General features: G+C 49.1%; 1 protein-coding gene across 7 annotated transcripts; it reads left to right on the forward strand.

The window, feature by feature from the left end:
• The first annotated feature begins 7,887 nt into the window (after positions 1-7,887).
• PTPRS (protein tyrosine phosphatase receptor type S) lies at positions 7,888-118,700 on the forward strand. Of its 7 annotated transcripts, none has more exons than XM_034755296.1 (32): positions 7,888-8,020; positions 26,974-27,162; positions 38,929-39,039; positions 41,780-41,791; positions 54,000-54,269; positions 56,315-56,896; positions 58,898-59,031; positions 59,227-59,371; positions 65,223-65,528; positions 67,310-67,503; positions 67,956-67,982; positions 71,044-71,161; positions 78,726-79,316; positions 80,007-80,104; positions 81,360-81,613; positions 83,210-83,303; positions 83,583-83,798; positions 86,084-86,241; positions 87,326-87,337; positions 89,985-90,097; positions 97,325-97,422; positions 100,489-100,612; positions 104,298-104,473; positions 105,082-105,201; positions 105,326-105,480; positions 109,595-109,880; positions 111,203-111,381; positions 112,434-112,560; positions 112,672-112,797; positions 114,200-114,354; positions 115,137-115,272; positions 116,327-118,700. In XM_034755296.1, exons 2-32 carry the CDS (start codon positions 27,009-27,011, stop codon positions 116,393-116,395), a joined length of 5,340 nt encoding a protein of 1,779 aa, XP_034611187.1. In that variant the 5' UTR covers positions 7,888-8,020; positions 26,974-27,008; the 3' UTR covers positions 116,396-118,700. The 7 variants fall into 7 exon arrangements, with proteins under 7 accessions (XP_034611187.1, XP_034611185.1, XP_034611186.1 ...); XM_034755294.1 differs by lacking the exon at positions 87,326-87,337 and adding an exon at positions 92,755-92,802; XM_034755295.1 differs by lacking the exon at positions 67,956-67,982 and adding an exon at positions 92,755-92,802.
• Positions 118,701-142,758: the final 24,058 nt, after the last annotated feature.

Consider the following 142,758-nt stretch of genomic DNA (forward strand, 5'->3'; position numbering starts at 1 on the left):
GCTGGCAACCATCTTAGAGTGGTTGGCTGCGCTACCCCCTTCTTCTCTTCCCCAGCTGCTCTTTGCCTCTCTTCGCCAGCCCAGTACCAGGGCAGTGAGACAGAAGGGAAGGCACCCTGAGGAACTGGGTAAGGGGAAAGGTGGAGCAACATGTAGGGAGCGAGTTTGCCAGCCAAGGGGCCTGCCCGGGGAATCTGCCTTCAAGCTGGTGGTGCTGCTGTTCTCTCTCTGGGCAGCCCTTGATGCCGTCAGGGGTTTTCCCCAGGAGTGGGGAGCTGGCAGCAGGGTGAGGTACCATCCTCCCCTCAGCGACGCTAGAAAGATTCACACTCCCCCCGCTTTGCACCTGAGGAGGAGAGGAAATAAGCCAGGCCTGTGTAAAGAGAAGAGACGTGGGCCGGTTACTATAGCGACGGAGCAGTCCAGACCTTCCTTTTGCTTCTGTTTTCCTGACAGCTCCAGCCTTTTCCCTGGGCTGTGCCCTTGAGACAATTCTCAGCCGGCACCCGGGGGCTGGGTGGGTGGAGGGGACCCTCTCTGCCAGGAGAAGGAAAGGGGGACGGACGACTATCAGAAAAGAGTGTCAGGTCCCATGTCCATTTCCCCTCCCCCACCCCAAAGAGGGCTCTCCATACAAGGCATCCATGATGGTTTGGGGGCATAGTTTGCTCCAAGGTGGGGATAAAATCAGGGCATGGGTTTCCTCTCCCTCCTGAGGTGGTGGTGGATTGAGGACGTGTTTCGTTCCCCTCCATTGAGAGGGCGGTTGCAAGAAGATATGGGTCTCCTTAAAGCTTGTGCTCCTCCTTAAAGCTTTTGTCCAGTCCTGTTTCCATGGCGAGTGGAGCTGTACGCTCAAACATCCTCAGCGTAGGACAGGTTCTGGTCTGGAGGGGGTGGAATATTGGTCGCATAGCGTAGATAGGAGAGAGAGAAAGCGCCATTGTTTTCTATCTTCCGAGCCCTCTACACATCTCCCAAACTGTCTTCGTCTCAAATAATCTAGCACCTAGAGAGTTTTAGCCTAGGTCAGCCAGGAGTATGTCAAAGAATTGATCTGGAAGGTTGGAATGATTTTCTTTGAGAATCAGTCTTGTCTGAGGGGCAGGTCTACATTTAAAAAGCTGTGCTACTGTAGCATTGTAGTGAAGGTGCTACTCCTCTGATGGGAGAGCTTCTCCCATCAGTGCAGTCAATCCACCTCCACGACAGGCGGCAGCTATGTTGAAGCTCTCCTGTCCACATAGCACTGTCTACGACGATCGGTACGAGATGTGTAACTTAAGGCTTTTCAGCTCTAAGTCACTGGTTCAGATCCAGCCTCTGCTGGTAGTGACCGAAGGCTATTACCTTCTGACAGCTGTTTGGTGACCTTTATGAACAGAGTTGGTGGTTACCATCCAATTCCTAGCGAGCAGGGTAGATGCTAACATCCCCGAAAACCCTCATCGCAGGCTGGCACTTTTGTTTGCTCCCTCAGCAGAGTGGAGGCGACCAAACTTCCCGCTCAACCCTGGATGCATTTTCCCACCAGCTCACGACTGGAGTATGTTGGTGAGACAATGTGGAGGAAGCATGTGCTGCATCCATTATATTTATAAGCAAAAGACTCTGCATTCTTGGGCTAAATATTTCTCTTGTCCTCTTTACCCCTTGAAGATCCCAGCTACAGGGCTGCTGTGTCCATCTGGGGACCAGATTTGACAGGAAAGAGGAAGACAAGATTGGTGGAGTGAATCAGCAACTAAATTCTGTTCCTTCAGATGTCAACTCAGATATGTTAATCCTGCCTGCCTTATTAAACCACCTCTGAGTTTTCAATCTCTCTTGCTCTTTCTTCAGTTTCTGATATTTCAGACAAGCATATACTGGGCTGTCCTCTTCTCCTGTTCATCGCTTACTATGCCCCATGGTGCACCTCTTGTGGGGTATTCGGATTTACAGGATTAGATAGCCTCCCCGCAGTTCCTCTTTGCTGCAAAGTTCCTCAGACTCTCTTAGCTTGCATGTGTCGTAAGAAGGTGGCTTGTTCTTGCAAGGACTTTGCAAAAGATGAGCTAAGAGCTTTTCCTTTAAGGTTCATCGTGAAAGAACTGGGCAAGGAGAGAGAAGTTGGTGGTGCTCTCACCCTCGAGTCATTTAACTCTCTAAGGCCACCAGAAGTGACATCTTGTCATGCCTCTCCAGTGAGATGTCCCCTAAACCCAAGTGTACCTGGAAGATGAGCTGAAGATTCCAAACCCGTTTCTTCCTAAAGGCCCCGACAGAGGCTCAAAAATGGTAATGCTGCATGTGGGTCAGCTCCCTTCTCAACAGGGGCCTGAAGAGCCCACTTACAAGTGCTAGAGCAGGTCAAGCCAGACAGAGAGAGAGTCACCGTGATGGGAAGAATGTCCTTGCCAGGCACCTGGATGGTGTTGGCCATGGCAGAGATCCTGAATCGAGAGGTAAGAACAGAACATGCTAGGGGGCAGGGTGGGGACAGGGTCAGAGGGAAGGCATCCCGCTCCAAAAGAGGGAGAAGAGGCAAGTTGCTTGCCTCCACCTGAACGCAATCAGAGCAGGAAAGAAAGGTTTTGCTGCTGTCTGCTGTCAACATCCAGTGTGTCGGGGTTGCCCCTGGCTGTTCCTTTTGGGAAGTGAGTAGGAGGTGGGCGGGCCCTCATTGGAATGGAAGGTTCTGTTTAGGTTGATGGACTTTCCGTTAAGCAGTGCAAAAAAAAAAAAAACACAGGTGCACAGCGGGTGTCTTTGCAGCCTCATCTCTTGGGCAACAAACCCCACAGGCAGCCTCTACTCATAGTAAGGTTCTTTGAATCCAAGCGTCTTCCCCCTCCTGTTCAATTCAGGCTCTCCCAGAAAAAGCTGTTTGTTTTTTTTTAAATCAGCAAACAGAGGAAAAAATAAAATCCCTCGTGCCCTGCTCCCAAAGAGCACAGGCTGTGGCGTTCCAGGACCAGGTCAGTGCGGGGACAGCTTTTGTGTTTCCATCTACTCATCTGTAACCACCTGGGAGGATTGGTGAAATGGTATAAAACCTCCTCAAATGTAACAGTGTTGTCTGGAAAAATGAGTGCCTCAGAATGTCTACCAAAAAAAAAAAAAAATCAAGAAACTATAGACCTGGCATGTCAGAAGAAATACACAGACCCTCTGGTAGCTTGTACTAATATCTTTTTACTTTCATATGGCACCTGTGTGTTATGAAGGTTCCCAGAGTCATTTACACAATATATCAGGGATTCTAACCAAGAACTTGCATATTCTGGTGCAAGCAGGATCTGAATTCTGCACCAAAGCCCCTGGATTCTGGTGCAGCATGTGGGAATTCTGTAGCAGCCTCATTTCTACTTCATATGACAAGGGGAGAACACTTTCATGCACTTGATTGGGGTGGGTGGCACCTATGTGACCAGTGTGGGAATCAGCATGGGTGCTGTGGTTACCAGAGATTAGAGGCAGATGCCAGAGCTGAGGGACCCAGAGTTTTAGAAACAGTAACTCCTCTTGAATTGATTTTTTTCTCCACCCCCTTAACTCTCATTTGCCAGCTTAATAGTTTGTAGTTCTTTCCAGTTGTAGGGAATACTTTATATGCAATTTAGCAGCACAGCCGCCATGCAAGGCAGGTAACTATTGTTCCCAGATTACAGATGGGGGTAACCGTGCCACAGATTAAGCAATTTGCCCATGAGCGTGCAATGATTCAATGGTGGAGCCAGAAATAGAGCCTAGGAGTTCAGGGTCTCAGTGCTCTTGCTGTAACCATTAGATTATACTCCCCTCCCAGAGCCAGAAGTAGAACCGGAGAGTCCTAGCTCCCAGTGGTTTGCTCTGATAACTAGATCACCTTGCCTTCTAAAATAATAGTCGATATTAAGGACGATTAGTCACAGGCTAGATTTTTAATTTTGGTAAAGAATCTGATTCTAAGACTAGTGTGTAACTTTGATGTCTTTAAGAAGCCCTTGACCTTTTCAGCTGTGCTGGTACAGCTCAAAAATTGACCTGTGTGGACTTTTCATATTTTAACTCAGGAGACAGGGGGAACGGGGGAGAGATAAGGCCTTGGGCAGAGATTGTGCATTTAAGTTTTAGCCCAGAGCAGATTTTTACAAGCAAATGACAAATTCTTGAATGCAGGCGTTTCCAACAGGACTTTCTGACAACCTTGAGCTGTAACAGTGCAAAAGCAACTCTGTGACCTCTCTAAATATAGATTTAGATATTTATAAATCTAATGCTTGTGCACACAGCATTCAGCAGGACATAAACAGCTCCAACAAATTGTATTTACCTCCAGCATGGAAACAAACACTTGATTCCATCACACACACTTTTATTTATATACCAGTTGCCCAGCAAGGAGATGGAGCTGGGAAGGAGAAGAGGGCACTTCCTCTTCACATTGGATCACTGCAATTCACTGGGGACTTTTCCTGGGCTCCCATTCACCCTCTTTTGAAGCTCTCTCTCTTTTTTTATTTTATATATATATATATTTTATAATATATTTTGTAGGCTGTCTGCATCTTGCTTTATAGACCCTGAATATGTACATATAAATATGCACATTTCACAGTCGTGTGGTCTACTTCCACAAGAATAACAGACGGCAACTTTATGATCTGAGTGATTTTATTTGAACACAGCTGTGGCCTTGTGATTTAAATATTTCAGTCAATTTTAAACTAACTAGACTAGAGGAAACTGTGCTGGGAGAGCAGGTTAGAGCTGGAACGGACATGGAAGGAATGCCTCTTTGGGAGATTCTAGATCAGTGGCTCTCAACGTGCAGCCCTGCTATGTGCTAAAGGGCAGTGGGGTCCAGGGCCAGGGCTGCTGCCCGGCCTCCTGCAGCAGGATCCGGGATTGGGCTGGGCATAGCGGGGTGTGTGTGGGGGGGGGGGGGGATGCTGTGGTTTTCAACCTGCGGCCCAGATAACACTGCAGTCCACAATGATTAATAGATTGAGAACCACTGTTCTAGATAGACTCCTCCTTGTCTAGCCCTCCTCCCGCCAGAAGCCCCTTGACTCTTTCCTTGCTTGTAACGTTTGCCCAGTCTTGCCCTCTCCCTCTTCCTCCAGAGGTGCTCTTGAAGGCTATCAGGCTCCGAGGGGAGTCACTGGCTAGGGAAGGAGTTGCTGAAGGTTGGAGTGTCAGGTCCCTGCTGGATAAAACCCAGCCCGCAGCTGTGAGTGTGGTGTGTGCCCCCCCCACTCCGTTCAGGGATCCCTGCATCTTTGAGCAGCTGGGTGTGAGAGGCGTTTGAGGGGCTTTTGGATTTCTCTCTGAGCTGCGCAGATCCCCTTGTTTTGGGTTTAAAAGCCTGCAGAGTCTCTTGGGGGGGGGGGGGGAAGCTGCAGGAGCAGTCCGCAAACTCTGGCTGTGCACTCAGTTTTGACAATTTGATTGTTTCAAGTGGTGATGAATTTGGTTTGTTGCTCTACATTGTCAGATCACTTTTCCAACGTGCGGGGATACGTGTGTGTGTGTGTGTGTGTGTGTGTGTGTGTGTGTGTGTGTGTAAAAAAACACACGCGCACAGACACAAAAATGGGTCACACACTTCCTAGCTTCTGTAGGCTAAACATGTTGCACACACCAGGGGCTCCTTGCATCCCTCCACCCTCCCATCTCCCTCTTTTTTCAGGGACTCCCTGCACCTCATGCCCACCCTCTCCCGGATGCCAGGGGCTCTGTGTCCCCCGCCCCACCATTCCTCCTGCCACATGCCATGTCCTCCTCCCTCCCCATACTGTTGTCCTACATTGTCTCTATGGCAAGGGCTCTGTGTGCCCCCCCATTCTCTCCATAGCAGTTTCCCCCATGCCCACCTAGGTTCTCTTTATTCACCTCTGTGTGCCCCCTCTCCCATGCCAGTGTCCTCTGTTCTCCCCCTATGCCAGAGGCTCTGGGTGCACCCCTATTCCCCATGCCTCCTAGGTGCTCCCCCTATTCCAGGGGCTCTGTGTCCCCCCAGTTATAGCATTGTATATAGAGATACGCCAACGGGTTGGTGTAAAGTTTCACGGGACATTTGAGTTCTGTCTTCTAAGTCACCAGAAAGAGAGTAATGCAGCCATGGAACAAAGAAGCAGGTGCCCCCTTTGGGAACTGAGGGGCTGGGCAGCACCAAGGAAGGTGTCTCCTTGGACACTAGTGTTTGACAGGCTCCATGGTAACTCCCCAGCTCTGCTAGTGACTTTCGCCCCTGATCCCACCATTGGATCCGCATGGCTGGACTCTTGCATCTGTGCGGACTCCCTTTGAAGTCAACAAAACTCTGCATAAGCACAAGTATGTGATTGCAGGATGGGGGTCTTAATCTCTTTGTGCTTCAGTTCCCCCCTATATAAAACAGGGCTGATGAAACTCCCCTGCCAGTGGTATTGGGAGGTTTCATTTGGTTTGGGATGCTCGGAGGAAGATAGCCGTAATAGTATAAGGAACAGTGGGTTTTTCTTAACTACGACTGCTACTTATAAGGGCTTGTCTACTGTTCTTTCTGTTTTGTTTTTTAAAGGTCCCCCTGAGTTCATTAAAAAACCAGTGGACCAAATTGGCGTGTCAGGAGGCGTGGCTTCTTTTGTATGCCAAGCAACTGGGGATCCCAAGCCCCGGGTCACCTGGAACAAGAAGGGGAAGAAAGTGAACTCGCAGAGATTTGAGGTAAGAGACAGCCTGGAACTACATGTGTCCACGCAGCTGCAGTCAGAGGTGTGACTGCAGCAGGTATAGACATACCTGAGCTAGCTTTGATCTAGCCGTGGCAGCATGGTCTTTACAAGCCCACCTGGGACTCTCGGTATGTATTTGAGCAACTAGTCCATGCTGCTGCTGCTCCACTGCTGTTGTTACTGGAGCTAGTTAGCTCAGGTACGTCGACCAATACTGTCGTCGTCACATCGCTGATTGACGTGTCGACATTATTGTGTGTGTGTGTAAGTATAAAAGAGCAAAACAGACATAAAGCAGCTTTGTTACACGAATGCCCTAAGACGTCAATAAAAGTGTGTGTGTGGGGCGGGGGGGAGTTGTGAGTCCTCGGCCTTTAACAGCTGGGAGGCTAAAGCCGTGTGATTTTTGCAAAATGAGAGGAGACTGGGCAAATTTGTTGCTTCTTTTTAAGTGTCTTATAAAGCTGTTTCTTCCTCGCCTCCAAGAAACACAAGCTGGACTGGCCCTTTTAATCTGACGTTTCTCCAGCTCAGCCAGCTGTTTAAATACACCTCCCCTATCCCCGCCTATTTTGGGTTTTTTTTAAGGTTTACCACAGCCCAGGGTGAGCGTTACTGGCAGACCTGGCCAGACCTAATTTATTTGTAATATCTAAATAGGAGGGTATGGCGAGGCCAGGAGAGGGCAGTAGCCATATTTTGACACCCTTAGCCTTGACCCACAGCGGGACCGCTACCCTGCCAGCGGGCTGTGGATTGGGAGGGACATTCTGTCGTCTGTTCTTCGGGCAGATGGGGTAAAGAGGGGGCTCGAATTTTTCATTTTGTTTTTACGGCCCCCGTCTCCACTTCCCCATGCTCCTGTTTCACTGGTGTTCCGGGTCTTTCGGTTGAGCCGGGGGGCTTTCGTTGAATGAAACGGGCGGGGGGGGGGTGTCGGGTGCGATTCAGCCCTGGGATCACAGGTCTTGATGCAGAGCCTGTAGAAGCAAGTGCAAAGACTGTCATTGTCTTCCGTCAGCACTGAGGCAGGTCCTGAGGGGAAAATGCAGAACTGATGGGGGAGAAGAAAGGGCAGGAAGGGGGAGCTACTGTAGCCGGACCCATGTGTGCCGCTGCCCCCTGTGTGGGCAAGACTGAGCCTGCCCAGGACCGGGCCTTGTACTCAATTCCTCTGTCTTCCTTTCTGTCTCAGACAATTGAATTTGACGAGAGCGCAGGTGCTGTCCTGAGGATCCAACCCCTCCGGACTCCCAGGGACGAGAACGTCTACGAGTGCGTCGCCCAGAATGCTCACGGAGAGATCACCGTCCATGCTAAGCTCACCGTTCTCCGAGGTAAGGAGCACTCCGGCCTGTCCGTGCACGGTGCCGGCAGGGTGAAGGATACCTGCTCTCTGGGTGATGAGGTCTGGCTACGGCAGCTCCCCCTTCCTGCCCCCTCTTCTTCCCCATCAGTTCTGCATTAAGACAGAAAATATCATCTTGCCTCGGTATAAATCCATGGTACGCCCACATCTTGAATACTGCGTGCAGATGTGGTCACCCTATCTCAAAAAAGAGAGATTGGAGATGGAAAAGGTTCAGAAAAGGGCAACAGAAATGATTAAGGGTATGGAATGGCTGACCTATGAGGAGACATTAATAAGACTGGGACTTCTCAGCTTGGAAAAGAGACGACTAAGGGGGGGGATATGATGGAGGTCTTTAAAATCATGACTGGTGTGGAAGAAGTAAATAAGGACGTGTTGTTTGCTCCTTCTCATAACACAGGAACTAGAGTCACCAAATGAAATTAATAGGCAGCAGGTTTAAAACAAACAAAAAGAAGTATTTTTTTTCCACACCATGCACAGTTAACCTGTGGAACTCCTTGCCAGAGGATGCTGTGAAGGCCAGGACTATAACAGGGTTCAAAAAAGAACTAGATAAATTCCTGGAGAATAGGTCCATCAGTGGCTATTAGCCAGGATGGGCAGCGATGGTGTCCCTAGCCTCTGTTTGCCAGAAGCTGGGAATGGGCAACAGGGGATGGATCACTGGATGATTCCCTGTTCTGTTCATTCCCTCTGGGGCACCTGGCATTGGCCACTGTGGGAAGACAGGATACTGGGCTAGATGGACCATTGGTCTGACCCACTCTGGCCGTTCTTATGTTCTTATGAGGTTTCCATACGAGCAGTGGATCTGAGCCACAAATGCCCACCTTTGCCTGCTCCCTAAGCATCCCTGATTCTGGTCAGCAGCCCTGGGAGTGCACCTCACCTGCCCAGGGTATTATATGAAGGGCAACTCGCTGGGAGTGGCTCTGTTTGCAGCTGGGTGGGACAAGCTCACCACTTCGTGACTACGTGCCCCAGCACCGTGGCAGCGTTTCTCCTCCGTTGCCTCCCCGTGGTGGGAGCATGGTGCAGGGAGCTGTGCCCAGCTATCTCTGCGTAGATAGAGCAGTGTTGGGACATCCTCGCTCTTGCTCACTCCCCCCTCCCTCAAATGCTTCAGGTGGCCTTTCTGTCTCGGCCCTGCTCTCTCCTGTCCCATGGAAACTCCCTTCTCGGGACGTTTATGGGCAGCTCAGGAAGGCTCCATCTTTCTCCTCTGAAATCAGCACAGGTGGGCCGTGGAGTTTCTATAGCATGTTGGTGGGGGCCGGGTGGGGGTTGGTCTCAGAAAGAAAAAGGTTGAGAACCCCTAGCTTACGCCACATTCTCCCTCAAGACCCTGTCTCCCTTTCATTCTCTCGTACCAGTGCCCACTGTCAGGGGTATGTCTACTCTCATTACGTTTCATCCGTTTGAAACGTTCTCTGTGAGCACAGTGTGTGTGTTGGGGACTGCTGGGGGAGATGCAGGGCCCGCTGTCGTTATTCTCTTGCTTTTGATGCCTCCAGATGTTTCCTGCCTTCTGGGTGGTTATTTATTAGTCCCAGAAATCTAAAACCACTACAACACGGAACAAAGCCAACCTGCTAACGGGAGCGAACCCACTTTTGGGGATGAGATGCATGAGATTCTTGGTTCAGACAAGAAGGGCTTGTAAATCATCCTGACGGGAAGGCCCTATAGGGAATGGTGTATACACTGGCCGGGAGGGCGTTCCCAGCAGGTGTTGCTGTAGGGAATGGTGTGGGAGCACTGTCTGGGTGGGGAGCTCCCAAGAGGAAATGCTGTAGGAATGTGTTGGATGTATGGGTACACCTCTACCTCGATATAACGCTGTCCTTGGGAGCCAAAAAATCTTACTGTGTTATAGGTGAAACCGCTTTATATTGAACTGGCTTTGATCCTCTGGAGTGCGCAGCCCCGCCCCCCCATCCGCCCCCGGAGCACTGCTTTACCACGTTATATCCAAATTTGTGTTATATCGGGGTAGAGGGGTACTTCTGATAGGAGCACTGGTTGTGCAGCTGTTTCTGCATCTTTAGTGATAGGTTTAGGAGTTCCCAGCCAGCCTCATGGCACAGCATGGCATACGAGCTCCCAACCCATAAGGCTGTATGGATTTCTGTCAGTGGCAAAGTATTCCTCCCGGTAGCTTTTAAAGCCCTTTTGCTGAATGGTCCATGAGCAAGTTCCTAATTCATAGATGCCTAAGCTAAAAGGGACCATTGTGATCATCTAGTCCAGTGGTTCTCAAACTTTTTGGATCACGCCCCCACTTCTTTGTGTCTGTAGTAATTTACACTCTCGCCCCTCCCACCACGCAAGTACATATACCGATAGATGCAGTGGCGGTGCTTCACTCGAATCCATTGCGACGTCTTTGTTTTTTCACTTGAGTTGGGCTTTTTTCCTGTTGCACGAATGAGCCAACGATCTGTTGTAATAAGAGCAAAAGCAACACTGCGATTGTGGTCCCTGCTTACAATTAAAAGTGCACAATGCGTTGTAGCAAACGGATTCATGTTCAGATGGCAATGACTTTGCATAATGCTAGGAAAGCTTCGCAGAAATCCATCAAAATGCCCAGCGCCATCTAGAGACAAATGCACAACTCCATCTGAGGGCCTGATATGTCTGGAGGAATCAGCTTGGCTAATTACTCATTGCTGTGAGTAAAACGTGCACGGGCAGAGCAAGGGAGGGCAAGCAGGGACACACACTCACTCACTCACCAGGGGCACAGAACTCCTCCGGGGCCGGGGCAGAGAGAGCCAGCTCCTCTGGCCCCAGGGCCGCAGACAGAGAGACGAGTCTTCTGGCCACCAGGGGAGAGCAAGCTGCTCCAGCGTCAGGGGGCACAGAAAGTGCCCCACCAAAAGTATTGCTGTGCACAGTCCTGTGTGCAGTAAGGTTGGGGGTTTTTCCTCCTAAAGTTTCTCACACCCTCCTGCTTGTCTTCCTCCCCTTCCCCTCCCCCCCGAATAAATTCCACACACCCCACTTTGAGAACCTCTGATCTAGTCTGATCTCTTGTATAATTTCTAGAACAGATCTTTTAGAAAAAATGATGTAAAAATTGCCAGTGAGGGGAAAATCCACTAAGACCCTTGGTAAATTGTTCCAGATGTTAATGACCTTCACTGTTAAAAGTGTACGTCTTATTTCCTGTCTTTGTCAACTCCCTGGGATAGGCCGCAGAGGCGAGGGGACTACGGTGACTGTACATGCACTGTGGGCTCCTTCAGATTTATACAACCTGGTCGAAAAATTTCCCAAAATAAGAGAAGACCCCGTTAAATTTCAGGAGCAACTAAAGATGGTTATCCAGTGTTATAATCCCACCTGGGCTGACATAAACCAACTCCTGAGAGCAATGTCTTTATTACCCAGAGAGACACTAGACCATCTTTTTCATGAGGCTGGTTGGCCTCCTGACCCTGAAGATGGCATGAATCTTAGTCCAGCCGATTTAAATACGCATCGTACAAATTTGGTAAACGCAGTCCTCACTGTATACCCACCCAAAGCGGACTGGACAAAAATTAATGGCTGTAGACAGAATAAAGGAGAAAATCCTGCTGATTATATGCAGTGTATCAAAGAAGTGTTTGAAAGACATTCTGGTATAAAAAATGCGGTAAAGGACACTGAGCCAGCGATAGTATCTGCCTTTGTTCAAGCACTCTTCCCAAAACTAGGAGACCATCTGAAAGTAAATATGGTAGACTGAGAGGGAAAGACCCTGTCCAAGATTTTAGCAGTAGCCCAACATTATTACCGCCAATTAGAGAAAAAGAAGGATGATACCGAGACCAAGTTAATGGCCCTCCAGATTCACAATATGCAAGGAAACTATAATGGTAATAAGCGGCGGGGAAGGGGAGGGAAATTTAATCAAGGCCCCACCCGACCTCCTTTCCAGAATATAAGCGAAACAGCATGGCACTATTGTAAGCAAGAAGGACACTGGAAAAACGAATGCCCCAATCGTTTTAATCAACCTGTTTAGCCCGCTGCTCCACCGCAAGCCCCGTTTCCCCATAACTGTTAGGACAGCCAGGAGACCGGTAACGTCATTGCTTCACTTGTATCCTTGGACCCAGTAGCAATCGGACTTCCTCCTTGCCTTAGGGCGGTGGCTGCAGCTGCAGCCCCAGTAGAAACCTCTGCTACTCTTGTCCTGGGATCCCCTTTGTGCGTTGCTGTTCCACATGCAGTAACAGCCCTGCTTTTAAAAGGAAGCACCCAACATCTTTCTAACTCTAGGCTCACCAAATATGAAATGTTATTAATTAATGCTTCTAATGTAACTCTTACTCGTTGTTCTGTTCTCAACCCCGCCTCCCTGCTCCCCATCGCATCTGATGGGGAACCTCACAATTGTCTCACTGTAACAACGGGGCTCTCCACCCCGCGAAGTGATTTAAAGGATACCCCGCTCCATAACCCTGACCTATTGCTTTATGTTGATGGGTCCTGCCTTAGAATTCCGCGGGCTCACTTGTTGCTGGTTATGCTGTTTGTTCTCAACATAAGCGTGTTGAGGCCTACTCTCTTCCGGACGCCCGCTCAGCTCAGGTCGCTGAGCTAGTTGCCCTTACCCGAGCCTGTACCCTGGCAGCGGGAAAATCTGTTACTATTTACACAGATTCCCGCTACGCATTCGGGGTAGTCCATGATTATGGGCAGCTTTGGAAACATCGCGGGTTTCTCACCTCAAAAGGGGGGAAAATTTGTAACGGGGCTGATGTGAACGTTCTTCTTTCTGCTCCTCCACTTCCTTCTGCCATTGCAGTTGTGAAATGTGTTGCTCACCAAAAGCTCTATGATGATGTTACCAAAGGAAATGCCTTGGCAGATGCTGCTGCCAAGCATGTGGCCCTTTCCGGGTCTCCGGCTCCAATTGAGTCTGTTTTTGTATCACAGTCGGTTTCACAATCCCCCTCCATAGCTGCTACCCATCAGGATTTAGCTCTCATGCAGAATTCGGCCCCTGAGACTGAAAAAGCCCGATGGAGGCGGGATGGTTGTTCCTTACATCCGGATTCCTTGTGGCGCTCCCCTATTGGCTGCTTGGTGGCGCCCAAGGCCTTACTCCCCTACCTTGCCCGCGTGGCCCTTGGAGTGGCACACGTGAGCAAAGGGAGGATGATTGCATCAGTACTGCGACATTGGTATGCCCCAAATTTTTCTGTATTGGCACAGCAGTACTGTAATTCCTGTCCTATCTGCCTAGCCCACAGTAGTGGCAAACCGGTATGAACCAAGCCTGCTGGGCATCTGGCCCCTTGGGGACCTTTTGTAAATATCCAGATTGATTTTATCAATATGCCTAAGTGTTGTTCTTATGAATATGTTCTTGTTTGTGTTTGTATGTATTCCGGGTGGATAGAGGCGCTTACCCTTGTGTAAAGGCCGATTCTCTCACCATAGCAAAAAGATTGTTAAAGGACTTTATTCCTTGGTTTGGCCTGCCTGTCTCAATTAACAGCGATAGAGGCACCCACTTTACAGGCCAAATCATGCAACATCGCAAATGCCAGACATCTGTCGCCCTGCTGGATTTGTGCCCACAGTCCAAAACATGCAGGGCATGGGTTCCCTCTTTTTGGCATCCCTGACAATGATTCTTGGACTCTGGAAAAGAAAACGTACCTGGCTCAGGCATCTGCTAAAGGCATACCCCCCACCTTTGCCTGGTACATAAAAACTACCCCCAGAGGAACCTCTACTTTGTGTATTAGGGCCAATCAAACATTGGGAACCATTCCAGTGGGAACCACCCAAAGTTGCCAATATATATTAGATTATAGAGGAAATAGAACCTTCGAGTTGATTGGTTCCCCGGCCACCAAAACCTGGTGTAAAAACCTTAATTGTTGTTCTTATTCAATCCAATTAAATGGCTCGGCCTTGCAGTTATTTGACAACGGGTGGATTCTTAGGCCAAATTCTTCCCTTTGTCACACTAATACCACCTTTCTATTGGATGAACCCCCAGCCTCCATCCTATGGGCCAGTCTGGCAATAAAAATTTGGGGGCTCGCCCGGGATCACCGCCGCGACCCGGGTCGCAAGAAATGGGAATCGGCCATGGTGCGAAAATGGCTTAGCCGTGATCATATAGTGGTTAGTATCCCCGCTTTTCACGCGGGAGACTGGGGTTCAATTCTCCGACGGGGAGCCATATTGCCATAAATGGGCTACAATTAGCAAGCTTTCCTGTTATTCTCAATTTGCCCTTTGCGGTTACATGCTTCCCTAAAGACTAATAGCCTTGTGACTACAGGTAGTTCCTCTTTTGTACTTTTCCTTTACCCTGTCTTCAAAAGTCCCTTTCTCTCCAAAAAAACCCCTTTCCTTCAGTTTAACTTGAAGGAAAATATAGGCCTACCTGATCCAACCGAGTTTAGGCCCAGAAATTTTTCTACAACAGTATTCATAGACTAATCAAGTCACCCCTGAATCTTCTCTGTTAAGCTAAATAGACTGAGCTCCTCGAATCTATCACTATAAGGCAGAGTTTTCTAATCCTTTCATCGTTCTCTTGGCTCTTCTGTGAACCCTCTCCAATTTATCAACATCCTTCTTGAATTATGGATGCCAGAACTGGACACAGTTTTCCAGCAGTGGCTGTACCAGTGCCAAATACAGAGGTCAAATAATCTCTCCGATCATACTTGAGATTCTCCCTTTATGCATTACCTGTTTTGGCCACAGCGTCACACTGGGAGCTCACATTCAGCTGATTATCCGCCACCACCCGCAAATCTTTTGAAGAATCACTGTTTCCCAGGATAGAGTCCCCTATCGTGAAAGTCTGGCCGACATTCTCTGTTCCTAGGTGTATACATTTACATTTAGCCATATAATTTGCTTGCATCCAGTTTACCAAACAATCCAAGTTGCTCTATATCAGTGATCTGTCCTTTTCTTTATTTGCCACTTCCCCCAGTTTTTGTGACATTTGCAAACACTATCTGGGATGATTTTATGTTTCCTTCCAGGTCATTTATAATCATGCTAAATAGCGTAGGGCCAAGAAGCAATCCCTCCGAGATCTGACTAGAAACACACCGCTCAATGATGATTCCCTGTTTACAATTGCATTTTGAGACCCATTAGTTAGCCAGCTTTTAATCCATTTAATGTGTGCCCTGTTAATTGTATATTGTTCTAGTTTTTTAATCAAAGTGTCGTGTGCTGCCAAGTCAAATGCCTTACAGAAGTCTAAGTATGTTACATCAACACTATTCTCTTTATCAACCAAATTTGTAATCTCATTAAAAAAATCAGTTTAGTTTGACAGGATCTATTTTCCATAAAACCATGTTGATTGACATTAATTACATTACCATCTTTTAATTCTTTATTAATTTAGTCCCAAATCAGCTACTCCGTTATCTTGCCTGGGATCAATGTCAGACTGACAGGCCTATAATTACTCGGATCATCCTGTTTCCCTTGTTAAATATTGGCACATAGTTCCAAGACTTATTGAAAAGCAACATTAACAGGCCAGTGAGCTCCTCAGCCAACTCTTTTAAAGCTCTTGGATGCAAGTTATTTTTAAAATGTCTAACTTTAGTAGCTGCTGTTTAACATCCTCCAGAGAATCAAGTGGAATGGAAAGAGTGTTCTCATCATCAAATGATGACTACATCATGTATTTTTCCCAAATAAAGAACAGAAATATTTATTGAATACATCTTTCTTTTCTGCATTATTATTGATAATTTTATTATTTCCATCTAGTAATGGACCAATGCCATTGTTAGGATTCTTTTTGCTCCTAATATACTTTAAAAACTTATTATTATCCTTAACTCTGCTAACCATAAATTTCTCCTTGTGTCCCTTTGCTTCCCTTGTCAATTTTCTACAATTCCTAACATCTGATTTATATTACTTGCTATCAACTTCCTCATCCTTCCATTTATTATGGGGTGGTGTTGTTTTTTAAATTTGTAGCTGCCTTCACTTCCCCTCTAAGTTTTTTAACCAGTACAGCCTTCTTCCTCGATTATGGCTTTTGGGGCATCTAGTAAAGTATTCTTAAACAATTCCCAATTACCATGCACAATGTTCTGATTAAATTCTTTTTCCAAGCTGATTCAGCTCATAATTGTTTTCAGCTTTTATTGTTTTCAGCTATGATTGTTCTGGACTTTTTTTTGTTTGCATATTATAAATGTAATCAAGTCATGATTACCTAAGCTGTCGTTAATGTTTAGTTCTGTGGTCAGATCCTCTTTATCTATCAAGACAAGTTCTAATATAGAATTCCCTTGTGTTGCATGCAACACTTTTTGAGTTAGGAAATTGACATCTGTAGTATTTACATAGTCCAAGGATGTTTTAGTACGGTAGGATGAGACTTCCAGCATATGTCACTCAAATTAAAGTCCCCCAAGATCACACAGCTTTTTTCCTGCACTTTATAGTTAGGTGTATAAGGAGCCAGTCATCCTGTTCTCTAGTGTGACTTGGTGAGCTGAATTTATGCGCAGGTCCCTGATTTACTGTGATGAACAAAGACCTAACACAAAGGTCACGTAGCAAAGCACCTCTACCTGTGATAGGAAGCACCCTCCTGCTGTCCAGCTGGTAGCCTCCTCTTGTCAAAATGCCAGCTATCTTTGAAATAGACAGATCCATGGCCCAATCACAACCAGCCCCCTTTGGGCAGGTGTCTCCATGCTGCTCACCCGACACTCTTTGTGCAGTTGTGTCCGTGCTGCTCACCTGACGCCATTCATGCAGCCCTGTTTGTCTCTGTCACCCGCCCAGCACCCTTCACGCAGGTGTCTCCGAGTCTCCATGTCGCTCCTACATTTCCTCACAGCGTGGCACTTAACCTCCCATCAGCGGCACGTGGCAGGTTGTCGCTCCCTGTAGAATCTGTGGCATCACGGCTTAGGAAGGCTGCTCTCTGACAAGACAGAGCCTGTCTCTGGGTGCCATAGAGCGTTCTGGAGCTGCGTTCAATAGGGCTGCCACTGATTTCTGGGGAGCTGTGATGGTTCCCGAGGAAGGTGCCTTTGTAATAGTTCCTGAGGAGGAGGTTTCCACGACTTGAGTTTAAGAGGAAGCAGCAGAGAGAGCGTTTGTCCTGCAGTCCTGGTCCTAGCGAAGCCTCTGGATTGCCCCAGCAATGGGAACGTGCTGTTTCCCACAGGGGAGCTGCATCATTCAGATAATGAGGAGCTGTGCTTGGCAGCAGGGCTCCTCGCATGCACCGTGTGACAGCAGCTCCTCAAATACTGGTATCCGATAAGTGTCAGTCAGCGAGACAGACCACAAAACGGGAGCTTGCCTCTCCTGCCTGCCTGACTCATTACGCGTGGAGCCAGGCCCAGCAGAGCCCCATTACTACCGGCACCTCTCCAGAATACCTGCGGCATGCTGCTCTCAACAAGCCCTAACTCTCTGCGCCCATCAGGGCCTTGTTAGGGGCCTGTATTAGCTGGCTGGTGTGAGGGTAGCTTGGATCCCCACTTAATGAAATCTGAGTGGGAGCAAGTGAGATGAGAAGCTGGAAGCCTGGGAGGCAGACGGGGCTGCAGGTTGTTTATAGATTTCTCTCCCCTCCCCACTCCTCTCTCTCCTCCTCAGTTGAAGTTATTCTTCTCCTGACCTTTCCTCGGCTTTCAGACAGCAGAGATTGACTTCTCTTTACCCTGCGCCGGACCCGTTTGTAAGTGCTGGGAGAGTTAAAAGGACAAAACATGAATCCATTAACCTCTACAATCACAGAGAGACACTGAAAGATAGCATGCTGGCATCTATTTCTCCTTTCCTCCGCCTCCCTCTCCTTTCACCCCTTCTCCCCTCCCCGCCTCACCTGTCCTCTCCTCCTCTTCCCTTGTTGTGTCCCCTGTCTTTCTCACCCTCAGAACATACGCGGTCTGTCACTTGCAGAAGCTGCTACTCTAGCGTGCTGTTGAGTGTGGAAACACAGGGCCTGGCTTTGACGGGCCATGCGGGAATGGGGTAGCAGTCATTCTGCAGCGCGCTGGCTCCGTTGTCATAGGCTTGCTCATATACACATGTGTGCACGTTCATGTCATGCACAGGTATGAGCAGTTACAGGGTTCCCGTAGCACCTGTGCAGGCGGTCAGAGGAACAGAAAGAGAGGGCACCCTCCCCATTGGTGCTTCAGGGGTGAGAGGTAGCCCCTTTTGCCTATACACTAGGGAATCAGCTGCCCCAGAATCAGATCCCTAAAGCTCCTGATGTCTTGGAGGCTGCACCCAGCTGATAAGAGGTTGCGTCCCTTTGGTCAAAAGCAGGAAGCAAAGGCACGTCAGAAGCAGAAGAACTCAACAGCTCCTCACGGGGCAGACCCTATAGTGGGTACCATTCAACTTCCAGCAGTGTCTTTCTGACTCCAGCCAGGCTGGCTGGTTTATCTTTCCTGCTCCATTTCCCAAGGGATCTGAGCCTTGGGAGAACTCTAGGTAGGACCCTTGCGGTCCCTTCTAACCCTATGATTCTAAAGAGTGGCTGCTTTTCCCCACGTGGCTGGAGTTTATGCCTGCAAATCTAGTCCTGCTGGGTGTGGAGAAAGCAAGAGGAACTGGGGAGGTTTTGGAAGTGTTTTTCAGTTGTTGTTGACTCCAGCTGCTGACATTCTCCATGGAAGCCTACAGAGAAGGGAAGGTGGTTGGCACAAGCACCCCACTTCCAGCCTGTGGAGTTTCTCTAGGCTCCACATACACGGGAGGATTCCCCCTCCTACCCCCACACACACATAAGCAGATTGTATTTTTCCATCCCCTTCTTCAGACAGCACATTCAGAGCAAGGAGGGACAGATGTTTGCTACAGTAGGCTGGGCAAATGCACAGCACATTCGGACCGCTTCATGCCATCATGTCCAGCAACAGCCTGGGGTGGGTGACTGCTCTGTACTTGATGCATCTGTCTGTCTAACTGCCCTTCACCATCAGGAGGCAGCAGGCTTGATGCCTGTGTTGAGGACAGACTGTGAAATTGAGGGAGAGCGAGAGAGAAGCTGGTGTTGGGAGGAGCAGAAGAGGTTCAAGGAAGAGGGGGGTGCAGGGAGAGGGGTAGCTGAGGAAGTTAATTAGGAAGAAACAAGAAAAAGCAGTGGGGAAGGATCTGGGCTTAGCTTTGAGACAAAGCTTAAATTTAGCTGGAGCTGTCCGGAGCAGAGCTCTGGTAAATATTTTCAAACCCACAGAGCAGAAGCCCTGGGGCTCTGGGAAATACTCTGAGAATTTGAACCACAGAGAGGAAGGAGCTGGGTCTAGAGAGAGAGAGAGAGAGAGAGAAGCTGGTTAAAAGGGGATGAAGTAGCTGGACAGAGATGTTAGCTCTCCAGCGAAGGATGCTGTGGGCAGAGCGCCATGCATGCACACACACAAAGAAGTTGGAACTGATGGCCAGAGAGCAGGATCAGGGGGGAGGCAGTTCTGTCGTGTGGCTGTGTCCTCTCCCAGACACACATGGACTGGGTATGCATGACTTCTGAAAGCTGGAATTGGACTGTACTTTTCACAGCCATTCATTCCAGCTTCCATTCTGGCTGCCTGCTCAAGGATTTTCTTTATGCTTCTACAAGATGGAGGGGAATTGGCTTGGTAGTGTAAACCCAGACTCCTAGGAACCAAGGGATTAAATCCCAACAGGGTCAATTTCATCCTTCTCCCTGCAGCAGTTGATACATTGAGTTCCATGCAGTTCACCCTTTTGTGTGTAGCTTTTAGATGCAACTTGAAAAAACAAACTTCCACTCCCTCCATATGGATCTTGTAAAAGTAGATGTTTGGCCCAGTAAGTGTCCGAGGATAAAATTCCCCTGCCCCCACAACTTGTACAACACTGTGTACTGGCTACAACCATCCCTCCCGAAAAATGGCTGTACTTTGGAAAACTTTGAGATGAACATGGCTAAATAAATCTGAGCTCTCTTATAACTATTAGGGAAGCCTGGCAGAACCTGCTATAGGCAAGGTTGCAAAACTTTCTCCATTGCAACACCTTATTTTTTGCAGGTGTTCGTAATAGTCCTAAACACCTTTTGTGCTGAAGTTTTCTACACGTGATCCCTACCCAAAGGTAATGCCCAGTGTGGGTGTGTGGAGAGCTCAAGCAAAACCCCGCCTGCCTTTTTTTGAGATCAACAAAGCAGTGACTGGTGAAGCTGGGAGTGGAAATTTGGGCGGGACCCAATTTATGGTGGATGGGCAATGACCAAAGATCGGACATCGTAGCAAATCTCTGGGAAGCAGGATTGTATGGGGGTAACTGGGTGCAGAGAAGGGATTTGAGTGCATGGAGCCTGGGTGCTGGGATGGCCAATGAAGAGGAGTGATCCCCATAGTCCCCCGGGCAGGCATGGATTAAGCCAGGGCAGTAGAGGCAGGTTGGCACCTAGACGGGGCCCAGCTCTCACCAAATTTGTCCAGGACTGGGAGAAGTTTGCAGCTCTGGGTAGAGGCAGCGACGGGCAGGGCAGGCTGCTTCTCTGTTCCCTGCCACCCATGGCATTCCACAGATAAGCTGAGAGCCCACTCTTCAATTTAGGGGTTCCTAATCCACAACCTGATGGAAGTTGGCTACTGCATTCACACAGGCTCAGATTTGGGTGAGCCTGGTTATTAATTGGGTGAGCTGTGGCCCACCCATGTCTATGCCCACACATTGGAAATAAATAAATAATACTTTCCAGTTTTGAACGCACGGTTGAAAGTATTGAGTCCGAAAGGGGCCTACTTAAAAAGAGTGAAGCGTGCATTTTTTTAAAAAAATTGCTTCACTAACTTTAAAAGCTCTCACCAGATTTTCTTCAAAATTGACTTGTTTGGTAGATCTTGATTTGACCTAAAAATTAAGCCAAGTCAAAAGAAAATTAGTTCATAGATTCAAACATTCCAAGGCTAGAATGTGTGGTCCACTGTGGTCATCTAGCCTGACCTCTGGTATAACCTAGGCCATAGAACTTCCCTGGAATAATTCCTGTTTGAAATAAAGCGTATCTTTTAGAAAAACATCCACTCTTGATTTTAAAAATGCTGCGTAGGTATAGAAAGACAGGCTTAGCCTGCAGTGCTGCAATAGCAGATTCAAGTCATCAGACTGGTGCCCTTTGCCTACAAGCGTGCAAGTTTCTAATGGCGTTGCTAGGCACCAGTTGGCTTTTGCTGGCTGGTCTTGTCAGTTATAAAATTGTGTGGTCGCCTATTTTTTTTTTCTTTCTCTTAAAAAAAACCAAAAACCTAGGAAACGAAGCGCCAAAAAAAAAAAGAATACAATGTAATGAAGCGTTATGATTCTGTAGCTAAACTCTTAAATCAGAATATATGAAATTGAAGGTTGGACACACAACTGTGCCTTAAGATAGTCTTCAACTATATAATTACAGTGACCCTCCCATCCTGCAGAATCCTAGAGCCTATGCTCCATCCTGAACCCAGAAGTCTACACAGCAATGAAACAGCCCCACATCCCGAACCCCGCAAGCCTAAGTCAGCTAGCATGGGCCAGACGCGGGTGTCTAGTTGCTGTCTAGACAAACCCAGTGTCACAGCTAAGTACAAGAGTGGAACAGATAAGGAGATAACATATGTTGCAAGAGACCATTCAAGCTGAAGTGGGCAAGTAACATCTCTGCAGTCGTGAGACAAAGGAGGGTTAGTGAGTTACAGATTGTAGTAATGAGCCATAAATCCAGTGTCTTATTCAATCCATTGTTTTTGGTGTCTAGCAGGGTTATGAATTTAAAGCTCCCAGGCTCATCTTCTGAAGGTGTTGGGCAGGTTTTCTTTGAGGAGGAGGACTGAGAGATCAGGCATGGAGGGATCATTCTGTGAAAGTGTTGGTCCGCAGGGGATAGGGTGTTTTTGCCTTTTATCATTTTTCCGTGTGAGCTCATTGGAGAGCGCAGTGATTGTCTCATTTCACCCACGTGGTTGTTGTTGGGGCATCTGGTGCACTGGATGAGGTACAAAGAGAAATAGTATTGGATCAGCGTATCAAAGGCATATCATGCCCACATTCGCAAGGGATCAGAGCTCGCTCTAGGTGCTCATGGCCTTATGAGCAAGGTGCAGAAATGGGACTCAACAGACTTGGGTTCTTCTCTTCCTGGCTTTGCTGCAGACTTTTGGTGTGATTTTGGGCAAGTCGCTTCTGCTCTCTGCCCCTGCTTCTGCAGCGGTGATAATCCTGGAGGGGTGGGAGGGTGTTGATGTGAGGCTTAGTTTATTAACATATGTCAAACTCTGTGAGATCCGGATGTCTGTAGAGAAGGGCAAAGTGTACTCTCACTTATGCATTTTCTGGCGCGCAGGTGCTTGACTATGCATCCTTCATGTTGCTTCAGCATAGCATTTAATACATAGCGCACGCACCTTTTAAATGATTAAACAACTGTGCCGACCCCGGGGAAAAGAGCAGCAGCAACCCCCGCTTTATCTCTCTTCCTCATCCTCATTTCCAGCACAGTTAATTATCTGAACACAGAGCTGCCACCTTCCAGAGCGACAAGGAGACGGAGTCGGCAAGTGCTTTTGCTTGCTAGTCCGTGACCTCGGCGTTATTTGTATGATTGTATGCGTGTGAGCGCATGCGCCCCGGACGGTTTGATGCATTTTTTCCCCCAGCGCAGAGCATGTCCGCTGGTAGGATTTATTATAAATGAATACTGAAGCACCCTCTCCTTTCGCCTGCACTTTCTCACGCTACTTTGTCCAGTGGCCATGAGGTAATTCACCAGCTTTTCCCCAGGGGGGGCCTTTTAAACCATTAAATCTAAGAGCAGGTATGAACAAGGTGCTTGGGAGACTCTAATAAAACAGCAAGCACAACACCTGGAAATGTTTCCCTACAAAGCCAGCGTGAGTCAGCTGCAGACATCTGCCCAGAGGTGTCCTCCAGGTTTCTTCATTTCGCATCATGAATCTTCTGTTCTCGGAGACGCCTGGACTACTTTTAGAAATAGAACTCGCAGTCCAAGCCAGGCAGTTTGTAGCAGGTGTGGTTTGGTGTCTGGTGACTGGGAAGAGGGGTGTGTTCGTGTCTTTTTAGGGATTGAACTGATTGCATTATTGCAGGGAATCCAGTTATTAGGGGATGAAGAACAGTCTCACTTTCCTGGCAGGAAGGAAATTCGAGCACTTGAATCAGTGGAAAATGCTGTGTTCGGAGATGCTTCCTCTGCTGATCTGATCCTCAAATCTGATCACGCCTCTAGCCGCGGTTGTTTTAATTAAACTCAGAGGAATTCTGCACAATGTGCTGCAAGATTAACATTTTTGTTTAATTAGAAACACTCAGTAATAATAGTTGTACCAGGCCTTCCCCAACGCGCGCGCACACTTACACTCACACGTGCACCCTGCCAGCCAAGAGGGCTATTCTCTCTGCGGATTAATTGGTTCGTGAAATGAACAGATTCGGGTTTGAGCCAGGTGGAGTAGCACCACCAGGAAACAGAATGTGAGCGGTAATCAATAATGATGTCATCTTCAGCCAATCAGACACCGGCTACTTTAACAACCTGCAAGGGCCTGCTTTAAAAAGGGAAGGGAATGCATTAAAAGCCTGGCTAAAGTGGGCATAGGCAGAGCAGTTCCCAGGCTGCATCTTTGTCCTGAGCTCACTCTTGGATGGGCCTGCGTAGTGCAGCCGTTCTGAGCTGCAGGAAAGCATGCTGCTCGGAGACCGCTGCAATACCCAGCCACAGCTCGGTGAGCTAAGGACACGGTCCCTTGGTTTAGCTCACTCCCTTCAGTTCCTTTCTATATTCCAATGCGGAAAGCAAATGAAGACCTTCCCTTGACTTCCTTTTGAAACACGGTTTGGGGCTCCAGTCCTGCAAGTTGGCAAGTGTCTCTCAGCTGGGAGTGGAGGGCTCCCAGCCGCACGCGGGATAGGGCCGGTAATCCATGGCATGTCTCAGCTGCTTTTATTATTAATCTTTTATTTGGGTAGCACCCAAAATCCCTCCCCCTGGTTGGGGGACCCCTTGTGTTAGGTGACGGACAAAGATGTAGCAAGAGGGAGTCCCCTGCCTGCATGTGGAGTGGAAACAGAATAATACTGAGCCACTAAAAAAGCCCCTGTCACCCAAGTATCCTAAAACATGCCACACACATGAAATCGCAAAACAATCTTGAGAGGGACCAGAAGAGGATTATTAATACCTCCATTTTACCAGATGGGCAGAAATGGGGCACAGAAAGGGGACTTGTCCGAGGTCACAAAACCGATCTATAGCAGAGCCAGGGACAGAACCCAGCGGCCAACCTCACAGACCCCTAACCAGACTCCGCTCTACATTTAAAGGGTGAGAGAAGTTCTTCTTTATTCTGCCCCGCAGATGGATTGGATGCTGTAAACGTGGGCTGGTGTATTAAACTGTGGCACGCTGTAACTGCAGTGCCATCCCTTAGGCCTTGTCTGCCATAACGGTATCCGTTAGGAATGTGAATTTTTCCCCCTGAGATAGTTAGAACTGGTACAGCTCCTAGTGTGGATGTAGTTGTATTGGTATAAAGGTGCCTAGTACACCAATATAACGTATTCCCCTTCCTGTATGGGAACGGTAAAGCAGCTTTATGCTGATAGACCAGTGCCCGCACTAGGGGATCTGTACTGCTTTAGCTACACTGCTAAAACGTGGTACAGTTCTTGCGTGTAAACAAGCCCTTCGTTTGTACGTTAACCCGACTTCTGATTAGTGCTTCGTCCTCTTGACGGGTCAGTAGCTGCGAATAGAGATAGCAGGCCCCCTTCGCTCCCTGGCATGCTCAGAGCAGGGAGGCTGCCTTTGAAAATTCAGACAGTCAAAGCATGTATACCATTAATCAGGCGGTATCAGAGCGTTGTTAATAACTACGTTTCTTAGGGCTTGCCTAGTGCTCCGCTGCTTCCAAGCACTGTACAAACCTTGCGTCCCTCCCCCTGCGATGCCCCCGGTTTTACAGATGCGGAAACTGAGGAACAGCAAAATGAAGTAACTCACCTAAAACCAAATGTACAGTTAGCAGAGCAAGCATTAGGAGCTGGGAGTTGTGGCTGCCTCTCATTTAAAAGAGAGGAGGCGTGGGGGAAGAAGCAGCAAACTTAGGCTTCCAGTTCCTCTCTTTTGTCCCATTGTCCCTTGGGTTCAGCCGTATGTGTGGTACACAGCTTGGCCCGTGACCTGGGAACACAGCCAGGTGCAAGAAGGGTGCAACCTCCTCATTGCATTTGAAATTGTCTGCGATGTTTCACAGCCCTGGGCATTGTAGGCTGGGATTTTCAAAAGCATTCCGCATCGGCGTATCTCTGCTGCCACTGCCAATGAAAACGCCCATTGTCTTCAGTACAAGCAGATTTAGACCAACCCTGAGGGTTTTGGAAAAATCCCATCCTTAAATTTTTGTGCCGTGCCCTATCCACCCCACCGGACTTGAACCCAAGGATCCCTGGGCTCCTAAGGCATCAACACTGGCGTTAAAGGAGAATCTCTGTAACCTGTCCCCATGTTGCTTATATCCTCTTTGCAGGCTGCCAGGCATGAGGGGTGGGTCATCACTAGGAAAAATGGTGTGTCCTTAACTAGTGTTAGCCAACACGTGGTACCTAACGCAACGTAAAATCCTAGGGAATGCAAGGCAGTCTGTAGTTTTTAACCAGAGCTGGGCGATAAAATTTAGCCAAAACATTTGACGTTTCAGCTAAAACAAAATATTTTTTTTGGCCAAACTGTATCTCTTTCAACAAAATTTTGTTGGGAAAAAGAACTTGAAAAAATATTTTTTAAAATATCTGAAGCCCTCTTTTGACATTTTCCGAATGGAAAGATTCAATACATTTGTTTTGAAATGACGTTTTATAATTTACTTATCATATATATTAAAAAATGGTTAAAATTGAAACAAAATGTTTTGATTGACCTACAAAGAAATTATTTTTTCCAGAATTTTGTTTTATAGAAAATTTCAAAATGTTGATTTTTTTTTTTTTTTTTTGTTCCAATTTGAGATTTTTTTTATTCTCTCCCCCAAATCTCCACGTTTTTTGTGGGTTGGAAAATCCATTTTCCAAGTCACTCTAGGTTTTAACATGAGTTAGCATAGTAAAGACTATGGGACAGCCTGTCCCATGTTCATTTTTACGAGTTAGCTAACTCATCTTTTTCCCTAGGAAAGACAAGGTCTAGAGCAGTACTCTAGACTAGGGACCGGTTTGCTGCGTTCCTAATCTGTGTCAGGGAAATCTGAGGGACAGGCAAGGAGGCTGCCGCTGTCCGGCGCCGGTCCATGGACCAGTCATTGAGAAACCCTGGACAAGAGGGTAACTGTGAGCTGTTTTGTAGCTGTTGGTGTGTCTCTCTCTTGCCCTAGAGTCGCAACAATTGAAATTAATAACCTTAAAAATCATGCTCTGTCTGAAAGAGTTTTGCTTCCAGTTGTTACAAGTGTCCCCTAAGGTAACTACAGCTGAAAGATTTTTCCCCTCCTTTCTCAGCTAGTTTCCACTATCCATTTGACATGACTTCATGTATAGTCACTTTCACTCTTGTGCAGTTGGCCAATTTCCGAGGCTCTGTGGGCAGTGAGGGAAAGAAGAACTTAAAAAAAACCAGGAAAATGTGACCTGTTCAGATTGTGATGTCTTTGACTCAGGGATCGTCTTTCCATGTGTGCAGTGCTCTGCATAACAAGGCCTCGGTCGCTGTTTGGAGCCACTTGGCTGTAATACGAATAATTGTAAAGCCACAACAATTGGGAAGGGGCCATATCTGAAAATAGCTTGAACTCGCTCTTTGAAATGGATTGGGTTTCTTGCTGACAGTCTCTTTAGAGTACTCTGTTGAATTAAGCCTCCCCGCTACCACCCCGATCTTGAAAGAGCACTAAACCAAGCCCCTCCTCTTTTGCTCTCCTCCCGCAGAAGACCAGCTGCCTTCCGGCTTCCCAAACATTGACATGGGACCCCAGCTGAAGGTGGTCGAGCGTACACGGACGGCCACCATGCTGTGCGCAGCCAGCGGGAACCCAGACCCGGAGATCACATGGTTCAAAGATTTCCTGCCCGTCGACCCCAGCGCCAGCAATGGGAGGATAAAGCAGCTGAGATCAGGTAAGGTCTCCTTGCGATCCCAGTACGGAGTGAACCCTGGAACTGGCTCAAAAGAGAGTGTTCAAGCAGAGCTTTCTGGGCGGAATGGTGGCCGGTGTGAGCCAACCCCGTTGGCCTGTAGATTAGAATGTAAGCAGTTCTACAGAAGACCTGGTAAAACAGCTCTGAGCTCCCCTAAGGTGGTTGGGTTGGTGGTGGTTTCCTTCATTTTCTTCATCATCTTCTGCACCCATCCCCCAAGTTGATTGACAGGAAACCAAACTCCACTGAGAACCTGGTTCCCATCCCAGGGAAGCTGGTCATTTGGCAACACTCGTGGAATGGTGCTCTGCCTAACCAGGGGGACCTACAGGAGTGGAGGGAGAGTTGGGTAACAGGGGTGGGGAGGTGGGTCATGCTCAGACGTTGAGCTGTATAAATGAAGGAAGGAGGGTGACAGCACCAAGCGTGGAGCTTTCAGCCCTATCCACTTTGGGATCAGGACCACAGCCACGACAGCTGTGTATTGTCACAGTTGGGACAGTCCCATCCATGGTGTGGACGGGGCCTTCCGTAGCCTGTGGCAGAACCAGGCCTCTCATAGGATCCCTTTGGTATCTAATCCTTTTGGGTCTATCGCCTTCCCGAAGCCATCGCCGGAGAGCAGTTCTGAGCATTCTCAAGTCAACCTTAGGTAGTGGGCGGCAATGGAGTGGTACTCCATGAATAGATGTACCCCAGCTCTGTGGCTGTTGTCAGTTCTCTGTCTTCCCCCATCTGTTCGTCTACCTGTCCTTTGCTGGTTTTGTGAATGTTAGTCTGGCATCTTTCATTGTTCACATTTCAGGAGCTGTTTGTGTGTATGCATGTGCGTGTAAGTAAAATACATGCGTGTCTGTGCATGTGGTTTTATTTTTGAAAGCTACAGATAAAGCAAATTGTCCCGTTTAAAAATATCCATCCTTTCTCTCTCGGAAGCACAAAGTCACCTTTGGGAGCTTCACCTCTCAATGGAAACTAAAACAAAAGTAACCTTTTAGATTTTTGACCACAATTCAGACTTGCCTCTTTAAGCCAGTCTGGAGAGTACACAGCTATCTGATTGGGCTTAGCTAGGTCGCCTCACTTTAGTTGCCCAGAGGAGCATAACCCTTGTTCGGCTAAGAGATGAAGCATTTTTAAGAGCTTTTCCTGGCACAGGAACAGGGGAGGGAAGGGGGCAGAGGCTTTAGCGTGGGAACTGGAGTTGCTTTGTGGGAGCCTCTTCTGAGGCTCAGCCATTTTACAAGTCAGTCAATGGGGCAACAGCCAGTTACTTCTACCCAGGCCGCTCCTGGCTCCAAAATCTTCAGATCTGATTCTGTAATGCAAGATTTGAATGTCAGAGAACATGACAACCTAATTGCTCTTTTGTCCTGTTTGGCATAGGGTGGGTTCAAAGATTTTTGATGCTGGAAGGGCCGACATTGACTGGTTAAAGGTTAATTTCCTTGTTTACCTTCCCATTCCAATTATATACTGTTTCCTCCCCATCAGATATTTTGCATTCCTATTGCCCAGAAAAATTAATTCCCTAATTGCTTTGATTTCTAGAACTTTATAACATCAAAGGTTCGGCACAAGAGAACACTGCTCCTAAATATAAGGCCTACATTTCAGATTAATAAAAAAAAAAGTGGTGGGGATTTGTAAAATTTAATGAATACAATTTGAAAAGAACATCGAAGCAATTTAGGATCTTAAATCCCCTCCAGGAGACTTTAGGCTCCTGAGTCACTGAGGCACTTCTAAAAATTTTCCCCAAGATGACTGGAAGCATTTTGGGGGCAGTTATATATTTAGGCTGAAAGTTTCAAAAGTGCCTGTGTTTTATAGACTCATCGGGTTTTGGGTGCCCAACTTGAGATATCTTAAAGGGGCCAGACCTTCTGACCTCTGAAAATCAGGTCCCATTAAGATGACATAAGCTGGGGACTCATAAACTAAAGCATCCAAAATCACAAGGCACTTTTGAAAACACAGTCCATCTTTGTTTATTATTTCAGTGACAAGGATTGTTTTACTTATACGTTCTGTTGCATCACTGGAAACTCAGATAAAACTTTATTGGGTTGGTCCATAAGACCCACAAATTAATTTCACCGGGGCCCCCATTCAGCACAGCTCTTTTGCACGTGCTTGAGTGCTTGCTGAATCAGGATGGGTTCTTGATTTGAGAGCCTTCAAACACAAATGAAACTGATCTCCCTTAGTTTCATTGCCCATGTGCTGAGTGAAATGCAAATAAAGTTAACCAGTATAAATACTGAAAGATAAATTAGAATATTAAAATGCTTTGTGTCCATAACAGGAGGTATTACTAACACGTTTTCAGATTATTTTTAATACAATTATGATCGCCACAATATCCCTTTATATTTCCTAGCTGGGCTCGATTTGGTATTTCATTTAGAGCCACCTACTAAATTCACCGTTAGACTATCATCCCAATAAATCGTTTAGCTTCTGTACAGGATGTTTGTTCCTCCGGATAAATCTGCTTTTTAGGGACCTGGGTGGAATTGACATCATTTATAGCTGTTTAGAAATTCAGTCTTCTTGAAGCAGTAAAGTCACAAAACACTGAAAGGGACCTATTGTCCTTTTTACAGACCTGTCACTTCTTTCTCCACTTCAGAGGGGAGTGTGTTCTATTGGTTAGAGCAGGAGATTGACCAACAGGACTCCAAGGTTTTACTCCTGCTTTGATTCCCTTTGTGGCCTGATTTTCAAAGAAGCTGAAGTCACTGGAAGCTCCATACTCTCAGCGCCTCTGGGAAACAAGACCACTGATTTCTGTCTCTCCATTCACCCATTTGCCAAATGGGGATGATGAGATGGCACAAGGCTTTTGCCAGGCTTTTTAAATTATTGTTTCCGAAGAGCTTGTCTATTCTCCGATGACAAGTCCTATAGAAATGCAGCATAGTATATTCGTCTTATAAAGATGGAAAGAAGGACGCCAGGCAGACCTGCCAGGCGTCATGCATCTTGCAGGGCTCATGCATTCCTGCACAACTGATAGAATGTCATTCATTTACTCAGTGCCCTGTAGCCTAGGGGAAGGTGCATTGAACTATAAGACAAGAGCCCATGAATTCTAATCAGAGTTCTTTCACGGACTGTTCTTAATATTTCTGTGCACTTCACAAGCCCTTATTAAGCTAGGCTGTATACCTACCTTATAGGAGGCAACTATCATTCATCAATTTTTCAGAGAGGATAACTGAGAGGTTGGATAAGGTCATTGCAGTCAAGAATCCAGGTCTCTATATGACAGACCCAAATCTCATTCACTTTGCCACACTACCTTTCAGAAGAAATAGGCCAAAATATGTGCTCGTGTAACCCACACTAACACAGGGTGGATCTTTGTTCCTGTCTAGTGGCTAGACAGCAGAGAAGTTTGAACCTGCTACTGCCCAGTGCTAATGTAGTTAGCTCAAATAGTGGAGCTTATGCTTTCCGTTCTAGAGATCCCAAGTTTAAACCCAGGAGATAAACCAAACTAAGACTTCTTTACACTTGGCTGTGCTGTCTCTAACTCTAACCACCATACTCTAGTCCTGGAAACGGGAATCACGGAATCCTGTTCTCCAGCATTCGAAATGCTAGTTCATAAATAGTTGTCTCCCACTCGGTCGGCTGCTCCTGGCAGAGAAGGGTCTGCCTTCCTCCTACAATAGCTGAAGAAAGGAGGGTTGTGTTGTAGGTCTGATGGTTATGGGGTCAAACCTGGGTGGTGACCCAGGTGGAGTGAAATCAATGTTAGCGTAAGGATGCTGGAATAATTGTTTAAATTATTTTACATTGCAGGACATTGTATGGGGATGTGAATTTAGATGTTACACTAGTAAAAAAAAATTTCCCCTTAAGGTTGTGCATCGCGTGCTTGTATTTTGGTTAACAGGGGCTGTTACTTTAAGAACTGGGTGTGGCTGACTGCATGTGTGGTTGTGAGGAATGTAATGTGTGGGAGATGTTGCCTGAGAGTGCAGAGCAGGGTAGAGAAACCCTGCCTGTGTGAGCTCCACAAATGTCCAAACTCAATTTGATACGTTTATCTTTCCAGAAAGCAAATCTCGCTCTTGAGGGTGTAGCACTCACTCATATCTGGGTGCGGGATGTCTCAGGATATTGCTAATGTGCTGCAGAGCCTTTTGCCTGAAGGGCATCAATAGGAAGCCTACTCAGTTCAATAGGGTTTAAAAGTCATTGCCCGTTAATTGATATGTGGTGGCCCCTGTACAAGATGACTTTAATGGGTTTCCATTACAGATCCCACATCACAAGCTCACCACCACTGTTGGCACCGCTTGGCAGGCTCACCAGAAAGGCCAAGAACCTCATGGGCCATAGAGACTCAAATGCCTGTTACCTTTAGAGGAGCTCTCCCCAGAGTGGGACTGAGATGTGCTGGCAGGGCAGTGTGTATGGGAACCATCCCATGCTGCTGCTCTGTATAGGAACAGATTCAGTAGGAGGGAAATGCACCCCGTTGAGTTAGACTGAGTTTATGGCTGTATGTAAACTAATTGCAACCATGAAAATTAGCTCATTACTTGATTTGCATAAAATATCACACACGGAGCTGCCCAAAATTGGCAGTTCTGTCTGTACCTGATTCTCTTTTATGCTAAATCCTTTACATTTCCCTAACTGTGCAGAGGAGCTTTACCATGGGCATATATTCCATTTGCACTCACTTTGAGGTCCCTTCATACTGCTGGAGCAGGGCAGTATGGCTTCAGTGTTACTAAGGATCAGGAAATATGAATTTAGGGACATTATCCATAGATGCCTTTTTCCATCTAGGATCCGTTCCTCCCTAACACTTTCCAGGTTATGGGAAATAATTTAACTCTGACAGACATTGGGCCAACTAACCCTGAGGGTCCCTGAAGGAATTAAAAGCTGGGATTTTTCAAAGGAGCGTGAAGAAGACATCCAAATTTGGGTACCCGGCTCCCTGAGGCCTTTTTGAAAATCTCAGCCCAAGGAAGGTCTAGTTGTTACATGAACAAAAAATATTCCTTCTTTATGTTGTTGAGAGAGAAATTTACACTTCAGGACTACACAATGGAATTGGGTCAAGCCAATGTTTGGTGCCTGCCTGTGTTACTTAGAGGGGTAAACAAGAGATACTCTGCAGCCAACTTCTTAAACCTTACGAGCACTGAACCCTTTTGTATCTTGTGTGTCGTCTTCTGCTTTTGAAATAACTGGCTATAACAAACTTTTATTTTTCTTTTCCTTTCTGTTTTTCATTATTTTTAACATTCAGAGACCTTTGGTAAGTTTTTTGTTCAATTTAAAAAAAGAAAACAGAAACAAACCTGCTAATGTCCAGATTTGTAACCCTCGTCCTTTAAACTAATTCCTTCTTAACAGCTTTTTCAAGAGGCATGCTGTGCATTTCTTGTACTAACTCCTTCAGTAGGGATATTCTGCCCTCTTAATGAACTTCCGCAGGGGTATTGCAGGCTACAAAAATAACCATCACCATCATAATTAAAATATATCTATATGAGGAAATATAACTAAACACAAACCTCCTAACATTGGCTAGATTTTTTTCGTAACTTAGCAACAGTTGTCCTGGAATTCCCCAATTAGGCCGTAGCTTTTACCCTGGAACTGTGGTAATTGTGTTCACACCTGCAGGAGGTCTTGAAGTTTCACATCTAATGGGGTTATTGGCATTGTCTGAAGTGAGAATGTATGGGGGGGCATCAGGCACTGAATTTTAAAATGGAAGCCTTCTATTGCAGGGCTTTGGAGAGCTTGTGGGGGGGGGGGGGTGATTAGACTGAAATGTCCCTTCTAGATTGTTCCTGTTCCCTGAGGTGCCAGGACACTGATGGGAATCTGCCAACAACACTCACGTCACGTTTTCCTCCCTACGCCAAGTCCCGGCTTGTTCTCAGACAGGATCAGGCATTAAAATTGCAGCCGGTCCTTCACGCTAGCTTGTTTGTTGAGGGTTTAGAAAACTGCTCACCACCCCCAGGAGATAGCAAGGCACACGCTCACACATGGCCTGGTAGGCCGTGGCGATACGTTTCCTGTGGTTGCCATGGCGACGGACCGCCGCGTCTCCCATGTTCAGGGCTCAGTTTCGCCCCATAGCTTGTTGTCTAGAAAAGACAGAGGGGGAGGGGTGTCAGAACAGGCCCCACGTGCCCGAGGCAGGGGGGTGAGACTGAGAATGGAACCCTGCCCGGAGGGCAGCGTCTTTGTCTTGCGTCGCTGAACTCCAGCAACCAGCCTGACCTCCTGGGCTGATGCAGGCTCCCAGCGTTGCCTCTTGGTGATCAGATTCCGTGCCCTGAGAGGCTGGGGAAGACACCTGGGTATGGTGGGTATCAGTTGCCCATGCCAGTCTCAGATCTAGTGCCCCACTTGAGCCCTGGCTGCCCCACTATTCCAGAGGCTCACCCCTGTTTGCATGGCCTCTAGCACCTAGGACTATCTCCAGATTTTACACTGTCCTAGATGAACTGGGAAAGATTATGTCATGTGATGAAACCTCCAGGAATACATCCGACCAAAACTGGCAGCCCTATGTGTTAAGCAGCTATGGACCAGAGTTGCTGTCCCCAAGCAATCTCAGGGGGATGCATTGGGCCACCGGAGAATAGATTTGTTTTTTGCAATCCCTCTCCAATGCTGTCCATCTGCCACTAAATTGAATATGAAGCTAGTTAGATGTGAAACTCCAACAGCGAAAATCTACCATCTGTGTCCCAGAAACCATTCAGACTATTGCTTTTCCCCCCACAGTCGCTTCCATTTTGGTCCAGATTTCATCTTCTGCCTTCAAGGTGCGGGTCCCACCAGAAATCTCCCTTTGCCATTCCCAGATCTGTTTCCCATGCACCTGGCTGAAATTGGGAAGCCAAGAACAGCCTCACTTTGGGAGTGGCCTGCTCTCCGCAAGCACTGGAGCTGCTGTCACCTGTTCCCATGGGCTCCACTGGGAGCGAATGGTTAACGACAAGCCATAAACTGTGATAATTCAGGAAGGTGATGGGTCCTGCCTTCTGTCCATCCGTGGCCATGATTTCCAGTGCATTTCCTCACCGTCAGAGCGTGCCTCCACTGAAAGCTGCTGTGTCCAGGGCAATCAGATGCACTGTAACAGCCAGGCCCAGCAGGGGGTGATGCAGGGTTCTTTTGGTCTCTGCCACCCCTATCCTTTAGTCTTGCTCCACATTTGCATCACAGATGGTAGATTTTCACCCTGATTTTGAGACAAAAGGGTGTATTAGAGGCTGTTTTTATTTCCACTGAATCTCTCTATAACCCTCTGCTGCTTTCTCTGTCTCTCGCTCTCTTTAAAACCTGCCCGTCCGCTCCTATGTGGAGATAGTCCCAGTAAACGCTCCTCCCACCTCTTTCTTTCTCACCCGCGCTCTCTGATCTTTGTCCTGACAGCTAACCAACCTGCTTTATTAACCTTAGCTAGTTCCTAACCCTAACTAGATGCTAACCTTTCTCTAGCAAACTTTCTAACCTTTTAACTAGAAGTTGAGTCTAACTAGAATCTAATAGCCTAACAATGTAACACTTCTCTTCCCTTAACCCCTTTGGAAATAATTCAAATAAAGGTTAACTGTAACCAGTGGTACATATTTCTTTTTACCTTCTATCCTGAAAATGGTGCACTGACGTGCAAAGAAAGGAGGATGAGCAGGGCTTAAGGATAAGGAGGAAAGGATGGCCTTATAGTTAAGGCAAAGGATTGGCAAGCAGATGTCCTGCTTTCTGCGCTTGCTTTTGCTTCAAGATTCCCTCTGTGACCTTGGCCAAGTCACTTCACCCTCGGTGCCTCTATTTCCCCATTGTAAAGTGGGGATAAAATATGCTCCCAGGGGCGGAATGAGAGGCTGATATTTGTCAAGCACTGAGATCCTTGGATGGAAGGTGCTGTTGAATGTCAGTATTATTACCACCGAGCAGCTGTTATGCTTCTATTTGGTATTGGATTGGGACTTGCCAAGTCTGCCCTGTTTTCAGGATTGGGGTAAAAACATTTCTTGAATGAGTTGTGCAGCAAATCTGAATGCCTGTGGGGAAAAGGACCCTCCGTATTTTCAAAGGAAGGTGGTTTCCAAGCTCTTGTGATCTCAGGAGTGTGACAGGAAATCAGAGGCAGGGGCAGTGATGTCATTGAACAAAAGGGCTGTGGCATCACTTGCCAGCCATGATGTCATTCCCTTTTGCCCGCGAGCTGTCACGTGCATGGGCAGAAAGCTTATGATGGGCACTGCCAGTGGAGGCAGCTGGAGGGGGTTTGGCTGAAGGGAGCCCTGGAGTGTGGGAGATGGCCAACCACAACAAGGCTCTTCCTCCTTTCCCAGAATTCAGGGATTCCCGAGATTTAATTAATCCCCTCTACAGTTTATTAGGGTGGCTTCCAGAGCAGCTGCACCAGGCAATCCCCTTTGCATGTTTCCCAGGTACAAAGACAGCGGCATGCCCTTGTATCGCACCTGCAGCTCTTTCCTAGCGTCTGGCTGCATCCAGTAATGTTCTGCAGAGCCAGTCGCTCTCAGGATAACTAGGGACCACAGGCCCCAGGGCGTTATATGAAACCCTGTGTCCCAAATGCATCACTAACATGGGTGTAGAATTGGGAACCAGGTACTCTTGGGATCTAGCCTCAGCTTTGTCGTGTGACTTTGGGCAAGGTTCTGGGTCTCCATTTCCCTGCCTGGGGGAATAGGTTGTTAATGCTGATCACACTCCCCATGGGCTGGGAGGATAGAAGCAGGTTTGCCCAGTGCTATGCAAGGGGTACATATTAATACTAGCTTACGTGGACTGAGGGTTCAGAGACTCCCTTTCCTTTGTGACCGATGAAGGGGGTGTTGATTTGGCCAGCCTCCTCCTTTTCAAGTTTAGTGTCATGATTAAGCATCCCACAGTCTGAACCCAGAGTGTGCTGCCTGGAGTCCTTTTCCCCCAACCCCCTCCAGTCTGTCCGTGTCATTAAAGATGAAGCCAGGTGGTGTAGGAGTTTTCCTGCCAGGAATGATCTTCCTTGAGCTGGGTCCTTTTCCCACCGGCAGTCCAAGCGTTTTTGGTTTTTTCACTCCTTTCACTTCTTTCCTTTGCTTCCCTTGCAGAAGGTACTCCAATCCGAGGTAAGAGACCCCCCTGCTCCACTCACTCAGTCACTCACCCACCTGCTCCTCACCAAACAATTTCTCTCCAACTCAGTTCCTGTTTCATGTGGTCTCTGCTCAACCCAAAGTCTCATTGTTGTTTGTTGTGGTTTCTGCTCCTGCCTCACCTTTGGATATTTATTTCTGTTTGTGTCCGTCTTTATTTTAAATACTGTTCCAACGTCTCTTTCTGTTTGCTGGGTGAACTTGGTGAAACCTTTTATTATTCTAAAACAAGGCTCAGGCGCTGCTGTCTGAAATTTATGGTGGAGGTTTAAGAGCTAATCTCTCCAGGGCTGTGAAGGACCCAGGTGTATGTCTGGCATTAAGCACTGTCAGAGCTTGGTAACCACTCAGGGGCCTCATCATGATTGGTACTGAGTGCCCTGGAGCCCTTGACGTCCATGGCAGTGGAGGTTGCCCAGTGCCTTGCTGAAGCAGGTCCTCAGGATGTTCAGTCCCAACCCTCTAAAGAGCCTTCTTTCTTTCTCTAACCTCAGGTGCTTCTTGGTAAGTAACTTTCGTACCCAGCCTAGGTCGCTGGGTCTTTCACCTGAAGGGAGTGAGACCCTCTGCTACCACTGGAAGTGAATGGGATTTGGATGCATGACTCCCATTGGCCCCTTTGAACATCCCAGCTGTAACGTCTAGGCTCTTCTCACTCTGGGAGCCTCTGCACGGGCAAAATTCAAGCTCAGAATTCTCTACTACCGATAGCAATGGGAGGGGACGCAGGCATGTCTTACCACCATGTCTACACCTGCTCTCAGTAGGTAGTGAACACACACCGACCTGTCTTCAATACAGCTTCCTTCATTGCTATCACCGGCAAAGCCACCCTCGAGGAAAATGAAGTGGGGGTCCTGATTTTCTTAGTGTAGACAAGGGCGTGCTTTCCTGGCATGCTTTCCCACCTGCAGCCACGTCCTTCTGTTCCCGCCCCTGAGTTCGGTTTAAAATCTCCCCTGGCACTCGCCATTCAGACGAGCACTACTGTGAGCTAAATAAGACGTTGGCTGGGATTAGGGAAGCCGACCCACATAAACCAAAGCTTCACAGAGCCCCCACCTGACACAGCCTCCTCCCAGCTGAAGCTTTCAGACAACGGAGAGCGCTGTGGCTTCAATCCTGTAAGAAATCTGCGCAGCTGGAAGTCTCAGTGGGAAGGTACTGATCTGCTTGAGTTCAGGGGCCATTTGGTTTTCAAGTCACTCGGCTGGATTGAAATGTCCGTGGGTTCTTTTGGTGAGAATTTGGCTTTGTTTATTTTATTTGTTTTTAATTCTATCCAGTCTGCACTTGGGATCTGCCATCCACAAGAGTAACACACTCACTCCTTCACCCTCTCTCTTTTACTCAGACTAACACCCTCCTGTTTTCACACACAACACTCTTGTCCCGCACCCTGCAATGAATCTGAATCTGCAATCAGCAGTGGTACCGTTTGCACCCCTCTCCCTTAGGGTCCGTCAGTACTTTTCTACCAAGCTGCAATTTTTCATGCAGTCAAGGAATCTTAAGGGCTCTGATCTCTACCCTTGTCATGTGCACATACATATATATAATATAAGAAACATTTGATATCATGTTGGTTTATTTTATAGGATATATACTTTAACTGGAGTTTGGCAGACCTGATGCTTTCTAGGGTAAAAAACAGAGGTGATTTTCATCTGTGTAGTTATGTGCTGCATATTTGTGCAGGTTTCTTTTGAACTAGTTGACGGTAGGAGTGTTTAGTCTGGACTTGGGTATATTTTCATCAACTGAAATAGTGTACAGGGATAGAAGAAGCCCTGATTCTCATTGGGCTGGTCAGGCGTACTGGCCATTCAGATTGGATAGAAACCCATGTGCAGTTTAGAAAATTCCAGTTTGTTTTTTACGCTGTTTTCCCTTTAGCACATGCACTGGTGGATAACGCACTTTTCAAGCACTCTCTCCGCTCCTGTGACTGTGGTGTTTATTATGCACACAACAAACCCAGCGGTGACAGGGATGGCTCAGGGGGCTGGTAGTGGGTTACAGAGCCTTTCACCTCGAAGGCTGGTTCCGTTCCAACCTAGATCAGTAGCGACAGGAAGTCATTGCCACCAATGGCTGTTCGGTGGCCCATGCGAGTTGAGTTGTTGGTATTCGTTCCTAGAGGAAAATGTCCACATTGCAGAAGCCACCAGAGTTGGTGTTTTTGCTGTTCTTCTCCACTCAGAAGGCAAGACCTGTATGCTGAGCTGTCCTGTCCCTGTTAGAAGTGAACCCCCAGGTCAGGGTTTGACGCAGACCAGTAGGATAGCATGGGGCAGCTCGTACGGCTTCTACCCACATTGTGGATCAGGATTGTAGGGGTTGGGTTGGGCGACTAGTCCCGCAGTGGCAATGATCATTCTGATCCAGGTTTGCTGTCAACAATGCCCAAGGAGAGAAGTTCTAGCATGGGAACAAAAAGCCCCACACCCCGGGCCACCTTTCAGATCTGCGTTGACTCTGGGGGAAAACGGCGGGGGAGGGCGTTGGTGCCAGGTCTGCTCTTAAAAAATAACAACAATTTCTTTGCTGCCGTCTTCTTCTCTCCTGCCAGGTGGCCTGCAGATTGAGAGCAGTGAAGAGACTGATCAGGGGAAGTATGAATGTGTGGCCAGCAACAGCGCCGGGGTGCGCTACTCTTCACCCGCTAACCTTTACGTGAGAGGTAGGGAGCGCCTCGGCTCAGAACGCTGGCAAATCACGGGCTCCCTCTGCCCCTGCTGTTTGATTTGTTTCCTTCACGGAGCCAGGGGGAGGTCTTGCAGTTGAAACAGCTCATCATGGGGGTGGAAAAGAGGATCCGAGGGCACCTCTGGGAATGAGTGGTGGAGTCCCTTCTCCATTGCTGCCTGGATCCCTCTGGAGAGGGTACCTGAGTCAAAGGAAGGGGCAGCTGGAGTGTGGCACTCTTAAGCCTTATCTCAGTCTCCCCCCAGGGGCCACCTCCTACCCCTGGAATGTTTTTTCTGCTGCAGGCTGAGCAGGGGCACAGAGCCTGTTGGCCCTCGTGGGGATCATTATTTATCATACCTGTTGCAGTGGCCCCCAAAAGGTGCAGCCCCTGTCCTGGAGTGCACGCAGCAGCAATATAGAGGCCTGACCCCCATTGTGAGGTCAGCTCTGACCCCCAGGGTGCCCCTGGAAGCTGGCCCAAGGACGTTAAAGCTCTTGGGTCAATGTGGGGTCCCATCTCGCGGAGGGGAGCTCACGGTCTCTGCTGCAGAGAGGCTGTGGCCACTTGTGGGGTGACCACCTTTCCCATGGAAGTTGCAGGAATTGGTACGGTCTGCTCAGCTGGTGTGAGCTTTAGAGGAGGCGGGGCATGTTCAGCTCCCTCGGGTGAGCCCACCCACCCGAGTCTCACCAAAATGGAGCATCGGGATGGGGGACAATCGGGAGTCTGGAGCAGCAGGTGAATCTCACCTCGCCTGGTGAGGGCCGGGGAGGGGTGACTGCTCTTGCAGGGCAGTGGAAGGGGATTTCAGCTAGCCCAGCCCCTCTAGGGGCATTGCTCTTCGGCTGACCTGGCGTGGAGTGGTGCGGTCTGGCATTCTCTGTGGAGCTTCCCAACATGGGACTGAGACCGCACTGGACTGCAGGTTCTCGCTCCTCACTCATGTTCCAGCTGGCTTTTCCTTCCCGAACTCCCTGACCACAGGTCTTTCTAGCCCTGGTTCCCTCTGGAGACACCATGGGGCTGGGTATACGTGCATGGTGAGAAGCGGGCTACACCAGCACACTCCTGGGATAACCAGTCGGAAGTCCCCTTACCCACACAGCTGGGTGGGGGGGACAGATGAAATAGGGATATTGAATTCCTCCTATGCTTTTTAGCACTTGCTGGCTCAGTGACCCCCTGCATTTTCTTTGTCGTTCACCTTTTTTAAGTTCTCGGACGGGTCATATTTTCCTATAGACTAATATTTTTCCACAGCAAAACCCTCTGATTACGAGACAGCAAGGGCCAGCCCCTCTCACTGTAAAACCGCCATTCAAAGAACGTTGCATCCCAGCCAACCGCTGCCATGTCCATCCCATTTGGCCAAGGAAGCGTTCCCCTCACCCGCATTGACGCTGCAGTTAGACGTAGACCCATGCTCTTGTGTGCACGCCTCTCTCTGTGTCTCATGCTCACTGAATCACATGCACATGGAGAGAAGGCTTTTAATTATTTAAAAGCTACGTTTTTAAAGAGCCTTTTGTGACCAGCTGGAAAATCGCTTCTGAAATTTGCCTTGTCATTTGGGCTCTGAAAATCCACGGGTGGGAACATCATAAATCCAGGATCTGACACCACACAAGGGCTAAATGAATTGCAAGCAGCTTTTAGCTAGAATGGGCTTTTAAAAAAAATGCGTTGGGGTTTTTTTTTTTTTTAATGTTGTTTTTAAATCTCCCTGGCCTTTCTGGTCAGTTGAAAATTGGCCAAAGGTTCTCGTTGCCCAGAGCTTCTTGTCTTAGCCCCTGGATGAGTCCCAGCTCCAGGTGGATGGCCTTCTATACCAACTTAGCCTGCGTGTGCACCTGAAACCTCTGTGATCCAGCGTTAGCTGCTGGCTGAGAAGATGTAGAGAATACCATGGAGGCTAGCCCGTGCTGTGTTTGGGGTGCTTTTCATGCTAATTCCTTGTTTCTTGTGTGTCAATTTCGCTGAAAGGTAACCGAAGTTCTGAAATGCAGTCATTTGGGGAGGAAGTGGAGGGGGAAGTTCACACACACATTTTTTTCTTCCGTTTTTGTTTTTAAAGAGTCTTGAACATGCTTGTGTTTCCAATTGACTTGTTTCTCCCATAACATGCTTGTCTCTATAGAATACCTGGGATAGGTGTTGTAAGTTTTAACCTTGCAAGGAAATGTCTTTTCTTTTCTTCTTTTTATTTATTTATTTATTTGTTTTTAAAGTAAGTCTTATTTTGGAGTTAGCGCGAGCGCAGCTGGGTGTGTGGGGGAGGTGGGTCAGGAGCCGAGGTTTTCAATTAGGGGATCTTCTTTGCTCCAGGTCCACTCTGCCTGGAATAATCTCTATCCCCTCTCCTTCTGTAAAACATCAGACGAGCTTGTGAAGGTGAGAACTCCCTGCTGGAGCTCCGCCCCTCTGTTGGGTGCTAATTCTGAATTTGGATTGTTCCCACCCTGACCTCTTCACAGAGCTTGGATGCTCTTAAACACAAGCACGGGAGGGGGGAAAGGAAGGAAGGAAAGGAGAAAATAAAAAGGGTCGTTACTATCTTCTTTCTTTTTTTTCTTTCTTTTTTTTTTTTTTTGGTTAAAAGAGAAAAGAAAAAAAATCAATTTGCAGCTGACAGCCTTGAGAAGGCCTTTTTTTACTCTCTCTGTGTTTCCCCTATTTTTCTCTTCTCCTCATGTCATTGTGTTCCGCATCAAACCCCCTTAACATCCCTCAGAGCTACGAGAAGGTTGGTGTGGTTTTTTTCTTTTTTACTTTCTTTACCCACATTTTTACATTCTTAAGAGAAAAAAAAAATAACGAAATAAAAAATAAATAAATAAAAAAGAGAAAAAGCAAGAAATCTTTAAGATGAGCGAGACCCGCCCGTTCCCGGGTCTCGCAGAGATGAGTTGAGTTGCATTGTGGGCCTCTCTATGCATCCTTTGGTAATGTTGCTGAGTTCTTGCACTTTTTTGTCGTCATGGTTACCTTGCCGTTTGGACATTGGGCCTGATGCATGATAGGAGAATGTAACGATCTTCTTTGCATGCCACTCTTTTAAATTAATTATTACTATTATTTTTCCTATATATTATATATATATATAATTTATTTTTAAATTCTGATTTATTTGAAGTGGATTTATTCTTTTCTTATTGTTTCCTTTTGGGTTTTTTGCTTTCTCTTGGTTTCTTCTTTCGGTTTGGATTGATTATGCTGTGCTGTAGTTTATTCCAAACGCATTGTGAGAAGCCAGTGTTCCTGCTCCCAATGGTAACTGAGCCCCCCCCTCCCTTGAAATAGAAAGGAGTCACACAGCTCTAACACCTGTCTGTGGAAGTGCTGCTATTCAGGACAAGCCTTGTTTCGGGGAGGGAGAGAGACTGGGGGGTTGGAAATCCTGGGTGCTTTTAACAAGGGATCGGACCATTACCCCAATTCATCAGCAAACCTTGGAATAGTATCTGGGGTGTGTGGCACTTGACACATCCTGTACCCAAACTAAGACCTGCTCCCTGCTCCAAGGAGTCAGCCCTCGCATACACGGAGCAGCCAGTCTGCTTGCAGGCCAGGATGGGGAGAGATGAGGAGCTCTCTCTTGTGCTACTGAATGCAACTCCATGATTTCCCCCCCCCCCCGCCTCCTTTGACACGCATGCACAGGCCCCAATTACCAGGCACTGGATCGTCTCATCACCAGCCTACAGCAAGTCTGCTCTAAAAAGAGGCGACTTGTCAAGATCCCGGCTGCTCCAAAGTCCACTGTGCATCTTCTACCTGCGGCCAGCTGGAGGCTGGCCGGGTCTCGGGCCTATACCTCTTTCCATACCCCCCCCTTGCACACGCGCGCGCGCACACACACACACACACACACACACACACACACACACACACTCACTCACTCACTCACTCACTCACTCACTCACTCCCAACCCCGGCTTGTTTAACCAGCTGCTGCCTGGGCACAGATGCACGTCAGCAAAGCCAACTCCAGAAACCCTCCTTTCTGAAGGGATGTGGGTAGAGATGAAAGCACAGCTCAGGAGAAACTGCCTTGATGCTTCTGGCAGCTGAATCCTTGTGGTGAATTTTGTTTGGCTTCGGGGATTCTCTCCCACACGCCCCTTTTAGTCCCATCCACTCCCCCATTGTCTCTTCTTCTCTCTCACATTCTCTCACACTCCGCGGGAGTGACTCCCCAGGCAAGAGCGGGCCGGTGGAATTTTACATGGCACTAATCAACTTCTGGTTTTGCCTTTGGAAAATGGACTGTCCTTCCCTCCCCAGTGTGTAGCTTTTACCCCCTGCCAATCAGGCCTCCTTACTCAACATAGGACCAGACAGGTGGCTTTCCCAGCGTACAGGTATTAAAGCTGTGTGATTTTTGAGAAATCCAGTGCAGTATTGACACAGTATCTCTGTCTCCCTCTTTCTCTCTCTCTTTCTTTCTCACTGTCTGTCTTTCTCTTTCTCTTAAGATGCTGAGATTTCAGTGCTTGGACCCTCAGTGCTGGTATTTCCCCCTCCCCTCCAAATCTCCCCCTTTCCCCTGGTTGTAAGGTACAAGGGTACCACTCAGAAATGCTGCATTATTGACAGTGTCTTTCTGACGTGGCCAATAGTGGCTCTTCTGACTCCATCTCCAACGAGACAAAAAACCCTCTATAAAAACATATATTTAAAATCAGTAAAGTGGGTAGAGCCTGAAACTAGATTTCCCTAGGACCAATGGTCCCAGTTACAATTGCCACTGATTACAGGACTTGCCTTCATGAATAGGAATTTGAGTTTAAAGATTCAGGTAGAATAAAAAGGGATTTATACACTTCTTTCGAAAAAGCTTTTGGTCTTTATAAAACATTTCGAATGTGTCGTCCGAATTGCCCTGCCAAGGGTAGAATCGCCCCTCTGCTCTTCAGTGCAGTGGATTCTGCAGATGCATGGTGATCTGGGAAGCTCCTAGGTTTAAATCCAGGGTTTTTTAAAGTTGCAATAATAAGTATAAAATAAAACTAAACAAGACGCAGTGGAATGGCCACGACAAGTCAGTCGAGATGGGATGCTTATTAAACGAGATGCTGTCGCTCAAACGGAAGTTGTGGATGTGGGGCAGAGAGCAGGAAGGTCTTTCGTGTGTGCTGCGCAGGAGGTCAGGCTAGATGAACCCAGGAAAAGTCCGTAGTGGTTGAAAGGCGCTGCCCTCGCTGGGCTCATGCGGATAAAGCAGAATTCCCTTCTGGAGGGGATTCCTTTAGGGACCTAGAGAAGCAGTGGTCCAGAAGGGCCTGATATCACTGAAGAATATTTGGATATTCTGTGATTTAGGGCCGGACTGTCAAAGGCATTTAGGCACCTAAAGATGTAGCTATAGGACCCTGTTGGGGTTTACAAACAGGCCCAAAAAGATTAGGTGCCTAACTCCCATTGGGTTTGATACCCTGAATACCTTTGTAAATCTGAACCTTAGGGTATGTCTACACTGCAGTTAGACATCCACGGCTGGCCCATGCCAGCTGATTCGCGCTCACGGACTCGGGCTGTGGGGTTGTTTTGATTGCAACGTGCACGTTTGGGCTTGGGGCTGCAGCAGTCCTTTGCAGTCCAGTTCTTGCTGAGAATGTTCCAAATATTCTTCAGGGTTCTAGGAAAAATGTGACTTGGTATGGGTGACTTTCCCAGGTGAAAACAGGCGGCGGTAAATAGCTAATAGAAAAATACATTAAAATCAATTCAAATACATCTCAGTGGGGGTTGGAGACGTGGTTTTGGAGCTGAGTTGGGCCATCTAGCGTTCCAGTGAATTCAGCAAGTATAACTTAAACAATTTCAAAAATAATCTCATTTAGGCACCTGACTCTCTTTGAAATCAATGGGAGTTAAGCACCTAAATACCTTTGAAGATCTGAGTCCCAGCCCCCTACCCTAGAGAGCTGGGCAAGTTTGGGTCACTTAGCACTGTTACTCCAGAACAGTCTGTTGCTCCAAATGCCCCTCAAGAGGCATGTGGAATGGTGTCCTTTTGTTGCTAAATCCGTGCACTTCCAATGCCTGGCAGAGGCTAGAGAGAAGGAATTGCAGGGCCATTCTAGAACACAGAGAATAGCAGGGGAGTGTCATTCTGTTGCATGATGCTCACAGCTTCTAAAACCCTGGGACAGGGTGTGTGTGTGTGTGTGTGTGTGTGTGTGTGTGTCTTAAAACCAATCCAGAATAGTGTTAATATATTTTAGAATGCAGCTAAGATTGGGGGTTGTAATGCCACTCTTGATCCCTGCCCCCTCATTCTCGATCCCCTGTAAGTCCATTTTCCAGAATGCTGTTAACATGTTCTGGAATTCAGGGAGGGGGAGTGACTGTAATACATTTCAGAACGCCTCCCCTACCTGGAAGTATCATCATAGAAAGTCACTCCAAGCAAGGGGGGGACGCCCTGTACAAGTTTGGGGTGTCCTTCGCTCTGAAATTCGAGAGTTTAAATGTATGTATACACAAAGCAAACAAACAACTTTGCTGTGTTTCTGCAGAAGGATTTCTCACCAGGAAAAGCAACTGGAAACAAAAAATATATATGTGTATCTATAAAGGTCACTTTGCAGGAACACTGTGCTGTACTGATCTCGAAATCTCTGCCTGCCTGTGTCTCTTACACCTTTTGCATTGCTGTTCTCTTTGTTTTAGGGGAAAAAAATTAGATTACACCTTGTCAAATTTAAAAAAAAAATGCCTGTGTCTAATATTACAGCAGCTACAATGGAGCTGCTTGGAAATCAATTGGGTTTAGATTATTTTGTATTCACTCATGCAACAGCAAAAAAACAAATTTTTTAAAGACCAGAGATGTTCAGCCAGCCTGTCGCTCAACTGATGTGTTTACATGGCAAAATAATCACCATGATTGGGAAGGGACTGAAGGCAAAATTTCCTCCTGACCAAATCCAGATTTTGGTCTGATTTTTATCTTTATAGGATTAATTAAATTAGGAAGGAGCTGGGCAGGAGGAGGAAAAACTTTTCGTCCTCTGGAGGGACGGAGGTGGGAAATCTGAACAGCGTCTTGCCCCAGTGGAGCGAACTGCAATTGGAATGGGAGATGAGGGAGTGGGGCGGAAGAGGGAGAGGCGGCTGTCTGGAGAACGGAGGGGGCAGAGAGAAGGCTTCCTTTTGGGAGGGGAGGACAGGTGTAATCTAAACTTCACTAATAATGTAGAGGCTGCACATTATTTTGGCACCCTTTCCCCTACTCCCCCGTCCTCATTTTGGAGTAAGACGGAATGACTCCTGTCTCACCAAAATGGCCGATAATGTCCGCCTTCTCACCTCATTCGGAGCAGCAGCTTGCTGAGTGTCAAAACGTTAACACCATTTGGTTTTGTTTGGTGCTTTCAACCAGTCACTTCACTTTTATTCCTTCAGTCTTAATTTTCTCTTTCTTTTATTTATTTATTTTCCTTCTTTTTTAAGTTGGTTTAATGTGAATCGGGGTTTGAAGTGACGGGTTCTTGTCTAGCATCCCTTCCCTTTCCCCCATCCCAGTATCTTTTTTTTTCCTGAGCTAATCCGGAAGGGGGTTAGAAAGTGGAGTCAGTGGGTTTCGTCGGCACAAACTGATCAGTCCTCAGATTTCTCTCACCAGCCGTGTCCTGGGAACACGTTTTAAGGACGGATTCTGGTGTTGCAAAACCCAAACCTGGATCTTCCAGTGTCTCTTCCAATCAGGTCTGTAAATCTGCCCCTTAGAGCATCGGTGTCTCTCGTCACATGGATCTTCTGGCTACCTTTCTAACTGGGGAGAAAAAAAACAACCCTTGGCAATGTTAATGAGTATTGTCTTGTTGGTCATGACTAATTGAAAATGCCACTCGCAGAACACAACCTGTGTTGACTTCCCTGCTTTAGGAGGAAGCAGCAGTAAAACCAATGGGCTTTACCTGGCCCGTTGGAAGATAAAAACCACAGCCCTTCTTTAATCTGTTCGGTTGCTAATGAATTGGATGTTGAACGGAGTTTAACTCAGGGCACAGATACACAGCCAACCTAATATCACAAGTCTTACTATGTGTCACGTTGCGTATAGTGAGCCTCTTAAGAATGTGTGTTGAAGTAATTGTCTAGAACCGCAAGCCTCTAGCATTTAGTTCTTAAAACCGTGTCTGTTGATGATGAGAAGTATCGCTACTTAAAAAGCGCTTCCAAGAGTCTGGTGGCCACTGAAAAAGTAAGTGTGTGTGTGTCTGTGTGAGAGGGAGAGAGAGAATGAGTGACTGACTCTGTACAACAGATCTGGGCTTCTAGAAAATTGGGGAGAAGACGACATCCAATCCAACTGTCCCCAGAGCACAGGGAGGGTTGGATCCTGAATCTTAGATCAGGCCCATTGCTGCATAAAACTGGCAAAAGTTTGAGAGTCCGGTGCGAAGGTGGAAGGGGGAAATGAGAGGCATGTGGTGGTTGTCGTTTGCTATTATATTATTTGTATTATGTAGCACCAAGGAGCTCCAGTTATGAGTCAGGACCCCATTGTACTGGATGCTGTACAAACATGGGACAAAGAGACCTCCCCTGCCCTGAAGAACTTACAATCGAAGGACAGCAGTTACAAATCCCAACATAGCTGTTTCCATTTTTCCCATCTCCCCAACCCCCAAATTCTGCTTTTTATCTTGATGCTGCGCATGGGGAGAGGCTGTCAAAGAAACCTGGAGAGCCACCCAGAAATGGGTCATGGTTAGGGTCATGCTTCGCAGTGGTTAAAGGGAAATGAAGACGGAGTCTAGTAGCTATAGCAGATAGTTCCTTCTCTGTTATCATTCACAGCTGGAACGGTTTTAAGGCGGAGGTTGTGCTCAGCAAGGTGGCTGTGGGGAGTGCCTATGACGAGGCTGCATTCGTTTTCTGTCTGGATCGCCTACCAGCTTGGTTGCGGGAGGAGGAGAGATGACATGCATCATCCCCCGTACAGCCCCTTCCCAAGCCTGGGGACATGGGGTAACTAGATATCTGCTGACTCTGCAGCGCTACCCAGCCCTCAAAACCCATGGGAAAGGGTAGCAGTCTGGCCCTGTAGCCGCACTTTGGGCGTCAGGGTCCTCCACACTGGATCTCGCCCCCTGGTGACAGGTCCAGAACCCGGTCGCCTCTCCTTTCCGGTGAGTTTCAGTCGGGCGAAGTAAGGGATGGTAGCTCCATGCCCTTAACACCGCCCTCTCCGACCGAGCCCATTTCTAAAATCGGTCTGCCTGGCTCTAGGTGTCAAACAGGACAGAGCCCCAGGGAGTGATGGTTATTTTGCCCTAGCTGCCCTTTAGCGCTATTGGAGCTGACACCTGAACTGCGTGGTGACTTGTGTTGCCAGCGGGATTCCACGGGGTGTCAGGGCTGCATGGAGTGAGATTTGCTCCGCGCTCTCCGCCCACTGGCAGATCACTTACAAAGTGACTGACACCCCCACTCCTTCCACTGCCACCAGCCCAGACCATTCCTGGGGTAGAACGCAATGAGAATTTGTAGAGGACATTCAGTGCCGTCTAATGGCGAAAACAAAGATAGGGAGTCAGGACTCCTGGGTTCTGTTGTGGGCGTTGCCGATGACTCGTTGACCTTGGGCACATCACTTCCCTGCTTTAGTGTCCCCATCCGTACCAGGGGGATAATAAAGAACACGAACGTCTGAAAAGCTCAGTGAGATCCTGGGATTAAAAATACTATAGCAGGGCAAAGCCGTTGTTGTCTTTTTGTGCTGGCAATTATTTGCCCCAGTGTGAGAATCTCGGAGGCAGCTCAGCTCTGGGAAAGAAGGGAGGTAGGGGTTACAAGAAGTCTATTGCAACCCTAAATGAATTGTTTCCAGAAGCAGAACCCCCACTACCCCTCTGCTCTTATTGGGGTTTCCTCCCAGTCCTTCCAGTTGTCTCCGATAACAGCGTCAGGGGCTCCCCGGGTTGCATTTTGCATTTGATTTTGCTCGTCTGGCTGCTGCTTATGAAACCCAGCCTGGGTGTGAGCAGCCAGAGCTTTCTGCTCCGTTTCTAACAGCTGCTTAAACCTCCTTGCCCCAAGCCTCTGACCTAGACACTGACCCAGAGCATCTCAGCTTGTGAAATCTCATGTCAACAGTCAAATAGGAGCGGTACAGTTATTAAAATAAATAGCAGCAGTGATGGCGTTTAGTCTGGCTCACTTGCTACCCAGCCCCTACCAGACCTCCAGCGAAGGGCCCTCTGGGTGTTTCCTGTTACAGTGAGTGCTGTTGTCACTGCCCTGAGCCCTGCATTCGTGTGCTCTCTGTATGTCTCCTGCGCTAATGCAGGAGTCGATGTCCTTTCGTGTGTGTGTGAGAGAGTGTGTGTGTGTGAGTGTATTTGTGTGTGAGAGTGAAGCTTCTTTAAACCAGGATACTGCCCACAGAGATGCTGCACCTTATCAACGCTTTTTGTCCTCGCATTGCTGTGTGGCCAACCATATTCCAAATTCTCACCCTTCCCGGGATCTCGATCTGGCATCAAGACCTGCCGTTTGCTTCCCACTTGGTATATGTGCTAACTGCCATTAAAGCAGCCGAGAGGTAATGCTGCACTGAGGGCCTGAAAAACGGAGCGCCTCAGCGTCAGTATGGGGTGTTGCAAATCGGCACATCGGCTGGGCAGCCCTCAGCTTGTGTTTTGTGAGTGGCCCCCGTCCCCCATCCTCCAGCCCCACCAGACACGCACAGGCAACACTGGTTTGTTCCCTTCAGACTCCGATTCTCAGCACTCCGCCCCCATTGAACGATGCTTTTCAGTTCCGAAATTCTGATTTCTTCTTCCTTTCTTTTTTTCTTTTTTTTAAATTAACCTCAGTTTGAATTTAACTGTCTTGTTCTGTTTCCATGACAACTCGGTGTTTGCATCCCACCCGCCGTTGTTTGTTGCTGTCAATGCTGTTTGCTGACTGGATCTTGTCCGTCAGTGTGTGTCTCCCCATTTCTCCTCAACCTCCCTCACCCCACCTCCCCCAGGAAGTGACATATCAGCCCCTCTTTGGAAGATTCATTCCCACCCCCACCCCGATCTGTCTGCATGTGACCCCCACTTGTTTCTTTTTTAAGTACTCTCCATCTTGTCTCAGATGTGACTGGCGCAGTCTTCGTGTGGCTCCATTTTCTGAAATGCCACCAGCTCCAGGGAAGCAGCCAGAACTCTCTGCTCTTGCCAAGGCCGAGCGACCCAGTCAGACTGGATCCCAGTGGAAGGAAGGATGGGAGCAGCAGCTGGGACACCTCCAGCCCTTCTTGCTAGGGCTAAGGCCTTCCCTGCATGGGGGGCCTCCTGCCCATTTGCCCCAGCCAGTGCCAATGGCCAAGTGTGTTTAAACCCTGTCACTCAGCCATTGCTGATGTCTAGGCGCTTCTCTTCAGCCAGGCCCCAGGGGAGGAGATGCCTCCCCACTCTCCTGAACCAGTAGGTCCTGCCACACCCTCCCCAGCCAGGACCAGAATGTAAGTGCGGTTACATCCCCCCACTCAGACATCTTCCTTTCCCAAGCCAATGGCAGCCTCTATGGGAGGGTATACATCCTCCCAGCCCTGTTCCTCTCCCCAGCTCAGGTCAAGGTGGGGATGCTTTCATGCCCCTGTCCCTTGGGATCTCCCTTCTGCTGAGTCTCCATGCTCTTCATTGCCTGAAATCCTTGACTCGCCTCGTCCCCCCGTCCCCCAAAAGCCCTGCCCCATGGGTGCTGCTGCCCTCTCTGGCTGACTGCACAGAAGCGGGTCTGGTAGCCAAGTGGGGAGCGCTCCCCTTGAGATGGAGACATCTGGGGTAGAAGGCAGAGGCTAATTTTTCCATCGAGCTTCCAGCCTGTTGGTAGTAGGGAGAGGGATACTATCATTAGTCAACTGATAGGCCTCCGGTGGAGGTGCCCCTTCCAGAGAACCTGGTTGGTGCTATTATAACAACGCTCTGTGGTTCTTCCCCTCCAAACGATCTGGGCTGCGACACCTTGTGAGCAGCTCATGCAGCTGCCAAGCGGCTAAAATTCTTCTCCTTTCTCCAGGCAAAGAAGATGATCAGGATCAGGGGTTAGATGGGCAGGCGTCTGGGCTGGATGGGCGAAGCTAAGGCAGATATGGAGAACAAAGGCTTTGCAATTAGCTTGGGCTGTGGCCATGCGCTCCCGGGCCGGAGAGTACGGCATTGCCAGCCCCTCTGCAGGCTGGGCGTTAAAACTTGAATAATGGAGGTTTCAGTTCACTGGCAATTCCTAAAAATGGGAGGAGGGGAGGGAGGGGAGAATTGTTTTGAATCTAACAAAACATTTTGTGGGAGCAGTAGTTGGATATTTTGTGTCGATGATGAGCATTTTTTAATATGTTTTTTTAATTTTTTAAAATTAAAATTGAAGGAAATATCAGAACCAAAAGACATTTTGAACCCAAAATTTTAAGCATCTGAACTTTTATAGGGATTTATTTTTTGGAAGGGGGGGGGGAAGAGTTTCAGCTGTAAAATTTCACCTGCTGCTAATTAAAACTCCGTCCTTCCCCCACAGCAGGGTCAGGCCTTGTTTCTCCAACTGTCCCACTCTGTGGGAGAGAACCCCCTCTCAGGGGCTGTCTCCTCTCCCAGCAGTGCAATGCCTCACCCCTCCTCCCCCGTCTTCATTCCCAGAATACTGCAGGCCACTGTTTGAGAACCACGGGTTAAGGAGCAACCTGAAGCTGGGTTGGTGCCTTAAGCTGGAGGCTGATGCAGAACACCAGGTCTAAGGAGAGCTGAAGCCACCATGACCCGGTGGGGAGAGCTTCTGGGCCTGATTCTCCTTGGCACCAGTTCTGTATGGGTGCAGCTCCCAGTGACTTTAGTGGAGTTGCTCTGGATTTACCGTGGTCTAGGAGTGAGGAGAATCGGGGCTCCTCACAACCACTGGTGTCCTTATTGGCTGAGTACATGCAGGAATTATACGGGTATCTCTGAAGCCTGCAGGGGCCCATCCTCACACGGATCTTTCCCCTGTTGCTATGATTATACCTGCAGCCTCCGCAACCTTTGTCCCTTTGCCCTCACTCCTGGGATGGGAGGTTTCCCCGTTCAGCTCTCTCCCCACAGGGACTACATCTTTCTAGGTCACTTGCTGTCTGCCCATGATCCCTCTCTTCCTCTTGGACTCTGGGGGGTGTTACCCCCCCCACCCCCATCCTACACAGACTCAATGGAATAAATAGTAGGGGGGTCATCCAGAGACAGATGCGGGGTCTCATGGAGATTCTACACCCCTAGGGCCAGCCCTTGGGCAGGGAAGGTTTCCATGCCCCTTTGGCAGCCGGGTGCAGAGTTAGTCTCTGGGTTGGGTTTTAATGACTAAACTTCTCTCTGGTCCCCTTCTCCTGCTTTGACGTGTGAGGAAACCACTCAGCGGGTCCCTCCGTCCATCCGTCCCAGTCACTTCAGAAAATGGAGCCACGGAAACCGCGCCCTCTCCTTTGCGTCCATGTTCTTCCTGTGTAAGGTCTGGAAGCTGCATCCACTTCTCTGCTAAGGAGATGCACAGAACATGTCACTGTTTTCTCAACGTTAAAGTTTCATTACCTTGTTTTTCTTATTATTATTAATTCTATTCTATTTATTATTCTGCCAGGGCTGAGATGTGACAATGTGAGCCACCACATTGGGTCACATCAGCTAGAAAAAGTATGCAGCATTAAAGTCGGTTTCCCCCTCCCCTTCCCCGTCTCTCTCTCTCTCTCTCTCTCCACTCTCCTCTTCTTCCTTCTCTCTTTCTGTCTCTTTCTTTCTTCAGTATCCATGTGGGCATTTGCTAGTGGCCCATAAGTTATACTCCTCTGCATTTTCTTCTCTCTCTGTCTCTGTCTCTCTCTTTTTTTTAACCTATTTTGCATGATGTTTGTGACTCTGAGAGCTGCATCTATCGATGGAACCGTGTCAGATCTTAAAGAGGCTTCGTTAGGGTTTCTATACCCGAAAACCACAAAAATTTCATTAGAGTTTCTCATCTTTCCCACTTTCTCACATTCCAGGTGCGGGGGGGGCTCCTTCCTCCTGGACGGTTCTCTCACACACACAAACACACCCTAAATTCTAGCCTGCTCTGGGGGCTCCCCCTGTCTTTTTACCTCTCAGGTGGCTTCTCTGGACTTTGGGGCAGGAGACCTCTTTCTCCTATTTGATTTCTCCTTGGATTCTCCCCCCCTCTCAGGGTCTCAACAAGCTGAAGGTCTTTCCAACAAGAGCAGAGCCCTGAGAGGAAGCCTTCCTCACCCCCTCCCCACCCGAGCTCCTCCCCCTCTTCCTCCATTCCCCTTGACACCTGGCCAGAAATGAGAGCTCGCTGGTGTGAGATTGGTCCTTTCCATGGGGCATGAATCTGCTACTCTGGAGAGGACCAGTTCATAACATGGCGGTGGGCTTGTTCCAGATTTCCATGGGAGAAGGAGGTGGAGCAGGCGAATTAGATCCCATTATCAAAGGGGAGGTGGCAGGGGCTCTGGGGGAGCGGGGTGGGAAGCTGGGGCCCGAGCGACTTGGAGGAGATTGTTCGACGCGTGCAATGCCAGCACTTGTCAAGTAAAGATGAGAAATTGCTAATAAATTTTTGTGTATTTATCTGTGCTGTGATGGGTCTAATCTTGATCAATGGAACCCTGTTGCTATGAAATATCGCTTTATGTCTATATTCTATATCTTGTTTGTGAAGTAAAATTTATTTGAAGTTTAATTTTTTTGGTTTTGGTTTTTTGAATTTTATTTTATTTTATTTTTTTAAATAAAGGAAAAAAAAAAAGATGAGCCCCGTTTATATTTAAATTATCTTCTGCTCTTTTTTTCTTTCTCCCCTTTTCTTTCTTTCTTTCTTTCTTTCTTTCTTTCTTTTTTTCCCTTTTTTTCCCTTTTTTTTCTTTTCTTTTTTCTTTTCTTTTTTTTTTTTTTTTTTTGTGTCACCTCTGTGCGTCTCGTCCGCAGTTCGCCGGGTGGCACCTCGCTTCTCCATCCTGCCCGTCAGCCATGAGATCATGCCCGGGGGTAACGTCAACATCACCTGCGTGGCAGTGGGTTCGCCCATGCCGTATGTCAAGTGGATGCAGGGGGCAGAAGACCTGACGCCTGAGGATGACATGCCGGTGGGCCGCAACGTCTTGGAGCTCACTGATGTCAAGGACTCGGCCAACTACACCTGCGTGGCCATGTCTAGCCTGGGGGTGATAGAGGCTGTGGCTCAGATCACAGTGAAATGTAAGAGAATGAGCATGCGGGGGCGTGACCATGCATGTGAGCGTGCACACGTGTGAGCGACCATGCAGGTGCATGGCCATGTGTATGAGCATGCACATCTATGCAAGCGTGAGCAACCATGCGGGTGAGCATGCACGAATGAGTGTGTGGTTGCAGGACCATGCAGGTGAGCATGTGGGTTCGTGGTCATGCTTGTGATCGTGTGGCTATGTGTGGAAGTGTGCAGATGCATGCGAGCATGTAGTTGTATGAGCATGTGAGCGTATGGGGTCATGCTCATGCATGTAGACACATGAGATCAGGGATGAGCATGGTTGTGTGAGCATATGGATACATGACTACATGCGATCATGTGGGTGTAAACGCACACGAGTATGGACAAATACACATGTGCGTGCATGAGCTTGCAAAGGCATTGGTGTGCATGTATGTGTGGGCAGATGTTTGTGAGTGTGCACATGAGGATGGCATGCTAGTGCGTGAGTTCTCATTGTGCCCGTGGCACAAAAAAATCCCCAACTGATTGGAAGCCACCAGCTTCCATCACTGGCTTGGGGCCTTTCCTGGCTTTAGCAGCTGTTATTTATCAGGGGAACCGAGATTCAAACCTGTATGTTTGTTTTCATCCTGGGTCACGAGGCTGGCCTATGTGTGGGGAGCCTTGAGCGGTCGGGGACTGGGGCTTGCATCCCACTCTTGTTGAGGGTTCAGAACCTGCCCATCTCTGGCATGCAGTTCCTTGCACCACAGCCTCATCTTTGTGTCTTACGGAAACCTTCTCTGTTGCCTCACCACGTGAGAAACCCAGCTTGAAGCTTGTGATTCCCAAGAGGAGCACAGATGTATGGCTTGAAGACTTCTCTCCTCAGCTGAGAGGCATGAGCAGCAGATCCCCTTGGCTGGGAGAAGTGCAGAGTTAATGTCTGCTCTGAGCACTGACCCTGTCTATAAGGAATTTGGGGAGGAGGGAAAGGGATGCCTTCATAAGGACATGAGAGAGGGGAGTAAATGGAAACTAGATCCCCCTTGGTCAGAGCATGTGGGAAAGGGAGCTCTGGCAACAGCGGGGAACAGGGACCCCTTGGAATCATTGCACAAAACTCCACCAGAGTTGTTTGCGCAGGGAGCAGGTTGAGATGCTGGCAAAAGGATGCCCGGGGCTGGATTGAAACACTCCTTTGCTTTTCTGTTTGTTTCTTTTTCTTTTTCCTGTCTCATAATATTAACCTTAAAAGCTGATGGCTATGATGCATTGTCTGAATATTCTATCTCCCCAGATATGGAACCTATGTCCCGCTGGCACATTCTGCCTTTTGTCTTTATCTTTCTATTCCTGTATGAAAGTAACTGCAATATGTTCCAGCAAGGAAGTTGAACAGGGAGGTAGATCTAGAAAGGGCCTGGGTCTACAGCATGTGCTTGGAGGGATTTAGAGTATGTGCTTCAGGCGATGGTCTAGATCATGGGTTTGGGTAAACCCCAGGTGCAGAGCATGTACTTGGGAGTGCTTGAGTATGTGCTTAGGGGGAACCCAGATCTAGAGTGCAGACTTGGGGGAGAAGGTGGGTCTAGAGAGCACATTTGGAGGGGCATGGGGATGGGGAACCAAAGCAAACTCACTCATTTGTAGCTTTCTAGACCAAGGAGAACTGCGTAGTTTTAGAGAAAGCTGTCCAGTAACTTCATACTGTAGGCACAGAGAGAGCCAGAGATACCCAGGTCTAGGGGCAGCTAGTGATATTTAAGGAGATATTTTTCCATATTCTAAAGGAGTTGGGTGTGAAACCAGCTTTCCTCAGCACATTGGGATGTTCAGTTGAAGTCTGTGTTAACAATTCCAGATGTTTTGTTGTATGCTTCCTTTTGATGGAGCAGTTTAAGAAGGGTAATAAAGAGCGTAACTAGGTTCATAATATTTCAGCAGCATTTTACTGAACAGCCGCGCTGTGATCTGTACCGCGCTGCCAGCTCTCAGAGCCCTAACTTGCCAATTAGACACCGTTTTAACATATGGTACTAAAGTGTTTATTCTTCCCCATCCTCAGCGCTGCCCAAGGCTCCCGGGACGCCCGTGGTAACGGAAACCACGGCAACCAGCATCACCATCACCTGGGACTCGGGGAACCCCGACCCGGTGTCTTACTACGTCATCGAGTACAAGTCCAAGAGTCAGGATGGCCCTTACCAGATCAAAGAGGACATCACTACCACGCGTTACAGCATCGGAGGACTCAGCCCCAACTCGGAGTATGAGATCTGGGTGTCTGCTGTCAACACCATCGGGCAGGGGCCTCCCAGCGAGTCCGTGGTGACCCGCACCGGGGAGCAGGCGCCAGCTAGTGCTCCTCGCAGCGTCCAGGGGCGGATGCTGAGCGGCACCACCATGATCATCCAGTGGGAGGAACCGGTGGAGCCCAACGGGCAGATCCGCGGCTACAGGGTGTATTACACCATGGAGCCGGACCAGCCGGTGAGCAACTGGCAGAAACACAATGTAGACGACAGCCTCCTGACCACAGTGGGCAGCCTCTTGGAGGATGAAACCTACACCGTCCGGGTCCTGGCCTTCACTTCCGTGGGAGATGGGCCTCTCTCTGACCCCATCCAGGTCAAAACACAGCAAGGAGGTGAGTTCTGGGTCCATGTGGACACGGACAGACTGAGCTGCCGCAGGGGGCTTCTGTAGGGAGAGACTGTTAGCTGGCTCACAGCGCATCGATAACACTGACCCAGGGCTCTCTCCAGAGCCCCTCCTCTTTACTGTTCATCTTTATAGAATCATAGAATATCAGGGTTGGAAGGGACCTCAGGAGGTCATCTAGTCCATCCCCCTGCTCAAAGCAGGACCAATCCCCAACTAAATCATCCCAGCCAAGGCTTTATCAAGCCGGGTCTTAAAAATCTCTAAGGATGGAGATTCCACCACCTTCCTAGGGAACCCATTCCAGTGCTTCAGCACCCTCCTAGTGAAATAGTTTTTCCTAATATCCAACCTAGACCTCCCCCACTGCAACTTGAGACCATTGCTCCTTGTTCTGTCATCTACCACCTCTTAGAACAGCCGAGCTCCAGCCTCTTTGGAACCCCCCTTCAGGTAGTTGAAGGCTGCTATCAAATCCCCCCTCACTCTTCTCTTCTGCAGACTAAATAAGCCCAGTTACTTCAGTCTCTCCTCATAAGTCATGGTCCCCAGCCCCCTAATCATATTCATTGCCCTCCGCTGGACTTTCTCCAGTTTTTCCACATCCCTTCTGTAGTGGGGGGCCCAAAACTGGATACAGTACTCCAGGTTTGGCCTCCCCAGTGCTGAATAGAGGGGAATAATCACTTCCCTCAATCTGCTGGCAATGCTCCTACTAATGCAGCCCAATATGCCATTAGCCTTCTTGGCAACAAGGGCACACTGCTGACTCGTATCCAGCGTCTCGTCCACTGTAATCCCCAGGTCCTTTTCTGCAGAACTGCCGCTTAGCCAGTCAGTCCCCAGTCTGTAGCAGTGCATGGGATTCTTCTGTCCTAAGTGCAGGACTCTGCACTTGTCCTTGTTGAACCTCATCAGATTTCTTTTGGCCCAATCCTCCAATTGGTCTAGGTCACTCTGGACCTTATCCCGACCCCCCAGCGTATCTACCTCTCCCCCCAGCTTAGTGTCATCTGCTTAAGTGTCTTCGGCTTAAATAGAAATAGCTATTTGGGGAGGAAGAACTGTCCAGCAGCTGGAGCAGAGGACCCTGGGAGTCAGGACTCCTGGGTTTTGTTCCTAGCTCTTGTCTGGGGGTGTGTGGTCTAGTGGTTACAGCGGGCAGCTAGGAGACAGGAGTCCTCTGCTCTATCCTTGCCTCTCTGTGTGACATTGAGCACGTCATGGTAAAACAGTGCCTCAGTTTCCCCACCTCTAAAGTAGGTTGATTAATACCCCCCACCTCCCAAGGTGTGGTGTCTCTAAAGGATGCTGAGAGCCTCTGATCAAAGGTACTGTAGGAAGGCAGAGCCGTATTCTGTCTGTATCTAGTGCTACCTGTTGTGGCAGGCACATGAGAGGGTTTTAGAAGCCAAGTGGGATATGCTGGCTGTACTCGTCTGCATGTCTTTACCCAGAATGCTCTGTGAACGAACAGAGGATTTGACCTCGCTTCTGTCTGAGTTCCTCCAAGTTCCTTTCTCTGTCAGAAATGCATACCCCTTCCTTCCCTGGTAATCAGGAGCTCCATTCTGGCTGCAGGCCTGGGACGTCTGCTTTCTCTACGTTACGGTTCCCGGAACTGTCCAAGCCAGGGAGAGGCTGAAAACGTCTCTAAAGGGTAGGGGGCTGTGTCCTGCACTGTGTGGCACGATGGACACCATGATCCAGGACTGTCTTGTCTCCAGCAACTGTAGATGGTTTACTGTCCTGGCCCTGCAGGGTGACAGACACTGGGCTCCTGTAAAGAAAAACCCCTGCCTTCCTGCAGGCGCCGTGAGAGTCAGGATCACACATCTATATGCTACTTATGGATAAGCCGTGTGTGTGTGGGGGGGAAATAGTCTTCTAAATAGCCCAGTAATCTTGGGCCCGTCTTTCTCTCTCTCTCCTCTTCTGCGCTGGCTGTCCAACCCCACCCCGTGGATTCCTCCTTGGTCAATTTTAGTTCCTGGGCAGCCGATGAACTTCCAAGCAGAAGCCAGGACGGAGACCAGCATCAGAGTGTCGTGGAGCCCTCCCCGGCAGGAGATCATCGTGAAGTACGAACTCGGCTACAGGGAAGGAGATCGCGGCAGGGAGGTGAGTGCCATGAGGGAGGCGTGGGGGATGATGGTTCTGCCCCTTTCCCCTGCAGAATGGCGGGACACTCCCATGGCTGGGGTGTGAGGGAAGTAGGGCGGGTTTTTTTGGGGGGTGTTCATGTCTCTGCTCTGAGTTTTTATTTTTTCTTCCCTCCCCTTCCCTCAACCCCCTCCCACCCCCGCCCACCTCCAGGTGTTGAAGACCTTTGACCCGACGACGTCGTTCACAGTGGAAGGTCTGAAGCCCAACACTGAGTATGTCTTCCGGCTGGCTGCCCGCTCGGCTCTGGGCCTGGGGGCCTACACCCCGGAGGTCAGGGAGCGGACCCTGCAGTCTAGTAGGTGTCTCTCCTTTCCCAGCCTTGTCTGAGGGGAAGACAGTCAGGGAGCCACAGATGGCGGGTACAGGGGTATGGAACCGTGGGGAGTTCACGGCACCGTCCTCACAGGAGAGGATTGCACCGCTGGGGTACTCGGTGGGGAGGCGGTTGTCCCAGTCCTTATGGACCCCACCGCCTCCCCCCTCCATGATCTAGATAGCCAAGATTTGGGTGCGCCGGGGGCCACGGCGTGAGAGGAGCGGTTTAACGAGGTGGACGGCTTAACGAGCTTGACACCGTCCCCATCGGCCCTTCATGCTCAGCGTGCTCAGTGAGGATGGCTTCCCGCCTCCACCTTTGAAGCTACGGGTCGTTAACCAGCAGAAACTGAGCCGGAGCTCCTGGGGAGGGACACAGGAGGGGTTTAAGAGAGCTCTCTGCAAGAGGTTTGTGAGCCGGGGGTAGACGGTGATTAATAAAACTAACATTGTCATCGGTCTGCGGGAAAGCAGCCCCCACCTCATTGTTCATAAGCGATTTCATAGCCTGTGGAGACAGGCCACTGGGGCTTGGGCAGAGCTGGAGAGAGGGGGAATGGGGCGGGGGGGTTAACGACACCAGGATGGAGTGTATGTAACCCAAATGTGCTGGTTTTAGTTTAATGGATTGTCTCCCTTCGCTGTTGCCCTGGGGATGACCAGCCCTGGATGGCAATATTTCAACCTGGGCTTTTCACAGATCTTTGCTTTTAAATGAGGTGTTTTTTCACTGCATGAGTGGCTGTGGCAGCTGTTCTTTGTGTTTTCTGTCTCCTCTCATCTCTACTAAATCCCTCGGCCGCAGTTTGGAGTAGCCGCGAGCAGAACTAGCTCAGAAATGGCTCTGGTCAGCGCGTGAGAGCGCAAGCGAGCTCCCATCGCTCACAACCCTTAACAAGTGGGAGCAGCAGCCTCTCAGCTGGGCGGCCCGCCTCGTCTTTCCATTTTAATTGTCAGCTCCCCTTCCCTCTCTTGCCCAGGAGCGAGAAAAAAGGGGAATTTCTGTTTCTACTTCAGACAGAATTTCTTACCGGGGCTTTCTCAAGCCTCCAGTCCATTCAGAGATTTGCTTGTTTGTTTGTTTGCTTCCTTCCTTGAAATGTTTTTTTTTTTTTGTTTGTTTGTTTGTTTTTATAAAAGTCGGTATCTATATAAAAAGAAAATTGTTTCCTGGCTTTGCTGAAACACCGCTGGTTCCAGTTCTGACCCAGTTCGGTACCAGTAGAAGGAACCAGATGTCCTTGATCAGCACCAAGAAATAAAAAGAATGAATCGAAAGGATCAAGAATAGGTGTCAAAAGTTTCCCACACTCTGCTTCTGTTTTACTAGAGCTTTTCGTTCTGGGAGTCATGGGGCTGGGTCGGAGGGAGGATTTGGGAACTGGGCTTTCTGGTTGGATACAAGCAGTCCAGAAGGGTGGGCGTCACGGGGTGGAAAATGGCTCTAGGGCCTAGCGACGCTGGAGGTTTTCCAAAAAAAAAAAAAAAAGAGGAGATGGGAGGTGGGGGGCTTCTTTGGGGATCTTTCTATCCTGGCACTTGCCCAGGAGAAGGCGTGGTTTGTTCCATTGGTCTGCAGCTCAGCTGTAGAGGGATAGCCATCAGTTTCACGAATTTAACGCTCTTAAGAACCTCAGCTGGGGAGCTGTCAACATTTTGTAATGTGGTGAAACGTTTTTTCCTGGCCGGCTGCTGGACGAACGAGTCAATTCTCCCCGGTCCGGGTGGCATCCTCGGCTCATAGACCTTCTGGCTCGGGCAGGCTTTTTGTGTCTTTCCTCTGCAGCCCCTTTTCCGTTCAGCTCCTTCCTGGCCTGCTTCCTGGCTCTCTTTTTCTCCCCATCCATCTACCTGCCTGCCTGTCTGTCTCTCTGCATGCCCTCACAACCCAGTGAAGCCAGCTCCCCGCACTATCTGTCTCTCTTACTGCCTGGGCAGTTTCCCACCTCATCTCTGCAACACCAAAGCTTTCTCCACCCCAGCCACCTGCTGTGATGTTCCGTGTGGTTTTTTTCTCCACCAGTCTCAGCTGTCACACACATGCATGCCTGGCCTGCAGCCCCTCCCTGCATGCACCCCCTGCACAGCCCCTCCACATCTCTTGTCAGGGTGGCTCTCCCGAGCATCATAACCAAAGTAAAATCCATTAAACTAAAGGTAAAGTATCTTTTTCTTCTTGAAGTAGCTGGGTTTTAACTCTTCAAGTACCAGAGACATAGATTGGAAAATAATGAATCAAATGCTTGGAGGCCTAAGGCAATGTCGCCTTTTCTAACCTAGCTGTGAAGCCCTTAGAGTTTCTTAATACCCTTCTCATTCAAAAATTTCTCCTGGTGTAGGAAGCAGGTGTCACCTGACAGGAGTGGGGGCGGGGGGCAACGTGTGCGGGATGGGTTTACAAAGGAACCAGAGGGATTTTCACCTCTCTGCTCCTTCCTAAGAGGGATGTTCCCCCACCCAGTTGTTCTGATCCTTCTCTCCACCCCAAATAGGCTCTGAGTGAAATTACAATGATCTAAAGTCTATGGTACCTAAAGGGTTAAACACATTGTATTGTACGAGGTCAGTAAGGGTCATTCTTGTGGCTTGGACAGTCAACTTAAAGCCTGTAAAAGATGCAGTTCAGGTGAGTACTGGCTGGTCTCAAGCTGATTCACAAATACAGTCCACCCTGTCACTGCGCAGTCTCCTACGCACCCTGGGTATCCTGCAGCCCCTGGGGGAGGAATGGGTGGGAAGGGGGTGGGGGGTCTCAAAAAGCTGTCTGCTTGGTGAAAAGAGAGATGCGTGAGCACAGAAAGTTACATGCTTCGCAGTGAGCTCTTTGCTGTATGGCAGTCCCCTGTGTAGCCAAGGCATTTGGTGGAGAGGCGGAGCCCAGATCCGCAGCGCGGGATCTGCAGAGCTTCATTGCCTACTGCACACAGCTGCCTGGGCTAAGTGAAGCATGTCACCTGTTACGCACGCGCACACCCACCCCCCCGCCGGTTCCGTGCAGGTTGGGCTGGATTGTGAAGGAAACTCACCGTGCCATGAATTCCCAAGAGTGTCTCTCCAACATGGCCAGCACTTGGTGGGTGTTTTCATCCAGGCGTTGTGGTCAGATGAGAGCGGTGTGGGGCACAGGTGCCCCCCGCCTCCCTTTTAACCAGGGAAAGTGCTACAAATGATCCCGAAAGGAGGTCTCGCTCCGGGGACATGCGGCAGGTCCTCAGGCTGGAGCTTAGAGGGTGAGTGAGAAAGTGCCAGGCTCAGCCGCCGCTGATGGAAACAGCGCTCCCAAGCGCAGGCCGGAGCTCCGGGCTCTGCCCTACTGGGGCTTTCATTATAAGTGTCTGGAGCCTTAGGCTCAGGATGGAAAGGGTAGGTCAGGTCAGACCCTCTCCGCAGTGGGTTTCGCAGTCCTTGTGGCTTCAGCTGGGTTCGGAGGAGTGGAACCAGTTTTTGACCCCACCCGCGGGGCTGAGCGTTGGGTGCCGAGGACAGGTAGCTGGAGGCACCTTGGGGCTGTTTTGTCTTCCAGCTCAGGATGAAAAAGGAGTAGATGCCTCTAAGTTGCAGAAGGGGACAGCACACCGGCCTATTTTGTTTCATCATCCTTTATGGTCAGGCCAGGTGGAGAGAATTGTCTGTTATGGGGAATCTGGCCACCCTGTCGCCAGTCTGGGTGCTGGTATCTGTCAGAAATAGGATAGATCAGAGACTGGTCGTCTGTCATTACTGCAATAGCTAGGTAACCAGCATAGAGGAGCTAGTAGTTGTCGGGGAAGGGCAATATCCTAAAAGCAAATCGTTTTCAGAAACCCACCAGGAGCTTGGTCTGGCCTCGTAGCTCAGTTTCTCTTGTTCTCACGTAAGAAAGTCTTATAAGTTAGCAGTTGACGTTTGGAAGGTAGGTAAACAGACTGGGAACGTTCTGGAAGGATTTGCTTTATATATCGATATTATTTTGTTATTATGATTTCCTTTTTGAGAGATCTTTCATTTTGAAATTAATGGATTGATTTATTTTTTGTTTCAAGTTTGTTTCTTTGGTTGTTTGTTTGACATGTTTTCTATTATTTGGCGTGGCTAGCCAGCTGCTGGAGATCATAACCCCAGGGAGCAGAACTTTGCCTGGTCACTGCACAGAAATCTCCTTTTCTTGATGGGAAGGAGCGAATTGGGGAAAGCTTTAATTGTTTTGTTAAAGGAGCCTTGTGAAGGCAGTTTAGGCCCAAAACTTAAGGTTTTGGATGCAGGGAGAGAGAAAAGATCTGACAAAACTAATCTTAATAGAAGAGTTTGTGTTCAATTAATAAAGAAATCAGTGAAAATCAGTTTGTTTGTTTTAAAAAACATCCCATATAATGTGAAGTTTGCAACCCAAACACAACAGTGCATGAAAGCCAGAAAGGGAAACTGACTATGTAAACAGAAGTGAAAATGATGAATCTATTTTCACTGGCCAAGCAGAGTAAAGGGAAGGCACAGCACAAATGGTGAAAAGTCGGTTAGATTTTTTTAAAGCAGACGGGGAGATTGTTAAACACCCCAGCAGGAGGTCAGTAATACAAACGTAAAGGGATTCCAACCCTGTAGTCCTGGGGACAGAGTCTCCCTTCGGTCATACTCATTATAGACCAGTGTACCTCCATTGACGTCAGTGAGTTTAGCCCAGATATCCCCACTGTCAGACCACAGTTGAGCCCTTTTTGCTCAGCTAAAACCCTGATTTATTTCAGTGGGACTTTGTGTAAGGACTGTAGGATTTGGCCCAGGAATAATCTTTAAATAACCTTTAAATGGTGGTCAGCATTTATGTATTCATCCTGACGGATACCCTGACTCCAAGCATCTGCCCACCCCTGCAGGGGCTGAAAAGCTATCTGCTGGGGCTGTGGTTTATTGATTTAGAGCACGTCCGCAAACTTGCCTTGTAGATCTACCAGCGCAGACACACATGTGCGTCACCTGGCCCTTATCAGGCTTACGGATGGTGATAACACATGGAGATGGGGAACTTAAGGCCAACATTGTCGAATTTAGGTGCTTAACCATGGACTTGGAGCCAGGATTTTCCAAAATGGAGACTGAGTTTAGGTCCCCAACCTGAGACACATTTCTGCTTTTCAGAAAGTGCCAAGCACCCGCCCTCTGGGGATCAAAGCATCCAAGATCACCTAGGGTAAGATTTTCAAAGATATTTAGGCACCTAAAGATGCAGATAAGTGCCGAATGAGATTTTTGAACACACCTAAGTGGCTTAGGCACCTCACTCCAATGAGAGTTAGGCACTTTTAGATGCTTTTGACAATCCTGCTAGGCACACATCTGCATCTTTAGACACCTAAATACCTTTGAAAATCAGGTCCCTGGTTAGTCCCTTTTGCAAATCTTGGTGTTAAGCATAGTTTAAAAACTTTGGCTTAATGCAGCTTTGCCAGTTCATCGGGAACATGACTTGCCTTTGGTTGTACCGAAGTTTGCAAGGCTGCTTTAAAAACAGGAGCTAAAAACTGCCCGTCCCAGGAAGGAAGGGCTGGTTGCTCAGTTGTGGTCCAGTCACCCGTAGCTGAAAATGAAGGACGCGTTGGGCTAGCCCGCTCTGTGTTTTATTCCTTTGCTTTGTAACATTTATGTTCCGATGCCCCCGTTTCATTTCTCTTGCCTTTATTTTTTATTTTTAAAAAAACCAACCCCCTCTCTTCTTTTTTAATTTATCTTCCTAAACCAGATTTTTTGTATGTTTTATTTTAGATTTTTTTGTTATCATTTTCTTTTTTTTTATCTTTCCCATCTTTTGTTTTTTCCCCTTCTTCCCTTCCCCCCTGAATTTTCCCCCATCATAGAACCGTCTGCCCCCCCTCAAGACATAAAATGCGTCAGCACCAGATCCACTGCCATTCTGGTAAGTTGGCGGCCTCCGCCGGCCGAGAGCCAAAACGGTGTCCTGGCTGGATACAGCGTCCGCTATCGAGCGCTGGACTCTGAGGACACGGAACTTAAGGAGGTGAATGATATCCCCCCAACCACCAATCAGATCCTCCTGGAACAGCTGGAAAAGTGGACAGAATATCGCATCACCGTGGTGGCGCACACGGAGGTGGGGCCAGGCCCGGAGAGCTCGCCTGTCGTCGTCCGAACAGACGAAGATGGTAATTCCATCTCCTTTCGGTTTCCTTTCCTCCCGAGCCCGCCACAAATACATGGCTGAGGAGATTTCCCTGCAAAGGAAAAGACATTGGATTTTTGGGTCCCTTTTGCTGCCGCTTTTTGATGCCAGAAGAAAGCCTGAAGGTTCCCCCCCCCTTGCCCCCCACCCCAGATTTCCTCACCCATCTTCCTAAAAACCTGCAGGTGCCATGGACATCCGCTCCTCTGAGAACCAGGCCCTCTATGGCTTTCTTTTCCTGCTTGATTTTTTTTTTTTTTTTTTTTAACATCCAGGCATTCAAGTCTTGTCCACACTGTTTTTCCCAGGAAATTCTGTGGCAGGCTGGAGAGCTAGTTAGATTTTGACCTCCCATTTTGTCCTTAAGGCATATTTAACTCAAAAACCTGAGAAACAGAGAAGGGATCTCTTTGTTAAAGGATTAACAACCCAGCCCCTTCATGTAAGAACTAAGAGAGCTCTTGTTCCAGTTCTCTGATTCTCCTAAGGAGACCTCAAGCAAGAACAGGGAAGACTTGATTTAACTGATATTTCTTGGGTAAGATAAAGCAATTGAAAAAGGGGAAACAATTTAAAAAACAAATAAAACCTTTCTGGGCTGTCTTCCTCCATCACAAACAAGCCAAAAAGGACCCAAGTCCAATTTTCTTTTCCATTGCAGGTCACCTTTAACAGCTCTCCCATTTGCCCGTCCCTCTGCCTGTATCCTAACACGATACCCACTACTGGAGGTAATACCTTGCTCAGAGTAATAGGAGACAGCAGGAGCACCCTAAAAGTGGGGGGGCTACAGGCGCCCAAACTGTGGCCCTGCCCTTTCCCGCAAGGCCTCACCCCCGCACCGGCCGTTCTTCCCGAGGCCCCTCCCTCCAGCCACCCATTGCTCTAGGGTGACCAGATGTCCTGACTTTATAGGGACAGTCCCGATTTTTGGGTCTTTTTCTTATATAGGCTCCTATTACCCCCACCCCCGTTCCGATTTTTCACACTTGCTGTCTGGTCACCCTACGTTGCCCCAAGGCCCTGCCCCCACACCGCCCTTTCCCCCAAGCCCTCTTCCCCCCCCCCCCGCTTGCTCCTCTCCGTCCCTCCCCGATCGCTCCCCCTTATGGCCGGTAAAAAGTGGGAGGGCCTTGGCTCCCGGCCCACCCTGTTCCAGCGCCCTGGGGAGATAGAGCTGCAGTGTTGTCCTGGCCAAGGTCCCGTACGCTGTTTGCTCCAAATCCCTTTTCCATCCCAATTCCTTTCCACGGCGTCTCTTCCCATTTCATGCCCTAAGATCAGACCGCTGCTGCTGAGTACCAGATGCATTTAAATGCCCGAGAGACAAGGGCTGGAAAGGGCTGGTTCAGTCCCATCTTCCTTGCAAGCATCGTCCCAGTGTCCCTCAAGCACAGCCAGTGCTTTCCTTGGCTAGCACCTCAGAAATCAGGTCTGCCAGTGGATTTGATCCAGAATTATACAGCTCCTTCTAGGCAGGCAGCTCTGAGGAAGGGGCTCATGGAAGGAAGATTGAGCAGAGAGAGAAGACACGAGCTCACCTTCGTGCATCCAGATTGGCGAGCTATGCTGCGGCCGTCCAGACGCTGCCCATGACAGCGTGCGATAGCCGATGGCAGATGTGGTGGCCTTCCACAAGTCTGGCTGACTCTCAGCCCACTTGCAAGGCTCTAGATGCAGTACGTGCCTGCCCCATGCGACCTGGATAAGCGTCCAGCGCTAAGTCTTAACGCCTGTACCCTCTTTTCTCTCCCTTCCCCACAGTGCCCAGCGCCCCACCTCGTAAAGTAGAGGTGGAGGTTCTGAACTCAACGGCCATCCAAGTGTTCTGGCGCTCTCCAGTCCAGAACCGCCAGCACGGGCAGATCCGTGGCTATCAGGTCCACTATGTGCGCATGGAGAACGGAGAGGCCAAGGGGTTGCCCCAGATCAAGGATGTCATGCTGGCTGATGCCCAGGTGAGGACTTTCTGGCCCCTTCCTCTCCCATGGCGGCTTGTGGGGAGGGCCATCTGTTTGGGTTATAGCCCCAAGTGACCCAAAATACTGGTAAGTGGCACAGCATCTCTCCGACAAACAAGTCCCTTGTCGTATTCAGTTAATTCACGCTCCCAGACTGTAGCTGTTGAAGACGACTATGAGCCATTCTCCAACTCCGGGATAAGTAGGCTCCATCCTTCTCGTTTCTGGGAGGCCCCAGGGCGGGGCCCCATTCCTTTAAATCAAGCCGAGGTCACTACAAAATCTACTAACCTCTCCCATTCTACTTCTTCCTTCACCTTGGCCTGGTAACCTCTGACCTCCAGTTGCCACTTCCCCGGGGACTTCTTCCTCACGCTGTGTGTGTCTCTCTCTCCCCTCTTCTCCCTCTTGTGTTCTCACTTGCAAATCCTCTCTTGTTCTCTGCTCAGTGGGAAACAGATGACACTGCTGAATATGTAAGTAAAATGCTTCCTGCCTGGTCCCAGTTCTGTCCTTTCCCTTCCACCCTCTTCATTTGTGGTGTGACATTTTGTCTCTTCTTTCTTTATTTTTTTCAGTGCTAGTTTGTCTATTTTCAAGCCTGTTACAGTGTTTCTATGCATTGTTCCGCGCCCCACCCTGTACACTTCGCAATGCCATCCTGATTGCTCCTTTAGTCAGCACATACCGCAGGGTTTTCCCCCGAGCTCTTAGGGAAGGTCGAGTCAGCTGCTTCTCGATAGTGGAAGCAATCCAGACATCAAAGTGGGACCAGACTAACTAAGTTGCATATTTAAAGACGGGCTGGTGGGAGCAAGGTCTATGACTATATCAGAGACCTGGACCACTGCTGAAAAAACATTGCTGGGTTAGAGACGTAAGAGCTCAGTAGTGTGGAAGCACTTAAGACCTGGCTGACAACCAAAATAGTAAGAACTCTGTTTTTCTCCGACAATAGCTTCTAAACCATCAGGGTTTGACTGTGAACACTTGATGCCATTAGAAAGCCGAGGTTCCCAGCTAGTCACTGGTACAAAGCACTTCCTGCTAGCCCTAGCAACTCACAAGGGGCTGGACCTTAAAATCAACTTTGTGGGTCCAGGGTGTGTCTACACTGCAACTGACAGCTATTTTTAGCGCACTAGTTCAAGCAGTGCTACTGCGAGTCTGTGTTTCTGGGTCCCAGCTGCAGTGTTTACGTCTGCCATTTGAATGCCAACATGATTTTAAGGACGACGGTAGCAGGACCGCCCAGAGGATTCAGGGGGCCTGGGGTCTTCGGTGACGGGGGGCCCCCACTGCCGAAGACCCGGCACTTCGGCGGCAGGTCCCGGGACAGAAGGACCCCCTGCCGCGGGTCTTCAGGGCACTTCGGTGGCGGGTCCCAGAGTGGAGGGACCCCCCCACCGCCAAATTGCCGCCGAAGACCCGGAGCGGAAGGAGCTCCGGGGGCCTGGGCCCTGCGAGAGTTTTCCGGGGCCCCGGAGCAGGTGAAGGACCCCGCTCCAGGGGCCCTGAAAAACTCTCATGGGGGCCCCTGTGGAGCCCGGGTCCTGGGGCAAATTACCCCACTTGCCGCCCCCGCCCCCCACCCGGGCGGCCCTGGACGGTAGCCACAAAGCAATGTGGGAAGGCATTTCTCCCTTGGGCTAGCGGGTACTGAGGCTTAGGCCAATAGAATAAAAATACTTAGGCCGAGATTTTGATTTCCTGCTAAGAATGATGCTCCGGTGAGGCAGGGCAGTGCTCTGAGCCTCCTTGTACAGATGGGGAGCAGAGGGTGTGTCTACACTGCAATTAAAAAACCCAGGGCTGGCTCGTGCTGGGGCTAAGGGGCTGTGTAATCGTGGTGTAGACGTTTGGGCCCGGGCTCTAGGGCTCTGTGAGGCGGGAGCCCGAACATCTACACTGCAAACCCCTTAGCCTGAGCCCCGTGAGCCCGGCCACAGGTTTTTAACTGTAGTGTAGACATCCCTAGCAAGGCTAAGGGGATGTCTACATTACAGCTGGGAGGGTGCCTTCCAGCATGAACAGACAGACATGCTAGCTGTGCTCGAGTTAGCATGCTGAAGATAGCAGTGTAGCTAGGAGTAGCGTGGGCTCGCCTGCTAAGAATGCCCCCCCTGCCAGGGGTCCGGGCAGCGTTGTATTCGGACAGCTAGCCCAAGCTAACCCTGGCTCCATCGCTATTTTTAGCACGAGCGCTCAAGCACAGCTACTGTGTGTCTGTCTCCCTGACCCCGGAAGCACGCTCCCAGCTGCAGGGAAGACAGACCCTTGAGGTATCTCTACACTGCAATAAAAAACCTGTGGTCTGCCTATCACAGCCCACGTCAACTTGACTGGGGCTCGGGCTGCGGGGATAAAAATTGCCGTGTAGATGCTCAGGCTGCAGCCCGGGCACTGAGACCCATCACTGGGGCTCCAGCCCAAACGTCCACACTGCAGTGTTTAGCCCTGCAGCCCGAGCCCCACAAGCCCAAGTCAGCTGCAGCCAGGCTGCGGGTCTTCGATTGTCGCAGCCTAAGTGACTTGCCCAGGGTCACACAGAAAGTTTGTGACAGAGCAGGGAATTGAAGGCCACTCTTGTAAGTCTGAGGCTAGGGTCCTAACCACTGGACCATCCCTCCTCCTTGGCAGCATGTTGTTTTTAAGGTCCGCTCTCTCACTGTCTGCCCCACTTTGGGCAGGACAGATGTTCTCAGGAGCAGTAACCTTTTTCCCAAGTGCTAGCCTGGGGCCTAGACTTTGTAGCGGGAGGAGAGATCAAACAAATGCAAGGTTCCCTTCACCCTCCCACCCAGAGCTCCTGGGAAAACCCTGCTGTGCATGCCCCCATCCTGCTTGGTTTAACATGTGTGTTATTGTTAGAACAGTGTTTGAAGGGCAGAATACCTCACTGCCAAGGGCCAGGCTGGAGTCCTGCTTCATAACAAAAGCTCTTTTGGGGGGGGGGGGGGGGGGGGTGTGTGTGTGTGTGTGTGTGTGTGAGAGAGAGAGAGTGAGAGAGAGAGAGAGAGAGAGGTAACACTCCACCCTACCATGCAGGCAGCAAATGTTGCCTTGCAGTTCACATTAAAGCAATCCCTTTAATATTACAGATGGTGATATTTTTTTTTTTTAAAGTCTCTCACTGGCGGGTGCGGAGGAGGGGGGGTTAATCTCCTTGAAGCCACGGAGCCCTCCTCTGAGACAGTGTGGGAGAGCGGGAAGCTTTGAAGAGCACAGCCGTGTTTTGATGGTTCAACCGGTTGGCGTTCAGATAGGGGCTGCGTTTGAGGTGGATTCGAGAGAGCGTGCGTTTCATCCCGGTCCCTGTGGACGCCGGGTCTGTTCGTAGCTGGGGTGGTTGTGTTTCATAGCAAAAGACTGCGCCCTGCACCCCCCACCCCCCTTCTCCATGTTTTCCTAGAACTGCCTGTGTTTTCAGTGTCGGTGAACATTCCTGCATGCTGGACAGGGCTGAGGCTCTTGCAAGGAAACAAGCGTTTGTTTAAAAAAACAAAAATCTCTCTCTCTCTCGGATCTTGCAAACAGGAAATGATCATTGCTGGGCTCCAGCCCGAGACCTCGTACTCCATCACGGTGGCCGCTTACACCATGAAAGGGGACGGCGCCCGCAGCAAACCCAAACTGGTCACGACTAAGGGTGCAGGTGAGAGGCTCTCCCCCTTCCCCACCCCTCCCCTTTGGAAGTCGTCTCACTCCCCCAGGCTCAGAATTGGAGAAACTCTTTCCTCTCTCTGCAGCTCATCATGTCTCCCGACTTCGTTATGCAGAGAAGCAATTTCCCCAATCCAGCACTGAATGCCTGATTCCCTCTAAAAACAGCCTCCTTACCCCAGTGCCCCAGAGAACCCTCAGCTCACCACACCCCCAGTCCTGTACCCCAGAGAACCTCCCACCTTAATACAGCCAAGCAGAGCATTCCCAATGCATAACACCCCCCAGTCATCTCAACCAGAGAACTCCCAGTTCTCCCCTGAAGAGAACATCCTCCCACCCAATGCAGCAGACAACCAACTCATTACACCTCCCAGTGGCCTATACTACATATGCTCCATCCCCAATACAACTAAGGACTGCCACCTCCTCAAACCACCCTGCTGATAAAGGGAATCTCGAACCTGGTCCAGCTTGTGCCGTGCTGGAGATGTGGTGTAGACTTCTGGGCAGGGCACAGGGCAGTGTCCATCAGCGGGGTCTGTAAGGCCTGCCGATGCCCGAGGTGTGGTTGTGAGTATTTGAGTAAAGTTTACCCGGAGGAAAGGCTGGAGCCAGAGAGGTATCGATCACGTTTCCATGCTGCCTATGAGATCAGCGGCTATGGCCCAGCGGAGAATTGGCCAGAGGGCTGAGCAAACCTGGCAGCAGCATGGGAGCCGGTGAGGTTGGAAGGAGATGGCACCGTGGCCCTGCTGGAGTTCAAAGCAGCTCCTTCTCAGGCTGCGAGTGCAGTGGGATGGAAACTGTAGTGTCAGCTGACAAGAAAACCAGAGGCTGGAGTGGTCGAGGCGGGAGGGAGCAGCAGACGTAGGGCGCTGAGATGGGAAGAGAAAGTCAGATCCTGTCTCACACAGGATCAAGTGGTGTTGATCTAAAAGTCCCCAAATCTTCTCCTGGCACAGCCCTGGAGTGAGGCATGTGCTCACTGGGAGGCCAGCGGTCCCCAGAGCCCTGACGATAATCTCCGCCTACGCTCCCCTCGAGCCATCCTTCCAGCTTGGAGGGGTCAGGCCCTGCTTTGTCCAGAGCGATCATCCCCATTGCAGACCCAGCACACTGGCCTGGCCTGGCCCAGCTCCCCCGGTACCGAGGACACAGTGTCTGAAGTGCTCCCACTCCTAGGGAAACAGATTCCAACTGGGACCCTCAGCACGGTCTTGCAGCGAGCGGTTGCTGGGCCCCTGGGCCAGGCAGAGCACGCAGCGAATGTAGACTAGCAAACAGCAGAGGTATAGAACAGACATGGGGATAGCTGAGGCCACCCGCTCTTCCATCCCCATCGCGTTGTCTCTGACGGCTGTACTAGCAGCGCCAGGGTCAGTGCGGAGAGGAAGAACAGACAGCATTGACCTTTGCTAGACTGATCTCCTGGAGCCAGGCTCTGGCTGCCACGCAGCTGCCCTCCCAAACCCCGATTCTTTCATCCCTTTGACTTATTCCTTATGGCAGGGCTGCTCCCAGTCCAAGCACAGAGAAACGGGGTCACGGCCAGGAGGCAGGGACAGAGCAGAGGAACGACAAAAGCTACTGAGGGATCTGTCTCTCGTTCCCCTGAACCTTTCTGCTGCACTGGGAAATGGGTGCCTTCGCCACCTTTCATCCCTGGTCAGCGGATCTGCAGTTCCTCCTCCGCTATTACAGCTCACCACCGCTCTGCAGCACTTGAAAGGTTTTATGCGGGGGGTGGGGGGGAGGAACTGCTGTGCCTAGACCGGCAATTGACCCTCTGAAACTTCCCCTTCCCCTTGTGTCTCAAGGCATCATCATGGAATCGCATTTATCTCTGTCTTCCCTCCGCTCATCTTGTTCCCTGCCCACCATGTTCTCGCATTCAGTCCTCTCAGGCAGCAGCTTTGTCTCTCTCTTTTCTTGCTGGTTTTTCTTCCCCTTCCTTTTCTTCTCCGCTCAGGGATTCTCTGCCTCCCTCTGTGCAGGGCAGCTGCGTCAGCTGCCATCAGCCACCCCTGGAAATGTTGTGAGCTGCCACTCCAGTGATCAAAGGCCCTTGGTCAAATGTGGCGTCATTAAGCTGGGCGCCCCCAAGGCTACAAAGCCAACGCAGAGCCGCAGCGGAGGGAGCGATGCAGCCAGGAATCTGGCGTCCCAGCCTGGAATGGGAAGGGCAGAAACCAACATTGTGGCTCCCTTTCCATGCATTCTTTCTCCAGTGAGCGTGGGGTTGGAGCATTGGAGCCTTTCCTCTTTAATGTGGCCTTTCCTGCCCAGTTGGAGAGGGTCCTGGTACTGAAGAGGACAAATCCTCCAGACACTTAAGCAAACTTATAGATTCTAGGACTGGAAGGGACCTCGAAAGGTCATTGAGTCCAGTCCCCTGCCCTCATGGCAGGACCAAATACTGTCTAGACCATCCCGGATAGACATTTATCTAACCTACTCTTAAATATCTCCAGCGATGGAGATTCCACAACCTCCCTAGGCAATTTATTCCAGTGTTTAACCACCCTGACAGGAACTTTTTCCTAATGTCCAACCTAAACCTCCCTTGCTGCAGTTTAAGCCCATTGCTTCTTGTTCTGTCCTTAGAGGCTAAGATGAACAAGTTTTCTCCCTCCTCCTTATGACACCCTTTTAGATACCTGAAAACTGCTATCATGTCTCCTCTCAGTTTTCTCTTTTCCAAACTAAACAAACCCAATTCTTTCAGCCTTCCTTCATAGGTCATGTACTCTAGACCTTTAATTATTCTTGTTGCTCTTCTCTGGACCCTCTCCAATTTCTCCACATCTTTCTTGAAATGCGGTGCCCAGAACTGGACACAGTACTCCAGTTGAGGCCTAACCAGCGCAGAGTAGAGTGGAAGAATGACTTCTCGTGTCTTGCTCACAACACACCTGTTAATGCATCCCAGAATCATGTTTGCTTTTTTTGCAACAGCATCACACTGTTGACTCATATTTAGCTTGTGGTCCACTATAACCCCTAGATCCCTTTCTGCCACACTCCTTCCTAGACAGTCTCTTCCCATTCTGTATGTGTGAAACTGATTGTTCCTTCCTAAGTGGAGCACTTTGCATTTGTCTTTGTTAAACTTCATCCTGTTTACCTCATACCATTTCTCCAATTTGTCCAGATCATTTTGAATTATGACCCTATCCTCCAAAGCAGTTGCAATTCCTCCCAGTTTGGAATCATCTGCAAACTTAATAAGTGTACTTTCTATGCCAGTATCTAAGTCGTTGATGAAGATATTGAACAGAGCCGGTCCCAAAACAGAGCCTTGCGGAACCCCACTTGTTATACTTTTCCAGCAGGATTGGGAACCATTAATAACTACTCTCTGAGTACGGTTATCCAGCCAGTTATGCACCCACCTTATAGTAGCCCCATCTAAGTTGTATTTGCCTAGTTTATTGATAAGAATATCATGCGAGACCGTATCAAATGCCTTACTAAAGTCTAGGTATACCACATCACCGCTTCTCCCTTATCCACAAGACTTGTTATCCTATCAAAGAAAGTTATCAGATTGGTTTGACATGATTTGTTCTTTACAAATCCATGCTGGCTATTCCCTATCACCTTACCACCTTCCAAGTGTTTGCAGATGATTTCCTTAATTACTTGCTCCATTATCTTCCCTGGCACAGAAGTTAAACTAACTGGTCTGTATCCGATATGCATCCGAAGAAGTGGGCTGTAGTCCACGAAAGCTTATGCTCTAATAAATTTGTTAGTCTCTAAGGTGCCACAAGTACTCCTGTTCTTCTTTTAACTGGTCTGTAGTTTCCTGGGTTGTTTTTATTTCCCTTTTTATAGATGGGCACTATATTTGCCCTTTTCCAGTCTTCTGGAATCTCTCCTGTCTCCCATGATTTTCCAAAGATAATAGCTAGAGGCTCAGATACCTCCTCTATTAGCTCCTTGAGTATTCTAGGATGCATTTCATCAGGGCCTGGTGACTTGCAGCATCTAACTTTTCTAAGTGATTTTTAACTTGTTCTTTTTTTGTTTTATCTTCTAAACCTACCCCCTTCCCATTAGCATTCGCTATGTTAGCCATTCCTTCAGACTTCTCGGTGAAGACCAAAACAAAGAAGTCATTAAGCATCTCTGCCATTTCCAAGTTTCCTGTTACTGTTTCTCGCTCCTCACAGAGCAGTGGGCCTATCCTTGGTCTTCCTCTTGCTTCTAATGTATTGATAAAAAGTCTTCTTGTTTCCCTTTATTCCTGTAGCTAGTTTGAGCTCATTTTGTGCCTTTGCCTTTCTAATCTTGCCCCTGCATTCCTGTGTTGTTTGCCTATATTCATCCTTTGTAATCTGTCCTAGTTTCCATTGTTTATATGACTCCTTTTTATTTTTTAGATCATGCAAGATCTCATGGTTAAGCCAAAGTGGTCTTTTGCCACATTTTCTATCTTTCCTATCCAGTGGAATAGCTTGCTTTTGGCCCCTTGATAGTGTCCCTTTGAAAAACTGCCAACTCTCCTCAGTTGTTTTTCCCCTCAGTTTTGATTCCCAGGGGACCTTACCTATCAGCTGTCTGAGCTTACCAAAATCTGCCTTCAGCCGCCAGCAGCAAACCCCCTGAACATCTGCATCTCACTCCTTTCAGTGCCACTTTAGTTCAGCCTGGCATATCGCCTCCTAGCGTTTCCCTTTCCTTGCCCATCTCTCTTCTCCTTATCCTCTCACTCCGCCTAGATTTCCCTCTTTCACTTCTTTCCCTCCTCTGTGTCTCTCACTTTCTCTCTCTTCTTCACTGGTCTCTCTTCCCTTTTTGTTTTCTCTTCTGTAGCCTTCCCCCCAGTCCTTTGTCACTCATTCCCTCTGTCTTGTTGTCCTTCCTCATCTCTCCCATTATAATTTGCAGCAGAGGTGCGTCAGTCACCCAGATCTGTTTTCTCCAGCAGAGCAGCTATTACCCAAAACTCAATTTCCCCCAACTTGAAATAGCTTTAAAATAAATAAATAAATAAAATCTTTCAAATGGCTCTGAAACGTTATCTCCTTTCCACTGTTGAGTCAATACACCTTCCAAGAGGAGAGATTTCTTTCTTTATCATTCAGGGCTAGGGGCTGAATTTAAATACTGTAATACATCCAATTTTCTCCTTTAGCGTCCAACCCAATTGCAAAATAAAACACTTTTTTCCCCTTCCTTCCCCCCCCCCCTCCAAATTATATTTGTGGTGCAAATGTAATATTTCCAGGCCTGGCTGATTATAGTAATGTTTGTGATAAAAACTGAGACATAAAGATAATGGCATTGTTTTTCTCTGTAATAACATTGTGTTTCTTAAGTGTTTCCAAAGGAGGTTTTCCCAGCAGCATTCATGAGCCATTCTCCAGTTGTTTGAAATGAATAAAACATTCGTTCCAGGCAGCCCATGCCCGGGTGTTCACATGTCAGGGCTGTTGCTTCCAACTAAGCAGGCTTCCCTGGTGCTGCGTGTGTGTGTGTGTGTGTGTGTGTGTGTGTGTGTGTGTGTGTGTGTGTGTGTGTGTGTCTCTCTCTCTCACTCACACACACACACACACACACACACTCTCTCTCTCTCTCTCTCTCTCTCTCTCTCTCTCTCTCTCTCTCTCACTTGCAAGGCATCATTGGGCAGAAAGGCATCGGCTGATCCAGCCAGTCCCAGAGCACCTTTCTCATCCTCACCTGCATGCCCCCAGCCAGATTAACTTCAGAGCTGGTTTGTGTTTCTCTGAAACCCGTTTCCTTCCCTTCTACCTCCTCCTCCCCCGCTCCCTCAACCGGGAGAGAGAGAAGGAAATTAGATCTTTAATAGAGTGGAGTGAGTATAAACGACGCATGAGCTGCCGGAATTAATGCCCTCGCCACTCCGGCTCCAGTAACCCCCGGGCCTGCATATGTAATCAAACCCTGGCCATTAGCTCATTTAGCATTCAGGCAGGGACAGGGCTCGTTAGGCAGAGGCATCACCAAACTCCGACAATATCCCATAAACTCAGTAGAACTGACAGGTTGTGGAGGGAGCCGGCTGAGAACAATGTCCCTGTGATGTCCAGGAGGGAAGAAGCCGAACTGAGTAGACAGACACTCTCCTCTCCTCCACTTCACCCATATCCTGGGGTCTGTTTCGAGTCCCCGTTTGCCCCCATCTTTCTCTTCCCAGCTGGGTGATCAGACGGCTGCCAAACTCGCTTCGGCTGGCCTCGTGCCTGCAGTTAAGGACCCCAGGCTGCCCAGAAACGCAGCCTTCCCATCCTTCATTACTTCACCTTCAGCAACTCTGCGCTTTCCTGCTCGCTCCAATCTGTTCCTGCCCTGTTTTTCTGCATGAGTTGCCTTGTCTAGTGTCTATAACAGGAGGCTGGGAGACAGGACTCCTGGGTTCTCTCTTCTCAGCTCTGGGAGGCAGTCATGTCTAGTGATTACAGCCAGAGGCTGGATGTTGGGCTCCTGGGATCTGTTCCAAGTCGTGTCACTGAGGCTAGGTCTACACTACGGGGGGCGAGGGGGGTCGACCTAAGCGTATTTTAGGTCAACTTACCTGGCTGTGAGGATGGTGGCGAGTTGACCACTGCCGCTCTCCCGTCGACTCTGCTTCCGCCTCTCGCCGCGGTTGAGTTCTGGAGTCGACAGGAGAGCGATTGGGGATCGATTTTATCGCGTCTACACTAGACGCGATAAATCGATCCCTGATAGAAGACATGCCCTGAGTCACCATGGGACCCTTCCTGCAGAACATTTTGGAGCAAGAGGGAGTTAAAATATCACAACTGTATGTCTAAATCTGACTCTGGAGTAGTACTTAGCACTTCGATAGTATGTTTCCTTTCCTAAATTGAAACCTGGCAAATTCAAACCGGAAACAAGTGTAAATTTTACACGAGAGTAATTAACCATTGGAACAATTTACCAAGGGTTGGGGTGGATTCTCCATCCCTGACAGCTTTCAAATCGAGATGGGATGTTTTCCTAAGCGACCTGTTCTAGGAATTATTCTGGGGAAGTTCTCTGGCTGGTGTTATCGAATTGGATCGTCTGTGTGATCACAGTGGTCCGTCCTGGATTTGGAATATATGGCTCTAAATGCAGTCTGAACATTAACCCATTCATCATCACAAAGCTTCCTGCGAGGTGGGCAAACGTTAACGTTCCCGTTTCAGACACCAAGGCACAGGGAAGTCAAGGTAAATTCTTTCGAAAGTGGCCACTGATTTTGGGAGCCTGACTCAAGACACCTGGGGCCTGATTTTCATGGCAACTGGGAGTCGGTGGCAGCTGGGGGTGCCTGGCCCTGCTGAATTCAGGCCTGAAGATGTCTTGAACTGGGCACCCAAAAATCAGCGGCCACTCAAAAGGGTTGGTCCATGTGGCCTTGGGCAAGTCACTCAGCAAGCGAGCAGCAGAGCCAACAAGAGAAGCCAGGATTTCCTTGTGCCCGCTTCGTTAGATAGCTCTGCCCTCTGACCCCTTCACCCAGCTTCTCCATCCCTGGTGCGAGGAGGAAAGCTGGCACGGAACTGAGCTTGTCTCTTCTCTCTGTTCTCTCCCAGTTCCAGGGAAGCCCATCCTGTCCGTGCATCAGACTCAGGAGAATTCTCTCCTGGTGAAATGGGAGCCTCCCTTGGATGCCGAGGGCCAGGTCATGGGCTACCGGCTCCAGTTCGGTCGACAGGACATCGACCCCCTATCCACCTTGGAGTTCACGGCTCAGGAGGATAAGTACACCGCCACCAACATCCACAAGGGCGCCACATACGTTTTCAAGCTGGCCGTGAAAAGCCGGGCTGGCTTTGGGGAAGAGGCCGTGCAGGAGCTGACCATCCCCGAAGACATCCCCCAAGGTTACCCCCAAATCCTTGAGGCGAGCAACATCACCTCCATGTCGGTCCAGTTCAGCTGGCTGCCCCCCGTGCTGGCCGAGAGGAACGGAGCCATTGTCAAGTACACCGTGGCCTACCGGGAAGCCGGTTCCCCTGGCAACCCCTTGGAAAAAGACCTGTCCCCCTCCCCCGAGAACTCATACACGCTCAACGGCCTCAAACCCAACACCGCCTACGACGTTAAAATCCGGGCTCACACCAGTAAAGGGCCCGGGCCATACAGCCCGACCGTCCAGTATCGGACGTTCCTACTGGACCAAGGTAGGACTTACCGGTTTCTCCTCTCTCTCCTTGTAACCGGGGCTGGCGCCGGGAGGCAGAGAGCCGGGGGCGGTCCAGCCAGCCTAGGACGGGCTGGTGAGTAAATGCAAAGCGCTTGGTCTCACGCACGGGCCCCGCGCTCCTCTCTGCCTTCGCCAGGTAAGTCTCTTTTACTGCTTCCTTCCAAGTTAAGTCCAGGCGCCCTCCTGACTGGCCACCGGGGCAGGCCAGCCTCTCTCACAGGTGGGACGAGCCTTTTCTTCAGCTTTCGCAAGCCGCCACTCAGCCAGATGCCAAACGCAAAACCGGCGGGGGCTTGTCCTCAGCCCAGCCTGCTCAGACATCCAGAGCCTTATTCTCCACTGCAGCTGCTCAGGCGCCCAGCGTTTCAGGGGGGTTTTGGCTTAGGGAGGCTGGGTGGGGTGGGGGGAGGTGGGATGTCTTTGGGCAGAGACCCTCCCCCACCCTGCCCCGGGTTAGGCTAGGGTTTGGTGTGGGAAGGGGCGTCAGGGATGGGACTCTGGCAAAACCCAAGCAGAGTGTGGAAGAGGGAGCAGGTCCTTCTGTTCCCTACGTCAGTGCAGCCAGCCCCCTGTTGTCGGTGTCTGATAACCCCTCCGCTCTCTCTCTCCCCTACCCCATTCTTTCCCTTCCTCCCCCTCCCCCCACCCCCGCACTTCCTTCCAGCAGTTTTACCCAAAAACTTCAAGGTGAAGATGGTGATGAAGACCTCCGTCCTTTTGAGCTGGGAGTTCCCCGAGAACTACAACTCTCCCATCCCCTACAAGGCAAGTGAGAATGGGGACCCTGTCCCCGTGGCCCGCCTCTCGGGGCCTGTAGGGCAGCAGGGGGTAGAATTTGGGGATGGTATATTCAGGGTTAAACACTCCTCTTCCCCTGAAACCAGCTCCCATGGGCACTCCTGGAGAGAAGCGTATCTCCTGCTTGGGGTTCAGCAGATCCAGGCTGCTCCCATGGGGAGTCTGACTGTGGGAAGCTCGTCTCCATTACCTCTACCTGAACCTGCCAGGGGCTTTTTGTGGTGTTTTAGAACACAGCCTCTTCTCCCTGCCCTCAAAAACTTGTCTGAGCGGCAATGAAGTATAGAGCTGGGGATTGAGAGTTGGGACTCTTAGATTCTGTTCCCGGCTACGGAGGGTGGGGGAGGAATATGGTCCAGTGGGCAGGGCCGCCCAGAGGATTCAGGGGGCCTGGGGCAAAGCGGGGGAGCGGACATAAAAAAAGGCGCCACCCACTGCGGCGCTTGTACTCACCGGGCGGCGCTCCGAGTCTGCGGCGGCGCAGGGTCCTTCACTCGCTCCGCGTCTTCGGCAGCACTGAAGGACCCGCTGCCGAAATGCCACCGAAGACCCAGAGCGACTGAAGGGTCCCCCTGCCGCCCAAGTGCCACCGAAGACCTGGACCGCCGCCAGGTGAGTAAAAATTAAAAAGGCGCCTCTAGCCAGGGAAGGGATTCTCAGCCAGGGCTCGTGGGAACCCTGCAGGGCCTGGGGCAAATTGCCCCATTTGCCCCCTGCCCCCCCCGGGCGGCCCTGCTAGTGGGTAGAGCATGGAGCTTAAGAGTCAGTGCTGCTGAGTTGTGTTCCCAACCATAGGCAGGGAGTGGTGTCTCATAGATGTGACCGGTGCGCTTGAGAATCGGTTTCATTCCCAGCTCTGCTATTGAGTCCCTCTCACCTTGGGCAAGCCGCTTCCGTGGTCCGTGCCTCAGTTTCTCCATGTCTAAAATGGGAATACTGCTTCCCAGGGAAGTCATGAGGCTTCATCCCATGCCTATAAAGTGCTGCGAGACCCTACGGAGGAGGGCGCTATAGAAAGCCAAAGGAGTTTCGCGGTTGCTCCCCACCCAGACGCTCGTTCCCACGTACGCGGCAGTTGCGCGGCGGGGTTAGAGGCTGAAGTGCGTGGGCAGTGCTGCTGCCTGGTGCCGCGTGCTCTCTGGGCGCCGGGGAGGGCAGGACCTCTGCGGTGTGCTGTTGCCTAGAGGAGGCTGACTCCTTTGGGTGCTCTGGCCTTGCTCAGATCCAGTACAACGAGCTGAACATCGATGTGGACGGCCGCACCACCAAAAAGCTCATCACCAATCTGAAGCCCCGCACGTTTTACAACTTTGTCCTGACGAACCGGGGGAACAGCATGGGCGGCCTGCAGCAGAATGTGGCGGCCTGGACCACCACGGACATGCTGACCAAGAAGCCGGAGGTGACTCACAAGGCCGACGCGGATGGCAACGTGGTGGTGATCCTGCCGGATGTGAAGAGCTCGGTGCCTGTCCAGTAGGTTCCTGCTATTGTGGTGAATGTAGTGGCGGTCGATCATAACGCACATGGCCGTGCAGGCGGACGCAGTGTGCACAGAACGGGGGCAGAGCAAGCGTCTCCCCGCTAGCTGTCCTGCAAGTGTGCCTCAACCGTGGTGTGGAGGAGCCATCCTGGGCTGAGAAACGTTGAGCTTCTGTGGCCCATTCAGTCCTTGGCTTGTCCATTCAGGCTACCAGCAAAGTTACCCACTAGGAGCAGGGGGGCACCACTGGCTCATTGCCCCACAGACCAGCAGACAGCCCTCGGAGAGTTAGCAATGGCTGTCAATCACTGCTGGCCCAGATTGAAGCTAGTGACGTAGGCGGGGAAGGATTGGTGTCCTTATTACGCAGCCTCCTTCATCTGCCAGGGGGTCGCTGTTCCGTTCAATTCATCTTGCGGCACCGCAAGCCCTTGTAAACTCAGAGGAAGGGTGGCATTGGGTTGGGACTCATGAGACCCAGGTTTGATTCCTGGCCCTGGCACGGAGACGCCCTGTGTGACCTCAGGCAAGTCACTTGTCTGCCCGAGGAGGATAATAATCCATCCTTTGTCTGGGGGGGGGGGGACCGACGGCCATCTATGCTTTGGGAAACCTCCCCCTTAGCTTGTAAACTATCTGGGGACAAGGCCTCTCCGATATAGCGCAGCCCCCAGCCCTATGGGGCCTTGATTCCGGTCAGGATACCGATATTAAATAGCGGGGTACACACGATGATACAAACGAGGCAGAGTTGCCTAGAACAGTTGATAGGAACTGCAACTTCCCCCGCAGCCCAGGGCCCGAGAGTGGGATGTGCCAGCCTCCGTGAGTCTGCTCTGCAGCCCTTGCCCCTGCTTGGAAGCCACATGAGGGATGGAATGATGGTTTCAGAGGCAGGCCTGCCAGGGAAGGAAGGACCCGTGGGGAAAAAATAAAAGGGCCCCTGGTGCCAGGGTGGAAACTAGCTAGTGTTTTACACCAAGCTAGGGGCTAAGAGCGAATGACTGGCTTTGGCTCTCCCTCCCCCATCCACAACGCCGTGAGGGGCCTGGTGACCTGGGAACGTTGGATCCCAGGGACAAACCCAAGGCTTCTGCCATAGCGTGAGCCAAGAGACAGCCGCCCACAGGAACACGATTCAATGCAGAGTCGCGGGTGGGGGGCTGGTTCATTTGCTGCAAGGTGCTCGCTCAGATCCTGCGGTGATGCACAGAGGGTGGGGAGGCAGCCATGAGGGTGTGGTCCTTGGAGAGGAGGAAACGGCCGACCTCCACTCACAGGGCCAATGATGGTGTAAGTCAGGGATGCAGGGTGTCAGCCGGCAAGCGGCCTCTGCCTGCAGCCAGCGAGTGGGGGTGCGGATGGGAGAGGTGGCGTGGGACCAACGCTAACATAACCACCATCATCATCGCATTGCTTAGGTGCTTTCCCATCAGCAGCACGCCAGGCTCCTTCCATAACGAATGGTGATGCCAGGTAGAAAAAATAACATCCTAGGAAATATCTGCTCCGGAGACTGTGCCAAAGGGGCTGTGTGAGATTCCTTCCGGCAGCCTCATCCCTCTTGTCTTTTCCTTCCTGACTCTCAGGGCTTACTACATCGTGGTGGTGCCTTTAAAGAAATCGAGGGGGGGCCAGTTCGTGAACTCCGTGAGCAGCCCCGAGGAGATGGACCTGGAAGAGGTGAGCGCTCGGTCAGCTCCGCTCCGATCGCAGGGAGAGGCACGTCTGCAGACGAGCATATGGCAATAACCGACTGGGTGATGCGTAATGCACCATTGACCCCCTTCCTGGAGAGATCAGCCCCAAGCAAAGAGAGTGGGGCAGGGCGAATCCCCCACAGCACGTAGAACAAGCGGAGCTAATATGTTCGCACTGAACAGTTCAATTCTCCCTCCCTTCCTCCTGGTCCTGGTGCACTGAGCAGTTGGGTCTCAAGCGTTGCATTCTTCTCTTTCCCAGGTGATCCAGGACATTTCTAGACTTCAGCGCCGGAGCCTCCGTCATTCCCGGCAGCTGGATTACCCCAAGCCATACATCGCTGCCCATTTCCGCACGCTGCCCTCCCACTTCATCCTGGGGGACCTGAAACACTACGACAACTTCGAAAACAAAGCCCTGGAGCCAGGACACAAATACGTCCTCTTCATCCTGGCGGTGCTGCAGGACTTGGAAGCGGTAAGTGTCGCTCATTCCTCTGCTGTCTGTCTCTCGCAGAGACTAGGGATCCCGCTGTCCCCTTACAGACCGGAACCGGCTGCTGCAGGTGCAAGCCAGCCTGGGACCCGGCCCGTACCATTTGTATGGCGCTTGGGAGCCGTATTCCTCCAAGAATATTTTTAAATGGCTTTTCGGGGCAGGAGGCACATATTGAAAAGGTTTCCAAAAAATCCACCTGGAAAATTTGTGAGCAGGGCTGTTTGCAGGTGCACATACCCGTGGTGGGAAAAGGCACTCACACGCAGGGCCAGGTAGCGATGCCCTTCAGTTTTACAGGCCTGCTTTGGGAGGTGGTTTTTCACACTTGGGTAGAGCCCTGCAAATCTGCAGGTATCTGCGGACCATGTTTGCGGATTGGATGCAGATACAAACTTGGTATCCACGCAGGGCTCTACACTTTGCTTGGATGTGAGTCTCAGTATCTTCCGGTTCTAAATATCAGCTCAGAGATACCCTGGGTTCAAAGATCCCAAGGACCGACCCTAACTTGTTGCAAAAAGTGTCCCGCCCCCCCAGCAGAGCAATAAACCCAGGCAGGCGTCCCGCTTTCAGAGCAATGTGGGGAGCGTGAGCGGGGAGTGCCTTACCGAGAGAATCAGTTTGGCATGCTCTGGGTCCTCCTCTACATCTCTGGCAATCCAGTGAATTTCAGTGGCGCTGCACAGGCCTGAATTTGACCCTCTGAGAGCAATTGCTGTAATATTCACCTGCCTTTTTTCCTGCTGCGAAATAGGAAACAGTCTAATACTTCATCGCATTAAATCCCCCAGCGGAATTGTAGCGAGAAGTTATTGCAATCACGTTTTTAAAGCGGGGGTGGATGGAAATAAATATTTAGTTGTCTATTTAATATTAAAGGATTAGGCTGACACGCCTGGGAACGGATTTCCCAATCGGATTACTCCTGCTTGTGGTAATTTCTGCTTTAAGGACGGGGTCCTGCAGAGTCACTAGCAATGGGCTGAAATAACAGCAGCCATCCTCGGTGTCTGTGGACAGGAACAGCCCCTTCTTCCAAATGCCCTGGGGGGGGGTGGAATTTCAGGGAAAGCCGCTTGCTTTGGGGGAGTGAGCCCAAAGCTACGTGCCACCCACCCGTGAGTTGTCATCCTGCCCCAGCTACCGTCACCGTCCGTGCCTCAGTTACCGCATCTGTACAATGGGGGTGATAATACCTCCCTCATGGTCAGTGAGTGTCATAACATTTGTAAAGCTTTGACAAAGGAAAGCACTAAGTAAGTGTTTGATATTATACTGATCTCTTGAGTTGCGTGCAGGGAGGCCATTTCCATGGAATTGGGGCCTGTCTGGAGACATGAGACACTTTTGGCTAAGAGGGCTCTGCTGTAACAGACTATGTGTGGTAGCGTTTTCCATCCAGCCAGATCCTTAATAGAATGAACGTACAGTGCTCCTCTAGAAGGCAGGCAGCCTCCTCTGGGGTGGAGCGTGTCAGTGGTTCTGCACTGGGAGCACAGCCTAGGCTGAGGAGAGGGAAGGGGAGAAAAATTGTGTTTGTTAATTTGTACTTAGCGGGGGGGTGGTGGTTGTGGGGTGGGGGGAAGTCACCAGGTCATTCCGTGTCTGAGTATTAATCCCCTCTTCACTCCTTTCCCCCTCTCCCGTGTCCATGTAATCCTGGCTGAGCGCCAAATCCAGAGGGTGAGGTGAGGAATTGGAGGCAGCGTCGGGGAGAGGCCGCTGGGATAGTGTGAAATGGAGGCCTGCACAACAGGTTTTGAAGCAGCTGGTGCGGATTGCGTTGGAGACCGGCTATGGGACGAGATCACTGGTTCTCAGCCTATCTACCATTATAGTCCACATCCAATACTATCTGTATGGCCCCGAGGATGTCACATGGGCCGCAGCTGTGTGCTGATTGGGCAGCAAGCAGCCCACGGGCCGCAGGTTGGGAGCCACTGGACTAGATGGACCTTGGGCTAAGCTAGTCTTGGCCGTTCATGAGAACGTGGGGTCTCCTTGATCCATCTAATCTAGCATCCTGTCGGACAGCATCAGTTCCTTCAGAGACAGGTGCAAGAACCCCTCTACTGGACAGCTATGGAAAAAGTTGCTCATAGAGGAAGTTTCTTCTTAACCCCATGTGTTAGTGGTTGGTGTCTGCCCCAAAGCTTGTGGGTCTATCTCCCTTATAGGGGCTTCTCTTCTGGAATGAAGCTGTGGCTATTCCCAGGCCCAGACCCCTTTCTGAATCCTGTTTTATGATGTTTTGTGTTTTCCAGACATTCGCAGCTAGTCCTTTCTCCGACCCAATCCAGCTGGACAACCCCGACCCGCAGCCAATCATCGACGGAGAGGAGGGCTTGATATGGGTCATCGGGCCAGTCCTCGCCGTGGTCTTCATCATCTGCATCGTCATCGCCATCCTGCTCTACAAAAAGTAAGGGTGGCCCCTCGCCCAGATCTGTGCCCGCTCCCAGGTGTTCAAGAGCATTGCACGCTCTGTCTCGGAGTCGCTGGGCTGAGGGCACGGCCCCGCTCAGAGCTACAGAGCAAAGCGCTGGGGAAAGGAGATGCTGCGGGAATGGGCAGCTCAGGGACTGGTAATGGGATCCACCTGGTTCAAATCCAGCTCGGGTCCATAGTCATTAAAGCCGGGTCCCTGTAGGGGTAGTTCAGTGGCCTCCAATGAAATGAGTTTGGCAGGTCTCAGCCCAGTTCGTAGAGGACAGATGTTCACATTGGGTTAGGCTGAGGAATGCTCTGCTGATGCCCACAGCCTCTCCAGCGTGTGGGTCAAGAGAGGCCTCCAGGGCTCTCGGTCTGGTGCTCTTCACACAAGCTCCCGGATCAGAGCATTAGGCTGCTTCTCCAGCGGGGGGCGGGAGGGGGGGATGCAGAAGAGAGGAGCAGTGGGGGTGCATCGTGCGTTTGTGGGAGGCTCCTTGAAAGCCACCTGCCTTCCCTCGTGCAGCCAGCCGCACGAGCACAGAGCAGCAAGTTCCAGCAGCCGGCTGCTAGCCCGACCTGAGCGTATCCGCTCCCAGGGCCCTTGTCTCAGCTCCAGGAGCACCCAGGCCCAGCCCGACCATGTGCAGAGTGCCGGGGTGGGAGAAAGGAGAGGGAATGGCCAGAGAAAAAGGACTGGGGGGGGGGGGGGGGGAAAAGCCAAGGAAGGGGGGATGACAGCGACTGTGCCAGCACAAGTCACGTAGTGACGCTGGTAGCAGGGGCACCCAGCATGCGGGCTCTACCAACCAGGCTGTGCCATGCTCTCTTTCATCTGCCTGGAGATTTCTGCCCTTGCCCTTGGGGATGTTCTTGGGTACCTTTGCTATATCCCCACTGGGTTTGAAATGTCTGAATACTCTGGGGGCGGAGGACTCAGGAGTCCCCCTCCTGCCGTCTGTTGGTGCCACTCTGAGCTGGGGCTCTCGCCTTTCCGTGTGTGTCGTGGGGGTTCGCGCTCCATTCTAACCCCAACGTTTGTCTTTTCTTCCTTCCACTTACTGCTCCCCGGACAGCAAGCCAGACAGGTAAGAGCACCAGGTTTGGCATCTCTGTAGATCCCCACTGCACCGGACTGGCTGTGTCTTGGGGCAGAGATCTCTGCCCCCATGATGACTCATCTCCTGCCCTTGGCACTCCCACTGTCCTAAAGGACATCGGGTACCAAGATCTCACAGGCACACGTTTGTGCCAGCGGAAAGGCAGAGGGGGCAAAGGGAGGCCCAGCTGCCTGTCCATGATAGGATGGCTCTTCTTCAAGCCAAAGCCAAATCCTGTTTGGAGGAGAGTGAGGGTGACAGTAAATGTTGGGTTAATGGAGCAGAGACGCGCCCGCTCGTGTTACAGTCTCAGCCGAGCGCAGGGCCAGGGGATGTGTCCTTGCCCTGTCCAATGGCTCTGTGCTGCCTTTCCCTGAAACTCTGGGAGTCTTTCCAGCCATTTCCAAGGCTGGGAGTATTTTTGCTAGTAATAACTCACAGGCCTGGCCATGAACCATTCACCGCTGCTTCCGACTGGAGCCAGAATAAAGTGCCACCCCAACCCTCCCCTCAAGTGCCATGATTCCCAAGCAGTGCTCCAGGTAGAACAGTCTGGGCTTATCGCATTGCCTCCAGCTACTACAGGCTTTAAAAGACAACTAAAAATGCATTCAACACTCCACACCTCTGTGTATGTAATTATTGTAGCTGCAGCAGGCCTGGGGACCGGGGTGGGTTTCTGTGCAGTGCAGACTGGGAAGGGGGGTGTCCATGAAGTGACCTGGGCTATAATACATGAGATTCTCAGTTTGCAACGAGTCAGAGAACGTTTCTAAATAGACTGAGAAGCAAATCTCATTTCTTTCTGCCTCGGAGCCGTGGGTAGAACAGTCTGCGCTTTGCCGGCGCTCCTGTAGACTCCAGCTCCTGGGGCTTAAAATCCCTCGGTCGACACCAGAACTTGTCTACGTGCAGAGTTGCACCGGTGTGACTTGAAACCAGTGTCGTTAAAGGTGTGCAAAAGGCTGGGTGGACACATTTATTTGGGTTTAAACCAGGTTTATTTCGCCTTAGTGTAAGTCAGTTAGGCTTGGTCTACGCCCACAGCTGCACTGGTTTAACTAAAGATGGGATTTTTAAACTGATTTAGTTACATTGGTGCAACTTTGGCCTGGAGTACACTAGATTAGGTCAGTTTAACTACATCAGTCAGGTGTGAAAAATCCACACAGTTAAATTAAAGCCACCTAAGTCCCTGTGTAGACAGTGCTAGTCAGTGGAAGAATTCTTCTGTCGACCTAGCTACCGCCTCTTGGGGAGGTGGATCCCCTACACCAAGGGGAGACTCTCTCCCGTCAGCGTAGGTAGTGTCTACACTTAAGTGCTGCAGCAGCCTAGTTGTGCCCGCTGTAGCATTTTAAGCGAAGACAAGACCAACAGAAACCAGGGTTCAATTGATTTGTTTGCCCCTGTAAATTCGCTAAACCAATGTAAATAGTTTTAAACCTATAGGAGTGTCCATTTCAGGCATTTGCACTGGTTTAACTAAATCAGGGCAAGTTTATGTGTAGACAAGTCCAAACAGGATTAGGAACAAATTAAGCTAAACTAAAATAAGGCACTTAAGCTGAAGTAGGCTTTGTTTAGACTAGAATGTTGCGCCCGTTTAACGTCTATCAGTTTTTAAAATAACATATCTAAACTGGTGCCAAAGACAGTGTGGACGTGCATATTCCGATTTAAGAGTGTCTTATTTCAGTTTGACTTAAACTGATTTCTATTCAATCTAAACTAAACCAAATTAAGCATGTCCACACGGCCTTTGGCACCAACAAAACGAAATCAGTTTAAAATCACACCTTTAGCAGGGCAACTCTTTCATGTAGACAAGACCTTGGAGCATCCACCCAGGGATTAGCTCCGGTTTAATTAAAGTAGTGTACGTTTTGTGTGTAGATAAGGCTTGGTAAATGACCAGTGCTGTAAATGAAGTTGCCAGTGTACGTTAGGCTGCAGCTGCGCCATCGTAAGGTGCGCTGTGTAACCGCTCTTTATCGCCGGGAGAGCTCTCTCTCCCAGTGAAGAAATAAAACCACCTCCAATGAGGGGCGGTAGCTTCATCGCCGGAAGCGTGGCTCCCACCGACGAAGCGCTGTCCACACCAGCAATTTTCATTGTTCAAACTTTGATCCTTCAGGGGGAGGGTGTTTTTTTTACACCCCTGAGCGACAAAAGTTTTAACGACGAACATGCCAGTGTAGACGTAGCCTGAGTCGGTTCGTAAGTGTGTGCAACTTGCAAACCGAGACGATGAAAAGAGGCTGTAGCAGAAAAGCCGCCCATGTGGGGTTGAAGGTAAAGCCCCCTGGTCATACAAAAGCCTGTCAGGTGCCTTCGTGGCCGTAGCCCTCGACGTACCATGGAGTAGCTTCCAGGACATTGGTATTGGCTTGCAGGGTCGTTGGGGGAACGTCACATCCGCTGAGTGCCACATGAGTGCAAGTCGCATTCTTTGTGCCGTGCACCCATTTTCTGAGCCAGTAAGTCATTCAGGTCATGGCTGCATTTGTCTCAGCCTCGCATGAGAGTGGCACCCGCTTACATCAGGTCCATGCTCGGCTGCTGACCTCCCCGAGTCAGTCAGTCGGCAGAAAGGGCCCCAAACCAACCGGCTTTCTACTTTGGTTTTTAAAAGCAAACGGAAAGACTCCGAGCCGCGGACGAAATGTCTCCTGAACAACGCTGAGATCGCTCCTCACCACCCCAAGGACCCGGTGGAGATGAGACGCATCAACTTCCAGACTCCAGGTAACTGGCTGCAAACCAGCCTCTCCCCCTAGGAAAGAGAAGTGGTGTGACTGCCCATCCCCCAGTCCCTTCCTGCCTGCTTTAAGGCTGCCTCTGCTGCAATCCAACTCTAGCCAAAAACACAACGGAGAGACCTCTTGTGCCCTGTCTATGCTAAGCGAGAGTGCTGCATGAAATCCATGCGTGGAGCCCTCTGGGGTGGCAGCATCTTGTGTCCCCACACAACAGCCACTCCAGCCATTGTGAATGGGTTGTACCAGATGGCTGCAATGGCTGGGACCACTGTATCTGTGGTCCAACTGGACTGGTTAGATAGGCAGCCATGACTTAGCCAGTCCTCCTGACTCCATCTCATAATGCGGGGCCTCAGATTTGGAAATTACCCAAGGGCCCCAGGGATGGGAGCTACAGGATTCCCAGAATGCACCGGTGCAAGCACATCTGTAACGGGCACGGCGTGCCGATGCACCAAAATAGTTCTTCGGAAACGGCTCTGTCGTGCGGAGACATTAATCCGTCACCAGGAGAAGCAAGACAACCAGTCGTTCGTGCAAGCACCCTCTTAGGGGGTCCTGCTGGTCTTCTTCCCCAGGTAGTAAAACACCTACCCACCTCGCAGAGAGGCACCAGGCACCCACCCGTCTACACCTACGGGCCTCCGCACATGTGCATGGGTCAGCTGGCTGCATGGCACTTCTGCAAGCCTCCACCGACATGCACCCAGCACGGGCACTTCCCCACATAGAGGGGCACCCGCACCGCTGCACAGAGCGAGGCCCGCACGCTGGTCCACTGCTCGGCTGGTGGGTCCCCAGAGCAGGAGGAGTTGGAAAGGAATTTGTTGTGCTTTTTGGGGCTGGTTGTCGTTTTTGCCGTTTTGTGCTCGTTAGTAATGTTTCTGCAGCTCCCCCCGCCCATCCCTGTCCTTGGGATTGCCTCTGTTTTTTTGGGGGGGAGAAGGGGAGCTGGGAAGTTGGTAGCTAATCAAAGGGCAAGGATTGCTGCTGAGCACAAGGGCAGTGCTCAGGTCAGATTCCCACAGCGAGGAGATGGGAGCCGCCTTCCCCATGGTCCGTCTCAGCAGCCCAAGCTTTGTGGTTGGGTCAGGGCTGAATCTCCTTAGGTAGCGAAGGAGACAGGTTCAAAGCAGCCCCTGGGGACTGTTCAGCAGCAGCCAGAGTTGTCGTGGACTCTGGTCCAAACTCTGCTGCGTTACACTGGTGTCAATCCAAAGTAACTGCAACGGAGTCAGTGGAGTTACTCTGGATTTTCAGCGGTACAGCTGAGAGCACAATGGGTCCCAGGCTGATACCGCTCCTCAGTGCTGCCTCTCTGATGGTGCAGGGAGTCCAAAGTGCCCTTGAAATCCTCCTGCAGCCTGAATCTCAGAGGCGGGGATGGCGCCCAGTGTCGCTTGGAGAGCTTGGGTTATGGCAGCACTGTCTGACCTTCCACCCTTTGTAGGAGCAGTTTCCCAGAGGAGCTCCAGCTGCAACTCGCAGCAATTCACGTTGCGTTAAAGGAACCGTTTCCAAGTGCCCACTGGGGAAACGTGCTTTATGACGGGTGCAAATGGGACACTCAGCAGAACAGCTCCTGTTGGGCAGGGAGGGTGAATTCATCCCTAGGGTAACTCCATTCATACCAGTGCCTCTACCCCAGGGAAGAAGGAAGCTGGAGCGAGAGGGGGCTGGAGTTTGCATCGAGCTTAGGGTGCCCACTTCCCCAGGCATTCTAGCACCTAGGTATCGATTGGCGCATCCAGAGCTAGGCCCCATCTGCAAACAGAGGCCAGCACGTGAGAGAAGTGCTCCGGACTGGAGTCATTTCCACCTCGGCCCTAGCCAGCAAGCTCAGAAGAAGCTAGTCGGTCTCAAGTGTAATAGCTGATGTATTCTTTAGTGGCAGTCTTTCCTGCCCTTGCAGAGGGCTGGCTTGATCAGAAAGCCACTTTCCATCTTGGATCATTGTAGACCAGCAAGTCTGTTCCCTGTTGGCCAATGCAGGATTGGTCTCTAGTGTGTCCTTCAAGGATGTGCGCAGTGTAGTTTTAAATGGCCCCAGCCATAGAATTGTAGGACTGGACGGACCTCAGTAGGTCATCTAGTCTAGTTCCCTGGTGATGCCTTCCCTTAGGGAACCATTGCACAAAGAGAGCTCAGTGGTGGTGACTTTATCTTAATACTTATTCGATAATTCAGGTGGGGATTTTCAAAGAACGAGTCAGGCACCCAGTTCCCACTGAATTTCCGTGGGAGTTGGGTGCCCCTTTGAAGACGCCAGCCTGCAGTGTGTCGATGGTGAGGAGAGATCCATGGCTCAGGTTGCAGGTGTGAAGCCACTAAAATAAAATCTAGTCTGGCCCAAAGACTGGCCCATGCCCTGTTCTCTATAAAGGCTCCCTGTGTTCCAGAGAATCTTCATGCTGTCCACAGTAGCAAATGAGGGACTGAGGGGTGGGGTGCACACACAGGGGGTTGGGGGAAAGAAAACACTTTTCAGTGGCCCTGCCCCTACCGAATCAGCACAAAAAATTAACTTTTCATTTCCTCTTAAATTTATGTTGCTTTTTCCGTTTGATTAGCATGAAATTTAAAAAAAAAAGAAAAAGAAAAAAAGTGTATTTTTATTTATTTATTTTTTACTGTTTTCTGCAGATTCTGGTCTGAGCAGCCCTCTCAGTGACCCTGAGTTTGACTTTGAAAGTTAGTTCCTGTGTGTTTTTGTTCCTGTTGGTTTACATTTTTTTTTCCTTTTGTTGGTTTGTTTCTTTTGTCTTTTTTTCTTTCGTTTTTTGTTTTGGTTTTTTTGCTAAACTCTCTGTGTGTCCCTGTGGCGTTCGCCATCACATCCCTCTCCTGTGCCATCTGTTTGTCTGAACCGCGCTTCCAGTTTTACAGTACCAAACGCAGGCCTTGTCAAAGTGACAGTAGTGGCGACAGTAACAAAGGGACGGAGCTCCTAGTGGCTGACATAAGAGACGCCATCCGTCCCTCTGCCTGTCTTGTTCTTTCGCAGGAGAAAAATCCGGGTTTCAAGGCTCCCGTGTTAAAGGTGTTTCAAGTCTGAACTTAGAACAGTCCTCAAAAGCTCGGCTAAATGTGCATCATTCTGATCTGTGGGAGACAGCAGCTCTATGTACACTGGTCTGCGTGTGTGTTTGTTGCTCCATTGTCTGGGTAAAGGGGAGACTGTAGCAATAGACCATACTCCTCCGCTCTCCTGGTAAGAGACCTGCACTGACCCCCTTTTATGACAAACTAGGGAAAAGGCCATTTCCAGTACCTGGCAGCTCCTTAGCGCTGACCTGGAAGCACTGTCCTCTCTCTATGGTCTGCACCTCCGCTGGGTTTCACAAAAAGCACCGTCCAACTGCAGGGAGTTTGCGAAGATAAACAGGCTGTGGCCCGCACCAGATGTTCGGGTGCCGTTTCTGCGGAGTTGGCTGGTACATAGAGAGTGGAGTGATAAGATTAGAGTGGATCAAGTGTTTGAAATGCTAGATGAGACCTGCTCTAAGACTTTGACCCGGTAGAAGCTGGGATCCGGGCTCCTACGTCCTTTTGGCATGTTAGGCAGTTACTGACCCCTTGGCTAGGGGCTTCCAACACACACTGACTTCAGTAGGACCTGCAGATGCAGCTCTAAAGCCTTTGCTTGGAGTCCTAGATGACGGGTTTGGAACAGGCCTCTCGACAATTTCGTCCATTGTTGGCACTGAGCTGAAAGGACCCTCTCCTCTCGGTACAGGGGTGGTCCCAGATGAACCCATCTGTGCTCCTCTGCGAAATGACATTACCAGCTGGTTGCTTAATCCAAACCCATATCTTTCCTCTCCCTCTCGACACAGTGCATTTCAGGATCTTACGGGAAACCCTGATGTGCCTGGCAACCTGGCCGGGAAAGTGTTTACTCATTTCAGAGAATTCCAGCCTGGTTTCCTTATCCCCATGTCGGATCAATTCCAAGGGTTCTTTGTCTGCCCTAAGAGACCAGGAGAGAGGCCAGTTCCCAGGCGCACTCAGCTGTTGGTTTACGAATGGGGGTGAAGGGTGGGGTGCAGGGACACACTGATGCCTGGAGCCTGAGATGGCTGAGGCTTGTTCACTGGAGCTCTGGCAAAGGAAACATCTCCTGAAATCCATTAAAGGAGAATGTGACTTCCATGGTGCAGATCTTGGATGGGGCCCTTTCCCATCATCGTCTGCATGATGGGATGGACAGAGCCCTCGTACTGGGACCAACTAGCCGGGGAGCCTCTGGTTTTCTTGCTTCGTTTGCTCCTGTTTGTTTGTTTCTTAAACCTGTATATTTATTGTTTGGGATTTAATTTACGACTCTGTTTCTAATTGCACTTCAGCTAATAATCTGTAGCTCCTCCCAGCAGAGTCAGATTCAGGTGGTGGCAGCTGGCCCATATGCTGGCTGTCTGCCTCGCTGCCTTCCGCCCCAGGTGGGAGGAAGTCAGTGGGAGGGGTAACATGTACAGATCTGGAAACAATTTATTACGTTGCCAGTGGTTGTTCTGAACAGGGCTCAATTTGCTGTAATGGTCAAGAGAAGTTTATGGCCCTCTGCAGCACTTACCTCTTACCCTCAGAGAGGGCAGGAGGAGGAAGCAAGGGTTCTGTGCTGAATGTTTGTTATAATGTTAGCGTAGTGCGTCACTTCTTCTATACATGGAGAGGCCGCCCCTTGGCCAAAAGGGTCCCAAAGCTCTTTATGAGCTAGATGTATACGAAAGAAACACTTCGCTGCCACCACTGAAACACAACTATCTCTGGGGTGTAACGCAGCCACGCTGCAGAAACTGAAGGAGACTCCCATGTCTGAGGACAGCAAGAGGTGTGTAGAGAATTAGGCAAACTAGAAACCCACTGGCTATGACCCCTTCCTTCCACGAGCCAGGAGAAATGTTCTAACCTGACCCTGTTGGGCCTAAGAGGCCATACTGGTCCAGCTTAACCTCCATAAACCTTTTGCCTCCTGGTTTTGTTTTGTTTTTTATTCTCCGTGTCCCCATTTTCTGCCTGGCTGTCCAATTCCGGAAGGGATGATTAGATAGTTTGGGAACAAAGGCGTCTGACTCGGGGCACCGATCTTGGGCCAAGCCCTCTTCTATCTGGTGAACCCAGTCTGTGGGCTTGGGAGTGAAAAACACACTGTAAAACTGAGGATTGTCATGCTTGCTTTGCCATCTCTGTGCTGAGTTTTCAGAGTAACTGACCATGCTGCTGCCGCCGCTACTTACTTTGTCACACACGCCACCAACGGGGCTCGAAATTCTCCATGGCTCCCACCTCCCCATCTCCCCTTTCCGTTCGGGGGGGGACGACAATGCGGTGGCTTCTCAAAAGGTTGCCCGTGTCTTGGCTGGCAGGCAGCGGAGTGGAGATGCTGCTAGACCGAGTGCCCAGATCTTCCCAGGTATTGAGTTGCCTCGCTCCCATTGCACTCAGTGGAAGTTAGGTGCCTCAGTACCTTTGTGGTGTCTCGGCCAGGGTGATTTGATGCAGATGAGCAGAGCACAAAAAGCTTTTCCACTCAGGTTTCTATTTGAGTGCTTGAGAGCAAGGGATGGGTGGTGGGGATTGTTCCTGAGTTCGCTCTCCCCCAACCACCTTTTCCGCTCTCCCTTCTCCAGTCGTCCTAGCTACAAATCTCAAAGCAGGATGCGCAGATGAGTATGAGTGTCAGTCCAATTCCAGACCGAGCCCCGCCACCAGTCTCATTAGCCCGCTGGGACAGTCTCCTTCAGACCCAGACGTCCTAGGAAAGGGTGCAGTGTGATCCCTTTTCATGACTCTTGCCGGACATGCCCATGTTGATGCAGAGGGCGCTCCCTTTGCATTCAGAGACCCAGGCCATACAGAACTCAGCGGAGTGGGCTTAGGGGTGCTCCAGTCTGGCAAACCGCCCATGAGGTGCCAGGTTTGGAGAGGGCAAGGGGCATCCTCCTGGAAGGGTGAAAAGCGCCCCCTTCTGGTGCCGCTTTGATCAGAGAGTGGCACCACCGGAACAGGCCCGTGGAGTCTGCCTGTAGTGTAGGTGTTTGTCTCTGCAGGATTGCTCAAGAGCTAGTATAGGGCAGTGGTTAGGGTGCTCCCCTAAGCTGCTAGGAGTCCTGGTTCAATTCTTCGGTCTGCCAGTTAGTGCAGCAGACTTTCAACGGGAGCTGCTCTGGCTTTCCTGTTGAAGCTGTTCCACTTTAAAAATGGGGGGAGGGATAGCTCCGTGGCTTGAGCATTGGCCTGCTAAACCCAGGGTTGTGAGTTCAATCCTTGAGGGGGCCATTTAGGGAACTGGGGTAAAAATCTGTCTGGGGATTGGCCCTGCTTTGAGCAGGGGGGTTGGACTAGATGATCTCCTGAGGTCCCTTCCAACCCTGATATCCTATGACCCAGAGGAAAGAGCAGTGGGAGGAGATGGCCACTGGCCAGCCATGCTGTGGAAGGAGCCTCTTCACAGTGATGCACTGAACATGTGCTTGGCATTTGGGGCGGGGGGAGAGAGGCGTTCCCAGAATGATGTAACGTTTCCTTTATGCTGGACAGGATTAAGGGCAGCTGACCCAGCCCTGGGGTGTTTCAAATCTGAACTTAGAACAGTCCTCAAAAGCTCGGCTAAATGTGCATCATTCTGATCTGTGGGAGACAGCAGCTCGATGTATGCCCTAGGCCAATATGCTCCCCAGTGAGCTTTAGAAGGGTTTATTATCCCATGCAGAGCCACAACAACAACTTTGAAAAGCCTCCCCGCCTCTCTCCCATCTGCACTCCCCTCCCCACCCCCTATTATCATCGGTCAGCAAGAATTCTGCCCTGTCCCTGTCTTTGAGTTGGTGTTTGTTTACGACCATGCCGAGTGCTGTGACATTTGCTGCGTAGGTTTCCTTTGGCAGAGTTTGCTCGTTTCAAGTCCACTCCTGGAATCGCTAACAAGCATCTGCTCTTTGGATTTGTTTTTCCCTTTTTATTTTCTTTTGGTAAATGTTGAGAATGGGGCCATCACGGGGGAAAGCTCTCATTTTCCTTTTTACTTCCAAGGATACAATTTCGAGCCCTGAATCTTCTCTCTTCTAACGTCCCTCCTTTCATTGCAGATCTCACATTGTAATTTTTTTCTTGTTTTTATTTTTTCCCTTGTAAATTATGCAACATTGACAATTGTTTTTTTTATTATTATTATTAAATGAGATTTCTTTTCTCCCGCTGTCTTTTCTGCTAGGTATGCTCAACCACCCACCAATCCCCATCTCCGAGTTGGCAGAACACACGGAGCATCTCAAAGCCAACGACAACTTGAAATTATCCCAAGAGTATGAGGTACAGGCAACAAAGGGCACGTTGGGTGGGCCCTCAGAAGCATGAGCCTAGGAAATCCACCCAGACCCCAATCCAGCAATGCAATTAGGCACATAGAAGTTGAAATCAGTGACACTAAGGAAGCATTTTAAGTTAAGCACTTGCTCAAGTGCTTTGCCGGATTGGGATGCACAGAGCAAACAGTGTCATGTAGACACATTTGTGTGCAAATATTTGGATTGTAAGATCTTTGGGGCAGGGACCATCATTTTGGTCTGTGTTTGAACAGCACCTAGCACAATGGGTCTTGGTCCGTAACTGGGGCTCCCAAAAGCACCCCCTGAGGCGTTTTCAAAAATCTATTGAGACCTACAGGTTGTAGGAAAATCTATGAGCCTTAGCCAGCTCTCCTGAAGAAGGGGAACTAGGTGTCCGTTGCTAATAGCCCAGAGGACTGTCTATTGCTCTCCTTTGTATCACTGATAGCTCTGGGTCCCAATATGGCCAGTCACTAGCAGGGCCCTCGGCACGAATAGGAGAAATAAAACCCCAGACCACAGTCTGCTACTTCTGTTTGCATTTTGATTTGCCCACATCCGCGAAGCTCCCATTTCCGTTCTCTGCAAACACTCTGGCGCCACGCACTCAAGTGTTAGCCAAAGCCAGTCGGTAGCTAGAACGTCACTGAAAGCAAGTTTCCGAGGTGGGTGTTTGCCCATAGAACTCACCAAGTGCAGCTGTCACAATTGACTGTCGCAGCTTACTCTGTGACTTAAGTTACATAAATAGCAAACTGACCAGCCTATTTAATTATTTGTTCATCATACGTGCTGGTAGTTGCGAGGCGAATGATTCAAGTCTAGACGGTCCAGCTCACAAAGAGAAAGGAAGGGAGTGATTGGTTGTGAGTTTTATCACTTAGCTCTACTTGCTGATATTAGTGATGCTCTAGAGCAGGGGTAGGCAACCTGCGGCACGTGTGCCGAAGGCGGCATGCGAGCTGATTTTCAGTGGCACTCTCACTGCCTGGGTCCTGGCCACCGGTCCGGGGGGCTCTGTATTTTAATTTAATTTTAAATGAAGCTTCTTAAACATTTTTAAAACCTTATTTACTTTACATACAACAATAGTTTAGTTCTATATTATAGACTTATAGAAAGAGACCTTCTAAAAACGTTAAAATGTATGACTGGCACGCGAAACCTTAAATTAGAGTGAATAAATGAAGACTCGGCACACCACTTCTGCAAGGTTGCTGACTCCTGGTCTATAGACAGCTCCTCGCCGTAGCAGCTGTTGTGGGGGGAAGATTCTTTGGCTCTATTGGGGTCTTTCACCCCCATCTCAGAGTCTGGGGAGTGCGTGGAAGTCGGAAGCCAGTTAATATGCTCTATACAGATTTCAAAGTCTCATTTGCATAATGCAATATCCCAAGTGCCCTGGCTTAGTTCCAGCAAAACCTCCTCTAGTTGGGGAACCAGAGCTAAACAAACAGCACTAATGAAATGAAAGCGAGGCGAGATTAGAGGGATAGAGAGCAAACAGACACATTACAACAGTATAAATACCCATTAGTTAGAAATGCTCCGCAGCAAGAGAGCGAGAGGACATTAGTGTCTTGCGGTTTTGTACCAGCTTTTCCACCTCCTCTCAGCCGCATGGCTCATAAAACACACACCAAGAGCACCAGATCTAAGCCATGCCCCAGGAGAATGGAAACACTGCAGGTTAGGGTGCCGAGGGGAGGGCAAAGGAGCTAGCAATTGCCTATGGGTGCACAGCAAGGTTCCAGAGCCCATGTTCATGGGACCTGGAGGCTACTGGTTCAAACAGCGCGTGCATGCAGTATGCCTGTCCCCCCAAACTTCTGCCCCCAGGAGGGGCACAGGCAGGAGTGAACAGCGGGGAGTACTGCAGAATGTGCCACTGCCAAGCTCTGTTTGGAGGACCCCCCCCCTCCCCTGCCCCCGAGACTCTCCAAAGTGATGGCGGAATTAAGCCCGAGTTTTATTTAATTCTCTGGCTGAGGATTTAGAGGTAAACATAATTAACCTAATTTCCATATCTGGGACAGCTGGACTTAAAAACCCACCAACCCTGGCATAAATCATCGGGACAGGCGGGGAGAGGATTTTTCTCTCCAGTGCATTCCACTGTTCCCCTCTTTATCCCTTCCAGGAAAGACCAGATTCCTTAACCCTTGTCTGACCAGGGAGAGGCACCACTTCTCCTCCTGCCAAATGGGCACATGCCAACCGTTGCAGGGTCAAAGCCTCCACGGGCCCCCTTGTCCATTACTTTCCTCATGCAAGAATGTTCCCTGCTTTTCAGTGCGCTGTCCAGTTTTCAAATATCCCAAACAATGCTGCTTCCCCCGCTTCTCTTGGGACAGGACAGTTCCCTTCCCACTGTGTCGAATACCCCTCACTGAGAAGGAAGTGTTTCCCTGATATTTAGCTTAATTTTTCCCTCTCTTACTTTTATTCCATTATGCTTTGTTATCACCCTTTGTCCCATCCCATCAGGTACTGGTAGAGTTAAGTCTCTCTTTTTAATAATTTCTTAGCTAAAATGTATAGATTTTGCTCTACCGTTTATTCCTCATAAATCCATCCCTTTGGCCCCCCCAATTATATCTGTTGCTCTCGTCCCAGCTCCCTCCCAGTTGTCAATCTATTTTTGGTAACACGGTGCCCATAACAGAGAGCCAGAATAATAATTCTAGGCACAGTTGTACCACAGCGGTACGGAGAGGAAGTTTTCGCTTACCTGCTCCTTGACTTGATGCCTCTGTCTGTGCAGCCTGAAATTGCACTGGGCTTGTGTTTGTTTGCATTGTAATGGAAAATATCCCAAGTGCGCCTGGGGCAAGTTACAGAAAAGGAGAGGGGGGACGTATCACCGTGACAATACTGAAAGCAGTGAGGGGAGGGTCGGTTACTGTTCCTGGGGGCAAGGGATGGAGAGCACCCCATTCTTTGGCTAGATCTGCAGAGCCCGGACTTGACCCGCAGTGGCAGAATGCACAGAGCTGATCACCGCTGCTCCTCCTTTCTGACTAATTGTTTTCTTTCCTGATTCTTCCAGTCCATTGACCCTGGCCAGCAATTCACCTGGGAGCACTCGAACCTTGAAGTGAACAAGCCCAAAAACCGCTACGCTAACGTGATCGCCTATGACCATTCCCGCGTCATCCTGCTGCCCATTGAAGGTAACCATGGTGATCTCTACTTCTGGACATTACCGCTAGCCTGTGGTTTTTTCAGGGGAACACAGGGCACTGTGGTCCACAGAGTCCCATGATACTGCTCTCTGCTCTCAGTCTCCTCTCACCAGGTCGCTGGTAGAGCAGCAGGCAGAGTCCTGTCATGATAATATGTTCTGATCCTGGTCACACTCCCTGCATCCTTCGTTTCAAAGGAGCGTTTATTTAGAAGCTGTGTTCCCTTTACTTGAAGGTTAGCCTGCTTTAGCTCCCAGCTGGATGTAGTCCCGAGTTACGGGAAGAATCCAGACTATATACTGGTTGGAAGAAACCCGTGGCGCTTTCAGAATCCGTGTCAGGCTTGAAGTGAGCCTCTGAGACCCTGCTGGTGTTTTTGACACGCTGGGTCTGCTCCTCATTGAATATTCAAGGCCAAACCGGAAGCCTCCCTCTAAAAAACCCTTTCCACTAAAATGCTAATTAGCAATAACACTTGGCTTCGTAGCCTACAGTCTCTTTCCTAAGCAGTTTCCTGAACTGACATGTGACTGACACACCTGAGCTAGTCGGAAGACTTGCAATAAACTGCGCAGCTCCTGGCGCTCAACGCAACCACCAATTTGCAAACTGGGATGAGAGATGCTTTTGTGGAGAGAAAAGCTGTTCTGCTAACAGAGTCGCTGCAGTGGGGCTTCCTGGGCTGGCTGCCACTGAGGTGACGTTCTGCTCTAAGCCTCTCACCCTCGTGTATTGTTCACGGTTGGCCTTCTTCAGTCAAGAATTGTCCTTCTAGGCATCAGGAGCAGGACCTGGGACAAGTTCTAGTGACCCCCCCTAGCTGGTGTTAAAGGTTAGTTGAGAAATTCTAGGGATAAGGCGAAGGGCTAGAATCCATCCCTTTCCACAATAATTCCAGGGGAGGGGCATTTCCATTGCTGAGGAAACCATGATAATGGAGCTCTGCCAAGACACCAGCATCAATTTGGATCAGCCTTGGCTGTTGCTGAAGGAGGATTTCTAACATTTCTCGTTACAACGATGACTGTGTCTCAGCTTGTTTTCCGTCTGAAATTAATATTGCATGAGCCATTTAAACTGTAGAGCTAGGCTTTCAAAAGTCACATTGTCGTATGCACTGGAAGAGAGAGCGAGAGAGAGAATTCCTGATGTTTCCAGAACACCTGGAACAGTCTAGTTCTGCCCGAAGCCCAGGGAGTGTCTGATGCCAGCACAGGTGCGGGCTCTATGTTTAGTGTTCAAGCTGCTAAAAGATGGCGGCTTAAAACCCCCATGGTCTAGACCAATCTATTTATTACTGTGGGCCAGTATACGAAACCCCGCCCCCCCATCACCCTAGAGACCCCAATGCCCCAACCCGCCCACAGACCCCTCTACAGCGTGGGGCCAGGAGCGGACCCCAAATGCGGGGCAGTCCTACCCTGACCCCACCACACAGCAGCCAAGAGCCTGGACCCGGCAGGGCAGCTCTGAGGCCAGACCCTGCTGCAGGGGGCTGGGACACCACCAGGTAGGGCAGCAGGGCCCCGGACCCTGCCATACCAGGCGATGGGGCAGCCTGCACCCCCAACTCCGTGGGCCCAGCGGCCTTTAGCACACAGCTGGGCCGCAGCTGTGTGCTAACTGGGCCATGGATTGAGTACCACTGGTCTAGCCATTTCTGTCTATCTCCAGAACAGATACAGCACCGGCAGTGATGGGGCAAGCTTCTCTCCTGCTCAGTCAACATATCACAACCCTGGCAAGATGGGAGTTGTCTTCATGGCCCCTTCGGTGCTTAGCATCTCTGCCAACGAAGTGGTGTTGGGTTGTGCAGTGGGGACACCTGCATACGAGGAACAGGCCTAGGTCCCAAATTATCTTACACAGGCATTGAAGAGCCACCAGATGGTAACTGCTTCCAGTCATGTGCTTCCCCTAGTTAATCCAGACACTGCACACACCCAGCAAGGCCGTCCAGTGAGCTGTTGGAGAACGTAAAGCTCTGTGCTTGGGTGTGGCCTGTTCTTCTGTTTCTTCCATTCCACCCTCCACCCAGACAGCTCTGCGTTAGTCTGTGCATAGGAATAAGCCTGCAGCTGCGTGACGGTGGCTGGTAACCAAAAGCACTGGGAGAGGGGGCATGTTTTGCTCCACCAATTCCCAGGCAGCAGTAGTTCTTTCTTCCTGTCTCGTGCCCCCATCGTCCAGCCGTTTTCATGCCCTTAACTAAGGAGAGACGGTAACACAGAGGAGGAACTGGCAAGGCAGACGGGCAGATTTGCAACCCCACTTGGAGACTGATCTGCAGAGAGATTTACCGAAGCCAAAGTCCTTTCCTCTGCACTAGCTGGCAGGTTCCCTCCCCGAAGCCTGGGCTTGGGTTTGTTTTTTTTCAGTTGTTCTTTAAATTCTGTTTTTGTCAAGTCTGCAGTGTGTCAGCTGTGCCCGGTGAAGGGGGGCGGGTAATTTTCGTTCAATGACTTCTCTGTAACAAGGCCTGTTACACGGCAAAACATCGCCCGAGCTCCCAGCCACCATTTCAAAGGACACGGCCGGCCCAAGGGGGCTGCAGAGATTCATGCGAGAAGCTCAGCCTTTGTTGACGCTCGTGCTGCTGCTACACAGCTGCTCTTCCACTTGGAATTTTTACATTTTGGAGGAGGGAGGCCAGGGTCCCTCCAGAAATTCAATCAAAGCCTGTTTCCCCAGGCACCTGAAATTACCCACTGCCTTTGAAGACTGGCAGGCAGTTCTGAATGGGTTTAGCATCGCACATAAACCAGGCTAACCCTGTTGGCAGCAGCGGCAAAGAGGACGGGAACCCCCCTCCTTCCCAAAAGTTGAGTTCAATGTTTCTCTGTTGAGTTAATCTTCGGAAAACAAAAACCTGCCGCTACTGCCAGCAGCTGGGTGTAAGGAGTTACGGGACAAATCCCCACACAGTGGTAGTCCTCTTCGCCAGTCATAAGTGGCTCTCTAACTCCGACCCATAAGACAGACACCTGGCAGGGTCCGGCTCTCTTCCTGCCGTGCATCCTGCTTTTCACCACCCACCTAAAAACGCTTCGTCAAAGACTCCGGCAGGCAGCTCTCACGCTACACGCTTCAATCGGGGCGAGTCACTGTCTGTCATTTCCAAGCCGCCTACTTCCCCTGCAGACCCCAGCCCTGTTTTCCGTGCCTCGCCCAGTCACAGTGCAGCTGGGCTCATCCACAGACGATCCAGGGAGTCCTGACTCACTGCTTCAGAAACCCATGGCGAAGAGACGTGTCTGGGACATCGATCCAACCAGGGGTGGGACTCTCCTATGAACTGTGCAGCGCATCTCATTAACCAGATCCATATTTGGCCCCAGAAGATTGTAAGCTCTTAGTGCAGGGACTATCTTTTTGTTCTGTGTTTGTGCAGTGCCTAGCACCATGAACCTCTGGTCCATGACTTCAGCTCCTAGGTGCGAGTGCAGTATAAATAAGATACGCCAGGCTTGGTATTCGATATCCCCGCCTCCTCCCAAAGTAGCTGTCTAGTGGAGATGTCCTTGGCCAGATCCTCAGCTGAGGTAACTTGGTCGCTGATTTACCCCAGCTGGGGAACTCACCTGCTATCTCCGATGAGGGAATTCAAGCTGCTGTAAAGCTCTTCCCCCTCCAATAAGGCAAAATCAACTGACTCTCTGCCACTTTAATGCAGGGATTGTGGGGAGCGACTACATTAACGCCAACTACATCGATGGCTACCGGAAGCAGAACGCCTACATCGCCACACAGGGCCCTCTGCCAGAGACCTTTGGCGACTTCTGGCGGATGGTGTGGGAGCAGCGCTCAGCGACGGTGGTGATGATGACGAAGCTTGAGGAGAAGTCACGGGTGAGACACTTCAGCGAGATGGCTGGCTAGTCATGATCCGGGGAGGTGCTGTGGAGGGGGAGAGGTGGAGACCCCCAAGGGAGGTGCATGCGGAGAAGTGGGGAGCAGCAGTCTCTCTGATCTGCAGCCCTCATCTGCTCCTTTGGGAGATTTCTACCTGCCTTGCTGGCCCCCTGATTCATTGTGAAAATACTGTCCACCGGGGAAGTCTTAGATCCCTTCACTGCTCTAAGGGGAGAGGGAACATGCTCTGAGCCTGGCCTCATGTTAGATCAAGTGGCAAGGTTAGAATCCTATTATCTCGTGTAATATTCTTCCGAGTGTTCTGCCAATCAGAATCATTCCAGTCAATCAGGCATCAGACCACCAATGTGCCTCAACGCTCCAGCTCTGAGAGTAGAAGCAGCGTTTGATGCACATAGGACATGGAGCTGAATCTGTGGGCTCTCGCCCTATTCTGATGCTTCAGCAAGCAATGCTGCTTGCTGTTTCGCTCTCCCTTGCCAGGGGCCCATCTTTACTTTCCGTGCCACGAGGGAGCGTCCCGTGCTGCGTATTGTGCTCTTCAGACTATGTTCCTGAGCTCATCGTCGACTTTTGTTTTCTAGATCAAGTGTGACCAGTACTGGCCTGGCCGGGGCACGGAGACCTATGGGATGATCCAAGTGACCTTACTAGACACTATCGAATTGGCCACGTTCTGCGTTCGGACGTTCTCCCTTCACAAGGTGACATTTCTCTCTGATGCCACGTCTCTCTATTGTCCCATTCCTATGTTCTGTAACTTGCCGTGTGCATCTCGTGGCCCTTGCTTAGCTCACGGTGACTCTTGGTTCCTCTGCCACTCCGCAGAATGGCTCCAGTGAGAAGAGAGAGGTGCGCCAATTCCAGTTCACAGCATGGCCCGACCATGGCGTCCCTGAGTACCCTACCCCGTTCCTGGCTTTCCTGAGAAGAGTCAAAACCTGCAACCCTCCTGACGCTGGCCCGATCGTAGTGCACTGCAGGTACTGACCCGCTTATTACCAGAACCACAGCCTCCCCCTACACAGAGCCCCTGCTGGAGGGGGGGACACATTGCCAAGCAAATCCACTTTTCAGTGGGGCATGCAAACACGTTCCCATCGCAGCTCCCAGCGCACAGGAGCTGTCTCGTCTCAGGCTCCCGTTTGGTTTCTATTCAGAGCGGCAGTTCCTGAACTGAGCGGGGCTGGAGTTGGAATGGTTTAGTTGGCATCTTTGATAAGGCCTCATTGGCAGAGTGCTATCCAGTAAAGTTTGGCCTTTGAGGAGCACGCAGGCTCGTTTCTGTTACGGTGGGCATGGACGAAAGATGAAATGGGGTTAGGAAGCATCACATGTGGAGGGCGAGAGGCAGGGTGGGTTGTGCTGTCCAAGGGAGAGAGCGAACAGCGTCTTGAAAGAGATTTGAGAGCCGCAGTCATTCTGAGAGCAGAGCGGCGAAAGTCCCCCTGGGCAGGTAGCATTCCCTAATTCAATTTACCATCCAAGGAGGAACATTTGCCGACTCAGCTCAGACAAATCTCCCTCCTGCCTCAGGAGAAATCTGGAGGGGCCTGCAGGTCACTCAGTGCTGGGGAAAGTAACATCTGAATTTTACAGGCAATCGGGGACTCTAATCCTGCCTCTCCTGGAGGATACAGTTTAAACAGTCTTTGTAAGTGGGCAACTTATCACTAACCCTGCAGATGGCAATTATCATGCGCCTCTCGGAAAATGAATAAAAAGGGCCATCAGCGGGCAACTTACCGTGACCAGATCCCTGATCGGCTGCTCCGTTCTTGCCAAAGCTCCGGCAACCTGCTTGGTTTAGGTGTTGTGCAGTCTAATTAATGGAGATCCAGGAGGTTTTTTTATGAAAAGAGGGACCGCCTTTGAATAGGAGGAGGAAACCCTTTATTTCTAGCTGCGAGTGTTTAGACCTGCAGGGCCCTGCTGATTCATAAATGCCTTCACATGCAAGTCTGATGTTACCCAAATGTTTTTGTGCATTGAGGTAAAAGGGTGATGCATGTTATTCATTACAGCATCAGTAGTTTTCAAGCTGCCTAAAGATCTGAGTGATTAAACACGCTTTTGAAGCCCTTAGATCATATCAGCCCTTTGTTCAGGCCTGGAACCCCCCTTCCTAGAATTATCATAATTGTGTCTGACGGGAGAGCTCCCGTCATGGTGATGTTGCAAATGAAGAGGTGTAAGGAAGGGGGTTGATGAGTATCTAGGAATGACACACACATTAGCAGACACGACTTTTCATCTGGTGCCGTCAAGTGACATAGAATATAACTTCCTGAAGTTCTTGGTAAATTGGGCTCAGACTCAGAGCAAATTTCGTCAGAGTGGGAGCTATTGGGGGCAGGGCCTGTGTTATTTTTTGTGGACTGGATTGCGCTGAACTTGTTGCTGGGGCTAATAGAGAGGCGAAGTGACCGTTCTGTTTTTCAGTTCTTAGCTGTGGCCACCTCTTTCTCTAATAGATTGACAGACTGTTAGCACACACCTATAGCTCAAAGAAACATCTTTCTGGGTTTCAAGACTCTATTTTAATGGAATTTCCCCGCCTATTCGATAGGATTTAATTCTTGTGTTCTCTTTCTTCCTAACCTTTCTCCTTCATGTTTCAGATCCGGTGCCTACAAAAACCAGTGTGTATGTTGCATGGACACACCCTGCACTGTTATAGGGCCTTTCTCTGGATAATCCCACATCTCTTTATAAAGATTACAGGCTGCATCTTCAGCAGCTGTAAATTGGTGTCACTTCATTGATTTCAGCAGAGCTACATCGATTTATAGCAGCTGAGGACCTGGCCCTAAAACACCCTGGGGATGCAGGGAGGGGGTGTTTTCCCTTGTTTGCAAAAAAGAGGGAAAGTGACTGGCTCAAGGGTCTCTCCCCTGCCAGTGCCCGACATTTTTCTAGTGCTTTTTCCTATCTAGTTCTAAGTGACTGAAGCAAAAGGCTTCCACCACTTCCTGTGGAAGGCTATTTCACTGCCTGATAGACTCAACATCAGGAAGCGTTTCCTGAGATTTTACCTAGATCTGTTTTTAATTCATCCTGTTACTTCTAGCTCTAGCCCTTTGTTCCACTTCAAATAATTCTCTCCTCTACGTATCCTCACCATTCAGATAGTTATGACTAGCATCATGCTCCCTTCAGAGCCCACAGCTTCCACCCAACCCAACGGTAAACCCCAATCCTTCCTCATCCTTCCTGTCATCCCCTTTCTCATTTTGCTTGCTTGACTCTGAATTCTTTGCGATTGTGAGGCCTAGAGTTAAACGTAACGTTACAGGTGTGTTCTTGCGGGGGGGACTGGTCCCCAGCTGCTCACTGATGGGACGTCTGTGTACGTAGCCCAATGTCTTACGGGGGTTTCTGGCTGCCATGTCACAACTGGAAAGTGGTGTCGAGTTTGCCATCCACTGTCCCCCCTAGGTCACTCTTGGCATTACTGCTTTCCAGTAGCTGGCGCTGGGATTATTTTCTCCTAGGTCTATTAACTTGTGTTTTTGCCAAGTTGAGCCTCATTGGGTTGCTTTTCTGCCCATAGTTCTAACCTGTCCACAGGTAGGTCCTCTGGGGGGAGGGATAGCTCAGTGGTTTGAGCAGTGGCCTGCTAATCCAAGGTTGTGAGTTCAATCCTTGAGGGGTCATTTAGGCAACTGGGGTAAAAAAATCTGTCTGGGCATTGGTCCTGCTGTGAGCAGGGGGGGTTGGACTAGATGACCTCCTGAGGTCCCTTCCAACCCTGATAATCTATGATTTGTGTATTTCTGTCCTCACTGGTGTTTGCAACCAGTCTTCTGAATCAGTCTCAGCTGTGAATTTATTGGCAATGCTGTTTGCCCTGCCCCTCTGATCATTAATGAAAATGATACTAAGGGCTTGTCTACACTGGCAATTTACAGCACTACAACTTCCTGGCTCAGGGGGTGTGAAAAAACACCCCCCTGAGCGCAGCAAGTTTCAGCACCAGTGAAAACAGTGCACCAGCACTGGGAGCTGCGCCTCTTGTGGAGGTGGGTTTTTTTAGAGCGCTGGGAGAGCTCTCTCCCAGTGCCCTGCCACGACTACACAAGCCACATGAGAGCACTGCCAGTGTAGACTAGCCCGAAAGAAGATCTAACTTGACACCAGTTTCTGGAGCACCCCACTAGGCACCTCGATACATTGCGATTTACCATTCCCTGGGGTTCGCAGTCCTTTCAGCCCCGGGAATGTTTGCCTCCAAGCCAGTCGGAATCAATTCTGAGTATGGTTTTGTGAGCCTTTGTCTCTGGCTTTACTAAAATCAGGATATTACATCTCCAGAGCTTCTATTCATCTATTAATTTTGTAACTGTCAACAAATCATGCCAGGCAAACTTGATTACTTTTTATTCATAGAGCCGTATTGCTTATGGCTGAGAGTGCCATTATCCTAGATGGCTACAAATCATTTCCTCTCAATACCTGATCAGTTAATGTACCAGAGCTGCAATTAAACTTGGCAGATAAGAGCCAGGATGACTCGTATCCTTGTTTTGGAAGCCAATGACACCTTTTACTTCCCTCCCTCCTCTCCCCCATCACCGTTACACCCCCAAATTGTCGGATGCTGCATGCTCCGTTGCTATGGCGAGGGGGTGATAGGACAAAACCCTGAGATTAAAAACACTAAATTCTCCATGTGTGGCTAAATCCTCTAACCAGCTTTTAAAATTGACCCCACAACTCCCATTCATGTCAATGGGAGTTGGGTTACGTCATTCAGCAAGTTCCCTTAACACAACAGATGCACGAAATATCTAGCCCCGCTGATTTATATTCTAGTCTTCCAGTAATTCATCCACCCTATAGTCTTTGTCTGTATCTATATTTACAAGGTCTCTGTTGCTTCCTACTTTTCTTTCATGCTCGTCACATACTGCATCTGTTGTCATTCGTTGTCTACCTCTCACGTACACATCTGCTCACCCTCCCATGCTCCCGATCGCGTGCTCCCACTAAGGAGCTGTCCCTTCCCGTCTGGTCGGCCATCAAGGTAAATTTCTCAAGAGAAAGGCGGCACTGGGGTTTGGATGATGTTGCTTATCTTCCCACCTCTCCTTCCAGCGCGGGAGTTGGACGGACAGGCTGTTTCATTGTGATTGATGCCATGCTGGAGAGGATAAAGCATGAGAAGACAGTGGACATTTATGGGCACGTCACCCTCATGAGGTCGCAGCGGAACTACATGGTCCAGACAGAAGACCAGTACAGCTTTATACACGACGCCTTGCTGGAGGCCGTCGCTTGCGGGAACACAGAGGTCCCAGCCAGGAATCTCTACACTTACATCCAGAAACTGGCGCAGATAGAGGTGGGGGAGCACGTGACAGGCATGGAGCTGGAGTTCAAGGTAATGGCAGAACACTGAGCTCTAGGCATGTACCGGGGGGGAGAACAGGAACAGGGACAGGGACAGAAAATGTGCTGGTGGGCTTCCATTTGAACTGGACTATCCAGGGGACAGCCAGGCAATGCCATGGGCCCAGTCAGCGCTGGGATCAGTGTTCGCATCGTGCTGATCCACATGGTTCTGCCACGATCAGTGTGATGGGGATGTTTTTGAGAACCACGCTGTAGTCACTTCCCTGAGGCGATCTGCAGCGTAGACTATCGCTAAGCATTATAACACAGCTCTAACATGGGGGTTCCAGGGAGGGCAGAGCCCAGACAGCAGACTGAAGTGTACCTGAAGTTGTTCTTTTAAGCAGGACAATAATGGGGACTTAAACCAAAAACCCTGGCACCTAGGGAACTTAATGACCTTCTCCTATTGGAGAGTAAAGGCAGGGCGGGGAGGAAAAGTCTGTGCTTCTGACAGGAGCATTCTGCTGCTTAGGCTCCAAGGGATGACAGACGACTGGCCCTTTCGAGGGGGAAAGGAATGTTTTTGTGTTTCTACATTAAAGAAGTAATTACATTTCTGACTCCAGGGCTGCTGCAGTGGGTCCCAGGGGAAAGACCAGCTGCTGCTGCAAGACTTTAGTCCAGCTTTCTGAAATCCAGGTTGAATTTCCTCCCCTCCTCACGTTTGATTTTAATGCTGTATTTCCACTGTCAACAAATCACAACAAGGCTTTGCAATGGGGAAGGCCCTGACGTCTCCGGCACTTTGCTTCTGGAGTCGTCCCCCAGGAAATAAATGAAAGCCAGAACCACGCAGGGGAACTTGGAGGGGAAAGAAATTTACCTGCCTTGGGGCTGGCGTGAAGATGCTGCTGAACCATTTGTCTAAGGCCTTGGCTACACTTACCCGGTAGTTCGACGGCTGGAAATCGAACTTCTGGGTTCGACTTATCGCGTCTAGTCTGGACGTGATAAGTCGAACCCGGAAGTGCTCGCCGTCGACTGCGGTACTCCAGCTCGCCGAGAGGAGTACCGCGGAGTCGACGGGGGAGCCTGCCTGCCGCGTGTGGACCAAGGTAAGTTCGAACTAATTCGAACTAAGGTACTTCGAACTTCAGCTACGTTATTCACGTAGCTGAAGTTGCGTACCTTAGTTCGAATTAGGGGGGTAGTGTAGACCAAGCCTAAGATCAGACCCAGACCAATGGAAACTTTTCTCCTGCCTACCTAAATAAGCCAGTTTTTCCCAGGCATCTGAGCAATTCTCATCCTTTTCCGGGAGCTGAAATAACACCTGTTAGAACAAGTGTGTGTGTTTTTTTCCTTCAGCGACTTGCCAACTCCAAAGCCCACACTTCCAGGTTCATAAGCGCCAACCTCCCGTGCAACAAATTCAAGAATCGCCTTGTCAACATCATGCCATACGAGACCACCCGGGTCTGTCTTCAGCCCATCAGGGGAGTGGAGGGCTCAGACTATATCAATGCCAGTTTTATCGATGGATACAGGTAAACGACAACACGTTGCAGCCTGCTGTTTTAACAGGGAGTAATTCAAGCTCATTTCCCTTTTCGCAAGGTGCTCAGAGAAGAACAGTTTAAAGAGGTAGTGACAGAAAAAGGGAAGGAAGGTTGAATGGATTGATTTGCCAGCCCGGGTCAGAACATCGTTGGTCTGTTCTAATCCACAGCTGGTGCTTCAAAGGAACTTGAATCCCATCCACCCACACTCTGCCGCTTGTGCAATGCTGAACGTTTTACAGGGCAGATTCCTTCCTGACACTGCTCGTGATCAGTTCACAGCTTGAAATATGGGGTTTTCCCGAGAGTATAACCTCAGTTGTTAATGATCATAACATTCTCTCTCCCTTTTTTAAAAGAACTATCCAGCTGCCATGTTAGACTGAGTATCTTGGCTGGATGGATTTCACCATGGGGAATGTTTATGGAACAGATCGTTCCTGTCTCAGCCTCTCTTTAGCTGTTGGGAAACAATCCGTATTTTGCTGGTTGGAGCCAGCGAGCAAAGCTGTAGTGTAGTATTACCCAAGCAGCAATGCTCTCAGACCTTCTGCCTGGGTAGGCCTGCCAGAGGCTGAATGCGGAGGAGGGAGGGCACTGAGCAGCACCAGAGGCAGCAAGGGCTCTCCCTCCTTCATGCCTCTGGGTGCACAGCGCAGGCAATAGGCTGCCTGTGGTCCCCGGCCCTCCCCTGTTTTGCTCGGATAGGCCAAGCAGCAGACTGCCCTCTAGGTCCTGTGCAGACCTGCGTGGGAGGGTGGCAAGTGTCCTGCTGCAACCTCCTCCTGCATGACTAGTCAGGATTTAGCCCGTAGTCACAGTAATTAGGGAAACCCCAGCACAAGGCCTTTGAGTCCCGGACCCCTAGCCCAAGCCTGGAGATCTCCAAGGAGCTGTATTCCCATCTAGCTCATAAGGCCTTCCAAATGTCCGGAGCCATGCGTCAGCGTTCATGCTATCCCCCCAGTTGCTAAGCCCATCACCCCAGACCCTGGGCTAATAACTTGTCACCTTGTGTGTGGGTTTGTGCTTTCTTTCAGACAACAGAAAGCCTACATTGCCACTCAAGGGCCGCTGGCAGAGACCACGGAGGATTTCTGGCGGATGCTCTGGGAGAACAACTCCACCATCGTGGTGATGTTGACCAAGCTGCGAGAGATGGGTCGGGTAAGCATGGACCCACGGAAAGGGTGGTTGGGCAGCACCGTGAAAAGCCCTACAGCCGCGTAAGGGGTTAACTACGTTGTCCTAACCTGGTGTCTTTTCTCCCCGCGGCAGGAAAAGTGCCATCAGTATTGGCCCGCTGAGCGGTCAGCACGGTACCAGTACTTTGTAGTGGATCCCATGGCTGAATACAACATGCCTCAGTATATCCTGCGAGAATTCAAGGTTACTGATGCCAGGGTGAGTGCTCTGTCGTCTCTCTGTTCTGGGCTTGGCAGTGTGAATTCTACGTTCGTGCCTTGGCCGTACAGTTCTCATTTGGAGTCTGCACACAAGAGTCTACCCAGAGAATAGTCCCAGCTCAGGATTTATATGTGGCAGAAATGGAAAACAGGCCACTGGGGTTCCATTGCCCTGCTGCGGAGTGGGGAGCAGAATTGTTAAATGAACAGAAGATTTTCAGAAGCTGTTGAAATCGGCTGTCTTTCTCTAGCTCCTGTCTTCTTGGGCTCAACATTGGTCCTATTATTCAGCTGTTTGCAAAGCTTCTCCTAAACCCCTGACTCCACCAACATGTTCCAACTGGTGGTATTTCCTTCAGGCTGTTAGCTCACACTGGGTAATTTCTCTGAATTCTTTTCTGAAGATTATTAAATTCTAGGGAGATTTTGGGGCAACAACGTCAGCAGTGCCCGTTTGGATGTTTCAGCAGATTTGTATAGACGTTGCTGAGGTCAGGGAGGTGTTTTGACCAAATGCACAGAGCACATGTTGCTGGCTTTGGTCTGTCTGAGGCACTGTGGGGAATGATCAGGAACGAGACTCTTCTGACAGGCGAATGGAAGGTCCTGCAGTCCCCGCCCATTTGGTTTCATTAATCACAAGTGAATGAGGAGGTTGGCTGACCTTGCTGATCGCGAAAGCTGTACTCTCTGTTGTGTCTTTCATACACACTGAACGCCAACAGGCTTTGGGGTGGGGCAGGCAGCTCTGCCGCGCGCTATCTTTGCCTGTGGGTACCACCCCCAAAGCTCCCAGTGGCCGTGGTTCCCCGTTCCCAGCCACTGGGAGCTGCGGGGGGCAGTTCCTGGAGGCAAGGGCCACGCATGGAGCCCTTCTCCAGGAGCTGCAGGGACGTGGTGCCGGCCGCTTCAAGGAGCGGCCCGGGCAGTTAGGGGGCCTGCCTTATCCCCGCTGCGCACTGGGCTGGCAATCCCACAGGCTGGATTGAAAGCCCTGACTGGCCAGCTGTGGCCCGCACTTTGCCCTCCCCTGCTCTAGACTGTAATTCTGACACCATGGCAACTATTTGCCAAAATTGGAGGTGCTATAGCCTCTTCTAGAAGGGTCCACAGCAGAAGACTGAGTGTGGTCAGCCCCCGGAATGGTCGATGCTTTCTGGGCGCTGGTGCAGCCCAGGGACAAGGAGCAGTACCGATGCTACTCCACGGACTTCATTCACAGGTAAGCACATTTGTTCTATAGCTGTGGCGATATCTGACCCCCGTGCAGTGTGCTTCAGCGTTCTGTCCCTTCCTTCGCTAACGGGGCAGCCGGGAGATTTGGCATTGGTATTTTTAATGGCATGAATATACCACACGTTTTAACTGCAGCTTTTGGTTTTTCTGCTGCTCTTCCCCAGGATGGTCAATCCCGAACCGTCCGTCAGTTCCAGTTCACTGACTGGCCCGAACAAGGTGTGCCAAAATCAGGAGAGGGTTTTATCGATTTCATTGGACAGGTGCATAAGACAAAGGAACAGTTCGGACAGGATGGGCCAATTTCTGTCCACTGCAGGTAGGCAAACAAGCAGCCATCTTTGCCTCAGTGCAAATTCCTTAACAGAGCGGGTGACCTAGTATTTTGTAATTTCTGTAAGCCAAGCTCATTGGACACACCAGGGGGGCCATGCATTCCTCCATTCCCCTCCACGAGGTCCTCGTGGGTCACACTCTCCTCCTCCCCAGCTAGTCTCCCAGCCAAAACAGAATTAATGTTGTTGTGTTGCGTACAAACAGAGAAATGCCATCAAGTTGAATGGAGGCTTTTGCTGACCCAACACAGCTGAATAAAAAAAAAAAACTACACCACAGTTTGCTAAGCCAGATGCTATGCTGGAGCAAGAACTATTCTTGCCTCCTGACTGGCTGAAGCAGAAAATAGAGGGCATTACCTCAGCAGATCCCTGAGAACTTCTTTCATTAAACCCGATAATGTTGCTTCCAAATGGTGGAGGATGTTTTTTTTAAGTTATTTTCTAATTACAATAAAAATAATTTCTAAATTGAATATTTATCTACTGCTGGAGCTTTTGACATTTGTGGATCAGTGACTCTGGTGGTTTTAGTATGTCCATTGCTGGTAGAGGACATTGGCCAGGAAATCTGACACCAGCCAGGCAAGGATTGATAGGCAGGGGTTTTCCGCCTCTGTTATGGTCATTGGACATGGATGCCAATTTATTACTTTAAGAAATACTAGAACATAAACGAAGTCTTCAGCCTTTATAACTGCTACACTTCCTTACTAAAATATACACAGGAGTATAACACAGTGTTTGTTCTCTCTCTCGTCTGTAGCGCCGGAGTGGGCAGAACTGGGGTGTTTATCACACTGAGTATCGTCCTGGAGAGAATGCGTTATGAGGGTGTTGTAGATATTTTCCAGACAGTTAAGATGCTGCGAACACAACGACCAGCTATGGTGCAGACAGAGGTAAAGAACATTGTAGCGATGAACTAGCACACGGGGGTGTTTGTGAACGGAATAGCAAGCAGGAAAACACTGAATTCTCCCTTTCCTGGGGTGCTATTAACCTTTCTCTCATACCTGGAGGATGAATGAGCTTTTGCCTTTCTAACCACCATGCTAATAGGAAACTTTAACTCCGTAAGAACAAGGGCTGTGATCCTCAAAGCTATTTACGCTCTTAATATCCATTTATTTCAATTGAAGTTAAGGGCCTAAATGCCTTTTGAGGATCTGGGCCAATGGGGCCTAGGCTGCATTGCTGAGCTACTGTGTGGTGTAGCAGAAGTATTAGGTATAGTGGCAAATACACATTGGTACAGGCTCTCTGCAAGGGCAGCTGTTGTCCGACTCCCAGCCCCATGCTCTGTCCATTACCACAGTGACTCTCAACCTCTCTAGACAACTGTCCCCCTTTCAGGAATCGGATCTGTCTCGCATACCCCAACTTTCACCTCACTTAAAAATACAAAATGTCACAGCATGCTTACTGAAAAAGTGCTCATTTTCACCAGATAATTGTAAAATAAATCAAGGGGAATATGAATATTGTACTTAGAGCAGTATAAAAAAGTCTGTATGAAATTTTAGTTTGTACTGACTTCGCTCGTGCTTTTTATGTAGCCTGTTGTAGAACAAGGCAAATCTCTAGCGGCGTTGATGTACCCCCTAGAAGAGCTCCCCTAGCACTAGCAGATTCTGACCTCACCCGACCCAGCCTGGCTGTCAGTTAACCATGGACGTAGGCGCTTTATGAAAGGCAGGCATGGTTATCCCAGTTTTACGCATGCATTTATCATCCTGTAGCGCTCCATGAGCCATACGAGCGTTTGTCGGCTCTGGGGCTGTCTGAGATGGTTACTTCATTTCCAGTCCACCCAGTGTTCTTCCAGGGGCTGTTCTTGTCCCCGCCCAACAGCAGAAAAGCGGACGCAGTGAGCGAGGAAGGCGTGCGCTAGAATGTCTGGGTAAGTGTTCCACAACCACTAACCCACTGATTGTCTCTCTTGGCCTTGCCTAGGATGAATATCAGTTCTGTTACCAGGCAGCTCTCGAGTATCTGGGAAGTTTCGATCACTATGCAACCTAAAAAGCCATCCGCCTTGCAGACTCCGCCCACCACTTCAGCCCTGGAAGGCCTCTCCTGGCCCGGGAGGAGTGCTTGGACTTATAAACCTGACTCAGAAGAAGTCCCTTTTCATTTGGACCATGCAGTGGGGAGCGGGGGAAGGATTTGAAAGGAATGCCCCTTCAGGAACTCCCATGTTGTAACCCGGACCGTGACAAGGCAGCTCAGCAGGGCACTGAGGGATGATGAACTGCTCTGGTTACCTCGCGTGGTGTTTGCTGTGGAGGGCAGATGGACATCCTCAAACTGATCCAAAAGCTAAACACGCCCCGTGTGAAACGTTACCACTGAAGGGAGAGGAGAGGGCTGGAAAAGAGCAGAAAACCAGCTTTGGTTACATCATCAGAGTTCAGTTTATTTACTAATCTAGTTGGCGATCTTTAAAGGAAGTCACTTGCAGAGTTGAAGGTGCTGTGTAAAAAATATATATATATATATATATATATAATTAAAAAATCTCAATACTTAGGTAAAATTAAGGTCAGGAATACTTCTAGCTGGAGTCTTAATAAACCTCAGTCTCACCATCAGGCTGATTCCGGGCTTATCAGCCCCTTGCCAACACCATTCCTTCAATGCCTCTGCCCCCCAAGAGGTTTTATAGCTCATCTTTTGAATACTTGGAACATTCCTCCTAATCCCCACATTTTTTTTTTTTTTTAGGCTATTTAAAGGAAAAAAGTGGCTGTGTACTAGCGGTCCCCCACCTAGGGCACAGAGCTGAGGTGTGGTCAGGTAGAGACGGGCTCTTCCCTGGCTGGGTACAACGACTGTTGGTTCTCTTCTCCCCTTTTCAGCTCATCCAGACACACACTCGGGCGCTGCTTTGAATAAGACGTGTTTGAGCTGTACAGAAATAGAACTTCTTTCCATATTAAACCACCCCCTTCTGCACACAGCTGTTCGTTTTTCCCCGGGGGCGGGGGGGGAGGAAGGGAGCATTTTTGAATGGAGCCCTTACAGGGCTGATACTAAAGAAGCCTCTGTAAGAGATTCATTCCCAATAAGCTATTGCTGCCAACGCCCCACCTCCAATACAACAGATCTCAGAGACACTCTGGTGACGGGCCTTGTCACTCCAAGTTCATAGGCACAGCTATGAACATGCCCTTGCTGTGTAATAATTTGGAAAGATCAAGCAAGATGCAGTCAGTGGCATATGCTGTGAGTGGCTTTCTTTAAAGTATCGATGTAACTGTAACAAGTGACATTACCTTTTTTTTAAATAGTGTATTTTTTCCTTTTTTAAAAAAAAACAAAGAATATCAGTCAATGAATTTAAAAGAAAAATTTGCTTATTTGTTCATATTATGTTCAAAGACAGTCTATTTTTTCACTGTAGAAATGTTACGTGTAATGGCTGTGATATATAAAAATGCCGTGCAAATTGCTACTTCTACATATTGCTTTTCTACCATTTAAAAGGTTTAACTTGCTCATGTAAGAACAAAATGTCTCTTTATTTTAAATCTCAGACATATCAGGTGTCTCTGGAAGGGCGTGAGGTTAGCGGGCTGGCTTAGATGTGGTTGTTAGTACCAACTCACTCCCCCTCCTCCTAGGGCCATGTTGCCTGCTCTTCCCAGGACCAGTGGTGAATTGGGAGATTAAATAATACCAGTGTCTTATGACTGAAGTAGAGAGAGAGGAATTTCAGAGCCATGGCGGGCAGGTGCCCACAGACACATGCGTACAGTTTTTAAACAGACTAATGGGTATTGTAATAACAGCCCAAGACTCTTCATGCGGTGGGCCATGTGTCAAATAGGCCAGCAGTTGTACATGAAAAGGAATTGTGTTGCCAAAGTGCGGTGAAGAGAGTGTGTCATGCAGCAGAGACGCTGCCCCAATAACTACTCTCCCTTGATTATTATTTTTAATTATTTTCTAGAGAGGTAAACATGGCCACAAGCTGGTACTGTTGGGATGAGCTAAATGCAACCGAACTGCTACCCCCTCCCCCCAAATCAACCTATGTCCTGTCTTGAAAGGGGGAAAAAAGGCTTCTTTGAGATTTTACTTCCTACTTGTGTGAAAGTTTCCCAAATTTCTAAGTATGTTGCAGCAAAATCTTATTGGGAGAGGGTTTTTTTTTTTTGTTTTGTTTCTTTTGGAGGGGGTGGGGGGGGGGAATACGTTTTTTCTTTGTATGAGAGCAAAGTGCTGTTGCTTTCACACTGTTATTTCAAACTGAATCAGTAAGTGGTTTTCAGACCACTGTGTATGTAGATATATTGACTTTGTATTAAAGGAAGATTGTCTGAAAGGCCGGCCTGCAGACCCGTTTGTCGTTAGAGTTGTGGGACGCCCGCAGAACGGAACCAACCAGCACAGCTACTTTATTTTGCTCAACTCCAGCTGCCAATTGGAGGCTCTTGCATTTGTGTGCTAGCACCAGGGTTCCGTCGCTTTCTAGAGAGCGCCAGGAAAGGGTGTGGCCTGCGGCTTGGGACTGCTCAGTATACCATTAGACAAGGAGATGGTTCTTAAAGGAACATCTCCAGTTCCCATGTCTGCCAAGGCCTTGGACTCTGAAATCTAACCACTAGCATATGCTGCTCATTATTCCAGCTGCCAGCACACCTGTGCTATTCTGCCTTTTTTAAGGGCCTGCAGTCGAGTTGGGCCAGTAGGAAAGAAGCTTTTCCTTGGGTTTGGGAAGACCAGAGCCTCAACAAAATACTCTTTCTTCCTTTCCAAAAGGACAATGCAGGTGTCACTACACAGCAAAACAAAGCGCTGGCAGCAAGGCTCCGGCTTGCAGGGCTAACGCCAGCAGTGTAGCTGTTCGAGCGTGGGTGGGAGCCCCGTTCTCTGATACCCTCCCTACTTTTGGGAGCCAAACCATCTCCACTGCTATTTTTAGCTCCGAGGCAGTTGATCTGGGGGCTGAGACTTGCTGCCGCACGTTTTGCTGTGTCGATGTAGCCTTTGAGGAAAAAACTGCTAGAGCGAGAAGGGAAACGAAAAGAGGCATCTGCCACAAACTTGTAGGACAGGGAGAGCACCAAGGCAGAGGGAAGCTTTCCTCTCCAATCATTTCCCCAAAGGAGGCTGCCTGAGATCACCAGTGCCCCATGCTCATGGGCAGCTGGCACCCTGTGCCCATCAAGCCCAGTGCACCATATCTAACCAACAGCGAGAGCAGCTTCACTGTAAACCCAAGTGAAAACGCAAGGATTGGGGGAGACAGAGAAGACATGGCATGTGGGAGCCGAGAAAGAGCTCCAAGCAGCTGAGGGCAGTGCTCGTAAAAGAATGCCAGCCCCACTGCAAGGGAGGCATGGGGAGGATACAGCAGGCCTGAAAGGACTTGAAATGGATCTGGAGATGAATATGGGGTGACAGAAAGGATACAGGTGTTACATTACAAGCCCCCCCTCAAGAATCAGAGCCCCCGTGGTCTGGTACTGTACAGCCAGGATACAATATGCAGGGATGATTTAGTTATGCTTCCTGGAGTGAAAGTTAATAGTTCATGTCAATACACCGGTATTTCATGTTCGAATAATATCCCCTCAGGTTTTTACAACGTGTCTGGCAAGAAGCAATTCAGAATAGGAAAGAACCACCGTTCTCAGGGAGAGGTAACCAAGGGGACAGGAAGGAATTAAAGTGCACGGCACGGCTAGCCCCACTTGCACTGTGTGGGGAGAGGGTTCCCGTTCTCTGCAGAATTGGGAATCAGCCACTATCAGAGAGGAGTGGAACTGGACTGCGGATCTGACCTATACTCTAGTATGTACCAAACATAGACACAAGAAAACCCTGATGTAGAGAAAACAAAGACACGAACCAAAGCACTCATACGACTGGACTAAAACCACCTGTGGGAAACAGCTAGAATTCAAAGGAGCCTGTACCCACCTCAAGCTTTCAATCGTCTGCTCTCGGGCCAGATTGGCAGATGAAGGTTTGTTCTCTCGTTAGCAAGCACGATCTAAAGCAAATGCAAAGCAGTGGATTCTCACTCAGCTAGAGGACGACGTTCCAGCCTCGCACAGCTAGTCCACTCAGAGAAAAGAGGCATCCCTGACGCATATAACCTGCAAAACCACGAGGTGATACTGACTTAGGGATAGAGGAGGCTGGGAACAGGAAGAAGGAGATGACAGCTGCTGAATACTTTTCATAGGCGAGTTCCTAGCCCCAGAGAAGAGCCCTGTAATTTGGACCCCTTGAACATTTTTGTCTGCACCAGGCAGAGTGTTGTCAAAGGACAAAGCACTTCTAAAGAGAAGCTAGAACTGAGCCTATCTGTGCAACCCCCTCCAAGACCAGGCCTGACACCCGGCCAAACATCCGGTACATCTCACCAGTCAGTACTTGGCCTCTGGTTTCTTTTCTTGTAATAAAACAGAAATGGAGGGAGAAGAGACGGGGACTATCATTAACTAGTAACAGCACTGCATGCCAGTAGCACGCACTGGGGCTCTGATGGGGAGCAGAACAGCTGTCATAGCAAACAGACCAGTGGTCCATCTAGTCTAATAATTGGGTTGAGGCAGTAGCAGATGCTTCATAGACCAGTGCCAGCATCCTCATTATGGACAAATTTCCCCTGACCATGGGGGAATTTCCCTCCTATTTGGGGCATCATCCCTCACGCAAGAGTTTCTCTCTTCGATCCTCTGTGCCATTCCACGTGCTTGGCTATAATTCTTCCCTGCCGACAGACAGGGAAGTGATGGGAGATCCCCTCTGGCTAAAAGGGATGTATTTGCTGGCTCACTGAGTTGTTACTGTCTCCAGCAGGAGGAGGGAGCAGTACCTTTTCCAAACATAGCAATGTGGAAGTCCAGACCTTGGCAGGTGCAGTGCTCGGAAGAGCAACCTGCAGTCCATTGTGGGAGGTGCCTGGAATCCTACTTTGACCCTCCTCCCCATTCAGACGAGCCTCATTCTGCACATTGGTTCAGTTTAAGTTTAAAGGGGGAAAAGGTAGCAGTTATTACTTGCTTTCCAAGTATCAGGCTGACAAACTCCTCCTCTACAGGGAATGACACTGTATAGTCCCCAGCTGTTGGCCGGGAGATTTACCATAAGCCTCTGAACTAGCACAGAGGATCTGAAAAGGGGGGGGGGGGGGAGACATAAGGAAAATCTCCCCCATTTTGAATCCTGTCTATTGTACCTGGATATCCTCAGACATGTATATGGCTCATAATCCTTTGACTCCTAGTGAGATCTTGGGCTCTAATATAACTGACCTTTGGAACTCAAGGCTACAAGCTAGGCATTGTGTAAAAGGAAAGTGTCTCTTTTTATCAATTGGTTGACTTCAAATGTCCCTTATTGTATTATCAGAAAGCAAAAAGGAATCTCCAGTTGTCCTTCTCTGCACCGTTCATTGTGTTCCATCAATTGCCTACCAATTCTTCTGCTCTATGCATTAAAACAGTCCCATTTTTTCTCCGCTGTTACTGAAGTCTCTCCATGCCTCTAATAGTTTTCATCACCAGTCTTCAGCCTCCTATTTCTGCTCCATCTTTTCCGAGATGGCATGACCATCTCCCGTGTTAAGAGATGTAAAAATTCCTACTGAACGCAGAATAAGCAAGTACCAAACGAACTACGGTACAGTGAATGCTACAGAGAATTGGAACAGCAGCTGGGAAATACGTAAACCGTTCCAAAAAAACAATCGCTAGCAGAGGAAGCCATTTAGAAAAGCAAATGTAAAATGAAAGCCCATGAAAGCAGGAAAGTCTTGTACTAAACTGATTCCACACATACAAAATACAGCAGAGGTGATATTCCCAATAGCAGCACAACACCCAGCTTCGTTCCAAACGCTACATTGTAACAACAAGAAACAAACGCATTATGATGACAGCTGGGCAGCATTTTTCAATCAATCAGTTTAATTACTGAAAAATGCGCTTTCAGAGTGACCAAAACTATTCACAAATCCAGCATGAAATTCTTTTTAGAAAACTCAAAATAGTTTAGACATTTTCTAAATGAAACGTTTCAACTTTCCATTTCAAAATGATGTTTTGTTTAGAAAAATTTAGTTAGATTTGTTTACAAATATTTTAAAAGGGTAAAAAAGCACCTGGAAATATAAAACAATACGCTAAAAAAAAAGTTTGGGATCGAACAAACCATTTAATTAATCCCAAACCAATTTTTTTTTTAAAGACTTTTTTTTCATTCAGTCACTGAACCAAAAAAATCAATTGTTTACTCAGTGAAAAATTCTGACCAGGACTATCCCTTTCCCATCTTGCAGTCCTGCTACACTAAACTTGTCCATGCCAAATCAATGGGGCTGTGGAACTTTTAGAAAAGGCCAGTTGAGAGGCAATCGAAGTGAAGGGTGTAAGTCCTCCAACAGTCCTCCAAATTCCTGTCTTCAGTGCAACCCACATACCAGGAGAACTAAGCGTAAGTGGGAAGAAGAAATGTGTAAAGAAGGCCGTTCTGACTGAAGATTATCATCAGCGAGAATGGCCTAGCAGACACTGGTGTTCTAGAGTGGAATCTATACAAATCTCTTCTCCACTTAAACAAAACGAAGAGGAAAAAGGAACTGAGATTTGAAAGCAGATGAGAGAGATTCTGCCTGGTCACGGACATTCTCCCCGATCCTCAGATGTAGCAGGTGGTCCCTGGTTTCCACTATCCATTTTAGCGCCATTGCCTGGCCTCTGCAGTAAGTCTCTCTTTGCAATTAAACCAGTAGCATGACTGATCACTTGGCTCCACCACTGGAAACCCAAACGATATAGATCAGCATTTCTTCCCTCCCCAGAAGGACTGGGAGAAATCACAAAGCTCCATACCATTTTTGGGACAGGTGGAAGCCAGCTGTGATCCTTCAGAGCTGACCTATGCCTTCCCTATTTTAGAAACGTATTCGGGATCCCATTCAGGGCTGCAAAAACAAAAGAGAGCAAAACATGAAGAGAAGATGCCAAATGCGAATTCTTAGGGGGCAAACAGGGATAATGGAGGACCCTCCAAGACATTCTCTCAGCCCACGAAAAACTTCCTGTATGGAAAACTTGACTTCACCAGGCATAACTTGTATTGATGCACACTGCAAATCTTTCCATGGATTTCATTTTATGATGCAAGATAACCAGCATAGATTTTACACTCTCTCTGAGCCCAGGCTGCTCCGGACCTCTGGGAAGCAGAGACTAAATGAATACAGGCAGAAATGTGCCTTTAATAGCCTAGCTGATGTAACATTTTACTTGGGCTCATGAACTGGTGACATTACATTCTAATGCATTGACTCTGAATACAATAGACTGACGTGCTTCAGGTTTGATTGAGCATAAGTTATTCTAGGATACGAGCCATGCATAACGCACTAGCTGTGGTGTTACGGGGTACTTGTTGCTGGAATGATCGAGGTGGAGTTTGAATCTTCACCCAAGTTTTCAGGATTTACTGTCAGACTGCAGTAGCCTGAAACTCGATCCCTTGTTAGCTCACATTCTTATTTTTATTAACCAAATCCTAGTTTTCGGGCCATTCAAGTCAGCTTTCAGCAAGGGACTCGGGGAGGTTTTGGCTAGCCACTTCCTACTGATCCCCAGGAAGAGGGTTTTGCATTGCTTTTTAATGTCAGTTTGGCAGCGAGTTGATGAGCTATGTTAGCACATATGTGAAAAGAGTAAATAATTGCAGGCAGTATTTGTACCCAAAAGCAGCGTCTCAGCACAGAGGCTAGGGATCTAGACTGGTATAATTCCTTATGTTAGGAGAAGGGTTATTAAATATACTGGCTTTACAGGGGAGATCTTGGTGGCAGGACCTTATTAAAGGCAGACTAGCCAACCAAGAAAAAGCAGGAGATGTGACCAGGGTGGAAACCAAAACCACCTCCAGCCGAGCAGGCTAAGCTGTAAATATATTTCTTGAAGAAGAGGCCGTAGCACATTTCAGTCCCTAACCCTGAAGGATTCACCTCACGTCACTACAGATAATACGGGCAGAGCCTCCAACGCACCCATCCGAAAGACGTTGCTACATTAAACCCCAGGTCCCTCTATATATCAAGGGCATCAGCATGGAAATCACGCTTCTCACCTTTGAGAAGCAAAGATTATTCCAACAGCTACTGAGACTTGTTTTCCAAACCACACCCGGTCTTGTTCTGCTCAGCAGCCGGTGGACTTTAAGACATTTTCCTGCAGCAACTATTATGCAATCATTTATATGCAAATCCTGAAGAGACTTTCTCCCTAGTTTAATAAATGAGTCTCTAAACCATCTCTATTGCCTGTCTCTTCTCCTTTTAAACATAATGGTCTATTTATGTTGCTTCCAAAGGTCAATTCCGAATTCTTCTTCCTTAACTCGAATGTAGCTGGTGAAGCATCACCAGCGCTTGAGAACAGCTCATAGACACTGCCACCCGGAGATCTAAGTTGAACATTACAGCATTCCCTCACCTGCTGACTGAATGCACCCTCATGCACAGACTTCCCGCCAACAGTAATCTTTCAGTTGCACACCCAAAAGATGCTGCCAGCCACTTAAGGGTCACCCATTGGAGAGAGACTCTTACTCCCAATTAAAATCCCTTGACATCTATGACCCACCTTCTTTTTTTGGCTTGAACAAATGTCAGCTAACCCACTGGGAAGAGCACGCCAAGTAGATGGTGTCAAGCATTGACCTACCCTAGTCTCCAGTCCTCGTCCAGACGCTGATAATGGGAATATCTGATCAGGCTACGCCACTGGGTCAGTTAATGAGATGCACCTGAATGCACTCAGCTGACCGGCTGCAGCTGTGTGAATTTCTGCATCCTCCTAAAATGAAACAATAGCTGGCAGGCTAGTTTGGAACATGGGAAAGACACCCTGAGAGAGGAGATATTTTCTTAGGATGCACAGGAGGCTTGTAGGGGGACAGAGGCAACCAATAGGGACAAAACACACAAGGGACCTCATTCTCATATACACAAAGACCCCTTTACACACCATGGCAGTAAAAGGGACCTTAGTGTATCTCTAGAAGAAAAACCTCTCAATTTACTGAGCTACAACATGTGGCAAGCCAGTTCCCAGGCCAGGGGAAGCACTTTGCCATTAGAAACCCTGCATGTTAGTGTTCTTTAATTATAGTGAGAAAAGCAGGCAGAGTAAGGGAAATAAATAGATTTTTCCTAAACAAATTTAGTAATGGCTACTACCCCCAAAATCACTAATCCAATAGGTGTAGAACTGAAACAGAAAAAGTAAATATATTTGAGTCAGAGAAGTTTGTTTTCTTAACTCATCTAGCCCATGCCCTGGGGAGAGGATCAGGCAAGACTGTTCTAAATTCACTAATGAGGTCGCCAGAACTTCCTGGGGAGTCATAAAATGCAACTCGAACGGTGTTTCTAATTGTAGCAATTTCTGCAATTCTACAACTGCAGGTACCCTATGGACTCTGTATAACCAAAATAAGTGTCATTTCTCCCTCCCCCAGAGCACAACGGAACAACCCGAGCACTGCTAGCCGCTGCAGGAAAAGTGTGAAAAGGAGGCCACTAGTGACATGTGGCTGTCAGTAGCACAGCTGGGGAATAAGAACCCAGGAGTCCAGACTGGAGCAGGGCAGGAACCAGTTTCCTCATCCCGCAAATTTTTTGAAAGATCATTTTTTTCCTGTCCTGAATGAGGACAAAAAAGAAAAGTAAAAAATCTCAAATTTTCACAAAACAAAAATTCAAAACAAATTTCAGTTTGGGTCAATCCAAATGTTTCATTTTGACTTCAACCATTTTTGATTTTTTTTACACTCTAATCTGCTTAAATTTCTAAACCAAAAAAAGTCATTTCAAACCAGAAAATTTTCATTTCAAGAGATGCCAACACTAAATGTTTTGACAACTTGAAAAGAAGTTGAAGAAAAGGTTTTGAAGTCGAGAAAACCCTCCAAACCGACCCTTTCCCCCAAAGAGATTTAGTTTCAACAAATTGGCATTTTTTTCAACAAAAAATTGTCTAATAAAACAAACCCAACAAGCTCAAGTTCAGATTTGCCAGTCCCATGATCCAACCACTCGCTCATCCTTACCCTGTCTAGGACAGCAGTTCTCATTGTACCGTAATCCTCTTGTGACAACAAAAATTACTACATGACCCCAGGAGGGGGACCAAAGCCCAAGCCCGCCTGAGCCCTGCTGCCCTGGGCAGAGGGAGCCAAAGCTGAAGCCCAAAGGCTTCTGCGCTGGGCAGGGGGGCATATAACCTTAGCCCCCCTGCCTAGGGCTAAAGCCCTCAGGCTTCGACCCTGGTCCCCAACAAGTCCAACGCCAGCTTTGGCGACCCCTTTAAAATGGGATTGGGACCCCAAAGTGGGTCCCGACCCACTCTTTGAGAACCCCTAGTATAGGACCTTCAACTGCTTCAAGCCAAACTTAGAAGCCAGAACTCTAGCTGCCTTCAGGATCCTTGCCATTACTTGTCACTAATCCGATAAAGCACAGAGCACCCCAGAAGTCATGCTTATCTGCCCTAGCAGAAGCATAGATGCCTTTTTTACCTGCTTCACTGATACCAAAGTTAATAGTCAATACCAACTGTTGACTTCATTGGAAAAGCTATTAAACTCAGCTGCTGAGCGGACGTGGGCAAACTGACCAGCCTCTTGGAACCATCTGCCAGCACCTGCACTTGGCCCTGGAAACGGTTAGCACATTTCTAATATGGATGGGCCTAAAGCAAAATCCCAAATCCAGGTCTGACCCTAGCTCTACAACGGGTTGAATCCAGTCAATGAATTTGCTTACACCAAACCATGCGGGAACTTTAGATACTGATCCACATTTCACATAACCCCTGGCTTGGCATTGATAGACATCGTAAATCCAAGGCCAAGTTTGAATCCCGAATTCTGGTTTGGGCCCACCTTTAATTTCTAGTAAGAACTAGTGCTGCAGAAGAGATTATTTAAATATGGCGCTAGGAAAGGTGCTACTTATGTATCCAGACGGAGGGCAGGGGGGACTACAGACCTAGGACATGGCATATCAGGTCTGTCTTTGCTGTTCTTCAGCGCTGCTTTGTGGTGGGAACTAAAACGACGATACGCCCTATTTGGATGGACAGAGTCCCAAAGATACAGCATAAAGAGACAGACTCAAGAAGCAGAGGCAGGGGCTAATGGAGAGAGGCTTTTGCTGCTTGTGCACACACGGATGTGTTTACATGTCCTAAGCGTGCAGCCGCAAGCATCTTATAAACTAGTTCCAAACAACAAGCTGCATCTACTTCTAGGAACGGGGTGAACGTTTTGAATATCACTCAAAATATACACACTGGTCTTGATCTTTAGCTTATGCGAACCGTCCACAGTAATAATAAATCATTAGATCCTTTCAAAGCTAGCAAAGGGCTGGAGGCTTGACCAACAGCTATATATCTCCATTTATTAATAGCGCTCTCTCTAGCCATCTATCTAATCTGTTCATTCCAGTCCATTTTTAATCTGCCTATTTTTCTAATCTATTTATCCAGCCAGCCATACCATAGATCTCTTTACAGTTTGTACAGAGATTAAATCCTTATGTTGCTATCTAATCACTATCTCTGGAAAGACAAACACTCAGAATTTCTTCGTAGTTATTAAAGGCACAGATATTTGAGTAGAAAACTGTAATATCCGTCCATCTGTGTATGCAGACAGTGTATACATACCGCACATGAACATACACTCCTATATATGCAGATGGCCATCTTAGATTAATAGGCTACACAAGGGTTGTATCTATCCTGGGTTTACTCAGAACAATAAATCCTCTTTCAGAAAAACTACAACATACCCAAATGATCAAAAATCCCTTTTATGTAATTAATTTCTGAACGTTTTGACACACAGACAGCTGCCTGGCTGCATGGGAAGATGATGTCATTCCTACTAAGGGCCAACACAACAAACTTGGTAAAACATTTCACAGCCAGGGCAGACTTCATCCCATCCTTCTGGTGGGGAAAGCTAGGCAGTGTACCAATAGGATAACTGACAGCACCACATAGAGACCTAAACTGAGGACACAATCCCCCACTTTCACTAGGAGCAGAAACGGGCCTTAAATGTTCACTGTAGCGTGACTGCCTTTTCAAGGGCCACAGTCACATGCAAAGTGTGAGCCTTGAAAGAGAGACAGGCTCAGACAATAGGGAGGGGACAGTGGGGACGCCTCTTCTCTCGCTCCAGCGGGGGGAACAGGCTGCAGAAGGTGCTGCTGCTCCTCCGTAATCAGTAGCATCGGGTAGGAAGATGTCGAGGGCAAACGAGGAGAAATACCTCAAGAGATGTTCATTGGTTTGGGACGGTCCTAGGCACAGAGGGGAGGAGAGACCGACTCCAAGCAATTATCCTTATCCATATGGAAACACACATTTTCTTATTCAGGGACAAAACAAGCGTAAGGGCCTCAGGCGACCTCTGAACTTCCATTCACAGCTTTTTGGACTAAAGCCCCTCACAAGAGGTCTCAGGCGGTCTTCATCCCATTGTGAGACCAGATAACCCATGTATCAGGGTCACTGAAGACAAAACTGCTACCTCCACATTTCTGGCAGAAAATGCTGGGGAGGGGAGGGGAGAGGAGAAAACAAAAGCACCGCCTCACTGCTTTCTGCCCTCGAAGACTGACCCACCTGCAGCTAGCTTAGGGAAACAAAACAAAAAAGTGGACAAGATCCTTATGTACAACCTGAAGGAACAGGTCATCAGCTGAGTGGGCACAAACCAAGACCCCGTCCCCTGGGGGGTTGGGAGGGGTGGGTGAGAGAAGGAGTTACTCCTGTCCCTGTGAGGGCAGTAACTTCCCACCTCCTCACCAGTGGGGAACATGGTGCTTTTCTCCTTCTCCCAACCCGTTCCTTGCACTCTCCCCTTCCGCCTCATCTCCTGAGCTGGTGCTGCTGCCAGCTGGTTGAGACAAGCCCCACTCCTCCTATTTGTGGTGGTGCCAGGGCTGTCAAGAGAGCCGGTTGGGCCCCGCTTCTGCCAGCCTGGGTGGTACCAGTGCTGCTGCTCCAGCCACCACTGGCTGTACCCCCCATTCTGTCAGGTAAGGTGATGCCAGTGCCATCTGCCAGGCAGCAATTACCCTCCCGGGCCGTGGGTGCTGGAGAACAGGAGTGTGACACTGCAGTGTCCTGCTTTAAGGCTTCACATCTCCAGGAGAGAGGATTTAAAAACGGGACAGTCCTGGAAAAAGCAGGACGTTTGCTCTCATGTACAGGGGCTGGTAAAGGAAGTTTAACGAATGCTGCAGGAATATGAACTGGATTGATTTCATATTGGTCTGCTTATATATTTCATTACAAAGCTCTCTGGATTCAACCGTTCCGCTTATTCACAGTGGCTTCAAAAACCAGAAACCAAAGCAGAACTATTTCGTTTTCACTGGCCAAGCCCCGAGACGCAAGAGACCGGCACAGCATACATGGTGGAAACTCTGTTTGTTGTTTGGGGTTTTTTTAATTCAACCATTTTTAACAGTTGAAAGGGTTTTGAGCAAGAAAATGTGTCTTTAATAGAACTGGCCTCAATTCTCAAAAGCAACAAGTGGTTTTTGGAAGCTTCCATTTTGGGTTCCTTTCCCATTTCATTTCGAGAGAGGACATGTGCAGATCCATACACTGTGCTGTGTCATGTTTGGTAAATGGAGCAGTGGAAAATGGTACATTTAAAATGATTTCATGGCCCATTTGGTTTGTTAATCCATAAAATCATTTTAAAAGTACCATTTCCCACTGCTCCATTTACCTAACGGAACAGAACACGGTTTGTAGGGATCTATACATGTCTTCTCCAAAAACAAAGTGGGAAAGGAACAGTCTGTGAAAAATCAGTCTACTACGCAATCTGCTAATGTCTGTTTCTCGAACCGCACTTAACTAGGAAAAAAAAACGGCACATTAAAGTAAGATAAAACTAGCAAAGCATTTGCCTCAGGGGGAACAAACCATTCATACAGATTGGTCCGTAGACGACAGTCCAGGTGTAAAGCATCTCGCTGAATCAGGAAAGTTACAAATACAATTGCAAAAAAATGCTCAGCACCTGGGGTCCCTGTAAACATTCAGGGGAAGTGGGGAGGCTGGGGGAGCAGGCGGCGGGGTCGGAGGTTGAATTGAAGAAAGACCTTAGAGACAGAGGAACTCTGCCAACATCAACTCCAAAACCAAAACACCAACCAGTGATTTTGCAATAATGTTGAAAAGCCCGTTACAATTTCCATGCGCCGTCATGCATTCTGGGGTACAAACCTATAGGAAGGTGAGGGGGGAGGGATACCTCACTGGTTTGAGCATTGGCCTGCTAAACCCAGAGTTGCGAGTTCAATCCTTGAGGGGGCCATTGAGGGATCTGGGGCAAAAATCTGGCTGGGGATGGGTCCTGCTTTGAGCAGGGGGTTGGACTAGATGACCTCCTGAGGTCCCTTCCAACCCTGAGATTCTATGATACCTAGGAAGGAAAGGGGGTTAATTCCTATTGGCATCAGGATGGTAGTACAATCAGCAGCAGCCAAAGCTATGGAAGGAAAAATGTAGGCCAGACAAACAGGAAAGGACCTGGACCCTGGACTATACTGCCAAGGGATGAAGTTGATACAGTGTCCGATTAAAAGCAACAGCATCGCCACCATGCTTTGTGACATTGACATATATCAGGCTAATCTACTCCATCCAGGTTTATTGTGCCCATAGGCAGAGCCACTGAGTGAGAATAAGGGAGACAGATGTCCCAGTGCCCCAACCTTTCCCATGGGGTTGCATCAATGGACTCTGTCTCTCGGGGGAGCACTTTCTGGTGAAAGTATTGAAGAGCAGACCAACTAAAACAGCCGTGGGAATGATGCAGGGAAGAGAGTCCTGCAAAATGGAGAGGGGAGGAGAGAGCAAGAAATCAAGCAGGGTATTAGAGAGTTAAAATCTAGTCAATGCTGCTGCCCTGTTACTTCCAAGCAACACTAATAACGTGTCACTGACTCATTCCCGCTTAGGCCAGGTTCACTAAGTCTGTGGGGTGATGTTAAGGCCTCAGAAGAGAATTTTTGCCCATTTTCTTTACTGTACCAGTCTTTGAACACTCCACACCTGTGAATAGCCCTGTTCAAGACGCTGTTCTTGGCTCCCCACGTGCCCCGGACACACAGAGCGAGGACAGAGGGCTAAAGTGAGCTGCTACCAGGGTCTTTCAAAGGCAGCAGCGCACTCTGCAATATGCACTAAAAGTCTTCCCACCTGGGGGTGAAAAATCTAGACAGCTAACAAGACGTGGTCCCCCTTATGCTCTCTCTGCAAATCGAGCACAAAGCACAAGGAGTTGCAAGGTAACCAAACAGCATAGAGCTTACACAAACCCCAGGAGCACGTGCTGCACACGGCCTAGGTGTTTCCTCCACTTTTTAACTGCTCCAAGCCTCAAGCCCAGTTCCCGATCATCAGTCTGAACCACCCTAAAGCTTCTTCTCCTGCAAAAACAAACCTTCCCAGAGAGAACAAACTGCTGTTGCAGCCATTACTCCAGGAGGCAGAGTTAACATGAACAACCCCTCCCATAATGATTCTTGCTGCTTTAGGACCACAGCTCCCAGCATGCAACAGTCAAATCTGGCTGTTAACCCTTTCCTCGCCTTCTGATTTGGAGAGAAATAACCCACAAAAGACAACACTGAGATGAGAGCGACGAACAATAGCTATAGAAATAGCTCTCTGTGCAGTGGGGGTTTTCTTGCGCTGCTCCTGGCTGGCAGTGGAGAAGAACACACAGTCAGGAACGTTGTCCCAGGAGCCGAGCAAATGAAATACAGGAGGGAATGAGAGGATGACTCATGTCTAATAAAAGGCAGGCAGGAAGGAGGGATGGCCTAAATTTCCTGTTCTGCCCCTGCTCTCTGTGAAGACGACGAAGACCACCTAGCTCTGCTAACGTGCTTATCAGTAGATTTCAATCAGAGTGTTAAAAACGAGTCGCTAGATTTGCCCATTAGTTGAAAGCTACATTTGTAGCCCAGCTAAAAGGAAGTCTGGTGACCAAATCCAGGCGTCAGGGTGATTGTAAATCAGATATTTATTATGAGTATGCAAGGCGGGAATCCTCCCTGACGGCGTGATATGATTAGCCAAGTAAATTATGAGGGAGGTGATACTGGCCACTGCCCGCATGGAAGCGGGGGATGCTGGACCATGTGGACTAATGATTTGATCCACTATGGCAAATTCCATGTTTGGATATACAAAATAAAACTCAAACCAGCTGGAGTAACAAAAATCTCTTCATTCAAAGCACCCAGACAGAATATATCTGCTCCTCTTATGATTTTTAAAGTATTGCTCCATTCTGCGCAGAAGCCATGCAGAATATCTACAAAACACCTGCAAAGATTTGGTCTTATTTTTTCACTTCAGTAAGGGCAGTTTAACATTTCTATTGGGAGGCAGCAAGGTCTGGAAACTGTACACATCTGATATTTTCTCATTTATTCTACAGGTCAGACTTCATCCATTTCCAACTGTTTTCCATACAGATTGTTCCTGCAGGAACCAATCTGATCTTAAAATAAGAGAGACTTTTTTCCCCTCTACAAGTGAAGCAGAAAAAATGTCTTTTGTTGGTATACATGGACTATTCTCCAGTGAAATGGGATCAGCTGAACTGAGGAGCAAAAGGACTAGAGTTACTGAACAATGATTTTAAAGCTCTGGTCTCTCGCTAGACAGAGACATGTAAATAGACACTGAAACAAAGGAGCTATGAACAACACTTTGGCATGCTTTTAGGAACAGCAGAATGCAGTTTAATATTCACTGTTATGTATATATTTTTAATAACTACAATTAAGGTAAATAGGCAGTATATATCCTGGATGATTAATTGCACACAGTGATGGACTTTTCTGTTTCTTCACAAATGATTAGGCAAATAGAGACAAATTTTAAACAATCTATTAATACTATTGTTGTTATTAATGTATTATGGTAACTCTGAAAGGCCCCAACCAAGATCGGGGCATCTTTGGGCTGGGGTATAGGGTGACCAGATAGCAAGTGTGAAAAATTGGGAGGGGGTTGGGGGGTAATAGGCACCTATATAAGAAAAAGCCCCAAATATCGGGACTGTCCCTATAAAACCGGGACATCTAGTCACCCTACTGGGGTAGGGCCGATCAAAATTCTGAATTTCTGTCCAGCAGGACACTCCTTGAAATTTGGTTTCATCCTGAATCAGGATGAAAAGTTGACATTGCAGAATGTTTTGAATTATTCAGAAAATGTTTTGTTTTAATAAGCTGAAAACTTTTACTAAAACAATCATATATTAGCTATAAAAATGATAAAGTCAAACAAAATTCTTCCACCTTATCAAAATGGGCCATTTCAGTCATTTCCCATGAAAATTTAGATGAAGTCTATACATTCTCCCAAAACGTTCGCATTTCCTAGAACCAGCATTTTCCAACAGAAAACTGCTGCACAAAACACACAGCAAGAGAAAATCCCCTCCCCAAACAGCTGACAATCAGAATAAACAAGACAGGCATGGGATGAGAGAAAAAGTATCGTTATCCCCATTTTACAGATGGGAAACTGAGGCACATCTGGATTCAGTGACTTGCCCAAGATCACGCAGGAAGTCTGTGGCGGAGATAGGAATTGAACTTGAATCTTTTGAGCACTAGCCCAGGGCCTGGGCAGTTCTTTGGGGGGGGGTGGGGAGAAACTATCATTTATTATATGTTTGGACAATGCTATTGCAACGGAGCTGCAGCCTAGCTGATCTCTTGTAGCTCCTGCAATACAAATATTAAATAATAAACAAACCAGTCAGCCATCTCTCAACAAACAAGTTGCTGGTTATTCATTGGTAATTCTCATGAATTTGTTGGACAAATATAAAAATCTCTCTTCAAATTTTGTGCTCTTCTCTACGTTAACTTTTTCTTTATTAAGCTTATGGAGATATCCCATCTCCTAGAACTGGAAGGGACCTTGAAAGGTCATCGAGTCCAGCCCCCTGCCTTCACTAGCAGGACCAAGTACTGATTTTGCCCCAGATCCCCAAGCGACCCCCTTAAGGATTGAACTCACAACCCTGGGTTTAGCAGGCCAATGCTCAAACCACTGAGCTATCCCTCCCCACTTTGACTTGGAGAGAATATGCAGCGTTCTTGTAGCCATGTCAGTCCCACGATTTTGGAGAGACTAGGTAGGTGAGGTAATATCTTTTATTGGACCAACTTCTGTTGGTGAGAGACAAGCTTTCGAGCTACACAGCTCTTCTTCAGGTACGTATTGCTCGAAAGCTTGTCTCACCAACAGAAATTGGCCCCATAAGAGATATTGCCTCACCCACCTTGTCTCTCTCTGAGTCAATATGTGAAGAATATCCCTGCAATTTTAATCTGGAAGGGGGTGGGCAGGAAAGCACAGAAAGGGAGTAGTAATGGGATATGGATCTTGGGTCACCAGTCTGAATCCAGTAATAGTGACTGAAAGTTGTTACCATTTGGTAGATGTTCAAGGGGCTGTGAGAAATGAGCTCCAATTCTTAGCAGAGGAAGGTCTGTCCCACAAGAAACAGGTCCCCTGTTGGCTTCCTTGTTAGATGTCTCAGCAGAGACATCAAGGACTAAATAGGTCATGGAGACTTAATACCCATCTGGCTCCAGAACTGGATAACTCCAATCAGGATTAAAGCGCAATGGCTGACAGGCATGGGATGAGAGAAAAAGTATCGTTATCCCCATTTTACAGATGGGAAACTGAGGCACATCTGGATTCAGTGACTTGCCCAAGATCACGCAGGAAGTCTGTGGCGGAGATAGGAATTGAACTTGAATCTTTTGAGCACTAGCCCAGTGCCTGGGCAGTTCTTTGGGGGGACGGACTATCATTTATTATATGTTTGGACAATGCTATTGCAACCTCTGTTGTACCTGCTCTGTGACCTTCGTCTCTGGGGCAGTCAACCCAGCACCTTTAACTAATATTAAATTAATTTATCACAAATTTTAAATTTAAAAAAAAGTCTCATTTTTTAAAAAGCAGCAGGGAGAAATCCTGCCCGGTACTTCGCTCGCTGTCAGTGACCATAACAGTACTGGGACTTTTTGTGGTTACAGCCATCTGATGATGGGCAGGATGGTCATATATATTTCCAGTAAATGGGCTTGATAAAGAGGCCAAGAGATTTCGGCGCTGACGTGGTTACAAAGAGCTAATCCCAACACACAAGAACAATAATTAGAGAGCCAAAGGATACTCCAGTGTCTAGGAAACTAGTTTAGTGGCTGGAGCCCTCGGTTCAATCCCTTCCTCTGCCACAGGCTCCCTGGCGACTTTGGGCAAGTCACTTACTCTCTCTGTGCCTCGGTTCCCATCTGTACAATAGGGAGAAGGGCCTCACAGGGGTGCCGTGAGGATAAAGCGCTTTGAGAGTTACTGATGAAAAGCACTACGTAAGAGCTAGGTAGTATTGTTATACTTCCTGATGACCACCACGTGAGCTCTCCCCTCACTGCCTCCCATACCGCACTCCGCTCCCTGTGCTCTTTGCAATCCCGCTTCTCTTTGTCTCCAGGTCTCACTCTTGAAGGCTGCTCTAATGGACGCCTGTTTTGGGTGCCCAACGTTTAGATGCCTTTGGCCTGACTTTCACCCATAAATCTGACTGAAGTCCAACAGCTTCAAAAATCAGCCCGGCGGATCTGAAATTGGGTATCTCCAAAAACTAGAGGCTTCCAGAAAAAGTGGCTGAATATTTGTAATTTTAGACACAGCCTTACTGAAGATACTGAGACAGCAACAGGCAAGTCCAAAACCTGCTTTTCTTTACAGCGTTAAGTAACTATTTACTGAGCCACATACAGAATCATAACAAAGGAGATTAGCGTTTTTCCCTTAAGGGGGCATTGCATCATTCCACAGGTCTCACTTGAGATTGTTAAAACTCCGTCTTCTTAACAGATACAATATTCTGTCAATTCCTCGGTGCTAAAGATCTCACCCCTCCTCCCCCTTCTCTCACACACACACACAAACTGTCTCTTTCAATTCTTATCACCCACAGTTTATGCACCTCTGACTCTCTTTACCCATCCACAGACCTTAGCTATCTCTGTGTCTGCCTGATGCACTCTTTCCAAATGGAGTTCCATTCGCCTTACAATCACGGCTGCCTTGTGTGCACCACAGATCTGTCCTCGGTCAGTTACACATTTTGGAATATCAGCTCTCGGCCACATGGTAGCTGTGTTGTCTTTTGTTTGGTTGTGGAGTTTAAAAAAAAGTAAACTAAATAAATTACTGTTCCACCAGGAAAAACCGACTTAAATTGCTGCACTGTTTTTTATCTAAATAATGTTTCAATTTAAAAAGAGGGGAGAGGGAACTAATTACATCCTTCTGTGGAAGATCATAAATCACATAATTACAATGGGAACCTCTGCATCTCCCCGACAGACTAAAAGCAGACTACACAAGTTCTTATCTCATTACAGTTTAATTAAGAATTATGTTTGAGCATCTTCTTTTTAATTATCGCAGGGCCCCAATGACTTCTAATCTTTTTTACCTGGAGTGACAGAGGGTGCGGTCCAAGATGGGCACTAATGAATTTACAATTTGCTCTTTTGGGAAGTTTAATAAAATTAGTCCACATAGAAGATTAACACTGATAAAGTGAACTTCCAAAGAGAACATTTGGTTCCTATCAATTAGTGTCCTACAAGCGCCAGGAGCATGTGGAGGGGCAGCTGAAGCGTTACTATGTCTTGGGGCGAGGATGGGGGTTTCAAGGTGGGAGAGAAGATGGTAAATACTCTCTTCCCTAGTCTCACCTGCCAGCACACAACCACCAGCTGCTTCACATGCTGCAGTGCTAAGACCCAGAGGAAGATGTGTGTTAATTGTTTTACTCAGCGCTAGACTAGCAGCATCAGGGTCTTTTTTTTGCAACACTCCCACTGCCCACAGGAGTTCTTTGCACAGAATGGATACAGTATCGGGCTACAGCTGTCACTTCACCCAGGTTCATCCAAATCTGGATTTCCCATTCCAGCATGGGCTAGCCTCCTCAGGCACTCCATTTCCTTTGATACCAAGAACACAGCCAGAGAGACTGGCTTACAAGGTCCCTTTATCTCATAAGGTTCTAAAAGGTACGGCCCTGCCAGCTTTGAGCTGGGCTATTGAGACATGTTCTGTGCGGGCAGAGCATGCGTCTGAGGTTCAGAAAGGCTGTCCTGTAAGTGCTAGGCCAACTTTAGAAATACGTTTTTTGTGCACTACCAAGCCTGTGCCAACATAGCTCCATCCTAGTCTAACTGCAGTGTACGCCAACAGAAGGAGCTCTGCCGGAAGAGGAACTCCCTGAATGTTAACCAAGCTGCATCTACACTGGGGGGGTTGTCGGCGTCACTCTGCTAGGCTGTGGGCTTTTACACACCCCTGAGTGACACAGTCATCCTGGTGTATGTTTTAAGTGTAGATGGGGCCACAGGCTGCCTCCTAGGGCTCCACTTGTTATGACCAGGGCTGTTTCAGACTGGTCAGCCGGTGTTGCTATGTTCCCTGTTGGGCACCTTAGCTGCGGGCTCTTCTGAGCACAATGAGGGGAAGGGAGGAGCCGGGAGAGGAGGAGAAGGTGCTCTAGAGATACTTTGCCTGGGGGTCAGATTACATGTAGGATCACTCTTGAAACAGATTTGGACAGTCAGAAGGGGCACTCCGTGGCTGTCTGGCCTCGTACCCTCTGATCAATCCAGCATCCCACTATTCCATATCCCGTGTGCAGACAGAGTTACCGCAGGAGGGAAAGGTGCTGAAGCGGCAAGGCCCCCAGCCGCTAACTGTTCGCCATGGTACGGAAACTCGTAGCAAAGACAAACAGTGGAGGGGGGAAAAGAGACTGAAATGCCGGAGAGGAAAGCCTAATGCTGTAATGAGCCCTGGCAGGTGGCAGCATTGATGCACATTGCCCTTTGCTTGACCAACAACTGCGGCGCTGAAGAGGTCAGTCGCTTGTTAGCATCCACATATGCTGTGACTATCTTAGGCCTTGGCTACACTGGCAATTCACAGCGCTGCACTTGCTGCGCTCAGGGGTGTGAAAAAACACCCCCCTGAGCGCAGCGAGTGCAGCGCTGTAAAGTACGCTCGCTCGCAGTACTGCACGCTATTCCCCTCGGAGAGGTGGAGTACTTGCAGCGCTGCGAGAGCGCTCTCGCAGCGCTGGCAGTGCGACTACACGGCAGCGCTGTGAATCGGCAAGTGTATCCAAGGCCTTAGTAAGCAACATCCCCCTCCACCTCCCATGCACCTAATTAATTTTAGGGTGAGCATAACCTTTATTCCTCCATTACTGGCTAGTCTTATTCCTTTAGTACTTTCTGGAAAAGATGAACTCTGATGGACACACAGAGTGGCAGCACAAGAGTTAGATCTTTGGTACCTGGAGTTGAGATTTCCCCATCCTGAAACACACATGCCTTTTGCATTAATGCTTAGCAACGAGAAGATCAACAGTAAAAATAATTATTTTGTATGTACCACACACACACACACACACACAGCTTAGCCACCACATTTCTCTTAAAATAAGTTAATCACAAGCCCACACCTAAGACAAAGGGGTATGCGGGCCCACCCAGAAACTAGCACCACAGGGTGGAGGGTTCCATTCAGTATTGTTTGACCAGAGATGTGTCTGTGAGAGACAGGCTGAAGGAGACGACACACAGAACAATCAGTTGGCACCTCAACCTGGAAAAAGCGGAGAGCACGCGAGCTTTGGGGGTTCTGACTGAGAAGTGTGGTGGGTGCTGCGAACAAGGACACGGTCCTTTGGTTCCTTCTGTCGCCAAGGAAACAGGACTTGGCCTATTTCTTATAAATAAACACGCCTGTATCAAAGTAAATACCAAACTCCATAGTCAATTTCTACTCCCAAATGAATCACCCGCAGGGTCCAAACTTTGATTAGCCACTCAGGTCAAAAGAGGCACCCCTCCCCCCTCACACACACACACGCACGCACACACACAATCAGCAAGCAGGGGAGGACTAGATGATCTCTGGAGTTCCCTTGCAGCCCTACACATCACATGTCGCATGCGTCTTTGTGTGTATATTTCAACCTCATTGCTGCTCCGAGTTAGCTTCACACAGAAGGTGGGGCAGGTTTCATACTGGAGTCTCTGGGTGCCACTACGCTATAAACAACAACAGGAATCCAGAGGTTTAAATACCAGTACGCGTCTGTTGTTTCTGGCTTCACGATGCCACACAATAGCCAGAATGCCATAACAGCGATTGCATTATCTCCCTTTCATTCCAGCTTGTGACCCAAGGCCCAGAACCTGAATGGCAGGGGGCTTATAACTGCTTGAATTCTGCGATACAGCATCCAGATTGCGTGTGGCATGTGTTTACCACATGAAACACTTAGAATGTGGATGTCATGGCCAGGACATCTACAGATTCAATAGGCTGCATTGTTAAACCACACTGCTTGTGAAACTCAGCACTCTGACTTTGTTTAAGCTTCTCTCCAGCGATCTGCAGAAGCCTGTTGAAGTGGCAGATGTCAATTAGTTTGCAGCTAGCAAATGGACATGATCAGCTTTCCGAGCCTTGGCCTGTCACATCCAGCGTTCGTTAATTTCCATCTCTCGCACCAAGATGGTTTCAGGTTTCTCCGCTGGAAGCGCCACAAACCTATCAAGAAAATCTCTGTAAATGCAAATGGATTTTGCAAGACAGAGGACAGCGGAACAGATCAGCTGCCACTCACCGGGGCACAAATACTCACCGGAGCTGCCACTGCTTAGGAGGCTCCAGAAAATGTTCTATTAACAGCCAATTTAGACGCTTTCAAAAGCCCAGCAAAGCCCAATGCCAACTGGCAGAATGGAGGTCAGAGTTCTCCTCCGTTTGCTTCTAATGCTGCTCCTAAGGGCGTACAGCAGACATCAATTCCCAACCTAATTTCTCCTAGAAAGAAGAATTGTCTTGTCATGGTTGATACCCCTGAAATCCTGATTCAAAGGGACTTGCAAACTGCACACAGCATTTCCTTTGTGCCTTTTCTCCTCCATTCTTATAATGTAATGGTGAGAATCCTACACCCGGGGGGCAGGGGAGAAGAGAAAGAAAGGTTGTGGGGAAATTAGAAATATCGGGCCTTACCTTTCCTGTATCCGTAGGAGGACTCTATGGATGACTAGAGAATAAAGGGGACTGTGACATCAGAAATGAAAAGGGATGAAACGTGACAATTGAGAGGGAAGGGATTTGAGATCAGACTATTTAAAAAAAAAAAACACCTTTCTTTTTTGCTTTTGCCAAGAGCTGTTTAACTCAAACATTGGTACAAAAGCTTTTCTGGTGGTTCCAGACCCCAGCCCTCCAGCAAAAACACAGAAGACCAGGTTCTTTGTGGGACAGATTTTCAGAAGCACTGCATACCCACAATTGAGATAAGATCTTCAGAAGTGCTCAGCTCCCATCGAAGCATCTAAATGAAGTGGCTGGATTTCTGAAAGCGCTCCGTACTCAGCAGCTTCCACTGAGCACAAGACAACCTGCTGGGTCTTGAGCCATTTATGTAGGTGCCTCACTGGGAGCTGCTGGGTGCAGATGCTCTTTGGAAAGATCTTGAAAGACACGTTCCTGAATACTTCTCAGTTAAATACAACAAACTTTCCCGGGTCCTTCTTTATACTCCTCAAACCAGCAAAGAGAGGGAATAAACATTATTTTCTCCCTTTCCAGGTCACTTTTAAGACACTGAAAAGACTGACCGTTCAAAACCTTATTTCCTTTCATTAGGGAAATTCGGAATCAGACGCAGAGCCTGGGGTGGAGGATATGGACATAGCGAAAGCCCAGGCTGGCTATGAGAGAACCTACAAGTTATCCGCAAGTGGCTTTTTGGAGCATTTTGCAAGCACTCCTTCAGGTAAAAAGCAAGACAGGGAGAGAGCTGTGGTGATAACCCCCCCACGACTGAACCTTTCAGACAGAGCTGGGAACCAGGGGGCAGCGTCTCTCACTTCCGCCTGCCATCCCCTAGCTGGGGGGACTGGGAAAAACGTAACCACCGTAGGCTGCTTGTATGCAATCTCAGCTCCGTTCAAGCTGCGGACTTGTGAGCGGCTTGCTGTCAGCGGGATAAAATATTCAGCAACTGTAGATTCTAGACAATGTTTCATGCCTCATTGACTGCAAAAATTTTTAGATTTAGTCAACATCTGAAGAGGAAATCCCAGGGTAGTCGTATCTTTTTTCCCCTCCCATGGATAAAGTCCAAATTTGTATAGGTTTTTTTGGCAGTTTCTTTTTTGTATTTAAAGTTTGTGTGTATTTTATTTCAAATTAAACTAGGGGCGTTATTTACAGCCCTTAACGGAGGGAACAATAAACCACAGTTGCTATTGTTGAGGCCTATTAATATTGTTAGTTTCCAAGGGCAACGTCTCTAAAGAGATACAAGCAATCTAAAAAGACTGTGCAAGGCAGTGGACTCCCCTTCATTCAGCTGCGCTGACTGAACGAAGCTCATCTGCAATCCCCTAAATCTATTGTTATTCTTTAACATTTAAAGTGCGGGAACACCTAAAGGCCATTGTAGCAGATCTAGTACTCACCGCTGGGGCGCCTCCTGCTGGTCATCTTGGGAATTAGCTCTTCACCAGCTTCAGAGCGCCCTCTGCTGGCCGGTGTCTCGCCTGCCCCAGTGTCCCTCACGGACCCCGGTGCCCCTTTAGCCTGGGGTTCTGCCCACTGCAGTATCCCCACACGCTGGGTCTCCCCTCCCAGGGGAACCCCCAACCCTCTACACCCACCTTGCCTCAGTGGCTACTGCCAGTCATCTAGCCCCCGCTCACTGGGGCAGACTGCAGTCGGTCATGACCCTTCATCATTGGCAAGGGGGTTGGACCAACTGCCTCTGCCTAACCTCGGGCTGCACCTCCCAGCTCCAGTACCCGCTTTGGGCCTTACCCAGCCTGGAACTCCCCAGCTCCTCCTGCCTTTCCCCAGCACTGCTCTGTTTCCGGTACCCTGCTCCCAGGCAACTAGGTACTTCTCTCTCCACAGCTAGAGAGAGAATGACCTAGCTCCTCCCTGAGCCCTTATAACAGGGCCAGGTAGCCTGATTGGGGCATGGCCCCAGCTGTGGCTGCTTCCCCAATCAGCCCAGCCTTTTTCCACCCGAGCAGGGGAACTGCCCCGCTACAGCCAGACATTGTGCTGGGCACTGTACAAAAATATAATCAACCAGTCTCTGCTAAGATCTCATCTGGAATACGGCACACTGTTCTGGTCACCCATGTTCAAGAAAGATGAATT

Source organism: Trachemys scripta, chromosome 22, assembly GCF_013100865.1.
Source record: "Trachemys scripta elegans isolate TJP31775 chromosome 22, CAS_Tse_1.0, whole genome shotgun sequence".
Classification (NCBI taxonomy): domain Eukaryota; kingdom Metazoa; phylum Chordata; order Testudines; family Emydidae; genus Trachemys; species Trachemys scripta.

What these genes read in the sequence shown, in the direction of transcription:
- PTPRS (XM_034755294.1), top strand. Translation starts at nt 27,009, where the DNA reads ATGGGACCCCAGCTGAAGGTGGTCGAGCGTACACGGACGGCCACCATG. An exon ending in GATAAAGCAGCTGAGATCAG is followed by an intron (nt 27,163 to 38,928) that starts GTAAGGTCTCCT and finishes CTCTCCTGCCAG; the next exon opens with GTGGCCTGCAGATTGAGAGC. An exon ending in AGCTTGAGGAGAAGTCACGG is followed by an intron (nt 104,474 to 105,081) that starts GTGAGACACTTC and finishes TTTGTTTTCTAG; the next exon opens with ATCAAGTGTGACCAGTACTG.